This window comes from Mytilus galloprovincialis, chromosome 11 (genome assembly GCF_965363235.1).
Source record: "Mytilus galloprovincialis chromosome 11, xbMytGall1.hap1.1, whole genome shotgun sequence".
Classification (NCBI taxonomy): domain Eukaryota; kingdom Metazoa; phylum Mollusca; class Bivalvia; order Mytilida; family Mytilidae; genus Mytilus; species Mytilus galloprovincialis.
In genome coordinates this window covers 50,021,811-50,142,669 of record NC_134848.1, presented here as the reverse complement: position 1 = coordinate 50,142,669, position 120,859 = coordinate 50,021,811, and the positions used below count along the sequence as shown (strand labels likewise).

At 32.9% G+C, this 120,859-nt stretch overlaps 2 protein-coding genes across 2 annotated transcripts; both read left to right on the top strand.

The window, feature by feature from the left end:
- Positions 1–26,298: 26,298 nt before the first annotated feature.
- On the top strand, positions 26,299–100,728 carry LOC143050792 (protogenin-like). The gene is made up of 16 exons (XM_076223907.1): positions 26,299–26,532; positions 51,504–51,824; positions 56,687–56,831; positions 63,827–63,999; positions 78,286–78,411; positions 79,093–79,279; positions 85,523–85,668; positions 86,251–86,397; positions 88,354–88,539; positions 88,939–89,067; positions 89,600–89,785; positions 94,029–94,287; positions 96,576–96,703; positions 99,082–99,249; positions 100,005–100,181; positions 100,619–100,728. The coding sequence occupies exons 1-16, from the start codon at positions 26,472–26,474 to the stop codon at positions 100,726–100,728; spliced, it is 2,649 nt and encodes an 882-aa protein (XP_076080022.1). The 5' UTR covers positions 26,299–26,471.
- Positions 100,729–102,559: 1,831 nt separating this feature from the next.
- LOC143052332 (uncharacterized) lies at positions 102,560–108,008 on the top strand. Its single transcript, XM_076225337.1, has 4 exons — positions 102,560–102,650; positions 103,739–103,904; positions 105,142–105,255; positions 106,080–108,008. The coding sequence occupies exons 2-4, from the start codon at positions 103,752–103,754 to the stop codon at positions 106,503–106,505; spliced, it is 693 nt and encodes a 230-aa protein (XP_076081452.1). The 5' UTR covers positions 102,560–102,650; positions 103,739–103,751; the 3' UTR covers positions 106,506–108,008.
- Positions 108,009–120,859: the final 12,851 nt, after the last annotated feature.

The following is a 120,859-nucleotide window of genomic DNA, read 5'->3' as shown; positions in this document are numbered from 1 at the left end:
TATTCTTATCTGTTGATTGGTATGCTAGTTCATGATAAAAAAAATAATAACAAATAAAGCATAATATCTTTCAATTTTATTCTTAAAACAAAAGCAAAATTAAAGAAAACATAGAAAACAAAGAATTGTTTTATTAATCCGATAAAAAAAATGTGTTTTATTGAATGATTGTTTTCATTTATTAATTTTTTTTCAAACTTGCACATTGTACTTTTCCTTCTGTGGTAGGTGTTAGTTATTATATTTGTATCACTGTTAAATTTTGAGCAAATTTGAGCTGACAATTTTTTCTTGTTCTCAGACATTTATTTTATTCATTCATTTAAATTGTGACTTACCTTAATGATGAATTAGTGTGGCTGGACTTTAACTGATGTGTTTTATATCTTAACTGTAACGATTAAATGACTCAACAAAGTAAAAATGTTATCATAAGCAAATAACCTATTTAGCTATCTTAACAATAATATATTTACAATTATGTTTATGGTACTCAGAGTTTGTTTTAAAATATGAATGCATTTAGCCAAAAAAATCGAAAAGTTTTAGCTGACCAACAATTTCGTGTCAATGTTGCATTGTTTTTATTATATTATTGTCCTAAATCAATAGGAGTGTCTTTTGAACTTGATTCTGAACTGGTTCGTACTTGATAAACTTACTCACATAATGTATTCTTCCATACAAAACACGATGTAACAAATGCATCTACATGAATTAATTAACAGAGTCGAATACTAGTACATGTAATAAGTATTTGTCAAAATCAGCGAATTGGCTTTTAAGGGGTATAAAAGTTAATCAAGGAGATGTTTGTTAATTTAAGATTTTTCGAACACATTATTTTAATATTTGAATAAAGTTCCATAAATAGTTGCTATGTATACAGTTTAATTACGATTTTGGTATTGTCTTTAAATGATTGAAAATATGGAGGGTTTTTTTCGGTATCAAAATTGGGCTATTCCAGAAAATCAAAACTATCAATTATTGCTATTCGATAGATGTCCATAACGTGACACTTCATTTATACATGTAAAGTCATGTATAAACAGAAAACTAGATTATCTATCAAGGATGCAAAACAACGATTATACATGCAGCCAACAAATCCATTTGCATTGAAATGTCATTCACTTGAAATTATTGTTCATTTGATGTCAATAAAGAGTTGTCTTTCTTTTCATATTCAATGTGCAATCTGTAAAAAGATCATCGCACTTACTAACAGTGTACTAAGTTTCATACAAGCACGTACATTTTATTTGTCCTCAAATGTATATGATGAAGGGCCTGGAATGTTTTTTATGTTGACCATAATTAGGGAAAATTTTCTGCGAAATCGTAAGGTATCGTAAATACAATCACCAAGAAAAGCCATGGGACCATATATTTAAATGCGGTAAAACTCACAAATAGATATCGAGCTCCAATAAACAACAGCAGATTTTCCATAATTAGTTGATTAAAAACACCATTTAAGGAGATTTGCTAAACATATCATTGTCGGCAATGCGTCCAACATTTAGTACTCTATATTCACTACAGTAACTGTTTCCTCATAATACAATCAGGCATGGAGTATTGCAAATTTGTAATTGTGGTGCATGGTTATGATTTACATATTTGCATGTAATGTGTAATGCAGCAATTTCTGCATCACATATAATTGCTATTTAATGCATTACTTTGGCAAAACAATTTTTAATTTCGTGCATTCCATGAATTACTATTTTTCAAATACTGCATATCTTTAACAGATTGATGGAGATTTAAAGTCATATGACACTTCAAACAAACAGAAAAGATGCATATGTTTTTATTACTAAATAAATAATAGTTTTCATTATAAAAGTAATATACATAAACTTTTTTCTGAAGAAAATTCTTTATTTTTTTAACATTCAGAAGAAATTTCCTTTTTTTAGTCGTTCGCTTTCAGCCAACAACTCGCCGACACATGCTTGTCGTATGCAGTAACCTCATCGTGACATCTTTCGTACCAATCAGAAGATCTTAATAAGCAAGTGCGAAAGGGAAAACCAAATTGGCAGAGAGAGTCTACAAATGTCAACATCGCTAAACTGTATCTTATTAGTACAGGGTACGCACGTGATTACCTGAATATTTATGCGTGATTGTTGATTGTTTACAAAAATGACAATCGGTAAAGTTCGGTTTGAAAACAAAACCATTAATTAGCTGTTATATTTGCAAAGCAACATTGACCAAGTGAAATATTATTTTTTTACGATAATACTATATGGATACGTAAAAAGTGATAAAATTATGCTCAAAAGATTAAGTTAATGATTTATGAATACATTGATTCAAGAATTGGATTACCATTTATTTTAAGTCGTATCATATGACTTTTACTAAAACAGAAATTAATATTTCTTGAACAACTAAGAACATAATCATTTGAATATTAATTTTCCATTTTTCTATTTATGTTCACACTTTACACAACACTGTATATCAATTTTTTTTTTAAATCATTTTATTTCATACAGTTTCCTTTATAAAAAGACTGAAATTTGAAAAGCATAACTGTAAACGTAATCCATTGTTGTCAAAAGATCAATGAATACCTTATCATGATTAAATAACAGATAATTAACCATTAGTTTAAAAATATTTATTTATAGTGGATTGGGAAACACGTTTTTCAACTTAATATTAATCCCTTTCCACTTTGCGGGTGCGAGTGCTGCCTTGCAGCGGCATTAGCCTATTCTTTTTCGAAATCTACAAGGGTGTCTTTAACGTGCAAGAGATATGGCTCTCTCTTAACACGGGCCAGCCATTTATCGTCCCCTTCCGACGGACTATCATCGTTTCCTCAAGACCATACTCGCAGATGGTGTCAAGGGAGAGCCGAAAATTGAGTTCCTGAAATTTTCATCCCACACGGGAATCAATTGCCATTGTCAAAGATAGAAGAGCAACCAACTTTGATAAGTTTTGTAAATCAGTCGGGTAGTAGGAAATGTCATTTGAAAGTTCAAGTCTGATAGAATATGCTTGACGGATGAAACCTTTCGAAATCTTTAATGTGCATGAAGGATGAAATATTTTGAAACCATTATGATGTTTAAATGTTAAAGTCGTACTGAGCAGACTTTTGACGTGTCTGCGAAATTCAATGCAGGTTACTAAATATGCTAGAATCTTTTGTGACTTCTTGCTTCTTATTAAAAATGTTTGATTTTTCTGTTCACTTCATAACAAAATTTACAAAATGTAATGTGTAATTCAATGCATTTCTTTGTAAACGTGATTGTAATGTAATGCATTACTTTGAGAAATGCATGTAATTGTAATGGCAATTTAATGCATGGTTTTGTCAAAGTAATTGGAAAATAATACATTAAACTGCAATGTAATTTGCCCTAAGCAATACCTCAGCAAATAACCCTTAATGATTAAGATACAATGTAGCAGGTATTCTGAAATTTTGAGTTCTAAAAAGAAAATGTAATAAAAGAGGGGCGAAAGATACCAGAGGGATATTTTAAAACTCATAGATCGATAATAGAATGACAGCGCCATAGCTACAAAGTAAAAAGACCAATCGATACACAAAACACAACATAAAAACTACGTCGAAGCAAAACGAAACTGAGGGTGTTCCGTGTGCTCCGGAATGGTTAGCATTTCCTGCTCCACATGTGGCACCCGTCGTGTTGCTCATGTTATTTTATATATCTGTATTCCCCACAAACCATTGCATTACATCGGTACAGAGATAACAAATACAAACCAAAAATATTTACAATATGTACAAAACAAGTGAGAGAGGTTACATTAGTTACAAGCCAGGAGTACAAACACAAGTAATTATATTGTTTATAAAAGAGCAAAGCTTCTTCAGAACTGTTATTACAAACACACCCGGTAAATTGACCCGGGATTGTAGTTACGACATATGGAATATATCCTATATCATGCGTGAAACGGATATGCCAACTCGGCAAACCAATTCGTGATGACGTCCGTAAAATTTACAAAGGAATTTCAACTTCACCATTTGGAACTCTTAGTTTAATAGCTTCCTGGTGAACAGCAACCCTCTATCAATTATAAGATATAAGCCCAGGAATATTGTATCAATTGGAAGATATATATATATATATATATATAATCCGTATGCAGGCACTGTTGCAATGTTGCTACATAGAAATGAAAAGTTCAAAAATTGGGAAGCTGAAATAATCTCTTTTGTCGTAAAGTTTTGTTTTCAACCGATCCTCATTGTCAAATATTAGATGTTAGTCATGATATGTGGTAGACTTAACTGTATCTAGTGTATCCTTTATCTCTAGTTTAATGGGATAGATGCGATCAGCAAGGTCACCAAATTTAGTGAGAGAACATGATCTATATAGCGGATAGTAAAGTTAACGGATATAGATTACTTTTTTTCTTTCTTTCTAAGAATTTCCTATGTAAAGTTAAAAGAATCCTAGAATTTATCTTAGATAACATTTTATTTGCGGTCGATGTTCTGGTTTTCAAAAGTATGAATTGATTGTCACTCAAATGGGCACATTATGTGCACTACAATATATATTAAATCAAGGTTGTACGATCGTTGGCTTACGTTTGTCTCTATAAAATCGTTGGCACAAATTTGTCTATTCTAGATCAACCACATAACATACCACAGTTGTTGTTGTTATTCTCTTTGTGAACCTTTACCGATATGTACTTGCTTTAAACCAAAATCAATTTGATGGGGGTCATGTTTTGTTTTGGAAGAAGTTTCAATCACCAAATGTAAGTCTGTTTTTGTTTTTTCCCCTTTAATTCTAATTATACGTTTTTGGGTTCCAATTTGTTTGGAGGATTGAACTACTGGTATGTTGTTGGTTATAATATTTGACTGACTATATGATCCAATTAGTTTTCTAATATCATTCATACTTTACCTAGACAATGAAACTGTTATAGGATGTTAGTATACTATCTCAAACCACGCATGAAGGCCGAGTACAGTAAACAATCGAGGCAACACTCAATATAGTTTCAAAATAGCTAACCTTTTCTATCTTGTATTTGCGATGACTTCGTATGGACAAAGTATTACTCTTTATATGTAAAAAAAAAAATAGTAAGTATTGTTTGCACTTACCTGAATTTTTCTCATCATTCATATGAATAAAAAGAATTAACACTTTAAAACTTTACGAATAAGGATTCATCCCTCTACTTATATCGTGCTTCAAATGTAAATGCAGTTTTAAGAAACGATTTCTTAGTTAGTGAAACAGTCATTACAATTGGATAACTAGGTTCATCAAGTTCACATAGGTGTTACTGTTTTGAGTTTTCCTTAGTTTTGTTTTGTTATTTGACTTTTAGATTAGTCAATAATTAACTAAACAATTCGAAAATCAAATAAACAGTTTGAATAGTCAGAACACATGCATTAAATTATTTTCCGATAAGATATTCAATAAGTAAAGACTAACTATCAAATTTCTAAATGTGAGTCAAGATATGAATCAGCCTTAACTGCATCAATCCATTGTAACATTTATCTTGATTGTAGAGTAGGATCTGCTTACCCTTTCTGCGCACTTTAGATCACAACAGTTTTTTGTAGCGTTTGTGTTGCTCAGTCTTTATAAATGTAGTGTTCTATGCTTTGTTTTGTGTACTGTTGTTTTATGTTTGTTTTTTGTTTTTAGCCATTGCATTGTCAGTTTATTTACGACAAACGTATTTAAGTGTCCTCATGGTATTTTTTTGCCATTTTTTTAATCTTTCGTCTTTTTAACAAATAGAGCACCTAATTCCCGACAAAAGCATGTGATGTTTATATCTATCGATAATGTTGCTCATTGACTGTTAATCCTCCACAGATCTAGAGTACCAGCAGCTAACTAGTCAGTGCTTCCGTACTGACTTGGTTTATTTATATCTTATCTTTGTAATAAATTCTACGTTGATAAATTAAGAAAATACTATGACACTAAGGTTCCAACTCCTTCAGGCAAAGTTGAAATTTGATGGAGTTTTACTATTACTTTAATGTTCCTTTTGATAATATATCTTCTTATGTATTCAAGTGCTAATAAACCAATGGCCTGAATGTTTCCCGGTTTTAATGTTCTTCGTGAAAAAAAATCCAGAAAAGCATTTTCAGACGTTTCAAACATATAAAATGTTATTCTCTTTTAAAAAGTTCAAGGGAATATGTTGTAAACATAGTCACTTAACTTTCAATTTCTAAACGAAAATACATTTTCAATTTGATGGAACGTTCAAATTATAATTCATTTCAATTCCGTTTTATTTATAAGTTCTTGTTTAAATCCTTCCATATAAGAATGATAGATTAGGTCGACAAAATGAGGACACTGTATCTTCCACATGAAAATTGATAATCTGTTTAAAAGCACTTCCTCTAAAAATGAAAATATCTTATCAATAAAAAAAATTGAATCAAAACAACAAGAAACAAATAACAAAATTCCTATTACCTTCAGTGCACGAAGTTCACATCTACATATATACATATAAGAGATGCGGTTGTGAATGAGACAAATACAAATATCCATCAAAAACCTTATAACAAGGATGTGAACTTTAAAAGTGTAACAAAAACACAAAAACACAAAGAAATAACATAAAAGTGAATAACAATTAATCAATACAAAATAAAGAGATGTAGTGTGGTTGCAATTGAGACGTACGCAATTATAGATACTGTACAAACATAGCTCTCGCCGCGATATAGCCTTTTTGTGCTAATGCGGCGTAAAGCAACCAACAATCAATCAATCAATCAAACATAGAGTCAAACAATGAGCACATACCATTTAGTAAGCTGAAGAAAAGTCCACGTCATAACGAAAAAGGAAAGCAACAGGGCCATCAAAGGTCTCGTTAGAAATTTAGAAAAAGTTTACACAAAAGCTTGTCATCATATGAAATTGTTTTCACGGCGAGTGTTTTGCAAAAGAGGTTAGTTGCGGCCATGAACAAATGTGATTGACAGTGAGATGTAAACAACTATAGGACTCACAACATGATCAAATTCAATACCATTTAGTATGTTATAAAAGTTCATGTCATGTAAAAAAGTGAAACAAAGCAAATAGAGAATAAATATCCTGATTCATGCTTGAAACAAATCAAAGAGCTGAAAGCTCTGAGGAAAAATGACGCCACTGTCTCTTATATTGGGATAGTTTTAATGCAAGTCTTGATTTTCACATACCTTAATTAGTTTAACAATGCAACATGTCTCCTAAGCATATAATTGATATTTGTATATGTGTGTGTGTGAAGTGAAGGTGACAACTGGCTGGTTTTTTTTAAGACAAATGAATAGGTCAAGACTACCTGAATTGTACAAATAAATACCGTAGAAAGGCTTGTATATTTCTCACTGGTACATAGTCTGAATCCGGGTCCGTTCGCGCCCATTCATGTTTGCGCCTACTCATGTTCGCCCCCTTTCACTTTCACACCCTACATGTTCGCACCCAATCTTAATTGGTTTTGTGTTTAATAATTCTGTAAGCAAGTGTTTTCTTATAAGTATAATTGTTGTCATTGTCTCAAAATAAAGTGTTGAATAAATCTTAATCATGTTTTGGATAGGGTATTCTGTTAAAAATAATAATAATCCTTTCTAAATAAAGTGGTATTTTGTCAACGTATTATTTTGTGTTGAATAACTCTTAATCATGTTTTGGTTAGTGTATTGCTATAACTTTGTTTCATTGGCTTGTTACAAAATAAAGTGAGATTCTGACTATGTTTTTTTCTGTGTGTTGAATAAATTTATCATGTTTTGGTTATAATAGTGGATTGCTATATTTTGGTTCCTATATTTTATTGCTATGTTGTTTCAGATCAAAGGGACCAAGCTGTTAAAAACAATTATATTTTGTGTTTTTCCTTTAAAATCTTCAATGTTTTACTCATACCAAGCTATAAATACATTCAGTATTTACACCAAAGCAATTTAAAACAACAATCATGATTTTCCAATTATTCAAGTTGAATTTGAATTAAAATTGGGCGCGAATGAGTAGAGTGGGAACGGACCTTGGGTGCGAACGTGTAGGGTGCGAAAGTGTATTGGGCGCGAACAGACCTGATACCACAGTCTGAACCCCCTACTCCCACAAAATATTAAGTAAATAATCTTTTTGTTAATGTTATCAAAAGTCTAATGAAACTCAGGTAATTTCAAACATTTGTCAAAGAATTCTAGTCAAACCGGCACCTGGTTAAATTGGCACCTGGACAAATCAGCACACCTGGTTAAATCGACACCTGATATAGTCAATTCATCACCCATGTTAAATATGTTTTTAACAGTATTTTAAGCAAAAAGAGTAAAAATAAGAAAGGTTTTGCCAGAATTTTTTTCAGTATTTAAGCAAAAAAAGTTAAATACTAACTTTCACATTTTTGGGTGTTCATGTACATTTTGTATATATTTATTTTTCTCAACTAAATGACTTTTTTGGTGTATTTTTAATGATATATATATGAGTAGTCCAAATAATTATTACGTCTGGCAAGGCTTTTTTAATTTTATTCTGGGACACCTTCCTATGACCGCAAGGCTATGTTAATTATTTTCTGAGACGCCTTCCTACGAACGTAGTAGGAAGGCGTCCCAGAAAAAAAAAATATCCTTGCCAGACGTCATAATTATTTGAACTAATACATGAGATATTGGATATTTTTATGCATTATTTTAACCAGTTGAGCATTTTACAGGATTGTTGGTTTAATGCTGTTTAAACTTTACTGGAAAAAAAACACCTTAAATTTGCTAATTATTTGGCATGAAAGTTTGATTTATTGAAAGGGACTCATAGTTTTCCATTTTATTTTAATAATTGTCTAATTGTTAAAACAACAGTTGGGTAAGGGCTTCGTTGTTTACCTTTATACACAACAACATATTCAGTTTGGTTTCCTTGTTTACCTAAATACACAACAACATATTCACTATGTACTTGGTAACAGTTATTAATTAATTGAATAGAAAATATTATGACAAATATTATTGGATGCCGAATTGACGTCAAATAGGTGCCGATTTGCCTATATGCCAATTTAACCAGGTGCCGACTTGACTTGTACGTTTCAATTCCTCTGCGATCGTTTGCGGTATTTTCTTGAGAAAACCTATTTTCCATCATCAAAGAGAAGAAGAAACTGCTTGAAAATGATTCTGGAACGCTTCATGATTGTAAAAATAAGTTTAATTCACTCAAATAACAATTTTGAAACTTGCGATGTTTAAACAGGAAGTTTAAAAAGCACGTGTAAAAGAAGAAAATAACCGGTGAGAGTGGAAATCCGTACATGACAGATAACACTATAGTACGACTTTGAAAGTAAAACAGTTCCATCCTTTTGTGAAACAGTCTTTAATATACCTATCACATTAATGTTTGAAGGGTCTTAAGCTTATTCAAACCATTTAAGTCGGTACGAAACACCAAAACGGAATGAACAATAACTGATTACGTTTTGTAGTTTACAAATTCTAAACTGGTTCCCGTCAAACTACAACACTTTGTTCGAGTGTAATGGAATACAAGCAGAAACCAGTAAGTAAATATGAAACCGAGTGTAAACTGGTTCCTGGCTGATAACTACACAATGATCATGCATAATGATAACACAAGCAGATTCCAGTTTGTATGGAAAATAGTAAATACGAAACCAAGCGCGGTAGGCAGAGAAATGTAATGAAGTTCAGGTCGGCAGTAATGGAACAATGACTGCGTCATTTTCCAAAAACTAAAAGAATGTATTAAAGACAGCAACCAAAGTCAACAAATGTATTACATTCTTCTGTCTGTGGACATGCACATGGATAAGGTAGCGGGTTTAATCAAGAGCCATGTGTATGTGCACTCAGTCACCACAAAATTGACACAGAGGTAAAACAGTAAATTTAAACACAAGAACAAGCTGTAAAAATACGTTGGTGTTGGTTTGCCTTTATCAGTTAGTGTAATCCCCATGGCATTGTCAATTCATTTACGACTAATGCATTTAAATGTCCCTTTGGTATCTTTCACCACAATTTATCCCTCACCTTCAAATTCAGTAAAAGATTTCTGCCCCGACAAAATAGTGGGTTTTGTATTTCGTGTTGAAACTGCTGCTACTTGATTGTTATGCCTCCTCTAGGTAACACCAGCTTAGTAATATCAAGTGTGTGAATGAAACGGGTTTGCAACTAAGGGAGCTACCATTTGATTTTTATGGGGGGGCTAGGATGAAAAATTTTGTCCTGCATTTTTTTTTAGCTGTAATCTCTGTCCTGCCTTTTTATTTTTCACTCTGTTCGGTCCTGCCTTTTTTTTTTTAGTTTATCCTGACTTTTTTTTACCCAAATTGTCGTCCTGACTTTTTTTTTGCAAGTGTCTCATCCTGCCTTTTTTTTTACTCAAAACTCCTGTCCTGCCTATTTTTTTCAAATTTCATCCTAGCCCCCCCATAAAAATCAAATGGTAGCTCCCTAAGGTACATGGTTAATATTGTATATAGAGTCCATACCTTTCTGTTTACATCTATCACATCGTATACATCGCAATGTTAACAATATCGTGTTTATGTTGTATATCGACTATGTAACTTTCTGTTTACATCGTTAGCATCGTTTATATCGGACAATATCGGTTTTATCTCGTTTACATCGTCAACATCGTATAAATAATGTGTACCAAGCCTATACCTTTGTATTTACATCATTCACATCGTATACATTGTGATGTTGACAATATTCACAAAAAAAGTTTTTTTATTCATTAATATAATTCAATAAAGTCTGTAGATTACATGTATACAGTTTGCATTTTTATGGGGTATTCTTTAACAACAACAAATCTTTAAACAAAATGTGTTGTTATAGCTCTAAATTGACACAAAATGGCCTTAGTTTAAAGACGTCATAAACAGTCAGAGAAAAACATGACCTTGTACAATGCCAAGATACAGGTATCGACAGATTGTTGATCCATGAATGTGTATACGTATATAACATACTAGTAATATTTAGTTTTCTTTTAATCTACTGATAACAAAATCAATAATTATACCAAAATAAGCTACATTCAATGATCTTATTACAGATTTGGTAACCTTTTAGACTAAGTTTATTTAAAGAAGCGATAAGTTTGCCAGGCTCATTTCTAAATTTCAGGGCATGGTTAACAACATTTCAGTAAAAATGAGGATGTGCTATCCCGTTTGAAATAAGTTTTCTACAGGTACAACCTAACTTCAAAACCAAATCTTTATATCTATCGAAAAATTTAGTAAATGTTTTAATTAATTTACGGTAACGATATCTCGGGTTTAAGGATTTACCAGTAATACATAGATTACGTTCGTTAAAATCGAAAACGTCACAACAGACACGAGCATAGCGAACGAGCTGTGAAATATAAACACCATAAGATGGTGCCAAAGGAACATCATCATCAAAAAATGGAAAATTAACAATAGGGAACGAAAAATCGACCATTTTGTCGTAAATTGTAGTGTGGAGTTTCCCGTTTAAAACCGAAATATCTAAATCTAGGAAAGGACAGTTATTTAATTGAAATTTAAATTTGAAGTGTAAGTGATAGTTGTAGTAAATGTTTATGTTTAGGACTATCAACATAATATCAATGGTTAGTAAAGAAGGGGAGACATTGCAGCGTGTGCACTCTTGTTCATACTTAAAATAGTTTAGTCCAAATTTGAATTTTAGCTTTAGTACATTTACTACAACTATCACTTACACTTAACATGATCCAAGAAAATTAGGTCAAGGTCATATAAACCAAACGAGAAATACATGTACAACTTGCAATCACCAAATATAGTTGACCTATTGCATATAGTATTAGAAAAAATACCAAAAACTCAAAAACTTAACTTTGACCACTGAACCATGAAAATAAAGTCAATGTCAGATGACACCTGCCAGTTGAACAGGTACACCTTACAATCCTTCCATACACCAAATATAGTAGACATATTGCTTATATTATCTGAGATCTGGACTTGACCACCAAAACTTAACATTGTTTACTGACCCATGAAATAAGGTCGAGGTCAAGTGAAAACTGCCTGACGGGCATGAGGACCTTGCAAGGTACGCACATACATAATAATTAAATTGAGAATGGAAATTGGGAATGTCTGTTTAGCAGGTGTCAGTTGACCTTGACCTAATTTTCATGGTTCATTGGTCAAGGTAATTTTTTATGAGATTAATTTCGTAGATGCTTTTAGCAATAGGTTAACTAGATTTGTTGTATGGAATGATTGTATGACCTACTGGGATTATCTCACCTGGATCTCATGTACATTGGTCATTCAAATGTTATATTTTTAGTTAAATGTAATGTCTTTGGTATAACCTTCTTTTTTATACTTCAATATAAATTATATTATAAACATTAGAACAGGCGAGACATTCAGTGTGTCTACTCTTGGTTTAAAGAATTCAATGAAAAAAAAATCAAAATCGGACTTAAAATAAAAAAGATATTTTTCGGGGATTTGACCCCAATTGGGCCCTTTTTATCTTGCAAACCGTGAAATCCGTGGAATACTACCGAAAAATCTTGTCAAGAAGTACTCAATAATAAAAATTCCATCGAAATTGGATGCAAAATGAGAATTCTACATTTTAACCTATCTCGTTTCGATCGACCCCGTTGCATGTCGACTTGTCAAGAAAATAAAGCTGACTTGTTGTGATAATTAATTCGACAACTCAACAAGACAAGGGCAGTTACGAGCATTCATCTCGACCTCAAGACGAGTTGACAAGATATCTTTTGTCGACTTGTCGCGATAAGTATGTCGACATGTTGTGTTAACTAACTAGACAAGTCGATTTAATGCTTCCATAATGTCGACTTGTTGATATAATAAAGTCGACATATCGAGATAATATGTCGACTTATCGTGATAATATATTAATTTGCCGAAATAATTATCTGGGCAACTGGTCATTTCGATGGCAGCTGTATGCCATCCATTTCTAGCTTAAAGACAAATTGAAAGAGTTAGTCATGCGGTGTTTCATAAACCATATCGGCCAAGTTGATGGTAGATACAAGGAATCGGACTTTGTAAAAAAAATCACTCTGATTCAAACAAAAGTTCTCTGAAATTGATGTTTGATTTCTTGATTGACAATTTATTTGTTACGTTTCGAGGACATGTTTTTCAACAAACATTCGCCATTTTTTGCCATGGCAACCAACAGTGACTCTCTTCCTTAATCATATATCAGACCAGGGACTATATAAAGAAGTATATAAAGTCCCTAATCAGACCAGGGACTATATAAAGAAGTATAGAAAGTCCCTAATCAGACGAGGGACTATATAAAGAAGTATAGAAAGTCCCTAATCAGACGAGGGACTATATAAAGAAGTATAGAAAGTCCCTAATCAGACTGACTTCACACAGGGACTATATAAAGAAGTATAGAAAGTCCCTTATCAGACTGACTTCACACAGGTACATCTTATGGAGAAGGGAAAGAAAGTAAACAATATCATTATCATTACTTTCCGATATATAGATGATATTCTCTCACAAAAAATATTTCAAAGTTTTGTGACTAAGTTGGACGCATCTATCGAATTGAATTTGAGATAAAGGATACAACAGATAAGTTAAGTATGCATCCTATCTTGCCTTACATCTAGAAATTGACAATGAGGGTCGGTTGAAAACAAAAATGTCAGCTTCACAATTGTGAAATTTCTATTTCTATGTAGCAACATTCCAACAGGAGTCGATGCGATATTTCCAGGCTTGTATTTCCTATCATGATTTCCCTGATAGAGGGTTGCTGCTCACAATGAAGCTAATAAACCAAGAGTGAAAAATTGTGAAGTTGGAATTATCCCTTCGTAAACTTTATGGACGCCATCACGAGTTTGATGATCGTTATGGAATATCCGTTTCACATATGATAGCGGATTTATTCTTTCTAAATATCATAATTACAATTCCGTCCCATTTTCACGATTGTGAATTGTCGATATATACTTATTACTGGGTTAGTACCAACATGAGCAACGCGACATGTGGAGCAGGATCTCCTTACCCTTCCAGATCACTTGTGATCACCGGAGACCTTTTTTGGTAGGGTCTTTGTTCCTCAGTCTTAAGTCATATATAATTAATAGTTATATTTTTGGTGTACTATTGTTGGTCTTTTGGTCTTCTTTTTATTAGCCATGGCGTTGTTAGTTTATTTTTCGACTTATAAATTGGAATAAACTTTTGATTTATCTTTCACCTCTCTTTTTTCCGCATCTTTCGCCTCTTTTTTTCCGCGGGGGAAGAAAGACAAATATTCCAAATTATTATTTTTTGTTTGGAGGGGATGAGATCATGCCTATTTTTTCGCAGGGGGGGAAACTGGTTTACAAAAAGGGTTATAAAACTAGGGGCATATAAAAAAGCATTATAATGGTTTAATATAATGTAGAAGTGTTGAAAATATATACATGTACTTCAATTTTTCAAATCAAATGTTTAAGACATTAAAAATACTTTAAAAATGTGTTACAAAAACCAAGCGTGAACTTGATTTATAGAAAATTTTGCAAAAAAAAGATTACTTTGTCACAAGTTTCACGAACTTTGTTTCGAAATAGATAGACAAGTTAATGATGACAAATATATATGATGTGGTTTGTTCACAATAAAAATCGCATATTTACTGCACAAGAAATAGATATACTTAATGAATGGCTATTATTTATTTTGAATTTATTGAACCATAAAACTAATTTTTGACTCTTCACATTGAATATCCGCGAAGCGGATTATGTAAAATCTGAAGAGTCAAAAATTAGTTTTATGGTTCAATAAAATCAAAATAAATTATTGCCATTCATTATAAATAAATTTCTATCAAAACTAAGGCTCAAAGAACTTTCTATATTATTTATATTAACAATAACAACGTACACACATGTTACACAACGTCAAAGTGGGCGTGTCGCCATCAAAATTGACAACATTGAAAATAAAAAACTAATAATTTTAACCAATCAGAAGACAGTAAAAACACAAAATTTATTTATTTAATTGTAAAAAGTAAAAACACCATGATATAACAATATTTTAAACGAATTTATTAAACAATGAAAATCTGTCCTTTTGTCATTGCTAATCTTTTTAATGTTGTTTTATGTATAGGACGGTTTCCAGAAATATGGGTTAATAGTGTATTAGATCCACTATATAAGAAAGGTTCAGTGAAAAATACGGATAACTTTAGAGGTATGTCACTTGTTTCTCACGTTAGAAAGTTATTTACATCCGTGATTTGTAGGTACTAGACTGATGAAATGATGCAAGGAAATGAATGTCTTTACCGATGCGCAATTCGGTTTTATTCCAAGATATGGTACAAGGGACATTAACTCTTCATTCCTTTATAGCTATCGGTGGATCGCTATCCTTGCCGTGGTCGGGGGGCTTGCGTGTCTCAGTGACCCAAAGAGCTATACCAGCTGGAGCTTCGTCTCCTGATAGGGTTACCCATGCTGGACAGGACGAAGGGTCCAGACTAAAGTGATCCGAACATCGTGAGATGCCCGATGTTTTGAATAAAATAGGCTATCCAACCCGTTTGCCGTGGGTTGCTACCCGTGTAGGTGGTTGACGAGATCTTTGTGGATGAGGGCTATAGCCAGACTCCTTACGGTCAGAAAATACCCGGACGGACGAGACTATAGTTCAATAAGCTGCTTTGGCTCCGATATCATCTAAACGGGAGGTCGGATGGACCCGGTTCGATCAATCGGCTAGTCATGTCGAGCCCTTCAGTTAATCATCAACAATTAGCTCTCTTGTATAAATTTTCAATATATTGTGTTTCAAATTAAGCTATTTATATTTCGGATAACTGAAGAAGGCGATGGCTCATGGGTCAATCAAGTGGTACGCTTTCTTTTTCGCTTGATGTATACGCTCTGCTTGAGTATACTATTCTTGGAACATCTGGTGCTTTCCGCAGTGGATCTTAGGTGCTGATTTTGAGGACCAGCTACATTATATTTGGAGCTCGTTTTCAGCATTAGCACTTGATCCCGGTTCGCCACGGAAACACAGCATCGCCCTTGTAGGCACTCCGAGGTGGGTGGATGACAAGAATGGTGAATCTATCTCTTTTCATATGGCACAACAAAACCAACCCTCTAAATCAGCTTTCATACAGTTCCTCATTTCGAGGCGCATTAGGGATGTTGTCCCATATTGAAATCCATAGTTCTGATTTTTCCAAATATTTTTACGTGATCTTCATCGGTATGACATTCTAAATAAATCTGTGTATTTTTGTCCATTTCTGAAAAAAAAAATAAAGTTGTTTCAGCACTATAAGGCAATGACACTTTTATCGCTATATTAATTTATTTTGAATACAATGTGTATGCATAATTAATTTCTTCCAGTATACCTTCACTAGTCAAAAGAAGGACAAAACATCTGAAGGTAACCTTAAATTACAATACACAGACCCTGTTAAAGCATTCATTAAATTTTCTGGTGCCTAAAAGTGCATTTTGACAGAGAAATTATGCAAAAATGAAGATTTCATAAATAAACACCAAAATACTTAATTTTTCTTGCCAATGGAAACCTGGTATTTTATACTGTAGAAACCACTATAAACTACTGTAAAAGTCATTTGCATCATATAATAAGAGTGCAATGAAGTGCAAATTTTCAAAACTTGTTCTTTCACATAATTCTATTTGAGAAAAAATGTTTTTTACATGTATTTCAGTGAAAATCTTTTATCAGTGAGAAATCGACACGAGGTTTTAAAAGAAACATTGTGACATCACACATAATATGGCGTCATTAAATAACGACATATCAAAATAATTTATTATAGTTTGCAGTGTTACATGAGGAACAGTTGCCCCAAGGTTTAACTCGAAATATGGAGTCGAAAAGATCAGTAACCAAGCATTTTCATTTAATATCAAGACTATAGCAATAGTTTTCATATCAGTATATTTTTAACATACCTACTGTAATTTCAATTGCATAAATACCATAAATAAACAATTTAAAGCTTGCCAAATAAAACAAAATACTTACCAGTTATTCAGGACTTTTTAAAACCTCTAGTTTGCCATCTCAGGTTAAAATGTAATGATATGTCTGGAACTGAAATAAAATAAAAAATTTACTCAGGCTGTGTTATTATTTGGTTTAAATACATAAGTATTATTGAGAGAGCAAAAATCAAATTCTTGAAAGTTTTATCGCAAAGAAAGAATACGTAATTAACTGTTACGTATAAATACACGCGCAACTGTTAAGTTACCAAATCAAGGGATTCCTAGTTAGAAATATCATCCAAAAGCTTTTACTCAATTCTTTGATGAATTTGTAAATAAAAAATGGTTTGGAAGTTTGACTGTACCTGTAAAATGCTTCTAAGAAACGGCATACCATATCATAATGTTTGCGGTATTGTTTTTATACCATTTAACCATACTCGATACCCCAATCTATGTATACTTATTAATCCTTTCAATAAATCTTTTTACATGTAAAGGTAATGAATTTAAGACCGTTAAACACTGTTGTAAGTTTCTTGAATATTGTATTTATCGGTACAAACCTTGATTTCTCTTAGACTGTTTATGAAGTCTTTACCCTTAATCCATTGTATGTGTACTGTTTGTTATTAAGTCTGGAAAATATGATAATTTTAAATTTGATTGGCTTTGAAATAGTAATAACATAACTGCGATCACTCTGAGATCGGTATACTATGTGTCTTTTGGCCGGTTAGTTTGTTGATTGTTTTGTGATTCATGCCGATCTGAATGGTAAAATTTTTAACCAATTTTAAGTTTGTTCTTATAGTGCGCTACACTACTGCCGCAAGTTAGACTTCGACTATTATCAGTGTGTCTGTCTCGAGTCAAGAGCTCGTTATTCAGTGCTTGTCGTTGGTTGATGCCTGTCATTTATTATCGTGTTTTGTTTTCTCATTAATCATGGCCGTTGGTTTTCTCATTTGAATAGTTTCCCATTTTGTAGTTTATTATAGAGTATGCTCATTGTTGAAGGCTCTGCGGTAAACTGTCATTGTTTACATTTGGTCTCTGGTGGCTATTTGTTGCATTGGCTATCATACCACGTCTCCCTTTTTTAAAATACATATACATGTACTAAAAGTAAAGTCGAAGGTAACAACTTCAAACTTCATATATAACACACGTTACTTCAACAGTATTTCGTAACGTTTTGAATCGCCCCAGTGATCTCGTGCTAACATGCATGCATGCATTATCGCACGATGCATTAAGAAAACAAGTTGCTTTCTTTAAAAAAAGAAAAGCAATACATGAACCTAAGACCGCTGACTGCCGGGTCATCAAAAGATCGTTGCTGAATTTGTGTTTGCTTTTTAATTGAAATAATTGACTGTGAATAGAAGAAGCCAGTTGAAAGTATATATTTACAGCTTCTATTTGAATAGTTATTTTAAAGCTCGACTATTTTATTTATTACTTTGGAATGTACATATTTTTTCCGATTTTAACCCTTTGGCAAATCCTAATTTCTACTAACCGGATGACTTATGCAAATTTACAAACCTATCGCAATATAAATTTATGCACTCAGTTTGCTTTATAATCTGGAATTGTGGATGAATTTATTTTATCTATCATATCTTTATATTTTTTTCCCTACATGAATGACTTTATATTCTCAACTCGTATTTGAAGCTGTCTTTACTCATGGCAGATATTGTATGCGGCGAAACCTGTGACATGCAATTGATTGGGACCTCTTATGAAGAGACTTATTTTGGTCTCATAAAACATCTCAAATTTTAAGGATTTCCTGATTTTACTTAAATCAATTCAAACATTCTACAGGGAAACTTAGTTTGGCCGAAGAATTTCTTAATTCAGAAGTTTATGAATACCTGTACACACTTTCAAAATAACCAATTTACATAAAAAGGTATGTAGATATAAAAAGATACCAGAATTAAAATGATGTATGCCAGACACGAATTAAGTCTACAAAAAACATCAGTGACGATCGAATGAAAAAAGTTAAAAGGCTAAATATATTACAAAGTTAAGGAATCTATTCCTTGGGTAGACAATCCTTAGCTTTTTGTAAAGGTCAAAGTTTATGATAGGACAGTAACTCAAAAAAGAAACAAAAGAGAAACAACTCGAGGTCAGAATACCGTTAGTCATGATGACCGTGCTTGAAAGTCACATGTAAAGCTCTTTCTGCCGTGTCCTGAATTTAGATAACGAAAACGAAAATAAGCTTTCACGAGTGAATTTAATAGTATTGCATGCAAATAATCTTTTAGCGCACAAAATAGTAAATAGAAAGCATCTCACTGATACTAAGGAAAAAAATACGCATTTGCGTCATCACATATCTTAATCTAATAGTTAAATTCGAATGTCAAACGGCCTACATTAAATGTTTTGACTCCGGATTCATTAACATTTTATCCGGAATTTTTGAGAACGCAAACCGATAGTGTGCTTTTGAAATGTGATCTATAATGTGAATGAATCTAGACGTGAAGGATAGTTGGTCAACACAATGAATACAATTTTCAGAACCGTACCATAGTACAAATATGTAGATGCTATAAGGTTGAACTATTAAAACATACAAACAAAAATTGAATTAAAATTTTATAATAAACTAACGTTCCTGTTAGTAATTTTTTTCAAATTCTTTTGAATATATATTAATAAATATGAACACGAACGTCAAGTATTTAAATTTTTAAATTCTAACATTCCACTATGTGAATATATATCTATACAAAATATATGCAAAGACTTTTAAATCCATACTTAAACAGTATAAAATAATCAACATTATGGTTGTAATTAAATTTTGTTGTGATTATTGTAAACTATTTTTACGGTTGTTGTGAGCTGCAAGGATTTAAAATCATGCTTTATGAATTGAAAACTTACAAGTATTTTATTCACGACCGTTGAAAATTTAATGGATATATTACAATACAAAAAAAAAAAAAAAAAATACTCATAAAACCTAAATACTAAAATGGTATGAAATAATTAATGTAGAAATATAATGATTATTGTTTATAAACATTTTTTTGTAGGATGTAAGAATTTATTTAGATTTAATTTTTATGTTTCCTTTACAAATAAATATTCAAAAATACCAAAGCAGAGTATCTCGTCATGTATAAAATACTTCATTTTGTAATTGCAACTGTGAAAATATTTTGATTTCAATCATTGTTAGTTTCTTTAGAAACATAAATACAGTATATAATTTGTATATTTATCTTTGATTCCGATTGAACTAAATACTTTTGATAAGCATATTATCTTTCTGTTTCCGATCTAATATTAATATTTAAACCAGAATGCTCTCTCCCGTAAGTCTATGATGAAATACACAGTATCCCGTGGTTAAATCTTCAAACATAATTAGTTTACATGTTATCCAGACAACAGACAATACTACGTAATATAATTGACCCAGATACATACAGTGTACAGTGGTAGTTTTAAAACAAATATAATTGCGTCGTCAAGGGCCATCAAAGGACCATATCAAAGACGTAGATAACAACCTGTTAAGAGGGGAGGACAGGAGTAAGGGAGACAGGGAGAAAGGGGGTAGGAGAAAGGAGAAAGGGGGTGGGAGAAAGGAGAAAGGGAGTAGGAGAAAGGAGAGGAAGGCTGGGAGAAAGGAGAAAAAGTTGGAGAAAGGAGAAAAAATAAAATATCTCTCCTTTTAAAAAATGATCTAATATTTCAAGAAAAAATATCTCAAAAGGAGATGTTTTATTCTAATGGGAGAAAGGAGAACGGGGGTAGGAGAAAGGAGAAGAGGAGTGGGAGAAGGGAGAAGGGAGAAGGGTACCCCCCTGTCCTCCCCCTCTGTTAAGACCTGTATAAATTACCGAAAACTTTCGAGACGTTCCGAGAATTTTATTCTGACATCCGGCCGAGAGATATCGAGTGGCCCATAGACACATCCAAAACTCGCCAATATATAAGCATGAACCCCCTGAGAAGCATGAACCCCTCAGGGGGTTCATGCAAAACAGGTAAAGTGATCGTGTCGGATCTTATAACAGTCTACCATCACAAGTATCGACCAAGTGAGGCCTTCGGGGACTGACAGCTCACCATATCAAATGATCGAGGATGTAGCCTTCTGTTCCAATGAAAACAGGCTTAATAAATAGGGAGAAAGAAGGATTGGTATATTTACGGTATAAAATACATTAAAAACTACAAATTCTTTGGTTTTCCCTTAAAGTATTTAATATTTGATGCATTATGATAAATAAAACGCAGAAGATTCAAACCTTGATATCCGTTAAATCAATTTAACAAATGAAAGTATCTCGTTTAAAGATGGGTGAAAAAAACTTGAGGTGTAACAGACGTTTTTGTAATGTTAAATGTACTTATAACGGATATATGTCATCGGACAAACCGTCATAATCGACTATAAATTTCACACCATAATTTTTCTGTCATCCTAAAATTAGTAAGTGACAAGACTCAAGGTCACAAGACTCAAGGTCGTCGTTTGTTTTACGTTATACAGATGTACATTTTAATTTTGTTTGCAGTTTTCCACTTTTCAGTGCCACATCATATTTGTAATCCATGTGACCTTCTAGAAATACCAATGCTTGATTTAGTTAAGCATGCTACAATTTGTGGCGCATGTGGGCAGTTTTATGGAGAAAGTATGGAGAACTGCTGTTTCTGTAGCTCTGATATAAGACAACTGTGTAGTATCGCTTACAACTGAAATTCGACATGACAGGATATAAGAAGAAATGGGACTCGGCGATGGGATATTCACAGTTTGCTGCAATGATGAGGGCCCTCATTGGGGTTTTTGATTATGTGATTACTTGGCCGTTTTTTTAATGATTATTTGATTATTAAGCCAAATATTTCATGATTATTTGATTACCTAGGACTGTATTTTTAGTTTATGATTATTTGATTACTAAAGATAAGCAAATATTTAATGATTATGTGATTATATTGGCAAAAAAATGGTGATTATGTGATTACTAGGACCCCCCATGAGGGGCCTCAATGATGATAAGGAAATGACAACTCGTTATTTATAGTCTTCTGAATAAATTCTTGATTAATAATTTAAGATAAAGAAATAACATATTTTGTTGTTTCTCATATAAAAGAAAATGAACAATTATGTGCTTCATTAATCTGCATTTTTCTTTCTTTTAAAAGGCACAAGGTTTACTTTTAGCTTTTGTTTAATAATGATACCCCACTATAGGTATTGATAAAGGTGATTTGATATGCGATGGATGTGAAAACGCGGCTCACATGTAGCTTGATACAAAATTTCAGCCAACTCTGACATGTAATTTGTGAGGAAATACGACGGAAATGTCATGGGATGGACGGACGGACGGACGAGGTTTTTTTTATTAGGTTTATAACATGGACGATGTTTAACTACACCACTAAAGTCACTAGAGAAAAAGATGGATAAACTAAGTCAATGTAAATTTTATAAAAGAGAAACCTTGAAATTTTCAAATTGTCCCAGATAGTCTTTACTGATTTGTTCAAATGTTGTAAAGAATAACCATAAACGACCTTCATAATCAGTCTTGCCTCTCGATATTTATTGCCATGTTTTTCCAGTGTTTTTAAAAGAAAGAGTATTTTAAGTCATTGGGTTTTAAAGCGAAGTGAACAGCAAAAAGGATAGGAACATTAATTACATCAATAAATGTTGGTGATTTTACTTTGAATTAAAGTTTAAACGGGTATATATTTCAGGAGGCTGAAGTTCAGTAGATATCGTAGTCCTATAATACAAGACTTCTGAGGAACCCATTGATAGAAAAAGAAACGAAAAAAAAGTTGAATGTAGATGATATGAACCTCCGAAGTCTTATACCATAGGACTAGTAGATATGTCTGTCATATTTGTTAATCGAAAACAAAAATTTGATATAACTTGGGCAGTAAGTTTTTACTATTTAATTGTTTCATATTTATCATGTTGGGGCCCTTTTCTTGTCGACTATACGGTATTTGGTTTTTGCTCATCGTTGAAGGTCGTTCGGTCGCCTATAATTGATGACATCCCCTTCATTTGAGCTTTAATTTGGTGGATAGTTGTCTCAATAAAGTTGTCATTCTGTCGAAATTGTAATAAACTGTCATTCATAATATATACTCCTCTCATGATATCTTCCAATTGGAATATTTCTATATAAAAGGATTTTGGAAATTTATAACGAGTAGTTTTTATTGTCAATGAATTGAAGAGTTAATCGAATAATGATTGCTGCTTTCATCACCATTTTAGGTAAAATATTATTATGTTGATTTTTTTGGAAATAGTTGCGCCATTTTACTGTATTGTCGATAATGATATGGTCCAGTCAAGTTCAAACACACCTTTAATAATTACAATTTTACCATAAATTGCAATTGTAATAGTCGTTTGGTCATCAAAAATACATTGTTTCAATAGTCTCATTAGTCACACAGTACTATCGATTACGTCATCCAGCTGATATAAAAAAAAAAAAAAAGTATCATAACAAGAATAAGGCATTTGAAAAAAATGGCCACGACCGAATCTTTTGATTATTCTATGTTTGTTTTTCATGTTATAACTCTGTACACTGAATATCATGGTAATCGGTATGAAACTGCGGAAATATATACCACCATTACTCCTTCTATTCGGAATCGGAACTACTGGAAATATTCTCTCAATTATACTAGGATTGCGTAGAAAGAACCTCAAAAAGTCTGTATGTACCATATATTTCGTTGCTTTAGCCGTCTCCGATCTTTTGGTACTGTATACTGGATTATTGAGACAATGGATGTTTATGACATTCGACATTGATATCCGCCACATTGGAAATACATTTTGCAAGATTCACACTTGGATTCTGGATTTTTCGGTGGATTTTTCAGCATGGATCCAAGTGGCCGTCACGATAGAGAGGTTAAGTGCTGTTTGGTGTCCGGTTTCGGGTGAATACAAATGTTCACGACACACTGCTGTTGTTAGTTTGGTAGCTATAGCATGCTGCCTTTTAGCAATAAACAGTCATATCGTTTATAGAATCGGGGACTATGTAGAATTCATTAATGCGGGGTTCACACATTGCCGATTATTGCTCCCGTTTGAGAACAGACAGCGATACGACACGAAAAGTGAAAACATCGGATTACTATCCTCTATTATCTGGAATTTTCTATCATTATCTGAACGCAGTCGTTTAAGTTCGTAATAGATTCCTACGGGTCGGAAAGGGTCCGAATAGTTCGGCGAAGCACCCCGACAGTTAGGTGCGTCCCGTAGCATTCGGGAAAACTCGGCCGATTTAGTCTAGTCGGATTACAATCGTGGCTATGTCGTGACAGATTCTGGTGTATCGGATCAAAATCCTAACAAGCAATGTTCTGTGTAATCTGGACATTGTCCTGTGGAACGGGAAATTTTTTTTCATTCCTGTTTAAATTTTCTGCGGCGATTGAGTCCAGATTGCATCCAGATCTTTTCGATTGCGTATCGTTTTTGCCGAAACAGTTCCGGAACAGTCCCGTTATTAATACGAAATTCGTTACGTCAGAGTCCCAATAATTACAGAATACGATACGACTGAGACCAGACAAAGCCGTTTGCAATGCGATAGAGCGGACCGTGATAGGATTACGTTCCGACAGTACCTGATCATCCCGAATATACCGATAGTTTTCGAACGGATAACTTCCGTCAGCGTCGGTTCAGTGTCTGGGTACTGTCTGATCTCTGTCGGATTACATTCGGTAGAATCGGGACGCAGTCGTGACAGACTCGGTCGAATTTTACCAGGCGAAATATACAAATTGGATTAGAACGGGATTATCGGGATACATTTGCTTGGGAACGGTTGAATATCGACGCTTCCTGAACAATATCTGATTGGTGTCGTGATTAAATTATATATTTGTTTTACAAATTTTAATTAAAATTTTAATTTCCATCCACGATTCACAGGAACTTGATCAGACTTTTGACAAATTTTAATCGGGAATGGTTCTGTCAAGGACGGTAGTCAATGACAAATCGTGAATGTGTGACCCCAGCTGAAATGTGTGACCCCAGCTGAACGGGACGGAATCAATCAGTGGAGGATCTAGACATTTTCATAAGTGGGGGACTGGCTGCCTAAGAGGGGGCCCGCTCCCGTCACGTTTCAGTGATTCCCTATATATATAATCAACAACAAACATTCTCAAAAGGGGGCCGGGGGGGGGGGGGGGGGGCGAGCCCGTGTTCTCCCCTAAACCCGCCTCTGTGACCCCTATCTCATTCATAAATGTATACTTGATAAATTTTTATATCTATGTCTTGGATTTGTCAGAAATGCTCATGAATTTGTTTTTAAGATAATTTTGATGACGCTTTTCATAGACTAACTTTCATGTGCACTTTTTCTTATAAATCTGAGGGCATATATGTCCATCGCGTCATTTAAAAATAAATTATATTTAAGATTTCTTTCGGTTTTTAGTCCAGAAGTTCCACTTGGTGTGTTTGAACATAGATAGAATATATGGTTTGAGCATTTGATTTTGACATTTGATAATTTTCTTTCGGGTGTTCGGTATTTTTTGTTATTTGGTCGAGTTGCTGTCTCATTAGGTCTCATTTACACATTCCCCATAATAAAAAAAATCCGATATATATTAAAAAGAAGCAGTGTGCACACAGAAAGCATCTAGTTTCTCAGTGCTCCATGACCTCAAACGTTCAATACTTTAGAATGTATGTACCATATCTATTTCGGATATAAAAGGAAATTTTCGACTAGTAATAATTATGTAATTACACTATCCGCTGTGGGATAGAATCGTTTTCATTCATAAATTCGCAAAGTAAACTTCATTACATAATATTCAAAGATTTAATTTTATAAAGTATAAAATGATAAAATATCAGTTCTTTTCAAAATGTATTGCATTTCCATTTAAGATCATTTAAAATCTATACACCTTTAAGGAAAAAAAAAATCGATATTTTTCTAGACCCTCATTTTACTATAAATAGTTAAAAATTATCTTCTGCAAAACTTCTACTTTGTAGTGCATAAATTATGTAATGTAGCACATAACATTATACGATAGTACAATAACTTTTCGCTTAAAACCTGTGTCACAAATAAAAAACTGTTAGTAACATCAAGAAATAGTCATTTTGCGACAATTACTGATAAAATCTGCACCGTGCATCAATACTTAACCTATTTTCCATTCAGGAACTTGATTATGTAAAGTATTGCACCGTATCACAGCTCGCTAGAGTTGAAAGGTTTCACCCGGGGCGAACACCTAAACCGTATTTTTTATGCAGGTCCTCATGATTTGGACAGTTTTGCCATGTTTTTCTCATTTGCCGCTGGATTATTTGCGGTAGTATATTTATTTATATTCGTTCAAGGTAAGTACTTTGTTATTTTTTATCTAACGCTTGAATAATGTTAATAATCTTGTGTTCAAGAGGAGTGACCTTTTAGAATTGCTGCACAAAATGGCGGCGTGCTTTTCAATAAGTTTGTATGCACAATCGTGACCTACTTCTTACATAACATTTGTTTTTTGTGGATTATCACAAGATGAAAGGGTCAGATATTGTTGACAGTTGTAACATTGTAGTGCAGTTGAATTATCAATGAAAACAGATCAAATAGAAAAGAAGATTTCACACCGATATTTATTATTTTGATGAAATAAACAAGAAATTGTGTATTGGAGCTCCTTGTTGTCAGAGATATTTGACCTCAAATTGACCCGAGTATTTGAAGATGATGGATTTCAATGTATTACTTTTACATTTGTACATTTATACAAAATCAACACATTGAGTAAAATTTAATTGCATAAGTGCACAATGTGTAACATATTGTTTCTTTGTTATTTTCTGAACTTAAACAATGTGCACCTTAGCATGTCATTTTTTGAATAACAAATGTGTTTATGGGGTCTCAACCATAGATTTAAGACTTCAAATTACAGACCAAATAAATCATCTGTTTTTCTTTATTTTCATTTTTTTGAAAATATTTCTTATGAATACATTATATTTAAATTGTGCAATTGATTTGTTATTTTCAAATTTTTTCTTTCAATAAAATTAAATCCTTGCTCTTTTGTTACTAATACATTTTTTCTTGTAATCTATAAGATAAAATGTTTTCATTGTGATCATTTGAGAAAAAATAGAATAATTGCATACTTATTCAGTTTTTTAATTTCTTGGATTAATTAACTAATTAACTTTATAGTACTAATGTAAGTCCTAAATATATGCAGGCTGTCTATATGATGGAATTATTGTTATTGGAGATAAACATATAAAAAAGAAGATGTGGTATGATTGCCAATGAGACAACTATCCTCAAAAGACCAAAATGACACAGACATTAACAACTATAGGTCACCGTACGGCCTTCAACATGTTCAACAATGAGCAAAGCCCATACAGTACCGCATAGTCAGCTATAAAAGGCTATGTAATTACAATATCCACTGTGGGATAGAATCATTTTTTATTCATAAATTCGCAAAGTAAACTTCATTACACAATATTCAAAGATTTAATTTTATAAAGTATAAAATGATAAAATATCAGTTCTTTTCAAAATGTATTGCATTTCCATTAAAGGATCATTTAAAATCTATTACACCTTGAAGGAAAAAAAACCTCAATATTTTTCTATACCCTCATTTTACTATAAATAGTTAAAAATTATCTTCTGCAAAACTTATACTTTGTACATCAGTCTGTTCAATAAAAATATAACATAAAATAAATGTAGATCATAAGTGAGGTGTATTTTATTTTTAATAAATTAAAATTTACATCTGATAAAGTTGGATATTTCAAGGATTCTTATAAATCCTTGGGCATTTTCATTTGCTTCTCTGACTGTTAGGTAATTTTTCAAAACACTTATCTATTTTAAGCATAAAAATGTAAATTTTGTTATGATTATTAAAGTTTATTATTTTTATTAAGCGTTTACAACTTGTGCATTTCCGTTGGTTCCTGCTGGGTTGATCATCCTTGATCCCTATACCATGTATAAGAATCAAAACTTGATTTATTTGACTGCTCAAACGGAAGCTTGTCTTGATTATTGGAAGTTACACAATATTTAAGGTTCAACTTTATGATCTCTTTAAAGTCAGCAGTTGCAAGTGTTTTAAAGACAATACCTGATACATGTAAATGGTCCATCTCGCTTTTGAATTAACAAACTATTTACCATAAAGGTTATACACCTGTTATTTAAGTTGTAGAGGACTTGGAAATAATGCAATTCAAGAATCAAAATATCTGTATTTTTTTGGGGGAAATTAGAAATTAGGGGGGTGGGGCAATTTTCTGTCGTTATTAGTAACAGCTAATCATAGATCATGTTTATTTTTTTTTTTTTTTGTATTTTTTTTTCAGGCTCCAGCTAGCTTTGATCGAAAATTAAACCTTTTAATGCAGAAAAGGTACATACCTTTGTTGTTACATATATCTGCATTTAGTGTACAGAACTTCTTCTTAATTTATTCTTGTTCTGACATGCATGAAACATTTGCCACTGGACATTACAAGTCAAATGCAACAATTAATTAGCAAACTTTTACAGAATCCTTTGAGTCTTGCATACTGACAATGACATCTTGCACCTCCTGTTTTATTTATTGGGGACTCAGACCTTAGCAAAAAATGGTCTTTGCAACATTTTCAAATTATAAGTGACAAATAATGTTTGGATTTCATAAATCTGCTTACCACTCCTCTTGAAATGCTGGTACTGATAGATACTTCAACCAGATTTGCATTTTAATTGTCAATGAACACATTCATGGTATTTTATCAACAGAGGCAGATTTAGAGGGGGACCCAGGGGACCTGGGCCACCTTTTTTAGGAAAAATTTGGTTGATTATATAGGAATTCACTGAAGCATGACCGTAGCTCACCCGGCCCCCTCTTAGGAAGGGATTGGGCCCCCACTTATAAAAGTTTCTGTATCCGCCACTGGCTAATTCTGTCATTTAATTTACTTTGCAAAAATAAGTTAGCAAATATAAAAAACTTGATGATGGTGAAAATGTTTTGAAGGAATCTTGATAAACCGACCATGGACCACCAAATTTTCACCCCAATATCATCAAATTTGTATTTTTTGTGGTCCCGTAAAGATTTTTTGAGAATTCTGGGTAATTACGTGTAGAATTGCCACGTCTATAGGATCCTTCTATGGCAGTGTAGATATTATTATATATTTTGTATGATCAAAATATAAAAAAAATCATCATGTTTCTTGTGTGAAAATTGAATATCCTAGATTCTCTAACATATTGTAATGTATATTCACTTTTTTTAGGCCTAAAATATGATACTTTAGATCAGTCAGTGGAGAAATTAATAGAGCAGCTTAAGTTTTATATAATGTTTATGAAAAATGTAAGGTGAACATTTGTAAGTTTACATGTCATCTATAGGAGTGCCTTGAGTCAGTTGTTTACTTTATACATGTATATAAGTTTCTACATGTATATCAAAAATTAATCTTATGAAATTTAAGTTCAAAAAGTATTTTTTAACTTGCATAACCTGCCTTATGTAACATCTAAAATATATTACAGTTCTCAATTTGTATAACAAATTTTAATTTAATTAAGTCTTCAAACTGAACGTGACAGGCCCACCAGCCCAGCTACTCTTTTTAACTAAAAATCTTCTGATTGAAATTGATCGTAAGATATACTGAAATGTGTACATGACTTTCAAGAGCCACTGGCTGCTAAAATTCTTAAGGGTTACGAGGCACTAAAATGAAGGTACAGGTGGGGTAAATAGCAGAAACGCAAATATTTTTTAAGAAGTTTGAAAAATTTAGACACCCATGGCATTAGCTGTTGTGATGTTTTGTTTTTCACTTCTTTTTTTTCAAAGACAGAGAATATTGGGCACTGAAAATAATTAACACTTAATTTTGCTATCTCAGCTTTTTGCAGAAGTGTTGTTGAAAATGATATTTTGGAAAATTACTGCAAAGTCAAAACTTTATTCATTCATTATGTAATGTTTTAGTATCTTAATTTTGATATATATTAAAACAATATACATTGTACATACATGTGGGTTCCTCTCAAAGAAAAACAACCCATTATTTACAATGAAAACAAACAAAATCTCTGACTGTTCCATATGGTTTTTGTTTGTTACTGAAGTCAGATTTCGAATAACTATGATAATATTTGATTTTAACATGTATTTACATTCACTGTCCTTGGAAATGTTTATTAATGAATGTCTGTGGGCAAAAAATGGTGGGGGTTTACAATTGTTTGTAACAATGTAGATACAATGTGCATACACTAATAATCTACATTTTCATTGAAGGATTGAATCACAGTGTTTTAACATCATATTGCTATATGTATATGGGGGGTTTTGAACTCTTTATTTATATGTTATGTATGTAGGTCTATAGATACATGTACATATAATAGAAATCTACATGTTCATTTAAGGATTGAGTCAGTGTTTTAATATCATAATGCTATATACGGGAATGGTTTTGAACTCTTTATTTATAAAATTGTGGGTCTATAGATACATGTACATACAATTGCGATCTACATTTTCATTTAAGGATATATTGAGTCACAGTGTTTTATCATCATATTGCTATATACATGTATATGGGGGGTTCTGAACTCTTTATTTATATGTAGGTCTATAGATACATGTACATACAATTGCGATCTACATTTTCATTTAAGGATATGTTTTGAGTCACTCTTTTCACATCAAATTGCTATATATACATGATATATATGGGAAGTTTTGAACTCTTTATTAATATGTAGGTCATATTTGATTTACATGTATGAAGTCAACATGTATAAATGTAAATGTGTTGAAAGATTGCACCTTGATTAACTCCAGTAGAAATGGACTGTATAATCAGATAACAATATAACATGATGTTATAATGCAAACATTTCCTGATCCAATTGGATATTATGTAAATTTCTTTCATTCCATTCTTGGATCAAATTGGGCGTAGAGTGGGCATATGCTCCCTTTTGAATGCAAAAGAAATTAAAAAATCTATTTTTTTACAGGATATAGTATAATACAATGTATGTTGAATTGTATACAGTAGCATGCCTGACTCTAAATAAAATTAACTTTAAGTATTAAATCGTCCAAAAGATGTTTTCCCTGTGGTCTGCTTGGCAGTATGTCTTCAAATACTGCACATGTACAAATGTACTGGGTATATTATAAGCAGGCTCTTTATAAAATAATTCTGGATTGGCTTCTGAATTCTTTTGTCTATCATGCTATAACATGTATAAAAAGGACTCACCATCATCCTAAAAATGAATGAACTATTTGCCACTGGACATTAAGAAAAAAAAGAAATCATATACAATGTAGAGCAGCTTCTATGAAAATGATAATAAAATCTGATACATAAAAATGTACATGTAGTTGAGAACATTTAGAACAGGTATCCCTCATTTGGTTGATTTGAATTATGGTGTTTTAACGCTTCTTTTTAACACCGCTTTCGGGCTATTTCGTGGTGGCCAGTTTTTATTGGTGGAGGAAGCCAAAGTGCCTGGAGTCAACCACCGACCTTTGATAAGAAAAACTGACAATCCTCAGTCAATTAATCAGAGTCGAGTGCACTCGCACAAGCAGGATTTCAAATCACAACCACTGATAGGGTTGACTGGCTACTGAGTGATTACAGTAGTAAGTACTTAGAACACTCAGCCACAGAGGCCCCATGCGTCCCCCAATTGGTAGTGGGATAATCTGTTTAAAACAGTGTTTTGAATGTCTCATAATTCTTTAAGGTAACATGTGAATCTAGATTGTGTATCTTGTTTTGAAATCTTTTAAGTCCCCCCTCCCCTAATTTCAGGGGTTGAGGCAAAAACTGTTTACAGACGTGACACACCTGTCTTAAAATGTCTTAAAATTCTGAAAAGATAACCTGAAGATTGTTGTTGTATCTCGTTGTGACAACTTTTAAACCTCCAAAAAATGTACCTCCTAACCCCGTATTTCAGAGGTTGTGGCAAAACTGTTAATAGACATGGTTAGAATGTCTTAACATTCTGAAAAGATAACCCTGTCTGGATAACCTATAGATCATCAATGTATCTTGTTTTGAAACTTTTTTAAGTACCCCCGTAATAATACCCCTCAATACCGCTGTTACCTGATTCTCCAGGTCACCGTTTTCTACATTAATTGAGCTGATGTTTTCAATGACTCAACCTTCGTGTGCCTTTCTCTTTTTTATATCCTGTCCTTTTAAATTAAAAGATAAAATTATAATGTTTACAAGATTGTGTGTAACCTGACGCAATCAATACATTAGCCTAAATTATCTTGTCAAATCCAAATAAATAGTCCTTTTCTCTTCTTAAGTCTTTTTTATAATTGCCTTGTAGATTGTTCATCTGTCATGCATATAATTCAAATGTATGTATAAAATTGAGAATGGAAATGGGGAATGTGTCAAAGAGACAACAACCCGCCCAAATAAAAAGCAACAGCAGAGGGTCACCAACAGGTCTTCAATGTAGCGAGAAATTCCCGCACCCGGAGGCGTCCTTCAGCTGGCCCCTAAACAAATATATACTAGTCCAGTGATAATGAACGCCATACTAATTTCCAAATTGTACACAAGAAACTAAAATTAAAATAATACAAGACTAACAAAGGCCAGAGGCTCCTGACTTGGGACAGGCGCAAAAATGCGGCGGGGTTAAACATGTTTGTGAGATCTCAACCCTCCCCCTATACCTCTAACCAATGTAGTAAAGCAAACGCATAACAATACGCACATTAAAATTCAGTTCAAGAGAAATCCGAGTCTGATGTCAGAAGATGTAACCAAAGAAAATAAACAAAATGACAATAATACATAAATAACAACAGACTACTAGCAGTTAACTGACATGCCAGCTCCAGACTTCAACTAAACTGACTGAAAGATTATGATTTCATCATATGAACATCAGGCACAATCCTTCCCGTTAGGGGTTTAGTATCATACCATCATGACATATATGAGAAGAACATAACCCGTGTCATGCCAACAACTGTTTTTAGAATAAATGTGTTTAGTTCCGATGCAAAGACCTTATCAGTGACTCAATATTAACGCCAAAATATGCAATCTTTAATGACTTGACAACAGTATCGTAATTATATCCCTTCTTAATAAGTCTATTCAAAGGTTTTGTAAGTTTCTGAGGTGAATACTGACACCTTTGTGCTTTATAAAGAATATTACCATAAAAAATTGGATGTGAAATACCTGAACGTATTAGAAGTCTGCATGTTGAGCTATATTTACGAATGTTTTTCAACATATTAAAGCATGTGACTCCATCTTTTCACAAAAAATCGTATGAGTAAAATACTTGTAAGTTATGTGAACATTTAGGTATAACTTCAATCAATTTATCAATTTTAAGCGTTAGATTTTAAGTGAAAAGGGGCGCTGGAACCTATCAATGATTTAATAATGACAGACAAGTACATTAACATTAATGAGTAGATATAAACCTGTTCTTCTATGAGGTCCAGATAGACCTTTTTCAAGAAGTTGTTCTTAACCCTTAATTTTTCTGAGTTTCATGATCATGATGATATGGTCCATATTTTGTTGGAATTTTGGACTAACATTTATCAAGACTTGGGAATAAAATGATTATTTTTGGGGGGATTCAGTAAAAATGCTTTATTATTTCATGAATTCATAATGTCACCCTCTCTATAGCTGATTCTTCTTGTACGGGAAAATTGGTTAACTAATTTTTGCCAACGCTTTTTTTATTAGCATATATATGATGTATTAAGTGAAACATGTTGTAAAGTGGCCATGGTTGAAGAACAAATTAAAAGATAAGTTTTTGTTGCAGTTGTGGTGTTCTTTAGGCTTGTGTTGAAAGATGTACATTTGCAGGAAATTTGGGAGTTTTGTGAGGGCCGATATCTAATTAAACCTTGATTGGTTATTATCTGAGGATGTACTGGGGTAGCTACTTATGTTACAAACTTTTAAAGTCTTATTTTGGTAAGCTGCAGAACCGTAGCTCTTTAGGTCCTTATTTTATTTTTTTTGACTATTTGTGGTCTATTGAAGTGATTTGAGACTCTTAAGTTCTAATGTTGGTAGCTTCATTATAAGTTCTTGACTGGTTATTATCTGCAGGTGTGCCATTTCTGAAGAGCCAAAAGTTTTAAAGTCTTTATATTTAGGTAGCATCAAAGTCTTTTGAGTATTTAAGAACACTATTCTGAAAGTTTAAATGTTGATAGCTTCAAAGTCGTAAGTGGATATCTGGAAGTTGTATGATGGTATCCTCAAAGTCACTTATTTAGGTTATCTGAAATCCCTAGCTTAAAAACACCTGATCCTCATGCAGACATCCCGAAAAAAGGTCCCCTCTTCAAATAGACACGCAAGAAAGACCAACATACATCAGGTGTGTTTTCAGGATTATGAAAAAAGGGGGAACCCAACAAGAGGGACGTAGTAATGCCCTTTACAATCAGGCGTCAAACGGTCATATTTGGGTAATGTTAGCGTCAAATTGGTTAACATTTTACCGTGATTCATCAAAATATCATTATCGTAATTGGTCATAGGTGTCATAACCACTTATGATAATCAATTTACATTAGTGTCATTTTTGGAAAAAAATTAATGTGTTGAGTAAAAATCAGTTGATTTTTTTATCATCTTAGGCCTAAAATAAAATATTGTTGGTTCCCCAATCCTGATCGACCCTACAAAAATGGTACAGTACTCATAAAATTTTATTGTCCAATACTAGGTCAAATATTTTTTTATTCATTTTGGATTTTCAGGCTTGCCTGAGATCATCCGATAATATTCAATTTTTAGAAAAATAAAATATTTCCCTACCTGCATGTACCTACCCACAACTGGCTTGGCAGGGTTGGGATTGGGGAAACAAACAATTTATTAGTTTAGGCTCTAAAAGAAAGTGTACATGTTATCGTCATGCACAAAATATTACCATTAAGGTCATTTGGCAAGACTTTTTACTGTTATTCGTCATGCAATACCCCCATTACTACCCTCCAACAAGACAACCTTCAGAGTAGAATGCATTGTATAATCATAATTAAAAGGTCTATAAGGAGGACTAGGCCTAATTGGCCCCTAAATTGGCCTCTTTCAAGGGGGACTTAGGCCTTGTGAGCCCCCTAAATTGGCCTCCTGTAAGGGGGACTAGGCCTTGTGGGCCCCTAAATTGGCCTTTGTTATTGGTGAGAGGAGATTGATATATTTGTACCCTTTATTCTTGTATTGTTGACAAGGAAGTAAAAACACATGCTACATCAAAGTACTTTTTTCTCAAAAATTTGTGTTTAACAATAAACAGCTGTTAACAAAATCAATATTTATACATAATTTCCTGGAATCTATTAAACGAATAGATTTGGTTACATGATGTAGGGCAGTTTTTGACCCAGAGTGTCCTGGAAATTTGTGCTTTTGTTCAAGATTTTCCTGTATCCTCATGTCTTTTACCCAAAATTTCACAGAAAATTTGTGCTTTTGGTTCAATATTTCCCTGTATCCAAAGTCTTAGATCTAAAATTTAGACTGAAATTTGTACTTTCTGCACTGCAAGGATAGGTATATTTTTGGACCAGAAAAATGTGTTGGTTAAAGCAGGATTTTGGAATACTCGGGTGTCGGATTAGACAGGTTACACTGTATTTATCAGCTTGCTCCTTTTAAACCTATACTGATTACTCTTGGGTATTTAATAAGCTGTCACAAGTCCATTTTCATAACAGATTAGAAAGTTTAATTCCAGGAATGGGTTGCTTAAATACATCCTGTTACGTAGTGGTTTCTCTTAGCTAGGTTAATTATTTATCCCTTTATTTGTGTTGCACAATTGTATTATAAATGAGGGTTTGGATGGGGTTAAATGATTAAAGAATAATGCCCTTAAAAAATGAAGATTAGAGAATAACGGGCAAAAAAAATGAAGATTAGAGAAAAAAGGGTTTAATTTTTTGAAGATTAGAGAAAAAAGGGGTTATTTTTTTAAAGATTAGAGAAAAAAAGGGGTGAAAATTAAATGTTTACAGAATAACAGACCCCTCCATCCAGACCCTCATAAATGTATGTAAGTGACTGATAGTTTTGTATCCCAGGCACAAATAAAAAAAAAGATAGAATTAGAAGCCAGGGAAATCAGTGATGTAAACCTCCTGAGGCCAAATAAATATAGTTCTGTTTCCTGTCTCCATATATAACCTTAATTTTCATGCCTTCCTTGACACATTTTGATATGGACACTTTTGTATAGGCAGTTTTAAAGTTCAAAACATTTCCCTTTACTATATATATATAAATTCAGGAATTATTGCGAGTTTTTATTAATTCAAATTATATTGGTGCAATTGAGTGATTATTGCATTAGCAAAAACTACCATTCTGCTAACGTAAATTCAGAACTTATCGAGAGGTTTTTACTATTGTGAAAAATGCAATTGGGTGTTAGGTGCAATAACAAAAATTTACGTTCTGCTATCTGGTTTATAAAGATCTATATACAGATTCACCTAAATTGCAATATCTTAGCTATTACATTTGTGTGCATTCACAAAAATAATACACAATAATTTCTGAATTGACAGTAATCAATGTATGCAGTGAATATTTAATTGGAAAAATAAAATTAAATACTACATTGCACCTGTACATGTATGAAGCTGTACCTAGAAATAATTTTTTCAAGTCAGGTCTTTGGCTGAAAACAATTAAATATATTTTTATAGCCTGAACAGATTACCAAATTAAAAATGCATGTAAATAAATTATGGATGACGAATTGAATGCATAAAATCATAATCTATGGGTTTAATTCATTTAGATTTTAACATATTTGGAGACAAATTTATTATTTTTATGATGGATATAAAAATCCCAATATGAATTTTTATGACCTAATTGTCATCCTTCAAGTGTGAAATTCTCCATATAACTATTTGAATAGATTAGTTTGAGGTACTATAACTATGACAATAAAACTATTGATTTAATGAAACTATTTTGAAAAGAAATAATGGGGAATTTATTAGATATTTATCAAAAGTTCCTCTGAAGTAGGGGATAATTCTTGTACAACTGTTCTTTAAGTCCTACACCTGACATGCCTGATTTAACCAGGAAAAACCTTATTTGTTTGTCCCCACTCAAGCAGGAAGGGGCATTAAGTTTTACCCTTGTCTGCATTAGTCCCAAAATTGATTTCCATTCTCTAACATTTAGTTTGCCTAAAACAAATGTCATGAAACTAAATACATAATGCTTATTGCCTCAAAACACAAATCAAGGTTGAATTTGGTGGGGTTGATTTTACCGTTGCTGAATTCTTTGTTTCAGTTTTCTATTTTAAGTAATGTTTTAGTCAGCTATCTTCATATATGGAGGAAATAAAGATAATCTAGCCTCCTAGGTGAGGCTTGTTAAATAGCAGAAGTGGCCCTATAAGAATTCCTTCAATAGAATTTCTCAAAATTTTACAAAAATAAAACGATACTGGCAGTGCGAATTGTGGCTACAAAATTTATCCTGAAGACTTAGAGTCAGATGTTTTACGCATGTGGTAACTTCAAAAATGTTGTGCCATATTTTATTCATCCAGTAATTCTCCATCTGTCAGCAATTCATAATTATTTGAGCCTAATTAATTCTCTCCATGGATGTGATATATTGACATTGAACAGCCTGTAGAAAAAATACAAAAATTCAAAACGTTATCATGGCAATTTTATAACTTAAGGGGGCTTGCAGGTCTAAATCATTTTTTTTTATTTAATATAAGATTTCTCTAATTTTTTCTATAAATGAACTTTATCTAATACCTAATAGAAAAATAAAATAAAAAAGAGGGGTTTATCGATCATTTACGCTCACAATCTGCCTTCGAAAGAAGCATACATTTTTGTATAAAGGTACTTTTTTCTGTTGAACTAATAGGAGAAAAAGAGGTAATATTGAAATTAAAAAAAAGAACCTAATTACAGAAATGGCTTAAATTTTATAATTATTTAGTTTATATATAGCTTATTTGAAAACAGTAATAAAAAATATAGGTCACCGATGAGTTTAAAAACGATATTTCAATTTTAATGCCAAACATTAGCATTTTAACACCAAAGGGAGATAATTTGGAGCTTTTTTAATGATATAAACATTTTAAAAGTCATCTGGGGTCAAACGGAATGTTTTTTGGGGTTAATTTTTGTATCATATCATGAAGTAATAATTAATAGTGAAATAAATATAATTTGCTATGAAAAACAAATGTTTCATTTTTTGCAGAAATTTTTGTACCCGAGAGCCTCCTTAATAATCTTGTATGAGGAGGCAACTTTTGTCATGCAGTCAAAATAAATGTAGAATTGGAATGATGATAAAAATAAAACATACAATATATGTACTACATGTATACATATCTGTATATAGTCAGGGGGTACAGAAGTTCAGACATACCCTATATTATAAATATAAATAATAAATAAATACTAAATATTTTATAATAGTGTCACATATTTGATCATACAATATATATACAACAATTCCTAATTAACAAACAGAGATCAAATATTTAGCCTTAGAATATACTTATGAGACACTTTAAAACACATCAAACAACTGTACATTATATAAAAAATAGAGTGAGGATTTCTTTATATATAAAGAAAGCAAATGAATATTTTAAGTAAAGAATTTTAAAGCCAATTAAAACCAATGAAGAACTGATATCAAACCAACCACACATCATGCACATTGGTTAGTTTTTTTATACAATGGGTGCTGAAAGGGATAAATTGTTGAAGAATTAGAGAAATATATATATGTCAAGCTCTAATTATAACATGCTTATTCTTAGAATCCATCCCTGTCAGTGAGCCTCCGATTCACTTCCTGGTTCATAGATTCATTTGTAATCCTCAGCTGGAATTAGCTTATTTCTAAGTAAAAAATCAATGTATCGATAGAAAAGTGTTAAGCTAAATTGTAGAATTAACCTTCAAGTTATTAACCAGCCTCTTGTTATGCTTCAAAATGGCTGTATATCTGGAAATAGCTGATTTCTAAGTACATTATACTGTAAAATATGTAAAAAATTAAGGATTAATTAACCTACCTGCCCTTTATTTTCCCCCAAACACCTGTTTAAAGTTTCTGTAGGCACTTTTGGAAGTGAATCTAAAAAAAATTGCAGATGGGCCTAATAATTCTGAAGGTAAACATTTGAGCCACCCCTTTCATCCTTTTAATGAAAAAAGCTGCCAATCTACACTGAGAAAATAACACTCTTTTGTTTAAGGGCCAAGAATTATCTTACATGTCTAAGAAGCAATTTAAATAATATTATTTCTTAGAAATTTACCCTAAGATGAATGTAACATTATTAACCCCTTCAAATACTTAAATGTTGTTTAGGCAATTAATAGACTGACATATTTTTTCAGATACTGGGAAGATCTAGCTGCCATAGACAGAAAATTTCTAAAAGGATATAAAAATTAAGATAATATCTCTTTATCTGCCTGTCTAAAAACCAAATTAACCATGAAAATCTGTGCATGTTTCATCAAACAAGTGTAAACATGGTGGGCTTTTTTTATAAAGTTGAATGTGCATTTTTTGTATGACATGATGATTCCATTACCATCCTGAAAATCTATATGCATGTTTAATCAAACAATTATGTCAAATCAGCATTTATTGTGACACTATATATTAATTTATTGTTTTAAGTTTTATATTGCTGATCAATGCATAAATGTAAACACAAAAAACAATAATTGAGGGAAAAATTAGATGAAATAAGATAAATAAATGTCAATTGCCAGATTTTCCAATTTTTTATAAGTTATATAATGAAACAAATTTTTCATGATTATGATGATATGTAACAGCAGTATGTGTTCCCATGGTATTCCTAAACTAAACCAGGAAGAAATAAAGATTTTTTTCAGTTTAGAAAGATTTCATCCAATCATATACATCTCAAACAATGCACATTAATGTAATGACATACAGCTGTAAAAAAACCCTAGGGATTGATAATTAACAAATTAATGCAATCTTGAGATGTATTAATAAGCCCATCTGACCAGTGGATTATTTGACCACCATTCATGGAAAATGTAATTGGACAAAGATTCATTTATTAGCAATATAAGTATAGTAATTCGGAAGTCACGTGACCTCCAGGTAATTTATGATTTTTAATTTAATCTCCCCGCTAGAATAATATCTGTTGAGGAGGTGTTCCATAACTAATAATTGTATATGCAAATATAAAAGATTGCAGCAGCTTACAGGTCTGGCACTACAACACTAAAACAGTCTGTCGACCAAGTGGAAAAGTCTGTAACTATATCAGACAATGTGGACAGCTACAGTCTTTCCTCCCAGTGTGACAGTCTGTCATTATTACCTCTACTTGAATACCAATCCAACCTCTACTTTATTTTTTATCTTAGGTACAAGCAGTCCTTTCAAAAATGACTTTTCTTTGTCAACTTATTTCTGTCAACGTAACTAGTTGGTTGTATTACTAGACTTCATAATGTGCGATAAACGCTACACTTACTGTATGCATGGTTATCCTTGAAGAAGTATTTCAGATGAAGTACCCGTAATTAAAGAAGTATTTCTGGATAAGTACCATTAATTATAGAAGTATTTCTGGATAAGTACAGGTGTACCATTAAAAAAATATTTCTGGTTAAGTATACCTTTGAAAAAGTATTCGGCATTAAGTCACCCTTAAAGTCAAGGTAGTTTTGGTTAAGCTCCCTTGAACTCACCCCTTTTTTGGTCAAACGTCCTTGGAAGAATTTGTTTATTTGGCTTAAATCACATACTGCAGAGTCCAGAATGTTCCCTTTTTATGCCCCAGCCAAGACAGACAGAGCATTAAGAGTAATATCATTGTCTGTCCATCTGTATGTAAGTTCGTCCTTCCATATGTACATCCCAACTTAGTCTTCCCAAAATAAGTTTCTGTTCTTTAACTTTAATTTGCCTCAACCACATGTTATGAAACATATATACACATTATTACCAGTACCAGATTCAGATCAAGTTAGAATGTGGGTGGCATCACTTTGACTTTTCCAGAATTATGCCCCTTTGTAACGTTATTATGCAAGCAGGGCCATTATGATCTTTGCTGAACTTTCTTATTGTTCAAGACTATAATATATTGAAAACTAAGAGGTTCACATAATAATTGTTGTTGGCGCAACAACATGTCACCCAATATTGAAAAATACTATCTGCATTATGTGTTAATTTCCATTACATTTAATTTCTTTGTCTATGATCTTACATTATATGATTGCACATTTTCTGTCCATCGGAATTGATTTTGCCGTTCAAAAGGAGAGGAATTTGTATAAGTGACTTGTCACTTGTTTTCCAATCCCTGTATTATATTTATGTACATGTACATATAATTTATTTATCTGTTTCTGAATAAAATATTGTTTACACACTAAATGCAGAAAAAAATCATGCAGCTGGTTATTCATATAAAAACTAAAGTTTTTGTAGTAATGTCATATGGGTGTTGACTTTAAGACTTTGTAGATAAAACTTTCCTTTGTTTCCCCATCATAATTCAGACTCTGTCATATGTAATTTGGATCAAACCACATCACAGGGTAATAAACTTGGGCATGGTACCAGCATTTTCTCTGCACCTTTAACAAATACAATGAACTTTGAAGGTAATTTCTACTGACAACTTAATTTTAAAATGACTGTGTAGTCTTTTAATGTGAATCATAAAAACCAGGTGATTGTGACCTTGGATAACCTCCCCTAGGTCTAACCTGTTCTCAGGTAAAACAGAGCAATTTCTTATCTGCAACCACTATGAGAGATCAATATATTCTTTGCATCTTGTGAAACTTTATATCATGATAAAAGGTTTGAAGGTCGAAAAGGTCTTCATGATAAAAGGTTTGAAGGTTGAAAAGGTCATGTCATGAGATCAGTTTAAATTATTGTTTATCAAAACTGCATAGGAACTCTTTTGAACTTAACTATGGCTAGTAAAACAGAATGTCAACATTTTGACCTTTTAAAACTTTTTAAAATTGTGGACTTCTTGACATACTAAAATTAAAAGCTTGGAGATAGCCTAGGAGATTATCTGTATGAGGGTAGTCATGGGGGAGATTTAACATTATTTTTATATAGATTTGGTTGAAGGACAACTATTTGATTTTCTGGGGGAATACCCCAAAATCAATCCCCTTTATCTTTTACACAGGTTTGAATTTAAAATGTCCAAATGTCCAGTTATATTAGACTAAATAAAATTGAGAAAGGAAATGGGGAATGTGTCAAGCGACAACAACCCGACCATAGAGCAGCAACAGCCGAAGGCCACCAATGGGTCTTCAATGTAGCGAGACATTCCTGCACCCGGAGGCACCCCAGGCCCCTAAACAAATATGTATACTAGTTCAGTGATAATGCATGTCATACTAAACTTCGAATTATACACAAGAAACTAAACTTTAATGTTGCCCAAAATTCATTTAGTTAACTGTTGCAGAAACTGCATTGATAACAAAATCTGTTCTATCCAATGGTTACAATCCAGTCCCCTCCTCAGATCGTAACCCTTAAGTAGCAAAGATGAGGTTACGTGTCACCTCAATAAATATTCATGTATGTTACAAAAACAAGTTCTCTCCTTGATCATAACCCTTGGTTGGCTGAGTGAAAAATTGAGTATATATTTATGTAATTAACATAACAATTCAATTTCAATTTTCTGTGCAAGGCCTAGTAATCAAGGGATCTGCATGGCACTTAAAAAGTCTTCATTTTTATTAGACATTTTGAAAAAAAAATACATTTTAGATAAAGAGAATCTAGAAAAATTTTACTTTGTTCTGATCTTGTCTTTAGTCATTTACTTAAGTTAGAAATATGTGAATCATTTAAAAATATATGTTACAAATTAACCATGTAAATATGTGTCATTTTACACCTTAAAGGGTTATACATATATCTTATTTAAATTTGCCTTCCGTCTCTAGAATTTTGTTTTGACTTACAAAGGTCATTACACTTTCTGTATCCGAATTGTACCGAGTACTTAATTTGAACCTATTTTGTAAACAAAGTTGTTTTAATCTTACAGGATTTCCTGGAGACTTTAAGAAAAATAATAATATTATTGTTTATAATTTGCCACTTTGGGTTTTAACATAACTTAATTAATTTAAATAAACAAAAATGGTCACATTATATATTTTACAGAAAAAGTATTGACGGATAAAAGTTCTTTTAAAAATGAGAAAGTAAAATATAAAAAGCCATTTCTTACAACATACTTAGTAAGCATTGATTGAATTGCCAAATTGTTTTAAAAAAAGGGGGGGAAACAAACCCAAAACATCTTTATTCGTTGATTACGAATGTAAAATTATGCATGGTTACATTCAAGGCTTCTCCTCATTTCAGATTCTTCGGTCGCTCGGTTGTCAGTTGACTCAAACCCATTTTTTCTATGATTCAATTATATATATAAAATTAAATTTGTGGAACTATTATTCAGTAAAGAAGCATATTAGTGCTTATGTAACCCATAAGTTATACATCTGAAAGAATTAGATTTGACTTGAATTAAAAGTTGACCAGAAAGTTAAATGTACATTGTTATTTCGGGGCCTTTTTTTAGCTGATTATTGATACTGTATGGGCTTTGCTCATTGTTGATGGCCTTACGGTTACCTAAAGTTGTTAATTTCTGTGTCATTTTGGTCTTTTTTTGAGAATTGTCTCATTGGCAATCATACCACATCTTTTTTATATGTATATAATATATATGCATGTAAAATTTACCTTATAAATATATGTCATATGTTAGTCGTTCAAGGGCATGTACATGTATGAGGATGTGAATGAGAACTACAGAAAAGAGAATAATAGGTAAAATAGACTTGGTGCAGAATATAGGGTAAAAAATTAAAGAAAAAATACGGAAATAAGTAAGAAATAATTAGGAAGCAAGTGTTGCTAAAATATAAAGAAAAGTTAATATTGAATACAATAATCCATAGCAAAAGAGTATGGAAATGGACTAAAAGATTACAGAAAACAGAAAGAAGGACTGGACGACCATTCAGACACATGTATTTTATTTGATTTGATCATACTAGTCACATAAAAATGCCAGATTTTGATTGGCTTATACGAGGGGGACAATTTACTCTATCCCATGGCTGAGGGGCTTCTCCCCACAGTTGACAATGTTTTATCATGGTACCAAACTGCTCCATCACCCTCTCTGACAGCTACAATGTATGTGTTATTTATATATTGCCTTCTTCCTCCCCTAAATGCTTTTAATTTGGCTGGTATTATATTTGTATCTTAAGTTTCAAAATTGGTCTAAACTTAAATTTGATTAATTACGTTTTTTAAAATGTCTTGAATTAAGAACGCTAAACAAAAATGATGAATGACTCTGGCAAATATATGTCACATTATACCTTGAAGGGCATGCATAAAAGATCTTTTTAAAATCTTATGTAGAGAGTCAATGTGTATGCGTAGTTTGTTAATGGGCTAAGATTTGATAATTTATAGCATGTAGATCAACTTAAATGCACTTAAGATAACAATTCTCTACTGGTGACATTTAAGTTTTTACCTGTAATCAACAGGTTATTAAGTCAGTGTAACACCAGGGAACAGGTGTCAAACGCACAATTTATAGACTTAATTTATTCTTAGTATTATTTAACTTTTAAAAAAAAAAAATTTTTAGGTCACAAAAATCCTGGTGACTAAAAGTTTTCTAATTAATTTCATAAATTAAATCCTTTGTGCATTTTTCTTACTATAATTTATGTTAACCTTATATGCATATTGACATTTATCTTGCACATGAAAAAGAACACATGATGAAATTGAGAAAGGAAAGGGGGAATGTGTCAAAACGACAACAACCCGACAATAGAACAGACAACAGCCGAAGGCCACCAATGGGTCCTCAATGTAGGGAGAAACTCCTGCACCTGTAGGCGTCCTTCAGCCTGCCAATTAAAAAATATGTATACTAGTACAGTGATAATGGACGTCATATATACTAAACTCCGAATTATACACAAAAAAACTACAATTAAAAATCATACAAGACTTACTAAGGCCAGAGGCTCCTGACTTGGGACATTATGATGCCTGTCATGATGTGTTTTTTGTTTGGTTTTATTTAGCTTAAATCATGTAATTAGTTTTCTCTTCAATTTTTCACATGTTTGTATCCCTCATACTATATGGAAAAATATACCACTTTCGAGTTCCTTGCATTTCTGTCATAATTTTGGCTTTATGTGAACATCATTTGTGTGTTATGGGGCATCAAGATTATGATGGACTTACTCCCTTCCCATGTTGAGCAAGTGGTTGAAAAGTATGATGCTATATTTGGCTAATAATTTGGCGAATCCAATTCTTATAATTGATAATAAATCATGCTGTCATTAAGGAATTGTGATTAAGTACCTTTGGAACAAACTTTATCCTGGATTATGACAATCATGAACTTTAATAGTACAGGTATACAGGCAATCCCCTCTATCTGATAAATGATTCATTAATGTGCACACAGTTGACAAGTTTTTCCAGTGAAGGACATGGTCTATAAGGTTTTGCTCATACAGTGACCTTTCAGTTGTTTACATCTTTGTCCGTAACAAAGGTCTTTGGTGGAACAGTTGACAACCTGTCTGGTCTGACAATCATACCTGATCTCCTTTTTTTTCTTTCTTTAGATCTTTAAGTACCCAACCCCTCATATATGTATTGTATTCATTTAATAGTGGGGCAATACTTCAAATGTATTGATGTCATAGCAAAGTGTTCAAAATGTTTGCAGAGAGTCTGTGAATCATTTATCTATAATCCCAAATAACTTTTTTTACTTTCAGAATACCAGAGAGACAGATTTTTGCTAGATGTTTCTGTCAAAGATATATTTTTGAAGCAAACAAATTTATTATCCAAAAGATAATCAGATTATAATCGGTCCCCGTTATTTCTTTTCTCTGTAAAATTTTCAGTTATCTCCCTTGTGAGTGCATTTTCAATACATTTTGCCATTGTAAGTTCAAACTGGCATTGGATGAATTTTGAATTTTACTGTTTAAATCCAATTTGATTTTAGTATATAGTATTGTAACATTAAGTGAGAGTTTAAGCTATGCATTTATTTTTTAGATTCAATGTAAAAAACAAAATGGTTGCACCCTTATGTGTATCTGCATGATTTTTTGAAAACAGTAACATTGTTCTCTAATTAAATAGCTACCATTGGCATTTTTTCTGAGAATCTGTACTATTTTGTTGAATGGCTACTGCTGACATTAAAATTTAACGGTAATATCTTTAATACAGTAAACATTTTTTGGTCAATCATGCATACTTGCTATTTTCCAACCTTGATTTTGGAACGACCTAAATTGTTCTCAATAATCTGTCATAAATGTTTGTTTATTTTCTGCGATTCTGTGCTTGTTGAATGGCTGCCTCTGACATTGCATGAAGCTTTAAATCCTAAAAAAAATTCATACATAATATATTCTGTTGGCTCGTACATTATGCCTGCTATTTGAACCTTGAATTTGAAACATACATTATTTTTTCCTGAGATTCTATCATTGTTGAATGGCTGCCTGAGTCTGACATTAAAGCTAAATTAAAGCCTCATTTCTTTTGTCAATGAATATATATCCTGTTGGTTCATACAGACTTACTATTTTAACCTTGATTATTTCATTTGACATTCCTATATGATGTAAAATCTTCATGTTTTTCCCATAACTAAATGGAGAAATAGAACAAAATTAGAAAGATGTTGAAGACCAATTTGTCATTTTTTTTGGCGTTAAAAAAAATGAAAAGTTATTTTCAACAATTAATTGATTTCCTTTGTAAGTCCAAAGATAGACGTTATATTGAAAACAGTCATTTCTATACAAGGATTGAATGGAAGTGTCTGTAAATTAAGGTTTGTCTTTAGAGAACAAAACAATTGTGGTCTTGGTATTGGACAAGTAATAACTTTTAAGTAACGACAGTTCTCACTGACCAAAGCAAATTATAGCTGGGTACTAATTAAAGCACTGTATATTTAGTTGTTTCTGTGTGCATTTATTATTAGAATCTTTGAAAAACTTTAAAAAAAAGTTGTGGTTGATAGTGTCAACAATGGTGAAGGGTCGTAATGATGGTTGGTACTTTTATAACAAATAACGGTAAGCAAATCTTGCCTAAGAGGTTAATGCAAATAAAATGTATAACTTATTTTGACAAATTAAGTTATTTTTTTCCCAAAAATTACGGTAACCTATAATTATTTGAAACCTGACAAATCATGATAAAATTTGACTCATTTTGACACTTAATTAGTAGCTCAGAAAATGACCATTCGACATCTGACGTTTAAGGGCATTTCTATCCTCATTGTTATTTCAGAAAATGCTATAGACATGATGTAAATATAATGCTAGCAATTTTGATGCCCCAGTTTAAGGGTCATTATGTTTTTCGGTCAGTGCCTTCCGTCTGTTAGGGAGCAACCATTTGATTTTCTGGGAGGGGGGAGGGGGGCTATGGTTTTTTTTTTCTGGACAAATCTGGACAAAAACAATCTATTTTTTCCGCGACAAGTCGAAAACAATTTTTTTCTTTCAATTTTAGCATTACATATAGTGGCAGCTGAGGGTGAAACAAACAATTTTTTTTTCTCAGAACCAAAAACAAATTATTTTTTTCTCCAAAAACTGGAAACAAACTTTTTTTTCCAAAAAAAACCATAGCCCCCCCAGAAAATCAAATGGTTGCTGCCTTAGTTGGCAATTTAAGTGTTACCCTAACTCAGGTCCTTCTGTACGTAAAATTCAAAATTAATTTCTTTTCTTTATCTTTAGTATATTCCTCAACCACATGTACAAAAACAAATAAACATTATGATTATCACCACAAAACATATATTAAATTTATCTGATTTTGTTACTTTTGCTGTTCTAGAGTTATGTCCCTTCAATGAATAAAAAAAAATGTGTAATTTTTTGTTTCCATTCTCTTAAACTTAAGTTTGCCTGAACCAAATGTTGGACACATTCTCCATTCATTTTAGATTTTATTGGAAATAAATATTACATGTACATTAAAGCAGATGTATTGTTCTTTAAATTAAATGAGAACACATGCACTAAATTTTGACGAGGAAACAAAGTTGTCATGAGGTATGTTATGCTCAGTAGCCTTTAATCTCCTAACTAATATACATGTAAATAGTTCTTTGAATTGTTAAAATGGCATTGAATTGTTTATTGCTCAAATATTTGATCATTACGATATGATTGATTATACTGTCATTAGTTATAATGTGTATGTTTGAAGTTTTTTCTTTTTTTTCTTGAAGCTTTTAATTTAAATCTTTAAATGCAAGGTTGATAATGAATGAGGGACATGCATTATTATTAAATTTTGAATGAGATGTGTACATATCGTAAATATTTATAAATAATCATAATTAATCAAATCCCTGCACTTAGAGACTTTATGTAAGAGGGTCTTCAACTCTTGGTGCATATAGTTTAAAACTGTATTTTTATTTGATTTTTAAACAAATATGAAATATAAAATTTTGCCTGTCTAGTGTTTGTACATTTATTTTTTTGCTGAGGTGCTGGGTGTTGGTGGTTTGTGACATCTTTCATTCTGTCAGAGGGCCTCGGTGGCCGAGTCTTAAGTATTTACTACTGTAATCACTAGCCTGTCAACCTTTGCAGTGAGCTAGTGCACTGAGGTTGTGAGTTCAAACCCCGCTCGTGCTGGTGCACTTGACTTCAATCTTAATTGACAAGGATTGTCAGTTTTCTTATCAAAGGTTGGTGGTTTTTCTCCGGCCACTCTGGCCACTTTCTCCACCAATAAAAAACTGGCCACCACAAAATAGCCTGTGTTTGTGCATTTTTTGATACAAAACATTTTTTAAGAAATAATATATAAAGAAAAATGATTTTTTATTTGATCAGCAAACAATTGTTTTACCAGTAATAAAAAAATGATACTATAACATTGAAAAATGGACAGCCATTTTACCATAGATTTCATGGATTTATAGCCTTAAGTTACTTTATGCCATAAAGCAATTAAATATTAATCAATGCTAAGAACTGAGGCTAATACAATAAAAGCAAAAAAGCAAAGTCAACCTAAGCAGTCATGTAGGATGGTCTCTAGGGATGGAATTAAGTTGTAACATGTCCAACTTGTCTAGGGGTTAAAACAAGGAAATATTTGATTCCAGGACAATTTTGAATTCTGGAAAATTGATAAGCAAAGGTAACTGATCAGTGGCGGATCCAGTTGGAGGGTTCTGGGGTTCCAATCCCTCCCTTTTTTTTGATAATCAATGTCTTTGAATGAAGATAAATAGTTGAACCCCTCCCCTCCTATTATCCTGGGTTAGGAATCCCCCTTTTATAAATGGCTGGATCCGCCCCTGCTTATGATGAAAACTGAACACAATTTAGGAGGGTTTAATATACTAGCCATCGTGTTCACATAATTCAAAGTAGGCTTCAGTTAATTCAAACTGAAATATTAAGTGAACGCTAGTAGATTGAACCTAAGCTATGCACACCTTAAGCCCTTAGATATAAAGTTTGATAAGTTTTCATCAATCTTTTTTTTTTATCAATTTCCAGATTCAAGTAATACTTTGTTCTCAAATTGACTTGCTTCATTAATACATTTTAGTTTTGGTGAATATATGAATATGTGACTAAATTTGGACACTCTGTATTATAAGTTACCAGTTGCTGCTGGGCTTGAAAGTTTAAATTATAAATGTGTAGATCTCTTATTTTTACCCCTGGGGAGTGGCTAGATTTCTGAAAATATCTTGCATCTAAAACTGATTTTAAGTGTAACCAAGTTGTTCAAGATCAATTTAAGTGGTACATTTTTTTGTGAAAAGCAGGGCTGCGTTCAATATCATAGCAGCTACGTAGTGCTATGTAGATTTTGACTATTGAACGTGTAGCTTTAGACTAGTTGTTACATAAATATTGTTTGCAGTTACGTAGCCGCTCCGATATTGAACGAGACCATGGCCAGGTCTTGTCTAAATTACACTGCTATTTTTGGAGATATACTTTTCTAGTACTTATACTATTCTCTATTCATAAGCACTTAGATTTATAAATTAGTACCATAATTTTACAGTACTTGAGATTTTGACAACAAATTGAAATTCAAGTTTCAATAGTTCAAAATAATGTACTATAAAATATAAAAGTACAATTACTTTAATTTGATAGGGAATATTTTACTTAATAAGAGCGCAATGATTGTAAATGCACTGAACTTGTACTAATAGTTTTTGCTCCTTAAATGTATTACATGTAAAGTAATAAACTGTTACTTACAAGTTGCAGTTCAAATTCATTACATAATGTACTGTGAAATTATAAGGAAAATTAGAACCACACATTCTTAGTACTAAAAAATAGTATTACATTATTTATTTTTTATTTTCAGTACTAAAGTTATATATAATTCTAAAAAAGTCCACATGCAAAAGTAGCTGTGTTACAGCTATGACCATCAGGAGCATTAAATTTGTTCAGATACTTCAAGATGTTCAAGATAATTACTGTAAATTCAGAAATTATTGAGTGCATTTATTATTGTCATTTTGTCATTGTAGACTATAAACGTGATTTAAATTATCGCTATATATTGAGAAAAACGATACAAAGATAATAAAAAAGCGAGTTTAAATTATTGCGATTATAGAACCTGTTGCATTTTTCACAATAATAAAAACATTGCAATAATTTCTGAATTTACGTATATGTTTCAATTTAGTAAATTTCCATTGTTGGCCTTGGGCTGTTTTCTGCCCTTTGGTCAGGTTGTTACTGTAAAATAAATGTCTCTTTGACGCAATTTCCATTTCCATTCTCAATTAGGGGGTCCTAGGTGGCAGAGTGATCTAAGTAGTTACTACTGTAATCACAATCCAGTCTGAGTTTGTGAGTTCGAACCCCGCTTGTGCGTGTGCACTGGACTCCAATCTTAAATGACTTAGGATTGTCAGTTTTCCTCTCGAAGGTCTGTGGTTTTCTCAAGGGACTCCAGCTTCCTCCACCTATAAAAACTGGCTACCAGCAAAAAGCCTATAATACAGTCCTAAAGTGGCGTTAAAACACAAAATAAAAATTCCATTCTCAATTTTATGGTTTTTTTTTCAGGAAATGTAGAACTTGATCCTGGCATCACCATCCATCCAGCACCATCAGTTGTTATTGCTCAAAAGAATAGTCCACTGCTGCTGAACTGTTCTGCCTCATCCTCACCGGACGCTGGTCCGGTCACCATCACATGGTTTAAGGATGGCCAGCCTGTGGTCATCGACAGACGGGTACAAGTCAGAGAAAATGGCTCCCTATATTTCACACAAGTGAAGAAAAATCGTAATTCAAAGAACAGAAATCATAATGGATTTTACGAGTGTTTTATAAAGAACAAGTATGGTACTGTTATTGCAAGACAGGTCCATCTTCAAGTTGCAAGTAAGTGTTAATATTATATAAGATAGAAATCAACCTTATACAAATGCACATATGCATGTAGATGTACTTAGGCAGCAACCATTTGATTTTCGGGGGGGGGGCTATGGATTTTTTTCTGGACAAACTTTTTTTTCTGCCTTCGGGGAAAACCAATCTATTTTTTTAGCGACAAGTCCAAAACAATTTTTTTCTTTCAATTTGTAGCATTACATTTAGTGGCAGCTGAGGGTGAAACAAACAATTTTTTTTTCTCAGGGTCAAAAACAAATTATTTTTTTCTCCCAAATCTGGAAACAAACCCCCCCCGCCCCCCCCCGAAAAATCAAATGGTTGCTGCCTTATACTTTGATTGATTTTGGAACATTCAAATTCCAAATAAAAGATGACTTTTAGACTATTTTATAGGGTTAAAATCTTTTATCATATTATTTTCCTGACATTTACAGATTTTGAATAGAGATTTTGCTAACCTAATTGCATAGAGATTTTGCTAACCTTAATTGCATAGAGATTTTGTTAACCAGAAATAGGTTAATAGATGTATTCATATTGATAATCTTTGCATAAGGTTAATTTCTATCTGACGCAGCTGAGGCTATATGTTTATTTGCCCAACTTTTATGCAGTAATACTATTTTAAGCTAGCTCAAAATTATAAATTGGTGATTTAAGGGGCAGAATATGTAAAATTTGGTTCAAAGGTTTTGATCCCCCCAAATTCTGTAAATGGTCGACATGTTTTGGTATTTTGTGATAGGAATAATGAGGAGGACAAGCAAGCGAAAATAGATTTCGGAAACTCTTTATCAGCAGATGAAATTGCAGTTTAATTATTAGCATGCTTGTCTTTTGTTGTGGTTGTAGAGTTTATCCCTCTTAACAATTTATAATCCACTGAATGAAGTTCAAATGAAGTGGATGTAATCATAGGCAACCATACTGCCTTCAACAATGAGAAAAACCCATACCTTCTAGTAGTACCGGCCAAATTTAAGAAATGAGACGTAGTTGAACATTAATAATTTCAATCTGCTGTATATAATGGGACATAACAGTTAGATGCATACATTTTTAATGGATTTTAATGCTTGTTGTTATGTTAAAAGAACAAAGGCCTTGAGGAAACTTTCAAATGGATGTTGTAACATTACTTTATGAAAATGTTCTTTTTTTTTTTCAAAACAGATAAATGTACCTAATAAAAGTACAGCATTTATGTAACTTGTTACAAACTTTCTTATGATCTGATTATGTTCAGAAATCAAAACATTTATTATGCGAACTGTAAATCATTATCAGGATTTAAATGGCGGAAATAAATTTATTGTTTTCTTTCTTTCTTGAAATTCTGTTGATTTGCATACATTTTTTGTAAGTTCAGTTAAAATGTAGGATACATATTTGAAAGAAATTTGCAACAGACTGTTAAATTTGCAGGATTTAATTCAGCTTGATTGAGAACTCTTTGATTTCGTCAGTGAGGATTTCTGTTTTCTTCACTACTCCAATTTGTTAATATTTATGTTATTATGTCAACTGTAAATTTGAATCTAAATAAAAATTTTGGAACTACAAAAATTAATGTAATTAAATTAATGGCTAACTTTTTTTTCTTAAAATTCTATTGATTTGCATTTAGTTCTGTTCAAATGTAGGATACACATTTTTAAGACAACTTGCAGCAGACTGTTAAAATTGTACGATTTATTTTGATTGAATACCATTTGATTTTATCAGTGAAGATTTCTGCCTTTTCCAGTGTTCAAATTGTTCAATATTTATATCATGTCGACTCTAAATTTGTATCTTAATTAAGATACTGGAATTAAATTAATGGCCTATTTTTTTTTAAAGAAATTATAAGAATTTACATAAGTTCGCTTCAAATGAAGGATACATTTAAAAGACGAATTACTTGAGATTGTAATTATGAGCTTTATCTTGATTGAGTACCGTTTGATTTCGTCAGTGAAGATTTCCGATTGTTGAAGCGTGTGTGAAAGTTACACAATCATATTTATTTTAAAGTGTTGCATAAAATTTATGAAACACCCTTCTCTTTGATGTAATACTTGAACATAAAACTTGGTTAAATGATATTAAATTTTATTTGTGTTGATTTATGAAGAAAGTTCCCCGCATTATTCTGATGTCAACTTTAAGTGGTGTTGTTCAGTTATAAGATTTGATATGAATAATTTTGACAATTGTTTATTTCATTTTTGGTCTGTGTTTGTGCACGTCCACCTTCATTTTGAAATTTTCTGTAAGATGAATTTTCAAAAGGCAGCTAGAGCCTTGTATCATGAGGGGGGATAGGACCTTTATCAGGACTCCGGGATCGGGTGTTTTTAAGCTCGGGATTTCTGGATTGACCCTTTCGGGATCCGGGAATCCTTTTTTTCTGATTTCGGGACGTCAGGATTTACTTTATTTAAATTCGGGACCTCAGGATTTTGTTTTTTAAGTCCGGGATTTCGATATCAGGACCCCTCCTATCCCCCCTCTATCATTAATATATGCTTGGATTAGCTAGGATTCCTGACCCTCCTTCAATGCCTTCAGTGTTGTTTGTTGCTGTTTGTTGTATTGTTTTTTTTCGTTCATTATTTTGTACAAACATCAGGTATTTGTTTTTTTGGTTTGAATTGTTTTGCATTTGTCTTTTCAGGGCCTTTAATAATATTATGAAGTATGGGTTTTACTCTTTGTTGAATATTAAAAAGAAAATGTGATTTTATTGCCAATAAAACAACTCTTCACAAAAGCTACACCCAATGACACAGTTTAGTTAACAAACATAGGTCACTGTATGGCCTTTAACAATAAGTAAAGCCTGTACCCCATAGTCAGCTATAAAAAAAAACACCTGAAATGTCAAATGTAAAACAATTCAAATGAGAAAATTAACGATCTAATTAATGTATAAAAAAATAACAAAAAACAAATATGTAACGGCAACCACTGAATTACAGGCTCCTGACTTCTTGGCGCAGGCACATACAGAATGTAGGGATCCAAATCCTTCCCCTAACACTGGACAGTGATGGAACTACAAAAAAAGAACGCACAATAAAAATCCATGAAGTTCATGCTCAATTAACACATCAGATGGATACAAATAGAAATACATCTAGCAAAAACACATTTAGAAAATAAAAATTGTCAATCTATCTATTGTATATGGTGGTCTTAGATTTCTTTGACAATTGTGACAGCCTCTTTTTGGGACTGGTTAAAGGAAGGCATGAGAAACCCTATAAACTAGTACCCAAAAGAGGCTGTGAACTATGTGATATATGGAACTGCTACTATTGAAGGCAGCTTATACAAACATTTTAATATGGGAAGACACAAAATTCCAGCTTTAATTTGATTTTTTTAGAAATTAATCATAAACCACTTCACAAAACATTGATCTATTGACTAAAACCTACTCAAGCAGAATTTTTTTCAATCCAATTAGGTCTTCACACCAATTTTACGTTTTAGACTTCAGATCAATGTCTAAAATTGGTGTTCTCAAGATCATGATTAATTCACCACTTTACACTAGAAAGTATTATGGATAATTTCATTGCTTGTACACAAAAATGAATTTAATCCTGAAAAAAATTGCAGAGGTTAATGTTAATAATTAACTTTATTGTAAATTCATGTTCGTATATTGATAAAAGATCATGATTTATTCACCACTTCACAGTAGAAAGTAGTATGGGTAATTTCTTTGCAATACACCAAAATGCAATTGATTCTGAAAACAAAATACTAAGTTTGTTGTTAATGATAATCTTTATAGTAAATTCTTATTGGTATATTGATCTGTGACACAATGGCATGTTTATTCATTGCCCAAAATGTTTATGAATAAAAGGAAGATGTTATATAATGTCCTGGAGACAGCAAAAAAAAAAAAACCAACAAAAAACAAAACAAAAAAGGACATATTACAATATTTCAATCTGCCCACCATGTCCATCCAAATTTCACATAAGATTCTGTAAAACTATTGACTTTTTCTTTTTTTCAGAGGAATGTATAAAAAATCCAAAGTAATATTAAAAAAGAAAACAAAATGGTATGTCCACTCTTAAGGACATCTCAAAGTATTGACCAATGGCTACTATGGACAGGTTGAAATGGTTACTTTTTAAATGCCCTTCAAAATTTTGACGGGACGTATTATGGTTTACAAATGTCCTGTGTCTGTCTGTCTGGCGTCTACATGTTGCACCATAACTTGAGAACCACAAAGTCAAATTCCATGAAACTTGTAATATTTGTTTCTTGTCATGGTCAAACGATCTGTATATGTTTTGGTGTAAATGAGATTTAAACTTTTTGATTTACGGGGCTTTATAACTAAAACAGGAGTGTTTTTTTTTTCAAATGTCGCACAGTATCTCAAAAACGATTTATGATACTTTGATTCAAAATTTTATTTCAGAGCTATTGAGTTTTTTTGTAAAACAAAGGGGGGGGGGGTCACAATTGTTGCACTGTATTTCAAAAACAATTTATGATTTTTGCTTAAAACTTTACACACTTCTTAGTTATATTAATGTAAAAATCTGTATACTTTTTGGTGTTGATTCAATATTTTGTTTTTGTTAAAAAGAAAAGGGGGTTAATTGTCACATGTTGCGCCGTATGTCAGAAAATATTTATGATTATTGCATAAAACTTCACACTGAATATGAAGGGTATTTCATGCGCTCGTGGCACAGCTGTTTATTTATAATAATCTAATTTATAACTAACTGAAATAAAATTATATTTTTTTATTTTAGGAATTTAAGTTCAAAATTGTTCAGTATTGAGCCAGCTGACCACTCACCAGTGATTATTTCCTTTATTTTTAGGGATTTCTAAGTCCTTCAGTATTGAGCCAGCTGACCAGGAAGTTAAATTAGGGGGCGTGGCCAGATTTAAATGTCAGATTGATGGAATACCTCCTCCACTTTATGTCTGGGAAAAAAACAGTTCACCTCTACCTCATAATAACAGGTAAGAATTATAGGGCAGGTAAAAAACGAATTACTTACCTACTTACTCTTACTGTAAGAATTACAGGGCAGGTAATAAACCAATTACTTACTTACTTACTCTTACTGTAAGAATTACAGGGCAGGTAATAAATTACTTACTTACTTACTCTTACTGTAAAGTAGTGTCATGATACTACTTGGAAACTTTTCTATCAGTCTGGATCTATTTTTATCTGTAGGATTGTATTCATCTGCTAGCTCATAAAATCAAATTCTTTCAAAATAAGATATTTAACAGAAATTTTTGGTGTTGTTCACCTTTCAGTACTAAGAGCCTTTCACATGTAACTAAGGCCATAGTTATTATATTTTTAGTTTTACGAAATTTTTTGACAAAACCAATGGGTAGGAGGACGAAAAAAAAAAAAAAAAAAAAAAAATGCTGCTGCTGATTTTTTTTTTAATACCAACCGTCAATATCAAAAAAAAAATATTTTTATTTCACCAGGAGATTTTCTGCTAGTGTAACAAATATTTTTTTTTCTTGACAAGGTTTGAATTGAAAATCAATGTGCAACAACTTACTAAATCACCAAGAGCATAAATTTAGATTCTTTCATGCAGTTATGAACTAAAATTTTTTTTTTTTTGCATGAAAAACACTGGGTCGGAGGAGAAAAAAAAAATAAAAATCAACATTTTTAATTTTATTTTTTTTCCTATTTGGCAAAAATTAGGGTAGGAGGGTTCGTAAAACTAAAAATAAAAAAACTACGGCCTAATTAGTTCTATAAAATTGTGCATTGTATTGTAAAAACGAACGTACATGTAAAAATTTAGTAGTAATGTATATAGTCCTTTCAAATGATTGTTCATGTACCATGAATATACAATGGATATGAAGTACTCTTTTGTATGCCATAATTTGAACAGATATTTTATTGACACTGTTATTATAGTTTTTAACTATTTAACTTCTAGCAAAAACAGGTTTATACCAGTATAATGTACAACCACAGCAAAAGTAAAAGCAAAAAAAGGTTTATACCTATAATGTACAACCACAGCAAAAGTAAAAGCAAAAAAAGGTTTATACCTATAATGTACAACCACAGCAAAAGTAAAAGCAAAAAAAGGTTTATACCTATAATGTACAACCACAGCAAAAGTAAAAAAATGTAACTGTCAACTTGAAGTACAAATCCAGTACTAGAACTGTGAAATGTTGTACTGAAATAGTACAACAATTTTGAATAACTGAAAAATACAAAATTATCAAGGAACATTTTTAAAACTGCAATGGTTTTAGTCGACCTATATGGGTATTGGGGTTAGTATTGGGGTTATGTTCATATCTGAATAATATCATCATAAAACATATCTGAAAGTATAGGGGTTAAATTTGTCTTTAAAAAAAACTTGAACCTGTGGCACCCTTAGTAACTCTCCTCCCTGTTAAATCTAAATCGTTAGGATAGTTTTCTAGAATATGTATGGCTTTGTTTGCACTGCTATTAACACGCAATGTTCAATAAATTGGCAATTAGACATTAGCTTTTAAAACAGTTTCATACTTTGCCCTAGCTTTATTATTGTGGAGCCTTTAAAAAATCTTGTACGGTTTTAACTTTCTATTTCATAATTTTAAAATCTTTAAGTGATTTATATTTGATATAAAGTTGCTACATGTATATTAAAAAATGCCTTGTATGACACGGATTATAGACAATAATTTCCAAGGAGTGAAACACTACAGTTTCCATGAAATGTCAATTTATTGACCTAAAAATAGCCATTATGACACCCACACACAGCCAGAATTAGGAATATATTCTAAAATGGTGATAAAATATATTCGCACCAACAAACTATTTCTACAGGAGAATTTAAGAACATCTTATCTTAACAAATCGATGAAATACCATAAGGATATAATTGTATTTGAGATGTTGTATAAATACAATGTTTCTGTCTGTCACAATGTTAAAAGGAAAGTTGCAATGAATATAGTGTTTACTTTCATAATATAAAGTCTTTGATTTATTGATCTAGAAACTGCCGGGAGATTATATAAGAAAATGCTTTCTGAAAATCTTGGCAGCCTTTTAAGAACTAGTATTAAAGATGGTATTTCAAAATATACAGCCAAAATTGGAAAGCACAGCAAATATGAAAAAGAAAAGATGTGGTATGATTGCCAATGAGACAAGTCTCCACAGGAGACCAAATGACACAGAAATTAACAACTATAGGTCACCGTACAGCCTTCTACAATGAGCAAAGTCCATACTGCATAGTCAGCTATAAAAGGCACCAAAATGACAAATGTAAAACAATTCAAACGAGTATTAACTTAAGGCCTATTTATGTATAAAAAATGAACAAAAACAAAATTAACACATCAACAAACAACAACCACTGAATTACAGGCTCCTGACCTGGGACAGTCACATACATACAGAATGTGATAGGGTTAAACATGTTTAAGTTTTAAGTTTGGTTACTGTGGATTCATAATTAATTGGATGTCAGAAGCCTGAATGATCTTTGGTCTCTTTTGTATACATGAACCACACATATAAATGTTCAATGAAGTGCATATTTTCTTTGTTAACAAAACCACCAAATTATATATCAACAAAATCCACAAAAGTTCAAGTACAATGGTTTATGTATACATACCAATGAGATCAAAGAACATTGGTATGTCACCGTATACATAAACCACACTTACAATAGAAAGATCAAAGAACATTGGTATACATAAACCACACTTATAAATTTTCAATGATTGAAGTACATATTTTTTTGTCAACTATTTAGACCACTTGTCCACCGATGCCATTAAAAGAGATGTGGAGTATACATCAAGGAGACAATTACTCAATGACAATTAAAAGCAAGCAATTGAGACATCTAGAGGAGAAGCAAACAGATTTCAACCATTAACAGAAGTCTAAGCTCTCGTTCATAAATGACGTGAATAATTAAACACAAACAGTTGAAGCTTTTCCATTAACACCCAGTTCTCCGCCTATCAAAAAAAAATTACGGTATTACTTAAGACAGCTCCTTGTATGGTTCCTGACCTTGGATAGGCCCTGATAATTGACTCAAAATAGTGGTTGTGTGAGGTTTATGCTAGTTTTTTGGACAACTGACACGCCTCCCTTTTTATTAAATGGCGGATCAGTAAATAACAACTTGACACATGCATCTAAATAAAATTGTCTTTTGTATTTGATTTGTCAATTTTAAAGTAATTTACAAATTGTAAAATGTCTTGATACTAAAGACCTAATTACAAATACAATGCATTTTGTAAATTACCCTGTCCTATATATAAATCATGGATCCATTTAATGTGAAATGCACTGACTTGTGAGGGTCTGGATGGAAAATGCCTGTTCCAAGTCAAGAAAATGACAATTTGTTTGATGTGTTTGAGCTTTTGATTTTGCCATTTGATCGACTAGGGACTTTCTTTTTTTTTAAATTTTCAACGGAGTTCAGTAAAGAATAGAGAATTATGGGCTTTTTTTATAAGCCAAATGTACAGAACAAAGGGCTTAAGAAATACTGTAAATTCAGAAATTATTGCTTAAAATTTATTATTGTGATTTTTAAAATGGACAAAAATGTGAGATTAATTATTGCAATGTCAGCAAAATCTGCATACAGATATATATATATATATATTTTCCTGACATTGCAATATGTATATGATATAAGAATGCAAAGTCTTATGATTACAATATACTCACTTACATGTAGTTGCATTATTTAAATTTACAGTATAGGATAGTTCAATAACAGGATCATGAGGATGCCAAAATAATAGAATAGAGAATAATGGACCAATTTTTTTTTTATATAAATGGCCTGAACATTAAAGTATTAGAAAAAAGAAGAGCCTCCATGTAGACCCTTGTTAATTGAATGGACAATATTACATCAGATTCTACTTAATATTTGGACTGCAACTTTTGCTTCAAGATTAAATGAAATTATTCTGTCATCTCTAGTAAATTATGGTCCAATCTTTAATTCAAAACATAGTTATATATTATACATTTTACATTAGTTATTATTGTATTCTTTGAATTAGCATCTTCAAAATCTTAATGACCAAAAAAATCAAAGAACACACCAACATTTTTATGGAAAATCTCATTTTATACCCTTAAAAATTCAGATTATCTTTGGCTAGATTATTGATTGGTAGTTGGTGTTTAATGCTGCTTTTATTACTCTTAGAGGTCAGTTTGTATAGGGAGGAGAGGACAGTGTACTTGGAAAGCACCATGACCTTTGGCAGATAAACTGGGCAATCTTTCTCCATAAAGGTTGGAGTTAAAAGAATCTGCCATGTACAGGGCTTTAACTCAATGCTTCCAAAACAGTCATATATTCCAGTCATGACCGAAACTTTCATAAAAAGTCCGACTGCTCTCAGCCTCAAACGGTCAAATAGAATTGGTTTGCCACTTTTTGTTATTAAAGGCATTTTTCATACTGTCAAACAATTATCCCTTCAATAAGTTATATTGAACCCATAAATGTTTAACTCCTCAGCCACTATAGGCAAATTACCTTCAGGGGCGGATGCAGGGATTTTCGAAAGGGGGGGTGCTAACCCAGGGCACCCAGGGCAAAGGGGGGGTGCAAAACATATGTCCCGATACAAATGCATTGATCGGCAAAAATAAAGGGGGGGTGCGCACCCCCGGAACCCCCCCCCCCTGGATCCGCCACTGACCTTTGTACTTAAAATTTTATTTAAGTTATTATGCAGTATCCTTAGACAATAAAGGGGCAAATTTGTAATAGAATTGCAAACAAACTATTATTCAAGGTTTTCCAAAGTCAGCAGAAATTCCTATACAAAACTTGTAATTTCATTGTTCTTGAGTAATCAAGAAATCAACAAAAATTGGTATCCAACTATTTTAGTATTAAAGGCATCGATTTCAAGCAATAAAGTAACTTGATGATCAAGGGAACTGCTGGAAAAAAGTGCCACCAGATGTCGTTCACTTTTTTGTCCATTGTCTTATTGATGTTTACCTATGAATTTTTTTCATGTAGAAATAAATTAGTTTTTATTACCACTGTTCATTATTAAGTTTGTGCAACAATTCATTAAAATTTCTTTAAAAAAAACACAAACTTCAAATGTTCAAAATTTATCAAAATATATACATTTATTTTATTTGAAACATGTGTCACTAAAATTTAGCTATATTGAGAAAACTTGTAAGGAATGAAAGGAATTTACAAACAAATTAAAAAAATATGTTCATTTCTTTTACATAAAGAATTATGTAATTTTATTTGTTATTGTGCATCACAAATACAATAGGGCGCTTGGTGTATATGTAATTGCAAATGAGACAAATATGGTGTAAATAAAAGCTACATCTTCAAAGATTTGTGACATTTTGGTTACATATGTGTGAATCTGTATTCAAAGACTGCCTGTAAAAAGAGACCACTTTTTCCTACTCCCATGTGGGCCTCATTAGGGATAAGCATAAAAAAGGGGGAGGGGAGCGCAGGAGGAGGTAGAGACACTTGAAATTACTAATGATAAAAAGATAGAGGAATCTGCAAGACAAAACAATAAGTGGGATCTGGGAACAGAACCCCTTCCCAAATGAGACCCCTTCCCATGTATGGCCAGAATCTTGTGACAGAATTGACTAATAAGTTAGTATTTTATATACTGAACAAAAAATTTGAAGATTTTTTTTTTTATTATGAAATACAGATATTGATCTAAAAAATTACAGGGCAACAAAAAGTCATAATAATAACATAATTATGACATTTATAAATAAAACATGTTTGTTATATGAATGATTTTACCATTAAAAAAAATTCCATAAAAAATTGGGTGTGATTTGTATATTCATTAAATTCTCACTAGTGGAAACATACTTCAAAGTAAAATGATACTTATGCCTTGCAAATTAGTGTATTTTAAGTTCTATAGGGCTAAAAAGGTCTCTAGATAATGACTGCAACCGATAAAAGAAAAACACCCATACTTATTTAAAGATCTTAAATTGAAAATGTGTGCTAGTTCTACATAGGTACATGAAGAAAAAGAAAACAGATGCAATATGGCTTAATTTTTTTATAACACAATTAAAATCATACATACACTTGACATATATTAAAGTAGAGGAACTTTTACTTTTACTGCTGTTTATATCTCAAAGTTATAAACGAACCACTTCAACATAGACTAAAAGCTAACATCTACCTGATAATGTGATACACAGAGCCAAACCCATACCACAAAGCAAGCTATACAAATAAAGCCCCCACCAACAAATTATAAAATAATTCAAAGGAGAAAACCAATGGTCTTATTTATGAACAATGCTTTGTACTAGACCTTGCAATCTGCTTAGCATTGTTTTTTTACATGCTAATTCACAAATTTACAGACCAAGGCAAGACCCTCATGGGAAGTCAAGGTAGTTCAAAACTTAACCGTCAACAACACGGTAAAAAGAGGGGCGAAAGATACCAGAGGGACAGTCAAACTCATAGATCGAAAAATAAACTGACAAGGGTAATGGCTATAAAAAAAGAAAAAGGGAAACAGATAAATTATAGTACACAAGACACAAAATAGAAGACTAAAGACTAAGCAAAACGAACCCAACCAAAAACTGGGGTGATCTCAGGTGCTCCAGAAGGGTTATTAAAGCAGATCCTGCTCCACATGTGGCACCTCTTGTGTTGCTCATGTAACAGTTCAGGGGAAGACATGTCAACCTATTCATTGTTAGTTCAAAGCCCTCTTGCCACTGATGTATTCAACTCCAATCTTAATTGACTAGGTTTGTCAGTGTTCTGCCAAAGTTCTCTATAAACACTAAGCTTCCACCAAAAATAAACAATACCATAAGAATACATCCAATTGTACTGAAAGTGGTGTTAAACAATCTACTAACCAATCAGGATTTGTATTGCTATGTAATGATTACTGATATGTTTCAGGTATATAACCCTATACTCAGGAATATTACAGATACACAATATATCAGAGTCTGATGCGGGTTCCTTCCACTGCTCAGTATACCAAAGTTTTAACAAAGTCAACAATGTACCAGTCACTATTGATTTGATATGGCAGCACAGTCGTGTCCAGGCAGGACTCAAGGTTATAACAGGTAGGTAGCACAGTCGTGTCCAGGCAGGACTCAAGGTTATAACAGGTAGGTAGCACAGTCGTGTCCAGGCAGGACTCAAGGTTATAACAGGTAGGTAGCACAGTCGTGTCCAGGCAGGACTCAAGGTTATAACAGGTAGGTAGCACAGTCGTGTCCAGGCAGGACTCAAGGTTATAACAGGTAGGTAGCACAGTCGTGTCCAGGCAGGACTCAAGGTTATAACAGGTGGGTAGCACAGTCATGTCCAGACCGGACTCAAGGTTATAACAGGTAGGTAGCACATTCCTGTCCAGGTAGAACTCATGGTTATAACAGGTAGGCAGCACAGTCGTGTCCAGGCAGGACTCAAGGTTATAACAGGTAGGTAGCACAGTCGTGTCCAGACAGGACTCAAGGTTATAACAGGTAGGTAGCACAGTCATGTCCAGACAGGACTCAAGGTTATAACAGGTAGGTAGCACAGTCATGTCCAGACAGGACTCAAGGTTATAACAGGTAGGTAGCACAGTCGTGTCCAGGCAGGACTCAAGGTTATAACAGGTAGGTAGCACAGTCATGTCCAGACAGGACTCATGGTTATAACAGGTAGGTAGCACAGTCGTGTCCAGGCAGGACTCAAGGTTATAACAGGTAGGTAGCACAGTCATGTCCAGACAGGACTCATGGTTATAACAGGTAGGTAGCACAGTCGTGTCCAGGCAGGACTCAAGGTTATAACAGGTAGGTAACACAGTCATGTCCAGACAGGACTCATGGTTATAACAGGTAGGTAGCACAGTCGTGTCCAGGCAGGACTCAAGGTTATAACAGGTAGGTAGCACAGTCATGTCCAGGCAGGACTCAAGGTTATAACAGGTGGGTAGCACAGTCATGTCCAGACCGGACTCAAGGTTATAACAGGTAGGCAGCACAGTCGTGTCCAGGCAGGACTCAAGGTTATAACAGGTAGGTAGCACAGTCGTGTCCAGGCAGGACTCAAGGTTATAACAGGTGGGTAGCACAGTCATGTCCAGACAGGACTCAAGGTTATAACAGGTAGGCAGCACAGTCGTGTCCAGGCAGGACTCAAGGTTATAACAGGTAGGTAGCACAGTCATTCATGTCCAGACAGGACTCAAGGTTATAACAGGTAGGTAGCACAGTCATTCATGTCCAGACAGGACTCATGGTTATAACAGGTAGGTAGCACAGTCGTGTCCAGGCAGGAGTCATGGTTATAATAGGTAGGTAGCACAGTCATGTCCAGACAGGAGTCATGGTTATAACAGGTAGGTAGCACAGTCGTGTCCAGACAGGACTCAAGGTTATAACAGGTAGGTAGCACAGTCATGTCCAGACAGGAGTCATGGTTATAACAGGTAGGTAGCACAGTCGTGTCCAGACAGGACTCAAGGTTATAACAGGTAGGTAGCACATTCGTGTCCAGGTAGAACTCATGGTTATAACAGGTAGGTAGCACAGTTGTGTCCAGGCAGGACTCAAGATTATAACAGGTAGGTATCACAGTCGTGTCCAGGTAGGACCCAAGGTTATAACAGGTATGTAGCTGTTATGAACAGGCAGGACTCATGGTTATAATAGGTAGGCAGCACAGTTGTGTCCAGGCAGGTCTCAAGGTTACAACAGGTAGGTAGCACAGTCGTGTCCAGGTAGGACCAAAGGTTTTAACAGGTATGTAGCTGTTATGAACAGACAGGACTCACGGTTATAATAGGTAGGCAGCACAGTCGTGTCCAGGCAGGACTCAAGGTTATAACAGGTAGGCAGCAGTGTCATGTCCAGGCAGGATTCAAGGTTATAACAGGGAGGCAGCACAGCCATGTCAAGCCAGGACTTAAGTTATAAAAGGTAGGCAGCACACCCATGTCCAGGCAGGACTTAAAGTTATAACAGGTAAATGTAAACAGCACTGATGTTGATGTTTTTTATTAGAAATGGTAACTTATTTTCAAAAGTTGTGGTTGGTTATATCCACCTGAGACTTAAAACACATGCTATTTATGATTTGAACTTTTGAAAAATATGTGCCTAATTAGAGTTTTAACCAAGATTTAGTTTTTTTGCTTAATATTGAAGTGTGTCAGTGATAACTGGATTAGGCAAAGTTGTGAAAGTGTTGTTTGGACGCATATTTCAAATTAATTTGTAATTCTAAAATAATTTTATTGTTATTCCTCAATCTTGATTTTATTCAATTTTATCCCAATATTTTGCTTGCACAAGGAATCATTAGGCATTATTTACTTCATCGCTTGACACTAGGGTACATGAATCTATGTCGATGATCTTAGTCAAGGCTGTGTTTTCTCAGACAGACATAATCAATAGCCATTATCAATATCTTAATATATCTGTAATTCCTCAGAACTTATAAGGATAATTTGTCTAGAATGTGAGAGGTCAGCTGACGCACCTATTCACAAGACACTCCTATATCATGTCCTAAAATTAACTACGAAAGTGGAGAAAAATTGTTTCTTGTACTTCAAAGGTTTGAATGCTTTACAAATAAGAAAACACGTTATTTAGGCATGATGCGTTTGTTCATGGTTTGAAATAAGCATCTCATGTCGTAAAATTAACCTTGAAAGTGGAGAAGTTTTGTTTCTTGTACTTTAAAGGTTTCAATGGTAAAAATAACATAATATGTTATTTAGGCATGATGCCTCTGATGCATGATTTTTTATTATTAATTGTTTTTGGCTTTTAACTAGCTGTCAGTAACTGCGAGTACTCTCAAATCGTATTTTCTTGTTAATTCGACCTGTTGATACTGTTTATAATGCATTTTTGTTATTTTATATTTATATGGATCTTGTCTATATACCAGCTTTGATTATTTGGAATATCTTCAAATTTTCACTTCTTCTTACTACATTTGTATAAACTTCAAGATTTACCTGTATTATTAAAACAATTTTTTTTTTACTAAAGTGAATATTTTCGCAGTGGTGTTTTGCCGTGGCTTTGTTTGGACTTGTTTGTTTGCCTTTTGGCGTTGAATGTTTATCTCTAATATTTTATTAACTGTGCATTTGCATTCAGATATCGCCGATCAAATGTATTCGTTCATAGTGTATTAATTTATGTTTTTTGATTGAGTTAGGCCTGCCAATTGAGTTTTTATGGTTTGTTTTTCTATGTTGTGATGTTATGCTATTGTTTCAGAAAAAGGGAGAAGGTTTGGATCCATTAAAACGATTAATCCCGCTGCAAATGTTTGCACCTGTCCTAAGTCAGGAATCTGATGTACAGTAGTTGTCGTTTGTTTATGTAATTTATACGTTTTTTTTTATATAGATTAGACCGTTGGTTTTCCCGTTTGAATGGTTTTACACTAGTAATTTTGGGGCCCTTTATAGCTTGATGTTCGGTGTGAGCCAAGGCTCCGTTTTGAAGGCCGTACATTGACCTATAATGGTTTACTTTTTTTTAAATTGTTATTTGGATGGAGAGTTGTCTCATTGGCACTCACACCACATCTTCCTATATCTATGATGCGTTTGTCCATGGTTTAAAATTAGACTGTGTCTATTATATTAAATAGCTTGATAGAGTACTGAGTAGAGGACTTCCAACTTCTTTAAAAACTATACCAAAAACTTTAACCTCAGCTACTATTTCACTTCATCCCAATGTTTTTTCTTGGGGCTTTACCATGTTTACTATGGCAAGACATGCACTTATGTCATATCTGTGAATCTGAGTCACATTATTCACAATTGTGTATCATCTTTAAGTCCTTAAATCTGCTTTACAGATGCTTTGCAAGAAAGTGTTTGTCCTTTTAAATATTAAACTGGGAATATTTTTGTTAAAAAAGACTTTTAACAGTATCTGCATCAGTACAGGTTTTATTGGCACACATTTCAACACTGTGTTCAATGAGTCCTCAGAATCTAGATCATGATATAATTAAGAATACATAGAAATATAGCTTTAAAAATATAGAACTGCTAAGAGTCGCTTCTGGTGTAAAATTGGAACAGAGATTAAAATACATGACAGTATCATTATCAGTAATACAGAAGCTTACATAAAAGACGTCAAATTTCAAATAAAAGTCGTGTTTTGAGCAATTTATGTTTGTAAAGTTGTGCTGATGTCAACAGAATCAACCTATTTTAAGCTTGATAATTAGTTATCTTGTATTTCAATCGGTTTGAAATGTAACACTTGTATAACACCTAGCTGTATAATTCATTAAAATTCAATGATAACAAAGAAGATCTGTATGATAAAATTGATTGTAAAACATATTAAACTGATACTTAAGTTAGATTTATTCATGATTTTAGGTTATTTTTTAAGTTAGATTTATTCATGATTTTTTGTAATTTTTTATACGACAGCAAAAATTGAAAATATTTTGGTCCTATATTGGTATCACGTTGGCGTCGTCGTCGTCGTCGGAAGATTTATGGTTTTCACACTACATGTATTAGTAAAAGTAAATGGAAATCTATGAAATTTAAACACAAGGTTTATGACCATAAAAGGAAGGTTGGGATTGATTTTGGGTGATTTGGTCCCAACAGTTTAGGAATTGGGGGCCAAAAATGGCCCAAATAAGCATTTGTCTTGGTTTTGCACAATTACTTTGGTATAAGTAAACAGAAATCTATGAAATTTTAACATGTGGTCGATGACCATAAAAGGAAGGTTGGGATTGATTTTGGGTGATTTGGTCCCAACAGTTTAGGAATTGGGGGCCAAAAATGGCCCAAATAAGCAATTTTCTTGGTTTTTGCACAATAACTTTAGTATATTAAAGTAAATAGAAATCTATGAAATTTTAACACAAGGTTTATTACCTCAAAAGGAAGGTTTGGATTGATTTAGGGAGTTTTGGTCCCAACGAATTAGGGGCCAAAAGGGTCCAAAATTAAACTTTGTTTGATTTCATCAAAGAATGAATTATTGGGGTTCTTTGATATGCCAAATCTAACCGTGTATTCAGATTGTTAATTTTTGGTCCTGTTTTCAAATTGGTCTACATTAAGATCCAAAGTGTCCAAAATTAAACTTAGCTTGATTTTAACAAAAATTGAATTCTTAGGCTTCTTTGATATGCTGAATCTAAACATGTACTTAGATTTTTTATTATGGGCCCAGTTTTCAAGTTGGTCCAAATCGGGGTCAAAAATTATTATATTAAGTATTGTGCAGTAGCAAGAAGTTTTCAATTGCACAGTATCAAGAACATTGATCAAGAACAAATTACTTTGACCACTCTCAGGTTGTTATAATTGAAAAAAAACTGTATCTGCAAAAGTCATATTTCACATCTGTTTTTGTTTAAAGATGATTGAAATCTAACATAGTATAGATGTATACTTCATTGACCTTGTTGTGGTTTTGGTCATTTTTGAATTGCTTGTCTGCCTCAAGGAGAAAACACTGACTGATTAAAAGAAATACTCTGACCCTGGATTAGGCCATTTTTATGTCCCATTTATGGGCATTGTGTTTTCTGGTCTGTGCGTCAGTTGGTTCATCTGTGCGTCAGTTGGTTCATCTGTGCGTCAGTTTGTTCGTCTGTGCGTCTGTCCATCCGTTTGTCCGTCTGTCCCGCTTCAGGTTAAAGATTTTGGTCAAGGTAGTTTTGATGAAGTTGAACTTGAAACTTCTCACACATGTTCCCTATGATATGATCTTTCTAATTTTATTGCCAAATTAGAGTTCTTACCCCATTTTCATGGTACACTGAACATATAAAATGATAGTGTGGATGGGGCATCCGTGTACTTTGGACACATTCTTGTTTAATACCTTATATGCACCAAAGCAATATAACAATGAACAAACAAAAAAGAAATCATATTTAATTAATTAAGTATAGGAAAAGGTTATAAGAAGGAGTTAATCATGTGTTGCTATTAACTTGGTGCATTAATGATAATTAGATGATCATTTTGGCTCCAAGAGGTTTTAAAGGTAAACGGACAGAAAGTCAGTCAGGACAAAAAGTCACAGGACATAAAGTCACAAATTTGATAGGACAAAAAGTCACAGGACAAAAAGTCACAAATAATTTGTTGACAAATGTTTGGATATATAAGAGAATATCTTGAAATGTTCACTTTTTAGCTCACCTGGCCCGAAGGGCCAAGTGAGCTTTTCTCATCACTTGGCGTCCGGCGTCCGGCGTCGTCCGTCGTCGTCGTCCGTCGTCGTCCGTCGTCGTCCTGCGTTAACTTTTACAAAAATCTTCTCCTCTGAAACTACTAGGCCAAATTTAACCAAACTTGGCCACAATCATCATTGGGGTATCTAGTTTAAAAATTGTGTCCGGTGACCCCGCCAACTAACCAAGATGGCCGCCATGGCTATAAATAGAACATAGGGGTAAAATGCAGTTTTTGGCTTATAACTCAAAAACCAAAGCATTTAGGGCAAATCTGACAAGGGTAATATTGTTAATCAGGTTAAGATCTATCTGCTCTGAAATTTTCAGATGAATCTGACATTCCGTTGTTAGGTTGCTGCCCCTGAATTGGTAATTTTAAGGAAATTTTGTTGTTTTTGGTTATTATCTTGAATATTATTTTAGATAGAGATAAACTGTAAAAAGCAATAATGTTCAGCAAAGAAAGATCTACAAATAAGTCAACATGACCAAAATGATCAGTTGACCACTTTAGGAGTTATTGCCCTTTATAGTCAATTTTTAACCATTTTTCGTAAATCTTAGTAATCTTTTAGAAAAATCTTCTCCTCTGAAACTGCTGGACCAAATTATTTGAAACTTGGCCACAATCATCATTGGGGTATCTAGTTTAAAAATTGTGTCCGGTGACCCCGCCAACTAACCAAGATGACCGCCATGGCTATAAATAGAACATAGGGGTAAAATGCAGTTTTTGGCTTATAACTCAAAAACCAAAGCATTTAGAGCTAATCTGCAGACCTGCCAACTTTTGAAAATCTCCATGGGGGATTTAGCGCGCGACCAGATTTTTAAGGGTTATAATTTTAGCGACTTTTCTGTGTGCATTGTTTTTTACTCCTAAAATAGTCTAAGTTCTCTTCTTTTTTCTTTTAGTATTCTAATGATGAGCTTGTAGGCCTTGATTTCTTTTATTTGCATGATTCTTGTATTATTAAATTAAAAAATTGACAAAATAACTGAAGAATAGAGAAAAATGGCATTAAAAATAAAGGATTCAAAGTAGAGACCCCCCCCCCCCCTTTCCCCCTCCAAAGACCTTCTTATCTATGAACCTTGACTCAAAAGACCTAAAACTACATGTCCTAAAGTTAGAAGGATGAAGACAGATTTTGATTTAGTCTTACTTATGGTCTTATCAGTATCAATGAGAAAATAGATAAAATTTGAGTTATCTTTCTTTGTATTCAGAGGTGCTCTTACCGGCGGAGGCTTATACAGTAACACAGTAGAAGTGAATACAAAATGGCGTCGATTTTAAATCAATAGACACACGACGTCTGGTTTCAAAAATTAAACAGATTTCAAGATAAACGATGTTTTTTTGATGAGTTCATTACAATTCTCATCTTTCTATTAATTATGATTTTGTTGTGGAACTACGGCAAATGTTGCAAATTGTGCTTGTATGATAAATTGATTAAAATTGAAAGGCTGTTTGACCAAATTTGTGTATACAAATTAATTTTGAGGACTGTTACGACCCATTAGGTAATCTGATTACATACAACCACTAATTATGACACCTGTTGTGACTGTTGATTAGCGTAGGGTCGTAATAACTTGTCATAATTTCTCCCCAGGTAAAATTATAGATTTTTTTTAATTGATCAGAAAAACTTCAAAATCGGTAAACAATAATTTTTTCGGGTATATTTGGTGAAAATCGGGATTTTTACTAGTTTTACGATCCCGATATCGGGATTCGGGTTGAGGGATAAAAATCGGGATGATACCGCAAAAATCGGGATAGTTGGCAGGTCTGAATCTGACATTGGATAAAATTGTTAATCAGGCGAAGATCTATCTGCCCTGAAATTTTCAGATGAATTGGACAACCTGTTTTTGGGTTGCGGCCCCTGAATTGTTAATTTTAAGGAAATTTTGCTGTTTTTGGTTATTATATTGAATATTATTATAGATATAGGTAAACTGTAAACAGCAATAATGTTCAGCAAGGTCAGAGTTACAAATAAGTCAACATGACCAAAATGGTCAGTTGACCTCTTTAGGAGTTATTGCCCTTTAAAGTCAATTTTTAACCATTTTTCGTAAATTTTATATATCTTTTACTAAAATCTTCTTCTCTGAAACTGCTGTGCCAAATTGATCCAAACTTGGCCACAATCATCTTTGGGGTTTCTTGTTTAAAAAATGTGTCCGGTGACCTGGCCATCAAACCAAGATGGCCGCCACTGCTAAAAATAGAACATAGGGGTAAAATGCAGTTTTTGGCTTATAACTCAAAAACCAAATAATTTAGAGAAAATCTGACATGAAGTAAAATTGTTAATCAGGTCAAGATCTATCTGCCCTGAAATTTTCAGATGAATTGGACAACCTGTTTTTGGGTTGCGGCCCCTGAATTGGTAATTTTAAGGACATTTTGCTGTTTTTGGTTATTATATTGAATATTATTATAGATATAGGTAAACTATAAACAGCAATAATTTTCAGCAAAGTAAGATCTACAAATAAGTCAACATGAACAAAATGGTCAATTGACCCCTGTAGGAGTTATTGAACTTTGTAGTCAATTTTCAATCTGCTTCCTTTGTTTAATATTCACATAGACCAAGGTGAGCGACACAGGCTCTTTAGAGCCTCTAGTTAATACATATATACATATTAAAGTTTAGGAAATTTATCATTTTACTTGAAAAATGCAGATTTATTTAATTCTAATGTGCAAAGGACATATTTCTTGGCACCATGAAGCCATTTAAGTGCTAATCTACTTTGACATTTTGTTTTCTTAACAATTATTTGATCATCTTTTTGAAAATATACAATACTTCAAGAATAATACAAAAATGTTTTTGTAAACATAAGCATTTTTTATTCAAAGTAAATAATCAGAAAAAATGAATTGTGACTTTTTGTCCTGTGACTTTTTGTCCGTGACTTTTTGTCTGTGACTTTTTGTCCTGTGACTTTTTGTCCTGTGACTTTTTGTCCGTGACTTTTTGTCCGTGACTTTTTGTCCGTGACTTTTTGTCCTGTGACTTTCTGTCCTACATTCGTTTTAAAGAGGGAGTATCAATGAAATTTATATTTTAATTGGAAAATTGTCTAGCCATAATGTTATAGATATCAATGGAATAAGTTTTATGTCTTTTTTGGTACTCTACAGTGAAAATATCTAGGAGCAAATTCTTTATCTGTTACACCAGGCCTCAATGTCATAAAACTTTTGAGCACGATTTTTGTACCTACTCAGACTCAAAAATCAACCAATCAAAATACTGGATTTTGTGTTTCAAGCACTTATTTTGTACTCGGAGTACTGAGTAAAGTTTTATGACCGAGAGCCCTGATCAGAGCATATAGTTTACACAAGTTAAGAGCAATGATCTAGATCCCTTTGAAAAGCTTTGGTTAGCACATGTAATTATTAGATTTAGAATACATGTACTTGAATTTAATTTCTATATTCTTTATCTGTTACACCAGATCAGAGCATATAGTTTACACAAGTTAAGAGCAATGATCTAGATCCCTTTGAAAAGCTTTGGTTAGCACATTGTAAATATTAGATTTAGAAAACTTTAATTTAATTTCTATATTCTTTATTAATTCATTTCATTTGCTTGCCTGACATGCTCCTTTTCTTGTGATTATTAAAGCCTTGAACAATTTGTTGAGAAATTGAAAGTCAGACATCCTCTATTCTGTTCTAATGCTTCATCATATTGGTTCAGTCTGGTTTAAGAAAGTTAAACATCAATGACTAAAATTATCAAGCCTAGTTTAAATCAGAAAACGTGTCTAAAAAAGTATGCTCTTTATGCCCCATTTATGTTTTCGATCTGTGCTCGTTCGTCCGTCTGTTCATCCCTTTGTACCGCTTCAGGTAAAAGGTAGTTGTTGATGAAGTTGAAGTCCAATCAACTTGAAATTAATAGTAGACATGTTCTTTATGATATGATCTTCTAATTGTATTGCCATATTATAGTTTTACCCCAATTTCACGGTCCACTGAACATAGAAATTGATATTGCAAGTGGGGCATCCGTGTACTATGGCCATGATTCTTGTTTTCGTATATTACTAAGTACGGTATACTGATAATAGACATATTTGGCAATCAACTTCACACTTTTACACTTATAGCAGCCATTGCCGGCAATTAAGACACAGGGTTCAGGGGATAAAAAGGAGCCATGAATTAAGATACAAGACGAAATACAAAATGTTTCTTTGCTAAGAACAATGATAGAACCAAGAGATTAAGTACTAAGAAATAGTTAACTTTTCTCCAACTACCTAAATTTTATCCAATAAAAAAAGCCTATTAACAGAATTGGACTAAATAATAAGTGACAAGGATTGTTATTTCTAAAAGTCCAAAGTTCAGATTCCTGGGAATTTTTAAAGCTAATTATATATAATGTCTCAAGTAGATATGTTTCATAAGACACCTAATCAATACAAAATGACAGATTATCTTTTATGTAAAGCAGTGTTTTATAAAAGACAAAACTGAAAAGATGCTTTTGTTTTAAATATCTCATATTCATAAAAATATATGGTAATTTCATTTGACAAAACAGTCAGAAGCAGCAAGCATTGTCGGTAATGGTTTTATGGCAAAATATACTTTTGTTTTTAGATATCTCATATTAGTTAAATTATATGGTTTCATTTGACAAAACAGTGAAGAATCATTAAGCATTGTCAGTATTGGTTTTATGGTCTGACTTTGTTTTAATCCGTTGTGTGTACTCTGTAAGGGTTAATTATATTCTGCACTTTAGCATTGTCACAATTTTATTCAGTGAATTATTCATTTTTAGCTAATTTGGACTCTTAGTTTGTTTTAGAAACTCACCCTCTGACACAATTTTTATGCAGTTAAGCTGCATTATGCGAGCACTCTAGATTTGTGTTCTACCCAATAAATCCTGAAATACTTGCCATTGTTATTATCTAGCTTGTTACTATGTTATATATAACTAATTGAACACTTTTTTAATACTTTTTATTCTGGATTACAAAAAAAATGACCAGAAAAACCTTAAATGATCGTCGATTTATCCAAAAGTTTTAAAGTTACACATAGGAAGTAGTGCTTATTAAAAATCCTTGTGTAGTTCATTATGACTTGTGCTTTTAGCTAAGATGTCAAAGAACAATTGTATGAAATATTTAATCGCCGAAAATCTCTGAAGACAAGCAGTTTAGATTTCCCAAATGACAAAAGTCGTAGGAATATTGTTTGTCATCAATACGTAGTACAACTACGTCAGTAGTCTTATATAATTCAACTGTTCATGCTGTTGGCGGCAATTTCAAATTAGAAAAAGAAATTTTCGTAGCTTTTCAATTTGGAGGCAGGTGTACAAATTAGCGGTGGTCCGAGACCTTCCACTTTTGCAAGCGGAATTTCGACTAGGATAGTTGGTTTCTAGCTACGCCCGAGGTAGTCGCCTTACATTTGAAAGAAAATAAGAAATTACTTTGCAAACCTTTTCACCATGTTCACCAAAGTCTCCAATTAAACGAGCTAAAAACTTATTTTTATCATTATTATTCATGACGATGATGTTCATTTTGTTCAACCGCTAGCTTTATACAGAAAATCGCCGACATATATTGTATAAATTCGAGTAAAATCGTAACTGATTGACAAAAACAACATTGTAAACACATAACAATGGCGGCCGTGAAGACAAAATTTTACTAAATCGGATCCGATTCCGGAAGCGGATAAGGGTAATTCCGGGTTTGACGATCATTTACAAAATAAATCCAAGCAGGTGAAAAAATACATCTATGCATGGTAAATGAATATAAACACTAGTATTGTAAACCAAAAGATATATGTAAAAGAAAGAAAAAGCAGAAAAAATATTTTATTCAGAAACTAAAAATTACTTTTTGATAAATTTTAATTTAAAAATCCAATACAACGTGACAGCTGGGAACAGTATATCTAACAATATACATGTTCATGGTTACAGTCTAAATTTTCTTTATAAATGATAAATGATGATAATGCATGTGAGATGCTTTTAAAGTGTAAACACATTACTGCAATTTTGAGGGGTTATTTGTTTTTCTCAATTTTGAAGGGTCAATTAAAGTAGCTGAAAGTTTCATTCTTTATTTTCACAAATAATGCAACTATATTATATATACCTTAATGTAAGTAAATCATATGATATATAGGTGGCATTCTTTGGGCCACTCTACCCCCTCCTGTTTGATAACTTGGAAACGGTCGAGCTCCCCACCCCTAAACCATATGAGGGGCAGATCCAGGATTTTAGGTTAGGAGGGGCGCAGACTTTAATTTTCGCCGAACAGAGCGAGGCTAAAAAAAATTGAGGTAAAATAATGGGAATTTTCTTTATTAAGCTGAGAACAACCCATGCTTTGCAAATTTAAGGGGTGCAAGCCCGCAACCCTCCCCCATCTGAATCCGCCCCTGCATATATTCAAGTATAGGACAATATAATAAATAAAAAATGAAATATAGGGGAGTCCCTGGAGTTACCCCACCCCTTCCTGTTTGAGAACTTGGAAACGGTCGAGATCCACACCCCTTAACCATATATATTCATGTTTGTGACATTATGAAAAATCAAATGAAATATAGGAAGAGTCGCTAGGGGTCAACCCACCCCTCCTGTTTTAGAATTTAAAAATGGTTGAGATCCCCATCCCTAAACCATATATATTCATGTATGGGACAATATAACAAATCAGATGAAAGATAGGGGAGTCCCTGAGGTCACTGTTCACCCTCCTGTTTGAGAACTTGGAAATGGTCAAGATCCTTACCCCTAAACCATATATACTCGTGTATGGGACAATATAACAAATCAAATGAAATATAAGGGAAGTCCCTGTGGTCATCCCAACCCTCCTGTTTGAGAACTTGGAAACGGTCGAGATCCCCACACCAAAACAATATATATTCATGTATGGATCAATATAACTAATTAAATGAAATATAGGGGGAGTCCCTTGGGTCACCCTACCCTTCCTGTTTGAGAACTTGGAAACCAATGAGATCCCCCACCCTAAACCATATATATTCATGTATGGGACAATTAATATAACAAATAAAATGAAATGTAGGGGAAGTCCCTAGGGTCACCTTACCCCCAGTGGCGGATCCAGAAATTTTCATAAGTGGGGCCCACTGACTGACCTAAGAGGGGCCCGCTCCAGTGATTCCCTATATAAGCAACCAAATTTTTTCTCAAAAAGGGGGGGCCGGGCCCCCTGCCCCCTAAATCCTCTGCCTACCCCTACCTGTTTGAGAACTTGAAAACCGTTGAGATCCCCACCCCTAAATTATATATATTCATATGTATGGGACAAAATAACAAATCATTTACATTTACTATGGGCAAGTCAGTCAGACCTCATCTTTGATCCCTGTTGTAGTGAACATTTGTCTGATTCGTGTCTCATAACTTTTGTACTATAGAACACAAACTCAGTTTTCTTTCCAGGGAAACCAGTCCATTCATACTATAACATATTCATACTACGTCAAATTGAACTTCTAGCAGTCAAATAAAACCAAGGTTAACTACCAAGTAGAACAACTGCAATCATTGGGAACTTGTACCACTGCAGACTCACCATAAAAAATATACATTGATATATGCATTGCTTTTGAAACCTTGATAACATATAAATTATTTGCCTTAATAAATAAATCATTAGATAAACATGAATGTACTATATATGAATGTTTAATGTTGAGGCAACATTGTCACAGTTTTCATAATTACGGTTGCCTTGGTTTTTGGTTAACTGCCTTCAGCGCTTACAGCGCTTTGATTTTATTATTTTTGCAGATTTAAATGTGAAAACCTGTTTTGCAATATATTTTTTCCAGTTTTCCTTGTGATGCTTGTCCTTGTTTGAGCCTAAGTATACCTTTCTTCAAGGTCAAATTTCTATGAGGGAAAATTTCACCATTTTAGCATTATAGATGCGTTTACTGAAAACAAAGACCTTTGAAACATTTCCAAATTAACAATATTAGTTGTTTTTATGAACACCAAGCTTGTTGAATGATTTTAAAATTGTTGCCTGCTCAATGTCCAGTTGCAAGTATTTCACACATATTAAATTTTAAACTTTCTTTCTTTCAGATACAGAAAGACGACCACCTAAGATTGTGGCTATTTCTAAAGAAGTAAATGCCACCATAAAACACTCAGTTACATTAGAATGCCTGGCTGACGGAAATCCATCACCTGTGGTCACATGGATGAAAGGTCGGTGAATTCTCTTTAACAACAATGAGAAAAACCCTTACAACATAGTTAGCTATAAAAGACCCCAAAATGACAAATGTTTAACAATTCAAACAAGAAAATGAATGGCCTGATTTATGTACAAAAGAATGGAACAAAAAGTAATAAGATATATGTATATCAACAAATGTAATAAGATATATGTTTATCAACAAATATCTTTCCATGTTGAAGAAACCTTGCATTAACAGCTATTGGGGTCCAAAATTAGAGGCCTGCTAGATTTGGCAAAATTTCTGCCTCTTATCAATATGCTGTAATTCCCAATGGCAGTCCAAATTTCCGGCCCTTCTACAGCTTGGCCTACCTTTTATTGTGTAGTCTTGTCTCAAATGTAATAATAGCCAAGAAAAGAAAGAACCAATCAATATAAAGTGGGAGTCTGAACCCTGAGTGTTGCTGCATGGTGGGTTTAACTCCTATCTTAAATGATGAGGATATTGTCAGTATTCCTGGCAAAGGTCTGTGGTCCCTCTGTGAGTACTCTAGTTTCCTCCAACATTAAAAACTGGCTGCCACAAGGCCCACAACAAAGCCAAGAGTTGTGGTGGTCAACACCAAACATCCATCAATCTATAAATCATCAATATATTTATCCACAGTAAGAATTTAGTTTTATTAAAAGTGTTGTTTTATTTATAGATGGAAATCCAACACTAGATGATAACTTTAAGGAGATTAATGGCAGGAGTAACTTAAAGTTTATAAAAGTTGGCAAGATTGACGCTGGGACATACAAATGTGTGGCTTCGTCACCTGGATTCCCGGATGCAGTAGCTGAGACCAAACTAAATGTCAAAGGTAAGTATTTCAGTGGCAGTTCGAATTTGTGACACTATATTTTGGTCAACCATAACTTGCAAAACTTACATGTTGTTTAAAGTATTCATTAGTTCACTTCCTGAAGCTGCATGAAATATTAGCCACTGGACAATTAAATAACTATCTTGCACAATCTACCTTTTGTATTGATATTTGTTTGTTCAGGTCCTGAACATGCCAGAAATATTTGTCACTGGACAAAAAAAAAACCTTGCAGAAACTTCCTATTGTATTAAATGTTTATTTGTTTTCATCATGAATTTGCATGAAATATTTGTGAAAAAACAAAAAGCATACAAAAGTCAGAGGTATGGACATTTTTAATGTAAAAACATTAAAAATTAAAGAAAATAAATGTATGTATTCAAAATACTTCTTACCAGAATGTTTAAAAAAGGACAATTTAGTTTTAAAATTTGGTATGTACTTGTACATGCATTGTGCTGCCGTCAACAACTTAAAATATGACTTTTTTTTTTACTTTATGCATTTTATTTTCATCAACAGATATTGTCAATTTATATCTTGGATGTCTATTTCACATTGACCTTATTGACTTTTACTTAAGTGTACTGAACCATAATTGGATAAGCTAATTGATTTCTATTCTGGTTCGTGACATGAATAATGTCTTGAAAGTAATCAATGCATTCATACTGCACAAAAATAATTCCAGGATCACAAAATGTTTATAATCTGTTGAATAATTTAACAGAACATTTATAAAAGGGCTGTCATTAACACCAAATTTATTGCACATTTTACTAATTGAGTTCCCATATATTTTCCTAATTGAGTTCCCATATATTTTCCAGTATGAAAGGCTACAAAAAAATGAAGTTAATAAGATTAACTGTTTTAAATAAGTCTTTTATAAAACAAAAATTGTCATTTTGCCTAAGATTTTAAGGAAAATGCAAACATAGATATAAGAAGATGTGGTATAAGTGCCAATGAGACAACTCTCTATCCAAGTCACAATTTGTAAAGTTTAAAAGGATAAAGTATGGTTATCAACATGGAGCCTTAGCTATTTTTGATTAATTTGAGTGCCTCCCAACCCCCACCCAATAAATTTTAAAACACCCCTTTGATATCACAGGATCATAATTCCTTGTTTTACATATATTAGACTTATAATACACTGAAGGCTAAAATAATAACCTCGAAAATGAAACAGTGACAAAAAAATGTGAACACTAAAAAGAATCAGACAGTCAAAATTCAAAAATATCCAAACATTTGAATTTATAACTAAAACTTAATTTATTGATTTAAATCAACATGAGCTAACTCAAAACATTGATGAATTGAAAATCGATAAAAAAAGTAAAGTATAGTTCAGTGAACTAGTATTTGAAGCACAAGTCAATAAGGTCACTTTGAGACAGACATCTTTAACACAGCTGTCAAAATCTATTGGACAGGATAAGAAATCTACGAAATTTTAGAATTGGATTTTTTTTTCTTTTGATATTAATGGACTGCATTTGTATGTCAGATTTAAACCTTAGTTTCCTAATTCATGCAAATTAATCATGACAGTAGATGAGATCTATGTTTTATAAATCTCCCATGAGATGTCAATACGTTTTGTTTTGCCAATATTGCATAACAAATTGGAATTAGACAAAAAAATGTCTTAACATTTATTGATATAACTTGGTGTGAGCGAATTTGTCAGTATCTAGACGTGGAATTTAGTTTTAAGGTATACATCAGTAAGAGAGCAACATAACATAAAAAAAAATAACTACTTAAGGATGTACCTAACACTACAGGGAGATAACTCTGTAAAATCAGCTTAACTTTTTAATTACGTTGTGTTGTAAAAGGAATATTAAGCTTCTCAATGATCAAAATTGGTGTTTGTCAAACTGCTATATAACCAGTGTAATTTTTCTGATAAAACGGTTGGTTCAAATTTTCTAAAATTTTTACATTTTTGTCAAAGGGTCAAAGTAAATACTTTGTCAAAATTTTAAGAAAATTAAACGAGCCAAATTAATTTTAGTTAAAGTGTTGGGTACCACCTTAAGGATGTACCCAGCTGAACACTAAATCAGAAAGGATTTAGTTAGAACAAAATAAGCTTGAAATATTAATAAGTTATAAAACTTCTTTTTAAGTTTTTTTTTTAAAGGCGTGAAAAGGTTTAATACTAAGACTTTTGTATAATTTTTAGCATTGGCATTATTTGGGTCTCAAATCTTCCAGACAAATATCCTGAATCTGCTTAAATTTTGGTAAATGATCTTTTATGAGCTATTGAATATAAAAAAGAAGATGTGGTATGATTGCCAATGAGACAACTGTCCACAAGAGACCAATATGACACAGAAATTAACAACTATAGGTCACATGTACACATGTACGGCCTTCAACAATGAGCAAAGCTCATACCGCATATCAGCTTTAAAAGGCCCCGAAATGACAATGTGAGACAATTCAAACGAGAAATCTAACGGCCTTTAAAGTCTTCTTTAAAAAATAAAGTGGCTGATAACAAGGAAAATATTTTACCATGTATCGAAGAGAAAAACCTAAGGAGTCCAAACATCTGACACAAATTCTCAAAATGACATGACAACATCATTAAAGACATCAAGAGGTCAACATATGGTCAAGTTCACCAGTTGGTGTCTATACTAAAGTCCAAATCTAGCCCGAAATATTATCTTGTAATATTGAAAAATCTATCATATTTAAACTATTAATTTAATATTATATTTTCAGTGCCTCCATTCATAATCGAAGCTCCAGTTAGCGAGGGGTACCCTGTAGCTAGGAGGTTTCGTTTGAAGTGTACCGTGGGAGGAACTCCTACACCAAAAGTCACATGGTACAAAAATGGACAAAAGATTGAATCTCTAGAAAATATGCAGGTTTGATATTGTTTTCTGCGCTTTCATATTGATCTAATTGTTTGTTTCTTTAGTAAGGGCTGTTCCAGAAAAATTGTGAGGCAGGTTTGAATACACCCAATGTTAATAAAAAGTGATAAGTTGGGGTTATAAACAAGTTTCCACACAAAACACATTTAATTTTTAAATTAGAATTGTTTTGGATACACCATATTGCTATTTGGAGATCCGTCCCCCTTGATTGAAGCACCTGTCCCGCTTGAATTTTTTACGTGAAACATCAATCACTTTTCTACTGTGGCGTCAGATATTTTCTTTATGACGTACAAATAGAGTTGAGGTGTATTTGAGTCTAGGGGGAAAATATGTCATCCAATGCCATCCCCCCTTTTCTACTTACATTTAATTCTGGAATAGCCCTACCTAGACGATTGAGGAATATCCCTTTCAAGGGAAGGTTAATTCATGTATCATGGAAAACGATTTTTAAACTTATAACTAATATTGCGAAATGTATTACAAAATGCAAATGAACATGTGCTAAGATGATTAAATTTATTACATGTATCAATTATTCTAATATGACACTCTACTTTTGTTTTGTAATCAAAATTTTTTTTCTATAAAATTAATTACACATCCTTGTCATTACAATTAATTTTAAATGTCACTTGTATTGGGAATGACACTTGAGAAAAAAATTGACATTTATGTGAGAGTTTAGGGCTATGATTTTCAATTAAATCTTGGAAAGTAAAATATATTAAGTATTTGTACACTTTATTTTAAAACTATTTTTAGCTCACCTGGCTCAAAGGGCCAAGTGAGCTTTTCCTATCACTTGGCGTCCGGCGTCGTCGTCCGCCGTCATTAACTTTTACAAAAATCTTCTCTTCTGAAACTACTGGGCCAAATTAAACCAAACTTGGCCACAATCATCATTGGGGTATCTAGTTTAAAAAATGTGTGTCTAGTGATCAGCCAACCAACCAAGATGGCCGCCATGGCTAAAAATAGAACATAGGGGTAAAATGCAGTTTTTGGCTTATAACTCAAAAACCAAAGCATTTAGAGCAAATCTGACAGGAGGAGAAATTGTTTATCAGGTAAAGATCTGTCTGCCCTAGAATTTTCATATGAATTGGATAGCCAATTGTTAGGTTGCTGCCCCTGAATTGGTATAAATTTTAAGGAAATTTTGCCTTTTTTTTGTTTTTATTTTGAATATTATTATAGTTAAGAGATAAACTGTAAACAGCAATAATGCACAGCAAAGTAAGACCTAAAAATAAGTCAACGTGACCAAAATGGTCAATTGACCCCCTGAGGAGTTAATGCCCTTTATAGTCAATTTTTAACAATTTTCATAAAATTTGTAAATTTTCACTAACATTTTCCCCTGAAACTACTGGACCAAGTTCATTATAGATAGAGATAATTGTAAGCAGCAAGAATATTTAGTAAAGTAAGATCTACAAACACATCACCATCAGGAAAGCACAATTTTGTCACGTGTCCTTTTTTAAATATTCACATTCACCAAGGTGAGCGACACAGGCTCTTTAGAGCCTCTAGTTTTTTTAATTTTGGCACATTTAAACTTGTCTTATATATAGCTTTTGGAGGGGGAAAAGCTTCGATTTTTTTGTGTGAGAATTGATAAGAATTAGTGGTAGCAGCATAATGCTAAAAATCTCTATCTGGTCTTAAAATAAGTTACATTTCACCATTGGAGCCATGAGTTATTTCTTAAACATTGCACAATTTATTAGAATAAGAAGTAAAATTTTATGATATATTTTGTAAAAGTTTTTTTGATGTATTTTTATAGATAAACCCAGACAATGAGTTGTTGATAGATAGTAGTACCAGTGATTCAGGATACTATCAGTGTATTGCCAAAAACGATGTCGGTGTAGACATGGCAATTGCAAGACTGCAAATCATTCTTAAAGGTTTGTGAACTTTTTTTATACTGATAGCAAGTGCATGTAAACATAAAAACGATGTCGGTGTAGACATGGCAATTGCAATACTGCAAATCATTCTTAAAGGTCTGTGAACTCATTTGTACTGATAGCTAGTTTCAGTGGCAGATCCAGGGGAAGGGTTCCGGGGGTTGGAACCCCCCTTTTTTGGACGATCAATGCATTTGAATGGGGACATATAGTTGCCCCTACCCCACCTCCTGGGTTGGGAACCCCCTTTTTAAAATGACTGGATCCGCCCCTGAGTTTACTGCATGCATATTGATAAACATTAAAAAAACGATGTCGGTGTAGACATGGCAATTGCGAGATTACAAATTACTCTTAAAGGTTTGTGAACTTATTTGTACTGCTTGCAAGTTTACTGCTTATTGATAATGTAAAATATCAAAAACAATGTCCGTGTAGATATGCCAATTACAATAAAAATAAAATTGAGAATGGAAATGGGAAATGTGTCAAAGAGACAAGGTCCTAATAGGTCTTCAATGCAGCCAGAAACTCCCACACCTGGAGGCGCCTTAACAAATATATATAATAGTTAGACTACAATTTATACTTAAAGGTTTGTGAACTTATTTGTACTCATTGGCAGGTTTTCTTGATATTGATAAATGTAAAATATCTGTGGCAAGTCACAGTAGGTACATTTTGTGGAGTGAGTTCAGTTTGTAGAGCAGCTTGTATTTTACAATATTTTTATGATGAAAATCATATTATAGATTTAATTAAGATTGCATTTTAATTTTTTTGTGCTTCAAGATTACCCTTTTGGGTAAATAAGCTGTGATCCTTTTTTTTAAAACAGTCTATAGAACTGAGGACGTGAGACTCTTGAAATATTTACTTGTATTATGTATATTAACATGATTAATGATCTTGTTGTTATTGTTTATTTATATTTTGTTGTGTTGTGTCACATGCTATGAATATATGGTATAATGGCAATGAAGACTTGAATTGTTGGGGAGGGGGGGATAAAAGTAAGAAAAAGGACGAGGACTTGATAATCTCGAGTCAAACATTAAAATGTTGGTGGTCCGTCTATGTTATACTCATTCTAGCCTATTTGATGTCTATTGTCATTAAAATCATGATATGTAATTTTATGATATGAATCAGGCAATGTGTAGACCAATAAGATTAAATTATTGAACTTAAAGCATTTTGTAAAGGGGAATAACTCTATAATGAAAATATATTTTGTTATGTTATATTACAGAATAAGATCGAGATATATTCGCAGCTAATTTATTTGAGCATTTGAAAAGAACAATGAATCCAAATTTGCTTGTAAATCAGTGGACCACGAAACCAATACAACCCTTGTTTACTAAAATTGTATTACCTTTTTATTTTAAGAAAAAAAAAAGCTAAAGCCTTTATAATTTTTGTTTTTCAAGAAAATGCACCCAAACCTCCTGGAAATGTGACCGTAACAAGTGTCACCAGTACAGAAGTGTGTATACAGTGGTCACCATCAGAGTATCCAGACTGCTGCCCTGTTCTAGCTTATACTGTTCACTATGGAGAGCTGAAGGATGGTAAGTAAAGAGACATGAGGGGTACCTATGTAAAGGGACATAACCTGAATATAAATATCCTTGAATATGTTAGATCATCTTCAATAAAGAGCTTCATATGAATACTAAGTACTGTGAACCAACTAACATCTGCAAGCAATTTTTTTTACTACTTGCCCCAAAGATAAAAAATTAATATTGTAATTTATTTGGGGGTTCTAATCCCAAATCCCACTTACTGTTTTGTCAGATTCCCATATCCGGCTTACACTATGTACGTAAGCAATTCTCATTTTTTTGTAATTTCCCATGTCCCGATTAGACTTCATTTCCATTTTTCACGGCACAATAATTTATTTTACTTTCACATGTCACACTTACAAAAAATCGGCAAGCCCGCATCACGCTTAGACCCCAATGAGACCAACTTATTTATCAAATTAAGATATTTCCTTTTATGAAAAAAAAAACATTCTCAGAAAATGGCAAAAAAGGACTAAAACCCCCCAAAAAATTTTGTTTACAGTCGCAATTTCTCAAGAAAATATGTGTTTTATTTGTATGTAATTACTTCCATAATTGATAATATCATATTTTTTCCAGTAACACAGAAGGCAGTTACATTGAAGAAAAATGAATGCATACATGATCTAAAGCCTCATACAGATTACAAATTTTACATACGAGCCTACAGTAGAAATGGCGCTGGAGCCCAGTCAGATACAGTGACTGTTAAAACATTAGAATCAGGTATGAATAGAATATAAATAACACATAGCTGAGAAGGTAATAGAGCAGATTGTTACCTTGAGAAAACATTGTCAACCGTGGCACCAATCACTCTATCACCCTCTCAGCTGTGTGTTATTTAATTTATAATACTGAATGTCCTATCAGTATTGTCTTTTACAGATGAATTTTATTATAGCCATGTGATCGAGTAAATTAACATCAATCGAAAATATGTATAAGGCCAATTGAAAATATGCCATTTTAACATGAAATATAATAAAATTAAATGCAGTATGAGTAGCTTCCCTTTTCAGATTCTGAAAATAGTTTCAATTACATTTATTCTGAAACTGTAAATTAAGTGTATGAATTAATTCACCGTTTTAGAATCTTTTGGATTCTGGATAATATTATCAAATGCATACACCAAAACATTATGATTGGATAAAAACATTGTGCACAATGGAAATGCAACCAATGGCGTAATGTTATTTTCATTTTGGATTATGGAGGCTCGTGGGTACAAAAATTTCAACGAAAAATTGAACATTTGTTTTTTCATTATAAATTTTATTTATTACTCTATTAGTTATTACTTTATGATATTTTTGGCATTAAAATTGAAATATCTTTTTAACTCATCAGTTACCTATATTTTTTATGATTGTTTTCAAATAAGCTGTACATAAGCTAAATAATTGTAAAATTTAAGCGATTTATGTAATTTAGTTTTTTTTTATTTCGATATTACCTCTCTTTCTCCTATTAGTTCAACAGATAAAAAGGACTTCAACAAAAATGTATGCTTCTTTCAGAGGAAGCTTGTGAGCTTCAATGAACGGTGACCCCATTTTGTTATTTCATTTTTAGCTCACCTGGCCCAAAGGGCCATGTGAGCGTTTTTCTTCACTTTGCATTCGTCATCCGTCGTCGTCGTCTGTGAACTTTTACAAAAATCTTCTCCTCTAAAACTACTGGGCCAAATTAAACCAAACTTGTCCACAATCGTTATTGGGGTATCTAGTTTAAAAAATGTGTCCGGTGACCCGGCCAACCAACCAAGATGGCTGCCATGGCTAAAAATAGAACATAGGGGTAAAATGCAGTTTTTGGCTTATAACTCAAAAACCAAAGCATTTAGAGCAAATCTGCCATTGGGGTAAATTTGTTTATCAGGTCAAGATCTATCTGCCCTGAAATTTTCAGATGAATCGGAGAACCTGTTGTTGGGTTGCTGCCCCTAAATTGGTAATTTTAAGGAAATTTTGCTGTTTTTGGTTATTATCTTGAATATTGTTATAGATAGAGATAAATTGTAAACTGCAATGATGTTCAGCAAAGTAAGATTTACAAACAAGTCAACATGACCGAAATGGTCAGTTGACCCCTTTAGGAGTTATTGCCCTTTATAGTCAATTTTTAACAATTTTTCGTAAATCTTAGTAATCTTCTTCAAAAATCTTCTCCTCTGAAACTACTTGGCCAAAGTAATCCAAACTTGGCCACAATCATCTTTGGGGTACCTTGTTTGAAAAATGTGTCCGATGACCTGGCCATCCAACCAAGATGGCCACCACGGCTAAAAATAGAACAGGGGTAAAATGTAGTTTTTTGCTTATAACTCTGAAACCAAATCATTTAGAGGAAATCTGACAAGGAGTTAAATTGTTAATCAAGTCAAGATCTATCTGCCCTGAAATTTTCAGATGAATCGGACAACCTGTTGTTGGGTTGCTGCCCCTGAATTGATAATTTTAAGGAAATTTTACTGTTGTTAATATCTTGAATATTTTTATAGATAGAGATAAACTGTAAACAGCAATAATGTACAGCAAAGTAAGATGAACAATGACATTATATCCATAGTCCTTTAGTTTCTGACACAGCAAACATTTTATTTTTCAAATTTTGCAGCATACAGCCATGAAAAATCTCTATTGATCTTTTACAATTTATAATTATCTTCTTATTCAGTGCCTGATGCAGCTCCAAATCTGAGACTTTCTAGTTCATCACCATACAGTATAGATGTAGAATGGGATCCAGTTCCTCCTGAGAAATGTAATGGTGTTATCACAGGATACCAGATTTTTGTGTCTAATGGTGGTCATGAAATCATGGAGAATGTGTCTGCTGCTAACCAGAGTTACACTTTCAAAGGTAAAAATATTATAGCAAGTGTTAATATTGAAGCAGTCCCTTTATCACCATTTTAGAGGGATGTTGGTTTTCTTATTTGAGTAATTTTAGTAATTGAACTTAGAATCACTTATGAAGATTTTATGCAAATTAATTTTCTCTCACTAATGAAGATTTTATGCAGAATAATTTTCTTTCATTGAAGAAGATTTTATGCAGAATAATTTTCTTTCATTAAAGAAGATTTTATGCAGAATATATTTTCTCTCACTAATGAAGATTTTATGAAGAATATATTTTCTCTCACTAATGAAGATTTTATGCAAATTAATTTTCTCTCACAAATGAAGATTTTATGCAGAATATATTTTCTCTCACTAATGAAGATTTTATGCAGAATATTTGTTTTTTCTCTTTAAGAACTCCAAGCAGACACAGAGTATAAAGTAAGAGTACTAGCAGGTACTGCAGTGGGATTTCCAAAGCTGTTAGATGCTCAGTGGCCCTGGCTGATACATAGAACACCAAAACATAATGAAAAACCACAAGGTAGGTATGAAATTCTAGGCATCAAAATGCTGTTGATCCATTCATTTTCTTGGATATTTGAAATTCATTGTTTTGCCAAAATCGGCACATATGTCAATAGAAAATTTGTACTAATTGAATACCTAAATCAACTTCAATTAGTATCATATGTATGGACTCATGCTAGACTCATGCTAGATAATTGATGCAATGGTTCAAATAAGAGATCGAATAACATTAAAAATTGCATTAGCAAGTGTTTTTTGGATAGATATTTTCAATCAGTATAATAATTGAAATTTTATTTTATTTGACCTCCTTATCAATATTTGTGATCTTCTTATGATATAAACATAATTATTATAAAGGTGTACTTGACTCCAATCTAATTGACTAGGATTGTCAGTTTTTCTATGGAAGGTCAGTGGTTTTCTCCAGGCACTCCGGCTTCCTCCACCAATAAAAACTGACCGCCCGAAATAGTTTAAATGCGGTGCTTAAAAGTGGTGTTTCAACACAAAAAAATGATTATCATAACATTGGTTTTTTTCAGTGAAAGTTCAAATTCAGGTTTCTCAGTTGAACCTGACGTGTGTTGATGTTAAATGGAACATAACAGACAACCAGGCAGTCATTGGTTATAAGATCTACCTCAGCAAGAAGATACAAAACATAGATGCTGCTCAAATTTTTGAAATACATGATATTAAAAGGACAAATTATGTCATGTGTGGTCTTGGTAAGAATTTTCTCATACCATTAGGGAGGGGGGATAGGACCTTTATCGGGACTCCGGGATCAGCTGTTTTTAAGCTCAGGATTTCGGGATTGACCCTTTCGGGATCCGGGAATTCTTTTTTTTGGAAAAGAAAACTTTTTATAAGGGGTTGAGACCCCTCCCCCTTTTAAAAATGGCTAGTTCTAACCCTGCTCTCTAAGGAAGAAAAAGATCTTTTGATTTATTGTTCAATTGAAAATAGACAATGACACCCTCACCTGTCCCCTCTTTAATGAATTGGCCTCATTTGCTATCCTCTCCTCCCCCCCTCTTTCATGAATTGGCCTCATTTGCTATCCTCTACTACCCCCCTCTTTAATGAATTGGTCTCATTTGCTGTCCTCTCCTACCCCCCTCTTTAATGAATTGGTCTCATTTGCTATCCTCTCCTACCCCTCTTTAATGAATTGGTCTCATTTGCTGTCCTCTCCTCCCCTCTAATGAATTGGCCTCATTTGCTATCCTCTACTACCCCCCTCTTTAATGAATTGGTCTCATTTGCTGTCCTCTCCTACCCCCCTCTTTAATGAATTGGTCTCATTTGCTATCCTCTCCTACCCCTCTTTAATGAATTGGTCTCATTTGCTATCCTCTCCTACCCCTCTTTAATGAATTGGTCTCATTTGCTGTCCTCTCCTCCCCCTCTAATGAATTGGCCTCATTTGCTATCCTCTACTACCCCCCTCTTTAATGAATTGGTCTCATTTGCTGTCCTCTCCTACCCCCCTCTTTAATGAATTGGTCTCATTTGCTATCCTCTCCTACCCCTCTTTAATGAATTGGTCTCATTTGCTATCCTCTCCTACCCCTCTTTAATGAATTGGTCTCATTTGCTGTCCTCTCCTCCCCCTCTAATGAATTGGCCTTATTTGCTCATCATCAAGGATCTAATTGAAATAAATTAAAGGAAATCATTGGTTTATCAAATTTGGTAATAGTACATGTATGACTATTAATAGGTTTTTCTCAACTTTTTTTTTACTGACAGTTATAGTCGAGGTTGGCATTTATGGTCATATTCACATCACAGCCTTCTACTTAATTATGTTTAATTTATGGTGCAACACTAGAAAATATGTTTATAAATTAAGTTTCTATGCATGCTTTTCTTTTTCTGCTTGAACTCGTTTAACTTTTTTTTTTATATAAGACATTAATTAAATGATTCTTTATATTTTGGATGACTTCACATAATTTTGAGGCTCCAAAAGGGTGCACCATATTCGGTGTCAAGTTTGTTGAACTATTTAAGTGTCAGAAATTTCAGTTTATAGATAATAAGGATGAAAGACTTTGAAATCCTTTTTATGTGTTTTTGAATGCAAGTTAATAACCAAACTAAGCAAATATTATAACTTCAGTATGTACCCTTCTTGAGCCTCTGTAATCTAAACTAAGCAAATATTATAACTTCAGTATGTACCCTTCTTGAGCCTCTGTAATCTTCCTCCTCCTTTGGCAATAGTTGTTGCTGATATTTGCTCAGCTTTAATATTAGTGACACATTCAGATTAAGATTTTCAAAGGGTTTAACCAATTAACTAATCCATTATTTTAAATTATTTCTGTAAAACTTTATTATTTAAATTAAATATTATTTTTTATATTTCTGAAGCTGAGTTTTTTTTATGGTTAGCTTTACTTATAATTATAACTATTTCTTTCAATATCAAATACGGTGGATTCACTTACTTTAACATTTTACCAATTTAAATGGATTAACAAAATACTTTTTTGGTGCATATTTGATTTCTTTGTTTGGTCAATTTCTGCATATAAGCATAAAAAAAATGCTATTGATGAACATTTGAATTTGTGGTTCACCTTGTCGCTATTTGGAAGTCTGCCCCAGTTGACCAGAGAATCTGCGCTGCTTGAACTTTTGACACCATGCAAAGATTACTTTTCCATTGTGGCATCAGATATTGTCTATTGTGATAAGGTGTATACCGACAAAAGCCACAAAAATTGGTATCCTACAAGTAATAATGAATCCACTGTACCTGAAGAGTTTATACCCATATTTTGCAGGTACAATACATGGCATATTTATAATTTATATGTGGCTTATTTTTTTTTTAGCTTGAGCCATTATCCTATAACACATAGTCTGCTTTCAGGTGCTGCTTTATAAGCTTTGTGTGTGTGTGCTTTGCATGGTGATAGACATGAGGTAATTACTGTACATTATACAGTGAAACCTGACTAAACCGAATCCTGTATAAACAGAAAACCTGTATAAACCAAACATTTTGTAACCCATGTCTTATCAAATTGGGTGTGTTGTGAACCTGACAAAACCGAATAGGCCAAAACCGAACAAGATCTTAAGTCCCAAAGAGGTTCGGTTTGAACAGGTTTCACTGTAGATAGAGTCACTTCAGACTACTGGAGGGTTCATTTATAGATAGTTTTACAGCTGTTTGCATTGAGTGTAGGTAAACATAATATCTTTGGTAAGCCTTCTTGCCAGGTGAACCGTGAAGTCATTATTAGGTTAGGTAAATTACCCCCCTTTAAGAGTAGATTAGTCCAACCAATAACCAATCAATTTGTCTATAGGACTAGGCTACTTTGAAAGGAGGGTAGTATACCTAACCTAACCACAATTCAGCCAGCAAGCAAGCTACATTGTAAACCAAAGATATTACCTTTTCCTACACACTCAATGCAATCGGCTGTAAATGAATGATATGTCAGTATGAGATACTATTCTTCACATGAATGATAATGTAACAAAGAGTTACTCACTGAATAAAAATGCCTTTATTTGCTTTTTGCTTTAGAATTTAGCTTTAAGGATGTACTTGGGTGAGGTTTTTGGAATTTGTATCAAATGTTCGGACTCCTTGGTGTTTTTCCATACAACACAATGTAAAATATTTTGCCCCATAACACCCCTTTATTTTTTCATATAAGACTTAATAGCTCATGAAAGGTCATTTAACAAAATTTTAGAAGATTCTTGATTTTCTTTCTTTTGTTTTGAGACCCAAATAATACCAATGCAAATATAAGGTAAAAGTCCGAGTCAGCCTTTTCCCGCCATATTTTAAATCTCAAATATCTCGAAAAGAAAGTCCATGACATATCAATATTTTTAGCTTATCTTTATCCTTAATTGATGCTCTACCAGCTTAAAGCATCAATTTTAATTTCTTAATTTTTTATTTTTTATCTAACCTCACCTAAGTACATCCTTAATGCCATCAGCGTTATTTTCCAAAAACTAGTTTCCATTCTCTTAAGTTTGTATCACCCAAATGTTATGAAATGTACATGCAATGCTTGTTATCACCAAACACAGATGTTTATATATATATATTATACCTACATTTGATAAAGGAAAGGCTTCATAGTGATTAGTATGTGCTTGTTAGTTCTTTCATTTGGACCCCTTGAGTGAAACTGTAAGACAATGATTAATACCTAATGGTATTGGGTAGTTGATTTTTTTTGTCAAGATGATTAGGGTTTGCCATAGAATAATAGGTTATTGGTTCTTATAATTGGAAAACAGAGTTATTCATCTGTAATGTCGTGTTGCGGCAATTCCTTCATAAGCCCAACTAAATTTAACTTCTACGGACCACTAGACTTTAGAAAACTTCAACTTCATATTTTACTTCTTATGCTGACCACTAGACTTTAGAAAACTTCAATAATGTTTTCTGAACTATTTGAATTAGTTAAAGCTTTGTATGATTTAACTCTAGTACTGATCTCTTATAAATCTTGCTGGTTCCACTTAAATTAATTTGGGTAGTCATAGAAATAGAAACACCAGTTGTCGATCAAAGGGAAATAACTCCAACTCAAAAATGTCATATTGTTTGTTTGTGTTATTTTTCAACTCAAGAAAATGTGCTGCTTCTTTTACTTGGAGGCTCCCTATAATTTAATACTTTAGGGGTAGGATTTATTCATGGTAATGCTTAGGTTAGGAGATGTTTTAGACTAGAGTTATGTTTTATAGTTAGGGCTAGTGTTATGGTAAGGTATGGGTTAGGGTAAGATTCTAGGTTTGGGATAGTTTAGAAATGCTCTATAAGGGTTGAGACCCCTAAAGTAAAAGAAAGCCATGAAAATTAGTAAGATGACAGTATCTATGTCATTCCCCCACCCCCATCAAAAGATTAATGGTATGTATGTAAAATAGTTACTGAACATAATTTTAATGTATTATCAATTTTCCGTCTTTCAGAAAGTGAGAAGTTCTACGAGCTGATGTTTGTAGTGGATGGTTCTAGCAATGCACTGGCTACGGTGGAGGAGATTTTCCAGACGGTTCCACCCAATGAAACTCCACTTCCACCACCTCCGCTGCAGATTATTGCTAGAATTATGTCTTCCAGTGAAATAATGGTACGATGGAAGAGACCTGGACGTCAGTATGACATCAAGTTTTACACCGTTCAGTTCCATCGTAGGGATAATTCACAGAAGATTATGTATGCTAGGAGGTAATATTTGTAGTAAATCAGCTTGGATCGGTAAACCATCATATAAAAAAAAGAATCAATTTGAAATTAATTTTCCTTATATTGTTTGTACTGTACCAAAAACTAGGGATCACATATGATGTCTTTCGTCCTGTTTCACATGCCCTCACAGCAACTGTTTTATTCTAAACATTAAGGAACATCTCAGATTCTTATGATTGTCTTGCTTTAAAAGGTAAAAACAAAACAAAGGGATTGAACTTGAACAACTTTCCTAAAATGTTCTTTTCATAATCTTCATGATTGATATTTCCCTTGACTTATATGCGTGTTTATAACAACATGGAAAATCAGAATTAAGCAGTATTTATATTTAGTGTTTTTGTCGAGCCTGCAACTTTTGTTGCAGAAAGCTCGACATAGGGATAGTGATCCGGCGGCGGCGGCGGCTACGGCGGCGGTGTTAGCTAACTTCTTAAAAGCTTTATATTTTAGAAGGTGGAAGACCTGGATGCTTCATACTTTGTATATAGATGCCTCATGTTACGAAGTTTCCGTCAGTCACATGTCCAATGTCCTTGACCTCATTTTCATGGTTCAGTGACCACTTGAAAAAAAAGTTCAGATTTTTTGTAATGTTGAATTCTCTCTTATTATAAGTAATAGGATAACTATATTTGATATGTGCGTACCTTGCAAGGTCCTCATGTCTGTCAGACAGTTTTCACTTGACCTCGACCTCATTTCATGGATCAGTAAACAAGGTTAAGTTTTGGTGGTCAAGTCCGTATCTCAGATACTATAAGCAATAGGGCTAGTATATTTGGTGTATGGAAGGACTGTAAGGTGTACATGTCCAACTGGCAGGTGTCATCTGACCTTGACCTCATTTTCATGGTTCAGTGGTTATAGTTAAATTTTTGTGTTTTGGTCTGTTTTTTTCATACTATATGCAATAGGTCTACTGTATTTGTTGTTTGGAATGATTGTAAGGTGTACATGTCTAGCGGGCAGATGTCATGTGACCTTGACCTCATTTTCATGGTTCAGTGGTTATAGTTAAGTTTTTGTGTTTTGGTCTGTTTTTCTCATACTTTATGCAATAGGTCTACTATATTTGTTGTATGGAATGATTGTAAGGTGTACATGTCTAGCAGGCAGATGTCATCTGACCTTGACCTCATTTTCATGGTTCTGTGGTCAAAGTTAAGTTTTTAAGTTTTGGTCTTTTTATCTAATATTATATGCCAAAGGTCAACTATATTTGGTGTATGGAAATATATTATGATCTATATGTCAGTCCCGCAGGTTTTATTTGACCATGACCTCAATTGCACGGTTCATTGCACAGTGTTAAGTTTTTGTGATTTGGTCTATTTTTCTTAAACTATAAGTAATAGGTCAACTATATTTGTTTTATGGAAGCTTTGTTAGCTGTACATGTCTGCCTGGCATGGTTCATCTGACCTTGACATCATTTTCATGGTTCATTGGTCTTTGTTTAGCTATCTTGGTTAATGTTAAGTTTACGTGACAGTTGTAATAAAGCTTTATACTTAGGACTATCAACATAATATCAATGATTAGTAAAGAAGGCGAGACATACCAGTGTGTGCACTCTTGTAAATCATATACATCATTTAAATTAAAATAATTGTAGTCCACATCGTAAAGGTGTAACTACAACACCCCTTCGACGAAATGGAGTCTTCCATATTATTGTTTCGAGTTGTCTCCCTTCCAGAAGTAACTTTCGTCAATTCTGAATCAACGATACATGTCGAGAAAAATTAACTTGTTCTGTCGATAAACGTCTTATTATATTGAAAACGATCGCAATTTAACCCGAGGAATGTGTACAGAAAGGAGTCATGACCACTGACCCAAAGGAAATTAAATATTCAAAGAGATAGGAATGGGGTTCCTCCTAGAATTAACGTTGGTAAATAGGTGATAAGATACGAAGTGAAATACCTTCTCTCACTCTGAGTCTCAGTGACAGCTGTGGAAAGTAAACTTGGAGTTGATAGTATAAAAATAAAACACATTAAGTACATTTTTCATACACTTGTATCTGGGATTGGCTATTTTGTAACTATTCAGAAAACGTAAATTACATTTTAAATGTGCAGTTGAATTATTTTTGAAAATAATATTATCCAGCTACATGTATACATGTGTCAATGAAAACAATGGCAATTGTATCCCTTAGAGCAATCCATCTGCTCTTTGATTAAGTACTGTGATGCATTTGAGTATGAACTGAAAAATCTTGAACCTCATATTTTATAATTTGTTTTTAATTACAGTGATGCATTAGAGTATGAACTGAAGAATCTTGAACCGTATACTTACTACAGTATCAGAGTGAGGTCCCATACAACACATGACCATGGAATCTTCAGCGATCCTGTTGATGTTAGAACTCTGGAAGATGGTATATATAGTTAACAGCAATAGGATGTTCTAATTCAGATTTTTTTCTGCTGGTTTAAGCATAGTTACCCATATTTTTTTATGCCCCACCTTGGGGCATTATGTTTTTTGGAAAATGTGTTTGTTTATTCGTCAGTATATCTTTCATACATCCATCCTTCCATTCATCTGTCTGTCCTGTTTCTTCAGGTTAAGGTCAAGGTAGTTTTTGATGAAGTTGAAGTCCAATCAACTTGAAACTTAGTACACATGTTCCCTATGATGTGATCTGTCTAATATTAATGCAAAAAAAAATAAAGAGTTTTGACCATCAATTCCACACTCCACTCAACATAGAAAATGTTAAATCATGTGAGTCATACATGAAATATGGACACATACTTGTTTAGCAGGTTTCAGCATAGCCATATTTCTATGCCCCACCTACGATAGTAGAAGGGCATTATGTTTTCTGGTCTGTGCATCCGTTCGTTCGTCCGTCTGTCCCCCTTCAGGTTAAAGTTTTTGGTCAAGGTAGTTTTTGATGAGGTTAAAGTTTCCTATGATATGATCTTTCTAATTTTAATGCCAAATTAGAGTTTTTACCCCAATTTCACGGTCCATTGAACATAGAAAATGATAGTACGAGTGGGCCATTCGTGTACTGGGGACACATTCTTGTTTTTTAGTTTTCCATTACAAGATGTGAAGGTCTTAGACTTAAGGGGGCTCGCGGGTCTAAATCAAATTTTTTATTTAATATAAGATTTCGCTAATTTTTTCTATAAATGAACTTCATCTTATACTTAACCCTTTCAACGCTATACACAGCATATGCCGCGATGACAACGGATTTTTCATAAGGACTCTTAAACCATTCGGTTTTCATTCGGATCCTCTCTAATTTTTCCTTGTATGAATCGAGGATATGCAAGGTCTCATTTGCGCTTGAAATCCCGGGAATTTTTATTGTAAAATCATGCAGTAGAAGGAAAATTGAAGGAAAATAAAAACAAATATTTTGACAAATGCAAATGGCGGAAATATGGAAATATTTCAGCATTTCTATGGCGAAACTGATGACAAGGATTAGTTAAAAGGTTTCATGTTATCTCAATGTGTTTATTACATTCAATTCGTGTGGGAAATATGATTTGATCGATCATTACGAGACGTAGAAAAAGGGGGGAAAACGGAGGTTGACTGAAATTTTTGAAGATGGAGCCACTGATTTGTGCCATGATTACATAATACGTTGTGTATGGTGCAATACGCTATGGAATCGAGCAATTGGTGTCTTCTTTATTATATGGCAGATAAAAAAACAAAATAGATGAAGACGAAAAGTAGTTTTTATTCAAAATTCAACACAAATGTAACAAATTACACCTTTTACCTGTTAATTACCTGAAAATGCAGGTAACCTAATAAAAATTTTACTGAAATAACTGCCTAACATTACAGTTCATACTCTCCTGAGCATTTTTCATGCAATAACTTTTTCTGTATCTCTTATAATAAAAAAGATACAGCAGTCTGAAAAGGAATATACTGTTCTAATGAATGAACACAAAAAAAATGCAGCAGCAGCAGCCATTTTTCTATTTTTTTGTGTAGCGTTGAAAGGGTTAATAGAAAAATAAAATAAAAAAGGGGGGTCACCGATCATTTACGCTCACAATCTGACTTCGAAAGAAGCATACATTTTTGTAAAGGCACTTTTTTTCTGTTGAACTAATAGGAGAAAAAGAGATAATATCGAAATAAAAAACGAATTTAACTACAGAAATCGCTTAAATTTTACAATTATTTAGTTAATGTATAGCTTATTTGTAAACAATAATTAAAAATATAGGTCACCGATGAGTGAAAAAGGATATTTCAATTTTAATGACAAAAAATAGCATTTTTGCACCAAAGGGAGATAATTTGGAGCTTTTTTCATGATATAAACATTTTCAAAGTCACCTGGGGCCAACACGAATTGATTTTTTGTACCACATGATAAAGTAACAACTACTAAAGGTAATAAATAAAATTTGTAATGAAAAATAAAAGTTTATTTTTTTTTCTGAAAATCCCCGCAAGCCTCCTTAAGAAAGAAAATGGAAATCAGCAAAGCATTAATCTAGTAAAAAATGTCAATATAATATCATGCTAATTTTATTACACACCAGATTTATATCAGTCATCAAATTGTCCATGGAAATTTGAAAAAAAAGTTTTGAAATAAAAGAAAATCAATAATAAAAAAAGAAAATGAAACTTTTAACCTTGGACTTGGTGGAAGACTCGAACTTCATAAAGGTCAAATATTTATTTTCACTGTCTAACTTTATTACTTTATGCTATCCTTTTGTCTGTTTTAATATCTTGTACACGTAATTTTGTTTCTTGTAGTGCCCTCTCCGCCTGAGAAATTGTACATAGAGCGTATCGATGAAGACAAGGTCAATCTACATTGGGAACCTCCGACTAAACAGAATGGTGTAATAACCTCCTATGTCATACAGTATAATCACCAGAAAGAGGACCCAGAAAACTTGTGGCAGTCTCTTGAGAAAAATGGTATGCATAAAAAAGATGTATCAGATGAAAAATTTGGAAAACCTTCATGGAATTCTGTGAACAGATGACTTCTTTTAATTTAAGCACAATATTTAATTTTACTGTATTTTACTTTTAAAATAGACTTAAATTTTTTATTACTGCAGTTAACATTTAGATATAATCTGGGTTTAAATATAAAATAAGAAGATGTGGTATGATTGCCAATGAGACAACTGTCCACAACAGACCAAAATGACACAGACATTTTAACAACTACAGGTCACCGTACGGCCTTCAACAATGAGCAAAGCCCATACCGCATAGTCATCTATTAAAGGCCCTGACTGTCTGACATGACAATGTAAAACAATGTAAAACAATTCAAACGAGAAAACTAATGGCCTAATTTGTAAAAAAAATGATTAAAGTCTCTTTAGACAATAATAACTTTGTCAAACCATCATTCACTTATCTAGAGTGGAGGTCATTTGCCTTTTTCAAACTTTTTTTATATTTTTGTGTAGCCATATATGCAAATACATGTAGGAAGATGTGGTATGAGTGCCAATGAGACAACTCTTCATCCTAGTAACAATTTATAAAAGTAAACTATTTATGGCAAGGAAAGGCCTTCAACACAGAGCCTTGGCTTACACCGAACACCCAGACAGCAAGCTATAAAGGGCCTTTAAACAGGAATAATGACTAAATCCACTATTAATGGGATAAGCCATATGCAAATATCCATTTAAAATTTGACTATATTTAAACAGGAACAATGACTAAAGCCACTATTAATGGGATAAGTAAGGAAGTCAACTACTACTTCAAAGTGAGAGCTTGTACCAACAAAGGAGAAAGTCACCCATCAAGGACAGTAGAGCTTAAAGCCTGGATTTGTACTTTCAAGTGTGAACAAGGCGGCCTAATCACCACAAAGAAAGATGAAGGTTTGTTCTCTTATTCTGGTTACCACATATATCATTAATTTACAAGCTTTGTACTAGATGCCTAAGATGGACATACTGAGCCATATTTTTAACTTGTTAGATCATAAGGAAATGATTTGCAGGAAGACATGTCACCTTACTCAAAAGACTCTGACTGTACCGTCTGAGCGTGAAAAGTTGAAAAATATCAATTTTAAAATCTTTGGTTAGACTTAAGGCTGGGATTATGGAGGCAAACATGCAACTACAAGACCACTGAGGTGATTTTCTCATCATAAAACTTGGACATGCATTAAGTATCCTAAAAAATAAACAGTTTCAGTTCATATTTGCAATATTTTCACAAATCAAAAATTAATTCAAGATTTGGCTTGTTGCACAGTAGGCAGGAAAATTGATGGAATGCTCTCATAGATGTTATTCTTTTTAATTTACAGATGACGGTGGTATCTTGAAGGACCAGAGACTTGGTATAATTATAGGCTGTTCCATAGGACTCAGTAGTATTGTCATCTGTATTGTTGTCGTCATTGTTAGACAAAGGTAGGTAACTCTGTATATTACAACCAGAGACTTGGTATTATTATAGGCTGTTCCATAGGACTCAGTAGTATTGTCATCTGTATTGTTGTCGTCATTGTTAGACAAAGGTAGGTAACTCTGTATATTACAACCAGAGACTTGGTATTATTATAGGCTGTTCCATAGGACTCAGTAGTATTGTCATCTGTATTGTTGTTGTCATTGTTAGACAAAGGTAGGTAACTCTGTATATTACAACCAGAGACTTGGTATTATTATAGGATGTTCCATAGGACTCAGTAGTATTGTCATCTGTATTGTTGTTGTCAATGTTAGACAAAGGTAGGTAACTCTGTATATTACAACCAGAGACTTGGTATTATTATAGGTTGTTCAATAGGACTCAGTAGTATTGTCATCTGTATTGTTGTTGTCATTGTAAGACAAAGGTAGGTAACTCTGTATATTACAACCAGAGACTTGGTATAATTATAGGCTGTTCCATAGGACTTAGTAGTATTGTCATCTGTATTGTTGTCGTCATTGTTAGACAAAGGTAGGTAACTCTGTATATTACAACCAGAGACTTGGTATTATTATAGGCTGTTCCATAGGACTCAGTAGTATTGTCATCTGTATTGTTGTTGTCATTGTTAGACAAAGGTAGGTAACTCTGTATATTACAACCAGAGACTTGGTATAATTATAGGATGTTCCATAGGACTTAGTAGTATTGTCATCTGTATTGTTGTCGTCATTGTTAGACAAAGGTAGGTAACTCTGTATATTACAACCAGAGACTTGGTATTATTATAGGCTGTTCCATAGGACTCAGTAGTATTGTCATCTGTATTGTTGTTGCCATTGTTAGACAAAGGTAGGTAACTCTGTATATTACAACCAGAGACTTGGTATTATTATAGGCTGTTCCATAGGACTCAGTAGTATTGTCATCTGTATTGTTGTTGCCATTGTTAGACAAAGGTAGGTAACTCTGTATATTACAACCAGAGACTTGGTATTATTATAGGCTGTTCCATAGGACTCAATAGTATTGTCATCTGTATTGTTGTCGTCATTGTTAGACAAAGGTAGGTAACTCTGTATATTACAACCAGAGACTTGGTATTATTATAGGCTGTTCCATAGGACTCAGTAGTATTGTCATCTGTATTGTTGTTGTCATTGTTAGACAAAGGTAGGTAACTCTGTATATTACAACCAGAGACTTGGTATAATTATAGGCTGTTCAATAGGACTCAGTAGTATTGTCATCTGTATTGTTGTCGTCATTGTTAGACAAAGGTAGGTAACTCTGTATATTACAACCAGAGACTTGGTATTATTATAGGTTGTTCAATAGGACTCAGTAGTATTGTCATCTGTATTGTTGTCGTCATTGTAAGACAAAGGTAGGTAACTCTGTATATTACAACCAGAGACTTGGTATTATTATAGGCTGTTCCATAGGACTCAGTAGTATTGTCATCTGTATTGTTGTTGTCATTGTTAGACAAAGGTAGGTAACTCTGTATATTACAACCAGAGACTTGGTATAATTATAGGATGTTCCATAGGACTCAGTAGTATTGTCATCTGTATTGTTGTCGTCATTGTTAGACAAAGGTAGGTAACTCTGTATATTACAACCAGAGACTTGGTATAATTATAGGATGTTCCATAGGACTCAGTAGTATTGTCATCTGTATTGTTGTTGTCATTGTTAGACAAAGGTAGGTAACTCTGTATATTACAACCAGAGACTTGGTATAATTATAGGATGTTCCATAGGACTCAGTAGTATTGTCATCTGTATTGTTGTCGTCATTGTTAGACAAAGGTAGGTAACTCTGTATATTACAACCAGAGACTTGGTATAATTATAGGCTGTTCCATAGGACTCAGTAGTATTGTCATCTGTATTGTTGTTGTCATTGTTAGACAAAGGTAGGTAACTCTGTATATTACAACCAGAGACTTGGTATTATTATAGGCTGTTCCATCGGACTCAGTAGTATTGTCATCTGTATTGTTGTCGTCATTGTTAGACAAAGGTAGGTAACTCTGTATATTACAACCAGAGACTTGGTATTATTATAGGCTGTTTCATAGGACTCAGTAGTATTGTCATCTGTATTGTTGTCGTCATTGTTAGACAAAGGTAGGTAACTCTGTATATTACAACCAGAGACTTGGTATTATTATAGGCTGTTTCATAGGACTCAGTAGTATTGTCATCTGTATTGTTGTTGCCATTGTTAGACAAAGGTAGGTAACTCTGTATATTACAACCAGGGACTTGGTATTATTATAGGCTGTTCCATAGGACTCAGTAGTATTGTCATCTGTATTGTTGTTGCCATTGTTAGACAAAGGTAGGTAACTCTGTATATTACAACCAGAGACTTGGTATTATTATAGGCTGTTCCATAGGACTCAGTAGTATTGTCATCTGTATTGTTGTCGTCATTGTTAGACAAAGGTAGGTAACTCTGTATATTACAACCAGAGACTTGGTATTATTATAGGCTGTTCCATAGGACTCAGTAGTATTGTCATCTGTATTGTTGTTGTCATTGTTAGACAAAGGTAGGTAACTGTGTATCTTCTTTTGTGGGAAAATATTGACTAAAAGTCATGAGTGTTTTGAGAATTTTGAAGATGTTTTCTTATGAAAATTTACTATAAATCGACATACATGCAAATGTCAATTTTGATGGCCTCATGAAGAACACACATGAACAACAAACACCTCTAACTGTCAACAATCTTATATTAAAGACAAGTGTCCATTAATTCTGCCAAAACAATTTTTACCAATTTTGTCTCTAGCCCAATTTAACCTTCCAGACATTCTGACTTCATTTATGATATTGTATAATTTTATCTATTATTATGTGAAAGAGGCTCTTGTTTCTTGGTTTTCTTGTCTTTTGATGACGGGGGGAGCACAATAGTCTCAACTTACTCCTTTTTAATGTGTCTAAGGTTTTATCATATTTTTCTTGCTGACCTTTTGCATTTTTTTATTACAGGCATTATGCTAGAATGTACATGACACAACAAGGAGTCAATGGTAGCCTTGGCGATAGAAATGTTGGGCATTACCTTAGCAACCATAATGGGAGATCACCCTATCACATGGTTGATGAGGATTCACGACTGCCAATGATACAAGAAAATGCACTCTCTGATACTAAGGTTGGTAAATGCCTATTTTTATAGATTATCTTTGGTTGTCTTAACAAAATTTATTTTCCAGCTTGAGCAGAGAAGGCAAAAATTTATGTCGATAAAAAACCTCCTGATCCGAGTCCTAATCTCCTGACCAAAATTTCCAAATCTCCTGATCTGAGTTTCACAGTCCATCACATGTATGCACGCAGCAATGTTCATTTTGTTCAACCGCTAGCTTTATACTGAAAATCACAAAAAGTAATGTGTAAATTCGAGTAAAATTGTATCTGACTGACAAAAAAAACATTGAAAAACAATGGATGTTGGAAATTAAGGCAACAATTACAATACCAGATCCTATTCCTGAAACGGATAAGGTAATTCAGGAGTTTTGGCAATCAAATACATGAAAAAAAAGAATAATTCCAGGCAGGTGACAAAATACATCTATGATTATGAAATATAAGCACTGGAATTGAAAACCAAAAAGATAAATGGAAAAGAAAGAAAAAGCAGAAAATATTTTATACATAAACTCAAAATTACTTTTTGACAAATTTTAATATCAAAATGCACTACATTATGACAGTAATAAATGGTGATAATACATGTAAAAAGTGTAAACATATTACTGCAATTTCAAGGGTATTTTTTTTCTCAATTTGATTGGCCAGTTATAAATAGCTGGGATTTTCTTACTTTATTTTCACAAATAGTGCAACTAGATATGATACAATGTAAGCAAACTTGTAACACAAGCTCTAGTGGACTTTTAAAATCGAACTGAAGTAGTGTTAGCCCTGAGATAATCATGGCATAATAAGTAATTAATACCAATCATTGAGACAACAGTGTCACCCACCCACAGTGACACCCTCTCCAATACTCCAAAAAGAAGTTTACTTGAATTCATAATATACAACACAATTAAATTTATCATGAACAACCGTGAAACTGACAAAGCAATAAGCTAACTTAATACCAAAAGCACATTAATTTTGTATCTTACTGAGTTATGAAATATTTTAATTAAAAGTAGGACCTGGAATTTAGCTTGTGGACCTTTCAGTTTGGAGAGTCAAAGGTCCTGGACCTTCCAATACCAAATGTTAATTTGAACCACTGCTGATATTTCGTTGGACACTTTAATTCGTGGATAAAGTCATCCACAAAAACCATGAAAATTGGTTCCCCATGAATGAAAGTACTTTCACAGTATCAAATGCACACAGTAATTTAGGAATTAATATTATATTTTTAGGGACCTGATGATACTGTTAGATTCCCAGGTAATGGACGAGTGATTTATCTTTGTAATGGGAAAGCACCTAATGGTAAAATCAGAGCTTACGTTGCTAGTCCTATAAATGGACAGGTGAGTGGTCAATAGACATATTTACACCCGTATGCAAAGTTGTCCACCATTACATAAAATCTCACAGGTTCCCTTAATTTTTGACATCATAATTCAAAGTATTTGAGGTCACAAATAAATAGTGATTGTTGCTTGACTTCAGAAGGTTATTAGAGGGAGATCTACGATCATTTGGAGAGTAAGATTGTTTATAATAAGAGATGTAAACGATACCAAAGAGACATTCAAACTCATAAGTCAAAAAATAAACTGACAACGCCATGGCTAAAAAGATAAAGACAAACACCAGTACATAAACAGCATAGATAGACTGAGCAAAAGGAACCCCACTAAATACTGGGGGTGATCTAAGGTGCTCCTGAAGGGTAAGCAGATCCTGCTCCATGAGACTGAGCAAAAGGAACTCCACTAAATACTGGGGGTGATCTAAGGTGCTCCTGAAGGGTAAGCAGATCCTGCTCAATGAGACTGAGCAAAAGGAACTCCACTAAATACTGGGGGTGATCTAAGGTGCTCCTGAAGGGTAAGCAGATCCTGCTCCATGTTTAGCACCTGTCATCAAAGTGAACCAACAATTGATGCTCAATGAAGTGTACATGTTTGATAGTCTTATAGGTTAAGTTTGGTGTTGCAACAAAATCAAATATCCTTGAAAATATAATTTTTTACCATCATCGAATTAATAGATATGCCATCAAGGCAAGCAGTATCTTTCTATCAATTATGGTTTTTATGTCAGATTCTTTGCTAATTGTAAATTTGGCCAAAATATGGTCACATATTGGAGTGAAATCACCAGGTTCATAACTTTTTGTATTTTGAAGGTAGGCGAACGCACAGCTCTGATAGCATCCAAAAGTTCACAGCAGGTGTCCGATAATTCTCACCAAGATTCTTACATTACTCATAGCCAGTCGGACGGGAATGTCCCAATGTTACCTCACAAAAACTCAGAAAGAGGCTATAAGTATGAGGACCGAAAATCATCAGGAAATTCAAATGATATTGATAACGCTACCTCAAAAGTGCTTACATCAAGTGAGAATTCTCAGGCTAATGGTGCTCCTCCAGGACAAATCGCGGGTAGTCATGGCAACCATGACCTTGAAGACAGTGGAGATTTAATCTCTAAAATGTTACAAGCTACAACCTCAGTTACGGACTGCTCTGACGTATGTTCTACTCTACCTCAAAGGTCAGGGTCAAGTGTAACCATGGAAATATCAGATCTGTTAGCAGTGGATGCTTAACAACTGTTTTTGATTACATTAATACATAGATCTGTTGTTTATAGTTGCTAAGCAACTACTGTTACTACACAGGGAAGAATTGTTAATATTTATGTCTTTATTTTGACTAGACTAGATAATATATATGTTTTGTGTTTTTGTTGATTTTTGTGAGCTATGTAAATTTTGCATTTTTCTATTTGCTGAGTGTAAGGTTACGGTTGGTTGGTTCCTAGAACATCATAATAATGTTGTTGATATATTAAGATAATTATTTAATGATTATTCAGTTCTTAGGGTCAATCTTCTTACGGCGAACTTTAAAGAAATTGTGTATTTCATGTAGAATTTAATTCTTTGTTCAATGTCATAACTGATTTGATATATGCAGATGGTTTGAACTTGCATTTGGCACCCTATAACTTATATAATTGCACTGCTATAATTGAAATTGTCAAACATATTTTCTCTCAGGTATTTGAATATCCCTCAAATGAAGGTTACTTGCAATTTTCCATGTTAGTTTCACATAAATCCACATTTTGAATTAGATTTATGGTCGGGTCATTTACCACAGGAAACTTATTTCTTTCAGATATATATTTATTTTATTATAATGACAGAAATTTTCATTTTTCTATGAAATCACAAGTATTTACTTTTGTCAGGAAATATCGTAAATAATTAGAAATATAGTCCTTTTATCTCCCCTTTTGATACAAGTTACCTCCCTTAATGATGAGAGTTATCTCCCTTTATGATGCAAGTTTGGAAACAATCAGCCTAACCTATGTTGTATATTGAAGAGGGTTGTAAAGGGGAGGTATGTGCACATATGAAATTTAAATAAGAATAGAGACACAACTATGAATGAATTGGCTTGAAAGGGAGATTTCTATTTTTGCACAAAAGCATGTGTGGGCTATCCCATTGAAATAGATGAGGGGTGGAAGGAAGGAATTAAAAAAACACTTTTCAACCCAACATACTTTTTAGGAGTAATTTTGCTAAAAATGACCTACAACTCCTGTCTAAAAAAATAAAACTTCCATTTCTACCCCTCCAATTTTCATTGTAATGGAATAGATAGCCCCACACTTAAAATAGAAACTTGCAGACATTTGGCACTAGATACCCGTTTACTACCTTCATTGAATACATTGTGTCAATATTCCACATTTGTATGAGGTAGATTTGAGATGGCAGCTTAACAAAAACCAAATTTCAGGCAAACACATAAAACTTTGATGATGCAATGTTTCAGCTTGCAGTTTCACATTTCATACTTTTGATCAGAAATTTAATGTTAATCAAACTTTATATGTATTTCAGGAAGATATTTAAGTATTTGAGCTTAATGTATGTATTTTCAGATATACATTAAGTATATCTGCTGATGATTCAAACTTTTCAATCTTTTTCTCACACATGCATATTTTTGGGGGAGGTTTTTCGTTTGTTATAGTTGACTTGTTTTTTTGTTCTTTTCTGTATTGTTTATGAAATATTTGTCAACTTAGTTTTTAGTTTTTATAAATTGATTTTTTTTAAAAGTACAGGTTGTTGTTAATTTAACATAGGAACTTATTTGGTGTAGCTGAAAACCTCAAATTAAAGTATTAATCGCCAAGTACATGTTTCCAATATCTCAGTAAAATATTTGGCCTTGTTTTTATCAAAATCAATTAATTTGGTTGCATATATTTTTTGTCATTGATTTCATTAGGTGTATAATTTATTTGAAGTCTGATAAATATCATACCTCTTACTAGCTATTGTTTATTTATATGTCTCACGACATATCAGAAAACGGGATGCTAGAATGTTTGATTTTATTCAGTCTGATTTATTTCATGTTTACAAATGCTGTATATTTTGTTAAATTCTATTTACATTTTCCATTTTATCATCATTGAACAATTTTAAGCTGTAGTTTCATAAAAATAGTCATTTATGGACAGTGAAGTTTTTTTAATACATTTTCTCCTTCTTAATACAACATTTTGATTGGTTTGATCTAAATTTTCCCACCCTCTGCAATATAGCACATGTGTGCTTGTTACCATGGTAGTAAATTACCATCATTCTTTATACTGCTAAGATTGAATTATTTAATACCATTAAGAATTCCACTTTTAAAAAACCTGACCTTAAATTGCCTCTGCAAATTGCACTGTATATTAATTGCCCCTTTTATGTTCCATGAATCACAAAATGAAGATCTGGTCATTTAAAATTAACAAAAGCTGACCCTTGACATGGATATATCCTATTTTATAACACTAATCAAGTTTACACTCTGACCTTGAAATTTCAGATCCATAAAACTAACAGAGTTTTCACCTTTTAACTTGAAATATCGAAATATATATGCTCACCTTTTGACTTTATGTATCAAATAATTTCAGCTGATCCTTTGACCTTGGAGATAAATTAAACTAGATAAAAGCTGACTAAATGACCTTGAAACTTCACTTCAGTTTAGATAAATTAAAGCTGACCCTTTGACCTTGTAATATCACATTAGTCAAACTATAAAAAAGGAGCTGACCCAATGACCTTGAAATGTTTAAATGATATTAAATGAAGAGGAATATAGTCATGTTTTCTTGTCCCTGATTTTAATCTTAGTACATAGTCAAATTTACAGATATTTTGAGATCAAAATTTGAAGAAAAAAAATCCCCTCACAAAAAATCTTGTATTAGAATTATAGTTTTATAATTATCTGAGTTTCAGGTATTTCAAGTAAAAATGTTCTTATTTTGATGATGTATATAACAATCTTCATTCTTATTAAATTAAAGCAACACATAATTTAAGAAAAAAATATCTGTCAGTGACTTAATAAATAAAAAAAAAAAGCTCTGAATACATAAGACATAAAGATATAACCAATTTGTTTTCACTCAGTTAATATTTAAATCATTCACAAAAATGCAAAGAGAAAGATTCATAAATTGTTTCTTTCACTAACGTCTAATTTTCAAATTGTAAGCAGTCCCATGACGATTATAAACAGTAGTAATTTATGGATACTAAATATTAGAGAAAGGCATGCTTATGAATTTTTGTGCCACCTTATCATATATCTTTCCTTGACTATTATCAAACCTCAGCCAACAGGCGTGGATTCAGGATTTGATCTTAGGGGGCATTCCTAGGAATTAAGAAGTTAAATGACCATATTTTGACCCACAACAAATCATTTTTGTTTTCATTTTGAGGGAGAGGATGAAGGTTGTGCCCTTTGTCTGAATCTAATCCAGGCTAAATTTCGCTTAATCTCATATGAAATGTCACAACAACAAAAAGTCTGCCTTATATCACTAGCCTCAAGAATTTTAAGGATTCTTCTACCAACAACTTAATGTAAATTAAACAATTTATTTATTATGTGTGAAAATCAGCTGCATTGCTTCATATTAATTTATTTAAATTTAACATTTAGAAAATTTTAAATAATTGTATGTCAAAATTGACTTTCGAAATTTGGTAACCATAGTTACCTCCAGTCAACTACCTCTGTGTCATGGTAACCTCTTCGTCTCAGGGAGAATATCAACGGAGACTACCTTGTCAAGTGCTGCCTCATCTCATCAAGATATTTGTAAACATGGTCATATAAATTGATTTTAATAGTTAGCTCCCTTTGTAATAGTAAGAGTTTACTCCCTTTGTAATTGGGACAGTTAGCTCCCTTTGTAATAGGAAGAGTTAACTACCTTTTTAATTGGGACAGTTACCTCCCTTTGTAATAGGAAGAGTTAACTACCTTTATCATTTGTTTTATATAGATTTTTCTTTCTTTATTCTTATGACTAATGATGGCATATTTTATTTTAGGTTGTACTTATTTCATGTATTGATATATAGTGTATTTATGTGACATCAGTAGTTCTGTTTTTCAAATCTTTCTTTTTTTATGTGACATGAGTAATTCTCTTTTTTAAATATTTCTTTTATTCTTTATGTGAATTGAGTAATACTTTTTTTTCAAATTATTCTTTCTTTATGTGACATGAGTATTTTTTTTTTCTTCAAATCTTTGTTTTAGTCGTAAATATATTTTTTTTTAACCTTTCTTTTATTTTTTTCTGTGACATGAGTAATTTAGCTAATACAATATTTTTTTCTGTGACATGAGTAATTTGTATTTCAAATCTTTCTTTTTATTCACATATTGGCTAGAAATTTGTTTTCAAATCTTTCTTTTATTCACATATTGGCTAGTATTTTTTTTTCAAATCTTTCTTTTATTCACATATTGGCTATCATTGAAGCATGTGTTCATCCATTCATTTCAAAACATGTTCAGAAAACATCTATCTTATTTTTAAGGATCAAAACTCAAATAGTTGAGAAAATTCCTAATAATTTTTGAAGTTTTAAATTTACCATGTGCTTTGCAGGTTCAAGAGGCTTACCTTTCAAAAATGTCTTAAGTATTTTTAATATTTCCCAATAATTAAATGATGCACACAAAGTGGTAATTAATGTTAGGCTCACCTCAATGTCAGCAACTGTCATCACATAACATCCATAGTCATTTATTAATTTGCATGAGGGTATGGATGGGGTATCTTAACTTCTGATTTTTTTTAGCATTTCTCTTTATCTTTAAAAATTAAAAAAAAATAAAGCTTATTCTGTTAAATTATCAAGAAAAAGATTTAACAACTAAAATTTTCTGTAATTATTTTTTTATTTACATCCTTTATTTCTCTTATCAGTTTTGTATTAGCTAATTTCTTTATTTTCAGCAGTTATTCCTAATACTGATGCAATCTTTTATTCTCTTTTCTTTATAAATTTCCTTATTTATCTATATTCATTATTTTTTTATTATTCTTTATTCTGACCCTCTTGTGTCCTCGACTTTAGTCTTATAATGATGGTTCAGCTTTGATAGAAAATGAAAATATCAATTAAAAAAAAAAAAAAAAAAATGCAAATGATATGGACCAATGAAGGCTCATATAACAGGACTACTGGATTGGAGTTAAAATTTTGGCATGGTAACCCACAGCTGAAATTTTGATAGGCAATATATATAGTCCTGTACAAGAAAACAGAAATGTTAGTGTCCCACACCAAATTTAAGAGGCCATTGGCCAGTAGGCCCTGCTATTTTGTTTACTTACTTATTTTCAATAAAATTTAACTTCCTTTCTGAAAGTATTTTATTTTTATCTCAAAATAATTTAGATACTGAATAATTTATTTTTGAAAATGCCCAACCCCACAAATGATGAATGGTTGGTGCTTGAGTTGCTTTCAGTAAAATTTCATCCAAAAGAGGGTCTGTATTGGATGATCTTCATTTCTGTAATCCTTATTTTTTTGTCATTTTTCTCTATTCTTTAAATTTAAGTATCTCATTTTCTCTATGCTTTATATTTTTGGTATTTTCCTCCAATCTTTATCTTTGGGCCTACTTTTCTCTATTTTCATTGCAGCATCTAATCATTTTTTTGCTTTATTTCTTTTCCTCCATTATTCATCTTTTTTGGGTTTCTCTAATCTAAATCCATTCTCTATACAGTTAACCCCATCCAAATCCACGTAACAAATTTTATTGAGCTCACTATACAAATCCTTATTTCTATATAAGAGTATGTATACCATTGTTATCCATTAAAGATGACGATCAACAGTTAATGTGTTTTCAGGACTGTAAAAAAACTCTGGTGTTTCAAAAAGTCGAAAAGTTGTGAAAACATTTTCATTGATTAAGGAGGTAGACCTAGGTTAAGAGAAATAACTCTTTAATTTCATCAACACGTTTGTGTCAAGCATTTTAATAAATATATTCTAAGCTTCTAGGTTACACAGATTATTTCTAATCTGTTTCAGGAAAGTGCTTTAAATGCATTGATGAAACTACTTTTACAATCGCATCACTGATTTAAAGAGTTATCTCCCTGAATCAAGGTCTACCCCTTTAAGTCTAACAAATTTTCAGTAAATCAGGTCATTTATGTCAGGTATATTATGTCATTGTCAGTTGCTTTATTTTGTCATGCACACAGTGAATTGTGCCTAATCATAAACATTTGATGACTCAGAGTCATCTTTGAAGTTGGAATTATGGGTATTTTTATTTTTATGTATGCATGTTTTTTGTCATGAATATTTATAGAACTGTGTACAGCAGATTGTTTACTGGTGTAACCCTAGGTAATCATGTGCCCTAAGGGCTTGTAATAAATGTGTATTCACTGAAGTTTGTTGTGTCTTTTTTAATATATCAGGTGTTAACTTTAAATAACCATAAGGGCCTTTTTGGACACTTGAGAAAAGTTAACTGCAATCGCTGATCTATGGAATGCAGTCAAGATTAGATGAATAAAGATACTATATACCAAATATAGTTATCCTATTACTCATAATAAGTGAAAAATTCAGCTGACAGATTATATATGTAGTCGAGTGGTTTTCTTGGCTTTAAAACACAAATAAAACACTCCTCAGGTTTTGGATTCTGTTTTATTATGTTAACGAAAAAGGTTGTAAACAAAAGACCAAAAGACCCTGTAATAAAATATAAAATTATAACCAATGGTTCAGGAATAATAACATGAGAACAATATGAACTCAATGAATTTCCAATTAAAATAAATAATACAATTTCTTCATCTTTCTCTTATTTTGTTATTCTAACAAAATATCAATGTAATCTAAAAAGTAAAAACACAAAAATACTGAACTCCGAGGAAAATTCATAAAGGAAAATCCAAAATCAAAAGGCAAAATCAAAAGTCCAAACACATCAAACGAATGGATAACAACTGTCATATTCCTGACTTGGCAGGCGCGGATCCAGAGGGGGGGTTCCGGGGGGTTGGAACCCCCCTTTTTTTTGGCCGATCAATGCATTTGAATGGGAGCATATAGCTGGAACCCCCCCTTTACTCTGGGTTGGGAACCCCCCCTTTTTAAAATGGCTGGATCCGCCCCTGCTTGGTACAGGCATTTTCTAATGTAGAAAATGGTGGATTGAATTAAGTCGCTTATTGATTTACAAACTATTCAATTATTATAATGTCTTAAAAATATAATTACATGCAAAACTAGATTCTACACGAAACAAACTAAATAGCTAATGTTAAGCAAAAGCAAAGCAATTAAAAATAAGCATAAACAAACAAAATAATAAGCATTGATAGCAAAACATATAAAACCCAACTCAATGCTTACCTCACACTTAGATGCAAAGGTCAAACACAATATCCCCTCATGGGATGGAATCAACAGTACATAGTGGATAGTAACTCCAGTGGCGGATCCAGGGGGGGGGGTTCCGGGGGTGCGCACCCCCCCTTTATTTTTGCCGATCAATGCATTTGTATCGGGACATATGTTTTGCACACCCCCCCCTGCACCCCCCCCCCCTTTGCCCTGGGTTAGCACCCCCCCCCTTTCGAAAATTCCTGCATCCGCCCCTGAACTCCTGAATATAAAATAAGTAATAAAACTATTGTGCCACAAAAATGCACAATTACACTAATACACATTTTGTACATGAAACTACTTTTAGTTTATATTTACTAGTTTAATGAAAAATACTACACAGATAGTTTATATTAATATCTTATGGTTTTAAATATTAACTCATAAACGTTTTTAATACTTTTTATAGTTTTTAACCATTTAATCAATTTAGCTGTATTATCCGTCAGTCAATCAATCACTCATTTCAAATACAATAGAATTATTAATTAAATGACAATTAAATATATGTGAGTAACCATAAATACCTAAATGAATAATATGATGACAAAGTAACACAGTGGCTGAATATAATTACTCAAATGGACATCAGAATATGAATTAGTGTATATAGTTCAAAATGTCTGCCTTCATACTGAGTAAAACCAAAAGAATACTTTCAAAGAACAAAGAGATTTCCCTCCACACATATACATGTGATTTAACTGACCAATGAGAGTAGACAAAGTGACCAATACTAACCATCAGTACTATGAATAGGCATTTAAAGGGTTCACATACCCAGAACTCAGGTCATCACCTTAATTAGCATATAAAGATAAACAAAACAGCATGCTTTATTCTTTTATTATTGACATAAGATTCTATTCTGTAAATAAGTAAACAAATCCAATAAATATGTTCCAATGGATATTTTATTATACAGAAAAACATAACATCATATAGATCAAAGTACAATTCTGAAACTATATACATACAAACCATTTAAATTTCACCCTTCCACATATATAGAATGAAGTTCTTAAATTATGGAGATGTAGAATATTGATTGCCAATAAGACAAATTTCCCAAAGTTCAAATGAAGTCAAATGAACGACCTTCAATAATGAGAACAAGAGTGCACAGGCTGAAATTTCTCGCCTTCTTTACTGACAAAATAATGATTGTATGTTGATTGGCATAGATAGAAAGTTTTACTGCAAGCATCCAATAAACTTTACTTGATCAAAGGAAAGAGGTCAAGGTCAGATAAACCAAACCAGAAATACACGTACTCCGTCTTACAATCATTCCATACACCAAATAAAGTTGACTTATTGCTTATAGTTTCTGTGAAATAAACTTATCAGGAAACTGCAACATTGGCCATTAAACCATGAAAATTAGGTCAAGGTCAGATGAACCCTGCCAGACAACCTATTCACCTTACAATTAATCTATGCATTAAATATAGTTGAATTATTGCTGATCATGCTTATTGTATCTAAGAAACAAAGTTAACCATAAAAATTTATTTCAATATTATGTTAAATTAAGTTAAAAAACATATGCCTCAGGTCCTAGTGAGGAGCCTGTATTTCAGAGGTTGAACTGTTGGTTCATGTCTACCATGTTTGTTTTTATATCTCTATTAAGTAGGGAAGGCATTTTGTTTTCACGTTTGAATTGTTTCACATTTTTCATGTCAAGGTTATAGGTTATAATATAATATGGATAACTGCAGGTAGATTTAGTATCTGGAGTACCCTATCAAAAAACAATGTAAAAGTTGGAATATATATGAACTTTATTTTCTTCTTATCGAAGATTCTGCATGTATTAAACAATGTTTGTACAATAATAATATTTACATATTGATCAAGACATTATAGTGATTGAATGATTTAAAAGAGGGACGAAAGATACCAAAGGGACAGTCAAACTCATAAATCTAAAACAAACTGACAACGCCATGGCTAAAAATGAAAAAGATAAACAGAAAAACAATAGTACACATGACACAACATAGAAAACTAAAGAATAAACAACACGAACCCCACCAAAAACTAGGGGTGATCTCAGGTGCTCCGGAAGGGTAAGCAGATCCTGCTCCACATGTGGCACCCGTCGTGTTGCTTATGTGATTACAAATCCGGTAAATAGTCTAATTCGGTAGGTAACATTCATGAAAGGGAAGGGGATTGTAGTTACGACGTAAGGAACATATCCGATATCATTTGTGAAACGGTTATTCCATAACGGTCAACCAACTCGTGATGGCGTCCGTAAAATTTACGAAGGGATGATTTCAACTTCACCATTTGGAACTCTTGGTTTAATAGCTTCCTTGTGAGCAGTAACCCTCTATCAAGAAAATCATGATAGGAAATGCAAGCACGGGAATATCGTATCAATTGGGAGATATATACCCCGTATGCAGGTGCTGCTGGAATGTTGCTACTTAGAAATGGAAAGTTCACAATTGGAAAGCTGAAATCATCTCTTTTGTCGTAAAGTTTTGTTTTCAACCGACCCTCATTGTCAATTTCTAGATGTAAGTCAAGATATGAAGCCGACTTAATTGTATCTGTAGTATCCTTTATCTCCAATTCGATGGGATAGATGCGTTCCACATAGTCACCAAATTTTGAATTGTTTAGTGAAAGAACGTCATCTATATAGCGGAAAGTAGAGTTAAAGGATATTGCTAACTTCTTATCTTTCTTCCTAAGAAGTTCCTGCATGTAGTCAGCCTCATAATAATAAAGAAACAAGTCGGCAAGTAGAGGGGCACAGTTTTTTCCCATTTGGATGCCGACAGTCTGTTGAAAAACACGTCCTCCGAACGTTACAAATATGTTGTCATTCAAGAAATCAAGAATCTTGATAATATCGGTTTCAGAGAATTTTTTGTTTGAATCAGAGTGATTCTTTACAAAGTATGATTTATCCCTCCCTAAGACAAGATACTTGTATCTACGTTGGCCATTCTTTTTTATGAAGCAAAGTAATACCAACTCTTTCAATTTGTCTTTTAGTTTGGAATGTGGAATACTTGTGTAAAGAGTAGAAAAGTCAAATGTTTTAATACTGTTACAAGATGAAAGAGAGTTAGATTGTATGTACTCTAAAAGATCTTTGGAATTTTTAAGTATCCACATCTGATTCACGCCACCTCTAGAATAGGCAGTTTCACAATAACTTTGAAGCCCGTCTTTGATTGCTGATAAAATATATGTTAATAATTTAGAAAGAGGTTTCGTGGAGCACTTGGAGGACCCAGCAATATACCGTTGTTTGTAAGGACACTTATGTAGTTTAGGTATCCAATACAGTGATGGAAGATCCAGTTCTTCATCTTTGGTTGAAATACCAAAGGAACAAAGAACAGACCTATGATTATCCAGGATTTCCTCTTTGGTAAGTGTCGTGAGGGTATATGTTGAGTTTCCAAGTGAATTGTCTTTACCTAATTCGTTTATCAAGCAATTAATGTAGTGACTTTTACAGACAAAAACGATGTTATTTGGGGCTTTGTCTGCGGGGACAACAACATATTTATCATGGAGGTCGGATAAGTGTTTAGCAACATTTGGGTCTTTAAAGATTGACGTAGCATGGGCATTGATGGACCCATTCAGTTTCTTAATTCTGATTTGTATTAACGACCTCACTGCCTTAATCCATTCGGATAGAGTGTCTACGTCTTCCTTTTCACGTTTAGCCCATTGCCTGGCATAATCCTCGACTGAGTCCATCAAAATTTTAAAGTTGTATTTCCAATTGATAGATTTAGGCTCACGATATTTCGGACCTTTCGATAACACATTTCGTAGAGAAGTGTTATTAACAATGTTTAGGTCACCGGTAATAACGTGGCCAGCAGGATTATATGTGAAATGGGAACTAGCACAAGTGCAATCAGGAGGTTTAGACTTGAAGTCGTCAATATCGAGATTCTGCAAAACGCGTTTGTAATTGAAAATTTTAGTTGCAATAGGTTTGGTATAGGTATAAGAAATTATTGGTACAGACTGGTCTTTGAAATAAGGAGGTATTTTCGATTGAACTAATTTATGATGAAGGATATTGCCTAGGTTGACGCCATCGAGACCTTTGTTGGCAAAGGAAAGATTTAGAAAAGATCTTTTCTCTTTTTCATCTTTTCCAATGCGAACTGGCTTGAAAAGTCTGTGACTTGCAATATCCGAAATTATAGCTTGAAGTTTGTATTGGTTTGAATGAGGGTTTGTAACAGTGGATTCCAACCATAAATTGAACAGAGAATTAAGTTTTGAAAGGGGTAATGAATAAAGTTTCGTGCGAATGTCACGTATTTATTAGAGTGATTGAATCAGTTGAATGTCACTTTAAAGTAAATGATAATATTTCTGTAGGTAAGTTAACTGCTTTAAAAAAACGCTGCACATCATTATCTAGATCATATTTCGTATAACATGACAAAAGTGTTGCTGTGAATGTGGATGACGTTATATTGTCTAGATACACACTGAACACAATCGGATTTATACTTATTAAGTCCTCCCAAAGCTTCGCATATACACATACAGTTTGCTATGTTTTTGCTGTTACGCAACTGTTCCAGGTTAGGATTATATACATTTGAGCACTAAGTACAGATTTGGAAATAAAGTTTGCAATATCCTTAGATTCAGCTGAGCAAGTGTCATTTTCTTAAAACAATTCTTATATATGATAGGGTGAAAAAGTATTTTTCTTCAAATCAAGCTAACAAAAAAAACGTCGTTTTATTTATAAAACCAACAACTTGAAAGTAATAAAATATAGGGATACCTGCCTTAGATTGTCTTAATTAAATCCTTTGATCCTCTAATTGTCAAGTTACCCTCAGGCCAATGTAATTATGACATATGTATATTTAAAATTTTTATGTGAGTTCGTAGTCTAGTGGTTAAGACAGATGGCTACAGTGCTGAAGGTCCCGAGTTCGATCCTCACTCGGGATGCTAAAAATGTCAGTACATCAGAAGGGTGATTTTCACCCCGTCCCACACACATCTCTGGTATCCAGAGTTTAAACTAGCTTGGATACTTCGGGGGCCTCGGTAGGTCAAAGTTGTTCCAAGCTTGACCTGGAGATCAATCTTCTGAAATCTCTTCGGGTTGTCTGTTCCCGTCAAGAAGCCCGGTGGTTCTCTCCGAGTACTTCGGCTTCCTCCACCATAATAACAGACTTCCCGGTGTCCTACATGCTCCCTTGGGCGGTGTTGGGATGGGGATTGTTCTGGTGGTGGGTTAATATTGTAAAGGACACATCTCCATTAATCCTTAGGGAGTGTACATGGATCCGCTGTACCCTTGCAGTCAATCAAGGGGTGCGTCTATACTGGCGGAATCTCGAAGTACATACAAAGGAGTGCAGCGACAACATGTCACCCTATTCAGTTCTAGATATTCAATTTATAGTAAAGATAACATTAAAACAAGAAATGGTTAATACAAAAACTATTTTGTTAAACCTTGTGATCCATTTATTTAGCAATCGTCAATGGCAGTGAGCATGCAGGGTTTAAGAACATCAGTTTTATCGACTTGTTTGCGTTTTGTCAAAATATATGTTTTCACTCTTTTGGTCTTTTGGAAAATGCTGTTATGCTGTATCAAGACCCTTCTACAACGAAATTTGTTACATGCACACGTATAAGAATTGCGGTTTTCAATTTAGACGGCTTGTTTATATTTATTTCGTTTGTGCGTGTATTATATTTTCCCTCCGGTTTATATAATCCGTTCATCCTATTTTGACTCTTTAAAACTAAGAGTATATCCTAAATTGAGGTAAATTAAATGGCCTTCCAAATACTTTTCGATCCCTGACATCACTGAAGAGACATTAATTGTCGAAATCTGGATATGGTGTAAAAAAGTTAGCACCACATGTTGTGGTTTACCATTTTTGCCGCAAGTTTATTGTTTTCTTCTTTGTATTCAATTAATATAGAGATCAGTTTTTTTAAAACTTGTGATCAATTTATTTGGCGCAATCGTCAATGGCAGTCAGCACCGTTTAAGAACAGCAGTTGTTCGACCTGTTAGTCAAATGCGTTTTGTCAAAATATATTTTTTTTCACTCTTTTGGTCTTTTATAAAATGTTGTTTTTGCTGTTTTTAGATCCCTCTATAACTATAATAATGTACATATATATACATAGTATTCGGATTTTAAGAATATCCCTAATGGCATGCTGTAAGAAATGACCTAGTGCATTGCTACATGTATAATAATGTATCTACATGTAAAGTTCTGATATCAAAATGGACCTAATCCTATGCTATACAAATTAATTGCGCGTTCTGCTATACGAATGGACATAACGCTATGCTATAAGAATGGAGCTAGTTTATAACTATAAAGAATCTAGTTGTTTGTTATACGAATAGACCTAATGCTATTCTATACTAATGAACCAAATGCTATACTCTTTAAGAATAGACCTGCTGTTTTACAATAAAGTGCCTAGTGTTCAGCTATAAAAACCTAATGCTATGCTATAAAAATGGCCCTAAGGTAGTGTACCTAGTTATTTGTTATAAGATTGGACCGAATACTATGCTATAAGAATTGACCTAGTTGTTTGCCATAAGAATTGACCTAATGATACTACTATGCTAAAGAATGTACTATCTTTTCAACTGAATTTTATAGTTGGTTCTTATATTTTGTACTGTTCCACCACTGTCCCAGGTTAGTGGAGGGTTGTAACCAGCAAAACTCTGCATATATGCATGTGCATGTCCAAAGTCAGAAGCCCATCATACAGTGGTTGTCGTCTGCTACTGAGTTTTATATTTGTTGTTCGTTCATTTTGTTTTGTACATTAATTAGAATGTTAGTTTTCTCGTTTGAATTGATTACATTTGTCATTTCGGGGCCTTTAATAGATGACTATGTGGTATGGGCTTTGGTCATTGTTGAAATTCGTACGGGGACCTGTAGTTGGTGATTTCTGTCATTTGGTCTCTCGTGAAAAGTTGTCTCTTTGGTAATCATACCACCTTTTTTTTTTTTATCATAACAGAAAAAAAACCAATAAACGTATGAATCATCAACTGATATTTTCAATAACCAAAAAGGGTTACGGAGACTGCATGTTCGATCTCTATAGATTTCACGATATTT

What these genes read in the sequence shown, in the direction of transcription:
- LOC143050792 (XM_076223907.1), top strand. Translation starts at nt 26,472, where the DNA reads ATGTTTTTCTCATTTGCCGCTGGATTATTTGCGGTAGTATATTTATTT. An exon ending in TTTATTTATATTCGTTCAAG is followed by an intron (nt 26,533 to 51,503) that starts GTAAGTACTTTG and finishes TTTTTTTTTCAG; the next exon opens with GAAATGTAGAACTTGATCCT. An exon ending in CCTCTACCTCATAATAACAG is followed by an intron (nt 56,832 to 63,826) that starts GTAAGAATTATA and finishes GATATGTTTCAG; the next exon opens with GTATATAACCCTATACTCAG.
- LOC143052332 (XM_076225337.1), top strand. Translation starts at nt 103,752, where the DNA reads ATGTACATGACACAACAAGGAGTCAATGGTAGCCTTGGCGATAGAAAT. An exon ending in ATGCACTCTCTGATACTAAG is followed by an intron (nt 103,905 to 105,141) that starts GTTGGTAAATGC and finishes TTATATTTTTAG; the next exon opens with GGACCTGATGATACTGTTAG. An exon ending in CTAGTCCTATAAATGGACAG is followed by an intron (nt 105,256 to 106,079) that starts GTGAGTGGTCAA and finishes TGTATTTTGAAG; the next exon opens with GTAGGCGAACGCACAGCTCT.